This window comes from Acartia tonsa, chromosome 14, assembly GCF_053477335.1.
Source record: "Acartia tonsa isolate MP-2025a chromosome 14, ASM5347733v1, whole genome shotgun sequence".
Lineage (NCBI taxonomy): Eukaryota > Metazoa > Arthropoda > Copepoda > Calanoida > Acartiidae > Acartia > Acartia tonsa.
Window position 1 is genome coordinate 3,550,588 of NC_137273.1, and position 144,179 is coordinate 3,694,766.

Consider the following 144,179-nt stretch of genomic DNA (forward strand, 5'->3'; position numbering starts at 1 on the left):
ATCGGTTAATATTTTGCCATTCACACCAAAAAATGTGTTTCACCCTCCCTCGCACCCTCTCTATATCCAGATTTTGTAATCTCCGCTAAATAAAAGCTTGGACGTATAACACTTTGTTCTTTACGACCTGATATTAACCTAAGTAAACAAGGAATGCGAAACTGCTAATTAATCATAATTTCACCAAAGAAATTAACATTTGATAAATTAATAACTCTGTACTACGTTCAAATAGTCTATATAATGGCTCGGCAGCAGCTCACAAAAGGCAGCCACTTACTCAAGCCAGCCGTTTACTATTGTAAAGTAGGGTAGGGCCGAATACTTTTTTGGCCAGATATCCAGCTGTTTTATAATGCCGGATATCCGGTGTCTGGCCGGATAAACGTATATTTAAGTGGCAAAAAAAAATCTTCATAAAAATTGGCTGCCGTTTAGTCGCCGACTGCCGGCTATCAGTAGCCACCGTATTAGCAAGTAGCAAACAACACATAGGCGTCCAAGGGGGGGGGGTAATGGGCCATTTGGCACCCCCCAAATTTTGTGAACAATACCCTCCCCAAAAAAAAATTACCCCTACCTTGGGGGTGCCTTAGGCACCCCCAACGATTTTGGGGAGGGTATTTACCCCCCCCAAACCATTTTTGGGGGGGTAATTACCCCCCCCCCTCCAAAAAAATAAATGTTCTTTAAAAAAATTTTTTTGGGGGGGGTATTTACCCCCCCCAAATTGAATGTTCTTAAAAAAAAAATTTACTGTCCAACCAGTTAAAACAGTTCTTAACCATGATAACAAAAAATTTAATAGTTTGATCATGTTTTATTTGCTTGGGCCTTTATAAGGGCTAAAACCATCCCGGGGATCTATGATGTAATTGTAAAGCACTGAAGATTCCATAAAATAGATACCTAACTAAATTAAATATTTCATTAAATAATGAAAAAGAATTTCTATAGGCGATTTCTTTTGGGAGGATGTCAGGGTGTCTCAAAACTAGTTATAAAACTTACCAGGACCTATAAGACGCTTCACTTTAAAGTAAAATCATATTGGTTCATTGGTTAGTGAGTTAATTATTGTATTTTTATGTTCTAAAGAATGAGATACTACTATATATTTGAATAGTAGTGGCGCCCTTAGCATCTAAGAACTCGTGTTTTCTAAAGGGTAAAAAGGGAGGAGAAAAATAGCCTAAAACCACTCAAAGGATTGACCTATAATAGTGTGGAACCATCATGGGATCTATGTGAAGCTTTCCTAAAAAGGAGAACTCAGTATTAAAAGTAATGAAATCTGAAGCTATAGTCAAATAAACCTTACTTACTACTTTATGTTATAAGATAGTACTTATTAACTTAATAGATTAGGTAGGTGCTTTTTTTACGTAATTAAATTACCCCCCCCCAAAAATTAGTTTGGGGGGGGGGGGGGGTAATGCGCGCCATTTTACCCCCCCCCAAACACGAATTACCCCCCCCCTAAAATTTTTTACCCCCCCCCCAAAAAAAAAGCTTGGACGCCCCTGAAACAACACAAAAAAAATATGGACAAACGGCGAGAGAGGTATACAGTAGATGTTCAACGGTCAATTTTTTTTTTATTGAGAGAAATATATGATAATAGAACATCATGAAATCTTCATAAAAAAGTAAATGTTATTTGTAGCCTGACCGACAGACAGTCGGACCAAGTAAAACCAGCAGTCTCTCTTAAATTGCTGCCGGAAACATCATATTTACCCCATAGGGTTACGGATAGACTACCAGAAAGACGGTCAAAATAGGCATAATAGAGTAGCTTCGCTACTGAAAGAGCAGGTGACGAGCCTTAGATTTTTAGAAAGTTCTTTCTGACTTTGTCCATGAAATGGATGCGTAGTAAATATCAGGGATCTAAAGGGATAAGACAATGGCCATTAAATTGATATACATCCCCAATGCTGATACACAAAATTACCCCTTCTGTAGATTACAATTGAATTGGTGGTTCAAACGTTTGGACACTCAACTTAATGAACTAACCAATCAAAATCAATGAAAGTCCCTAAAGTAGTCAACCCAACAAAAAAAAACACGTTGTTTTAAAACTTTGGGGACTGGTGTGATAAACAGCCCAAACTCCCCTCCCTCCCTGAAATAATATGGCAAATATAAAATAGTAAATCCATAATTTATTAATTTGTGCTTAATATCATTTCTCGTATTCATTCGAATCCGGTGGATAGGAACCGGTTCTCATCCATACGAAAAAACTATGTCTAGCAACGTATTATATCCAGCTTTCTACGAATATAAAAATGTACAATCATAAATTAAAACCAGTTTTTTTAGTCCGTGCCTTCGGCACCTCGGGGCTAAAAATAACTGGTTTTAATCTTATAAATGTACATTCTATATCCGCGGAAAGCCGTTTATAATACGATGAGAGAAATAACTATTCCAGTATAGCTGCGAAACAGAAAAATATCCGCTGGATTAAAACCGGTTCTTAGCCATACTGAATAATCATGCACAAAGACCCGTATAAGAAACAATTTTCCTCTTATCTTAAAATAAAAATCATATAATTAAAATAATGGTTTTAATCTTATAATTTATCATTTTATTTTTAATATCCACGGAAAGCTGTTTACGATGCGATAGATTATTATTCTTAAACTTTTAGTATGCAGCTTACTTGCATGTGAAATTGTTAAGTTTATTTATCTATCTATCCTTCGATTTATCTATCAACCTATAATACAAAGTAGAACGATGTCTGTCTGTTTGTCTGTGTGTCTGTCTGTTTGTTTGTTTGTAGCAAAGGATCTCGCTTACCACTGAACCGATTGGGTTCTACTTTACAGGGTAGATTCTCATAGGTCCCAGGAAGGTTTTTAACTATTTTCTTGGGGGGTTGGACACCCCCAACCCTAGATATACCACACTTTTCTGGGATTTTGCCGAGTCAAGTATCAACTGTGGGGAATACCAAAGGATGACTCCATGCAAAATTTGAGCCGGAGACCTCACAAATAACCAGACTTAGGTTCGGCAAAAGGTCCCGTGAGATTATCTCAAACCGTTTGGGCGTGGTGGGCCGAAAACCGCAAAAAATGGCCTAAAAATTGACCAGCTTTTAATTAAAAACTTTTTTCTCATAAGAGATAATGACACAAGACTTTCACTTGGTGAAAATTCAGCATTGTGGGCCGCCTAAACTTTATATTTGGTGACCCTGGGGTGACGGGTTCAGTGCCCCCCACACCCACAAAGTGGGCATACTTTTGAAAATCGCGTTTTTTCAGTTTTTCCCCTTAAAGGAGGGGAAGGAATCGTTTTAGAGACTTCAAGCATCTCTTTGACGTTGAACAACTGTTTGAGGCGGACATTTCTTTACTTATGTTTGATTTGCCTCCGGCTGACCGTTTAGCCGTTATTCGCCGCCAAAAGCGTGATTTTTGGCGATTCTTGCCGTTTCCGAGGTTTTAATGGACATTTAGGAGGGGAAAGAGTTGTCCAATCAAGTTGATAATAAAGTACATTTTTGTAGGCAATTGCATTGGCTAAATTTCATGTGAAGTAAAATTTTTTGTACCTCTAACCGGTTTTGCTCCAGCTGAATCGATTTACAAATACCCTCTAAAAACCGGAAAAAAAGGTTTTTTTATAAAAATCTCGGCCGGTTTTGGCCGGATCCGGCTCAAATTTTGAATGGAGTCATCCTTTGGTATTCCTCACAGTTGATACTTGACTCGGCAAGATCCCAGAAAAGTGTGGTATATCTACCCAACCCCCTAAATAAATTAAAAATACCCCCCAAATTTTTTTTTTCTTTTTAAAACTAAAATTAAAATAGTGAGGAGGACTACCCTCCTCCCCCCAAGAAAATTTTTTTTTTTAGATTTATTTTTTAAAATCTAAATTACGAAAAATTGATTTGATCAAACCTCTTAGGGCAAAGCCCCAAGAGGATAGGGGCGAAGCCGCTAGTCTTACATATAACTTTAAAACGATGACGTCATACATAATAAAGTGGTTATATGCATATATATACTATATATTTATATACTTGTATGTTTACATTAATTATTAATATATTTCCTTCAAATATAGTAAACCTTAGTACATGGATATATTATCCAAAAAGAAATACAATATTATGCCTTCGTTTTTTTACAGTCCAAAATAATCAGTTTTAGACATTTTTATCATGACTTATCATATGCTAAAACGATTGTCGGGGTAAGGCTCACTTTGCACTTTTGTGAAAGTGAGCCTTACTATTTTAACCAGAAGTTGTTAATTTTTGTGTGTGCTTCGCGCCACCCCCTTCCCCCATTTCCAATCAATATGCCAGGGATCTTTGATTGAAATTGATGGACAACCTTACCGTTTCTGTAGTTAGAAATCATTGGTGGAAAAGCTTGGACACTAAAGTTTTGTCCAACCCAATCAGGATGTAATCAGCGTACCCAAAGTTTTAATTACCAATAAAATATACACAACTTTGGGTACCAGTGTAATTTACATTCCAATGTCATCCGTCCTACAGAATTATTCCTGGATCAATTTAAACATTCTACAGTTAGGGAGTTGAATCCATTTTTATAGAATGTAATGGTAGATTACAAAATCATATCGGCGTTCATGATATCATCACTAAGAGAGGGGAAAGTGGAATGGTAGATTACGTTTTTTAGAGGGTCAAACCCGTAATCATAGATTATATTTCTGCTTCTATATGAATGAATTCAACTCTCTAACTGTTCTAATAACCATTCCTGTGAATGTAAATTTTGACTTTCTACAACTTTATGTTTTTACAATTTAGACAATAATATACTAATCACGCTTTTGTTTTGTAGCGTGATTTATGTGGTTTAAACAGTTTTTTAGTAATAGCTAAAATCCAGCCCGATTTCTTGAAGCAGCTAAAAGTGTCTAATAAAAAATGACGTCATACAATACAATACAAATGATAGGCCAGTATACAATCTACCATTGGTCAATTACAATGTCTACTGGCCTATCATTGGTCATTTGTATTGTATGGCGTCATTTTTAATTAGGGACTATTAGCTGCCTCCTATTTCTTACATGTTTTTTTACTCAAATTTAAGGAGATATGTGTACTACAATGTTTAAAACAAATATATTCAAAGCCAACAATTAATTTAACTATTATAGTAGTTTAATCAATATTAGCGGCTACGCCCCTAGAGGCCTGTAGTAGCACTTTAAATGTTTATTTTTGTTCAAGTCTCTACGATACCTACCAATTCAAATCTCTCAAATATTTTTTAAAAAAATCGATTTTTCATGATTTCTCATGGGAGGGTGGTGGTACCCTCCACAAAATAGTTATAAATCTTCCTATGAGATGCTACCCTATTAAGGAGAGCCCGATCGGTTCAGCGGTTAGCGAGATCCTTGGGTACACACAGACAAACAGACAGACACACAGACAAACATCCTGTTACTTTATTATAAGGATAATCTTTTGCCATTTAATATTTAGCCCCTTTAATTTCAGCAACGAAATTAATTATATTCCATCAACGCAGCCTTGAACTATTTCAAATGTATTTCTTTATTTAACTTTTTTTGCTGCATGAAAAAGCAAAATTTGTTTAGGTTTTTGTATTTAATGGGTAGAAAACAGGGATCTAAAGGGATAAGACAATTGGTGGTAAATTTGTATTCATCACAAATGATGATCATCAAAAATATCCCTTCTGTGTATCAAAATTGTTAGTTGAAAAGTTTGTACATTTCTATTTTGGAACCAACCAACCAAAAATCAATAAAAGTACCTGATGTTTTTGAGCCAACGAATAAGACAACGTAATTATAAACTTTGGGTACCAGTGTAATTTACAGTCCAATGTTCCCCTCCCTCTCTGGTAGAGAGAGTTATTAATTATGAATATGAGTAAAATTTACTACGATACAGGGTGTGGTAATTTATTGTAAAATAATTTGAAAATAAGTTTTTCGTTTCTGTTTTACTTTAGGTTAGGTTAGGTTATATTGGATACTGTAGATCCCCGCAGGCATAGGCTTGAAAAGGTTAGGGACCCCCGCAGGGGGGTTAAAGCACCAAAACAACTTTCATACAACCTGTATTTAATATACTATTTACAGTTCTTATACATATGATATTCATATACATACAAAATATATTTTGGTATTTAAAGTATATTTCTATATATACTGCGGAAAAAAGAAAAAACAAACTTTCTTTAATACACGAAATATTATTCTTATATAAAAATTACAAGATGTCTGAGAGTCTGTCTGTTTGAACCGAAGATTCTCACTAAATGCTTAACTGATATGGTTCTCCTTTAAAAAGTAGCTTCTCATAGGTCCTGGGTAGATTCATAACTATTTTGAGGGAGAGTACCCTCCGATAAGAAAAAACCACTAGAAAATAATAAAAACTTACGCCTTTTTGACATAATAACAAGGTTACTATCCTTTCATGAAAATATAGACGAAAAATCGTCATATAATTAATATAAATTATATTTTAGTTTAAAAAGATTTCTATTAGAAATAGATGCCTGAGAGTTTTAGTGAAGTTTCCAGTAAAAATGAACACCTATTATAACACCCACCTTATTCAAAAAAGTTATAATATCAACAAAAAATTATACCTTTCTGCTTTAAGGAGGCTAACCCTTTCCCTCCCCCCCCCCCCCCACAAAGAAAATTCCTCCGTAAGAGCCTTATCCAAATATGACTACCAGTATAAACAATCAAATGCTACTTTAATGTCAAACTACTAAACATTTCAAAATGACGATGACCAAATTGTGTCAAAAATTATCCATGTGACGTCATGAAAATGAGGGACCATCCATCTCTTTTTTGGTGGATTTTTTCCCACTTCTCCTCGCATCTCCCTCATTTTTATAACGTCACTTTGGTCTTTGTCTTTCGAAATAACGCATATAATGGTCGTAAATGCAAGTTCTTAAAGAATAAGACAACAGGTTATAAAAAAAAAAATAACCCTCCTGTATATTGAGATTATTTGTAGAAAAGTTAATACACTACACAACTAGATTGTACATCCTAATGAATATTTAATGAGAGTCCCCAAAATTGTTTTCATTTTTTTTCATTGTTATTCACTCAAATATAACAATAAAATCTCTATAACTACGTCTTGAAACAAATAGTTTGACAATTATTTTACATACTACTATTTTGGATGTTTTCATCCTTGTTTATTTTTGGCTTTACAGTATGACAGTTTGGTTTGGCGATGACAATAAAACCAGGGATCTTAAGGGATAAGCCAATGGTCAATAAATAGATGTACATTTCTTATGATGATACACAAAATTACCACTTCTGTAGATTTTAAATGGTGGTTGAAATGTTTGGACACTGAATTTAATGCACCAGCTTATGAAAATTCAATAAAAGTCCTCAAAGTTGTCAAGAAAACGTTATTATAAAACTTTGGGGACTGTTGTAATAAACAGCATTCTGTCCCGTCCCTTCCTGCAATTAATAATAACTAACTTTATAAGTTTATTCTGACAATACAAAAATAAAATAACAAAACTTTAGCGCAGTAGCTCCTAAATAAAAGTATATTCGTTTAAGGAATTTATTATAACTTGGATCTTTTACCATACTTTCATGTACTCTAATAAAGTGAAACTTGTAGCTGGCTAAAATAATTATACCTTCCATCGTACTATATATGAACAAACTGACAAATAAACGATGTCCATGTTAGCAAAGTTTTAAATTGTTTAATGTTTAAAAATTAAATGTTTATCTTTTAATTCATATGTAGCTTGTTTTTAATGCTTCATATCCTTATTAGTAGAGCAGCTACCCTATAATATGAGTATGTCCCTGCATCCGAACGTTTGTTTGTACGTTTGTCACAACGATTATGGTTTCGCAATTTGTAAAACCTGTTTAGTATATTTTAATTTACATTTTATTTCTGTTCTTTTTTGATCAAGCTATTTCTAAATTCCAATAAATAAAAATAAATCTTTGATATTTGAACTAATCTTATATATCAAATTTTTATATAGTCTTATTTTAATAAAAACTTTACTAAATCTTTGATGAAATAGTATACTAACTTAAAACATAATGATCATCATTATAAGAATAGCGTTTTTCTGGTAGAAATGGGTAAATTCATAATGTTATGTTTAATTTTGGTCATATAGTCGCCTTTGACACTCGTATCAAATAGTAGATATTACGTTTAAAAACTATTAAAAATAAATTTTACTTTAGTAATCTATAATACAATCCTATATAAAGTAGTAAGGTTTTTTTTGTCTGTAGCGAAGGATCTCTCTAAATAAGGAACGATATGGTTCTCCTTTTCAATGTATCTTCTTATAGGTTCCGTGAAGGGAAGGGTCGACTCCCCACCACTTCCCCTAGAGGCTTCTAAGGGCGTAGCCGCTAGAAATAAATATAACTAATCTTTCCTCGATTTTAATGTCTATACAAAACTGACAAACAAACAGACAGACAAACACAGTTAACTTCACAATAGCCTCGCATCTAAAAATAGACAGAGAGAGCATATAATTTAAAGTTTAAAAAACAGCTGCCTTACTACGTTTTAACATTAACTTTGAAAATTATTAAAACCAAAAATTTATACATTAAAGCTTATAGTTTAATAAGCATTTTAATTTTTAAGATGTCACTAAAAAAAGTTCATATATTTATCCATTTTTTCAAATCACTTGAATTCACCTAACAGCTTCCAGTGGGGACTATGGGTTGTTAGTTACTTAGTCTCTAGATAGAACCAGAGAGACATATACATACACTCTATAGATACACAGATAGATAGATAGATAGATATACACACAGCCAACAAAGGGCATAGATAGATACTGAGCCTCTAGAGGTTGTCATACAGTGCTACCAATATACCATCCACAATTTATTTAAGAATTGACATGCAAACAAAATATCTAGTAGAAAATAAGGGGAAAAGTTTTTTATTGCATCGTATCATAGACAGCTATCCACGGATATTAAAAGAAAATATTATAAGATTAAAACCAGTTTTGCTGGCCTCGATGGGCCTAAGGATCGGTCTAACAAAACTGGCATTAATTTTATATATTTTATGTAATTGTCTATAATACAATTCTATACATGATTTTTCATTATTGCTGGGTACCGGTTTTAATCCAGCTGATATTAATTGGTTTCGAAGCCATACTGGAAAAAGCAACTAGATATAGACAACAAGAGAGAGAGAGAGAGAGATAAAAAAGAAAGAGAAAGGGAGAAAGAAGAAAAGACAGAAAGATAAGAAAAAAAGAAGAGAAAGAAAGAGATATAAAGGGATGGAAAGAGAAGAATGAGAAAATAAAATAGAGACAGAGAAAGAGAGAAAAAGAAAGAAAGATAGATGGATAAAAGAGAGAGAGAGAGAGAGAGAGAAAGAGAGAGAGAGAGAGAGAGAGAGATACAAAAGAAGGGAAAGAAAAAGAGAGCATGCCTAATAAGGAGCATCATTACAGCAAGGCGGAAGGAAAAACAAAATAAAAAAAAATACTGAAAATTTTTGCTGTATTATACGGACAGCGCCTCTCGGAGTTGTTTTGGTTGCTCCTCCGTTTAACTTCTCTCTCTCCTTCCCCCCGCTCTTACCTCTGTCTGTACTGGTTGAGTGAGGGAAGAAGAGGGGGGAGAGGTGTTTTTGAGGGGGGGGGGGTAAGTATCATCGGAGCCGAAAGGTAAAATAAATGGGGGAGGGGGGTAAAGAAGAAATTTGCTATTTTTAGAAATGTGTAAAAGGTTTCGTTTCTCCAGGGTGGGAGAGGATTTTAGCAGATAAATTTTTTCCTCACCAAATATTATAATTAAATAGTATTAGAAGATTTATTAATGAACATCCGTTTCCTGATATACCAAGCATTTTAAAAACAAAATTTAAACATATTACTTTTTTATGGGGGGGGGGGATTAATCCTTAAATCCCTACACATTTCTCTTTCTTTAGGTTTTTTGGAGTGTTTGTCTGTTTGTGTGTGTGAGTGTGTGTGTGTGTGTGTGTTTTGTTATAACGAAAAAATAAAGAGAGAGGAAAAGAGAAAAAATCAAAAGTTGATAAGAAAGAGAGAGAGAGAGAGAGAGAGAGGGAGAGATAGAGAGAGAGAGAGAGAGAGAGAGAGAGAGAGAGAGAGAGAGTGAGAGAGAGAATTCAAGAAGGTAAAATTATACAAAATACCATGAAAGAAAGGCTTCAATTTACCTTTTTGTTTTAGGAATCCTCATGCAGTCTTCTATATTCACATCTAGGTGAAGAAAAGTTTGATTCTAAAAGATATTGATTTCAGAAAAAAATATAAAAGAATTAGATAAAAGTGGAAAGAAATTAAGCAGTATAAATCAAAACAATGATTTCTAAGAAGGGAGGGGACATTGGACTGTAATTTACACTGGTACCCAAAGTTTTCTATTAACATTTTCTAATTCGTTGGCTTCAAAACTTAAAGTACTTTTTAAAATTGTGATTGGTTAATTTCAAACAAAGTATCCAAGATTTTCAACCAATAATTTTCATCTATTTCATATAAGGGGTAATTTTGTTTATCATAATTAGGAATAACTTTAAAATATTCTCCATTGTCTTATCCATTAAGATCCCTGTATTTTAATAAAGATAGAAGAATGATTTTTATACTCTTTTGTACTTTCTGTTGGACCAATGAGAGGCCGGGAAATTATTTGTTTTCAACCAATCACAGGCCTTGTATTGTAGGCCTCGTTAACAAACAGGAAAAGTCATGTATTCTCAATAAACAATCCTTTTATAAAAGTAACATGATGTCTATGTGTCTATGTATATCTGTCAGTACCGAAGTATCTCGCTGTAAACCAATCCTGCAAGATAGCAAAAATCCTTACCGAAAACCAATCCTTTAAAATTATCCAAAAATTATGGAAATGTCAGCGCAGCCGTTTACAAGACCATAGTAGACGTAGGCACACACTCACACATCTTACTTCAGGTGAATTTTAGTAAGAGTCAGACAGAAAGACATACGGGCTTAAAAAGCAACAACGGCCCAAAAAAGGTTCACTTCAGGACTAGGATATAAATGAAAGGTTCCGTGTTTTTTTCTTCAAATCTTTGAATATTATTTACTTTATTTTATAAACTAAAGAGTGTTGTTCATTCTTAAATAAACAAAGATATTTGTTTCCCTGGTGTCAATTATTTTTAATTGCTAGGAATTTAGGATTGTTAGAAATGTCCTATCTATTTCAATTTTCAAACTTAACATGATGATTCCTTCAACAGTTATCTATAATACAAAGTAGAACGATGTCTGTCCGTCTGTCTGTCCGTCTGAAGCTTAAGATCTCGGTAACCGCTGAACCGAATGGGCTCTACTCTTCAGGGAATATACCTACTGGTCCTGTGGTGGTTTTAAGATATTTTCTCTGGGGGTGGGACACCCCCAACCCCCCCAAAAACGAAAAAATCCCCCCCCTCAATTTTATTTTTTTATTTTTATTTATTTTTTTTTTTTACAAGAGATTTCCTTGTTTTTTTTTTTTACAAATTTCACCTTAATTTTTTTATAACCTTTTGGGGCAAAGCCCCTAGAGGCTAGGGGCGAAGCCGCTAGGTTATACGAAAGCGTAGCAACCAAAAAGTCTTAGCTCTTATTTAATTTAATAATGAAAATAAAAGTTTGTTGAGTTTTCTTGTTGATCAATCAAATTTTGTACTCGAACTAGTATGTCATAAAATTTTTGTGGTGCAGGGTGCAGCTGCACATTGTTTAATAAAAAGACTTTTACTAGAAAAACAAGGATGACAACATCCATAAGGAGTGAAGCACAAAAAATCGTGGATGTGACTACGTAAAAGTAGGTTTAAAGTGTATTTATCAAAATCAAGAATAGAGTTATTGGAGAAAATAAACACGAAACTTTGTTTTATTTTGTATGATGACAACGGTAAGTGAATTACATAAAAGATGCTAATAACAATGGTAAAATTATTTGATACTGATATCCCATAAAAGTTTGAAAATTTGACCAAAAACACCAAAGATATGGGGAAATATGTAAAGCATATAAAAATAGCCAAAAACCTGATAAAAGTCAGTCTGACCGCCACGGTTGTTTTCTAAACACGACAGAAATTAAATTTTTATATCCTTAACTTTAAAAATTTGGAAAATCGGACCATATACATCAGAGACATGGAAAAATACGTGAAAAATTTAATAATAGCCAAAAACCTGCAAGAAGGCAGTCTGGCCGTCATGGTTGTTTTCTTTAAATGACAAGAAATTTAATTTTAATATCTATAACTGAAAAAATTTTGAAAATCGGACTATAAATGGAGAAAAAGGTGAAAAATATAATAATAGCCCAAAACCTGCCATTGATGTTTTAAACTTAATTGTGCTCCCTAATGCTGGGAATGTTGTCAACAAAATTCAGAATTCTAACTTTTATAGGAGCTGAGTAAATCCCATTTCCGCCATAGCGTTACTGACTGACGAACGGACAAATTGAATTATAGAGTAGCTTCGCTACTAAAAATTTCAAAATGGGAAATTGGTTCTGCATTGTTGATTTTATATTATATTATATGAAAATCTCTTAAAAGTGTTAATTTTTTATGTGATTAAAGGGTAGTTCTATGAAGTGCATTTAAAGAGTTAAGGTACTTAGAGTAGTGAACTTTTATATGTCTTAGTAGAATATATTAGGCATTGGATAGATATTATTATATGTTAAAGAATTTTTAACATTGACCAGACCAAACTTTTTTTATTTGACAATATCGAAAAAAGTTAAAGTGATTTGCCACATAAATTACATGAGAATGGTCTATTTTTTCCAAATATGTACAGCCAAAACACCAATATCAGAGAATCTTTTTCCACATATTTCACAAGAGTTATAAAAAAATTGAACAGGGGTTCCCCTTGGGACAAGTTACTTAAAAAACATAAAAAATAACGTCCGGTTCATTATAGGACAGGTTTTCTATAGATTCTATTTAAAAAAATAAAGAAAACCGTCCGGTTTACTTACAATATACACATTATCTCACGCGGAAATACCAACTAACCATACAACATATATATATAAAAGACCATTCTCATGTAATTTATGTTGCAAATCACTAACTCTTTTAGATATTGTCAAATAAAAAAGTTTGGTCAGGTCAATGTTAAAATTCTTTATCACAATCATATCTATCCAATGCCTAATATATTCTACTAAGACATATAAAAAGATCACTACTCTAAGTACCATACTGAATCACGGTTGGTCCCTCAGATGTCAAAACTTTATTTTAGTGTTTGGCCAAAATGACTTAGCAATTGTATCTGTAAGTACGTCTAATAACACCCTTTGCTATTTTTAAAATCCTAGAAAATTTTTTTTGCAAGAAAATTGCATAAATTCGCAACCTTTTTTAGAACCACTACATAACTCGAGTTTTAAAACTTTTTATATAAAATCCTTTTTACAAAAAATATCAATAATTACTTAAAATTAAACCTGAAAGAAAAAAAATCTCATTACACGTGTTAATTTGCATGTTTTAGGTCTTTTTGTGAGGAAAGTATAACTTCCACATTTTTGACAATAATTATATTTTTTAACATTTCAAAGTAAAATATAATAAAACTTAAACGATTTTTCTTGAATTATCAGTTGAAAATTTCATCAAACATGCAATTTAAGTGATGAAAATTTAATAAAATCATTTTTTGAATGTTTAGAATTACCAATTTTCTACATTTAAATCAAAATGTTAACAAAATTTAAAAACATTCTAATATATAACTTTAAAAATCAATAACATTTTATAAAATGATGTTTTAAAAAATAAATCATTAAAAGGTATTAAAATGCATTTTAAGTTGCTTAAAATTAAAACGAGAATATCTTTTCACATTTTATTCTTTGTAATAGAGATTAATCGTCATTTGCTGAAAATGAAACATTTAATAAACTAATTGAATCTTTTTGTGACCATATTTAAAATTTTTAATTTTTACACTAAGGTGTTTTTTAATAAAAATCTTTGTTAATTTCTGTTTTACGACAAAAAAAGAAAGAGACTTTTTTACTATTTCTAGGTTATCTTATGCAATTTAAACTATATAATATGAAATAAATTTTAATTGTCTTTCTTTTAAGCCACAAAACACTGTAAAATGTAACATATATGCAAAAATAACAATTTTTTTAATGAATATTATAATATCCTTACATGACATTGCGTCACAGCTTATTCTTTAGATCATATGTTCATGAAAAGTAGCCATAACTTGGAGGGTTGCGCTATTTATTAGAATATTAAATAAACTTGAATGGTAAAAATATTAGCATATCCTTCGTTAATTCAAATGCTTTAGGTATATTATTCGGAAAGTTAGTTAAAAAAGGGAGAATTTGCTGTGTATACTGTTGAAAGACTTTCAAAAATGTGAATTACAAAGCAATCCTAAAAGATCGGGCCGTTGGCGAGTCTTAGTCGATTGGGGGGGGGGGGGGGGGGGGGTGGGGGGTGGTTAATGATCACCTTTTCCAACCAATATTCAATCAACTTCTATTTAACCCTTATCAGTCGGGCGCCTGCCCCCCTATTATCTCAGCTCCTATTCGATCAGGGCTCAAAAATTTTGTGCATGTCCCCTGTTTCATAATGAATTTCCGACTATAAGTGAATCAGATTTTCGTTATTGGTATACGAGGTAAAAAAAAGAACATTTTAAAAACATTATTTAAATAAAACCCAACGTGTATTGGCTGTACAAACATCTTAATGCTAGCAGACATATGTTTATCAACATTTGCAGAAAGCTATTTCCACAAGAAAAATTATTCAGGTTTCTACCTCACAATTTTAAATATTTCTTTTTGATAAAATGTTTGACATATATCGTATAATCATTTACCAAAAAAAATATTTTGATAATTTAGATTTCAGAGAAGATCAATCCTTTCAAAAAACTAAGGCGACATTTTACATCTTCTGTCATGACATTTTAGAAAAAATATAAAAAACCAAAATTTAGTATGAAAACTATTTTCATCGATTTTTCTGAAGGTATTATCGTATTCTGTGGCTTTGTTATTATCATTTACTTATATTGAAAGTGCCAAACGTTGTACCCTAACTTATTCATTTAATAAAAAACAAACCGTGGAATATTTTATTGGTCATTCTTTGTTGTTATGTGTATTTTGTTGTATAAAAAGTTTGAAGTTCTATTAACTAGTAAATGCTATCTAAAGTTGTATTTATGAGAAAAAAGTTTTTGCCATATATGACACGCAACGAAGTTGAAAATAAAAATGAAAAACTCATTTTTTAAGGAAAATCCCTGGTAAAATCTTTTAATTTTAATCAATAACTTTATATTATGCACTACTACGTTATTTAAAATAGAAAAAACTTACAGTTCACTATTTTTTTTTTAAATGCACTTCGTGAAACTATCCCTTTGCTGTTATAGATGTTCAAAATCCTTGTTGCACTATAAAGCTTAAAACCAAAGCACATTAGAAGTGTTCAAAAAAAAGTGTAAGAAAGCTATTAAACATATCACCAAACCTTTATATTTGAACATTTCTTCTATTTTTGCATCATAACAATCCAATGAACATATTACGATAAACTCACACAACCAATCTTTTTAAAATCCACGAAATTCCAAATCACCTATACAGAACAGTTTAGGCAATTTTCCTTAAGTAAAAGTCATAAGGCTATTTTGTAAGAGGCTATTTTGTCCCACATCACGCCAGGCTGCAATTGAATCAAGACAAAAGTAAGTGCCGAGGTCTCGGACCTATGTATGGTGAAATTAAACATAAAACCATAATGTTTCCAGGTAAAACCAAAATATTTCAGCAGGATCTTTTTGAGAAAATTAGATTTGAAAATTTCAAGTTCAATTTTCACCCCCTAGGAGTTGCCGCGTAATCATGACAAGAAAAACAAAAAGTTTTTATTTAAAATTTTGAACAACTTTGCTCTTATGAAGTCTTTCATAAAACCTCTCTATATATGATTTATTTAAGCCTAAATTTCCGTGACCTTAGCAAAGCAACTGATAAAAATTGCCATTAATTAACTCCCTTCAGAAGTGGTTTTATGAAGATATTTATAAAAGCAAAGTTGTTCGAAATTTTAAATTTCTTGTCATGATTATGCGCCAACTCTTGGGGTGAAAATTAAACTTGAAATTTTCAAATCTAATTTTCTCAAAAAGACCCTGCTGAAATATTTTGTTTTTACCTGGATTCATCATGGTTTTATGTCTAATTTCACCATACATAGGTCCCAGAGCTCGGCACTTTTGTCTTGATTCAATTGTAGCCTGGCGTGAAAAGTCTATTATTCCAACATACCATAATTAAAGAGTTTTTGGCTAAAAGTTTTGAAATTTATCTCCTTTTTATACCTGGATATCCAATAGGTCTAGGTCCTGGTTGTCCTAATCTAATTTTTTTGCAAGAAAGATCCTGCTGAAATATTTTGGTTTTACCTGGAATCATTATGGTTTTATGTCTAATTTCACCATATATAGGTCCCAGAGCTCGGCACTTACTTTTATCTTGATTCAATTGTAGCCTGGCGTGACGTATATCATGGACATTTGTGGAGTTGCTACGCACCTTTAAAACCTTTTATTACTAATTTATAAAAAGCTTGGAATTTAAAATTCTATAGGATTTTACATTACTTTAAGGGGTGGTTGCACGAAGTGCAGTTAAACTTGAATTTAGTGAACTGCTTACAAACAACTTTCCAAATGCACCTCGTGCAACTATCCCTTTCGAATGGACATATAAAAGACAAAAAAATAGAATTTTGTTCCGTTTAATATTTATTAAGATTTACAATATTATAATATATATAAATAATATAAAATAAATCAAACACTACATATAAATAACAAGATTACAAACAAACGTAAAATTTTAAAATGCTTGCCCAATAAAACTAAAACTGACTGGATTTGATGCGACTAAAACTGTTTTACTAATAACCTGAAAAAAAAGAAGAGATTAGTCTTTATATAAAAAACTTATGCATTGGAATTTTAAAAATAAGTTTATTATTGTGCTTATGTGTACTACAAAATAAACCCATCATTGAAGGTCTAAATTTATTTTTCAGTATGGCTTCGAAACAAATAATATCCGCTGGATTTAAATAGGTTCCAAGCCATTTTCTACAAATATTAAAATAACAATCATAGATTTAATACAATTTGTGTAATATTGGTTTTAACCTTTTTTATCGTTTTTATATCCACGGAAAGTTGTCTTAAACTGTTTTTAACCTATTTTTATAACGTACATAAAAAATATACTATGACACCAGTAGAATGAGACTGCAGAGCCTAAATTTGAATTAAGTCCCCAATAAACTTTTTTTGGGGGATTTAAATATTAATTTTTACTGTTGCCGTGATCATTTTGACCGAAGCAAAAGGTCTTTTTTTTATTTGGGTAAAATTCGTAGCTTTTAGAGTGTTTTGCTTCATAAATATTGTATTCTGGTATAGAGAAAAATTAGGCCTTATGATTTTACTATAAAAATTCACTAAAAAGTTAATTCTTTATAATATATCAACGAATTAACATTAACATGTTTGTGTTCTCTCACTTATTTTAAAAACATAAAAAATGTCTGTAAAGGGTTAAATGACAACAAATGTTTATGCAATACAACAAATTTATTTTTGTCACATATACAAATGTGTTATAAAATAAGATTATTCAAACTTATCTTTTAAAATAATTTTAAAAAGTATGTATCTTTTATGTGTATGGTTTTCATTCTTTTCATTTTAATTAAATAAAAAATATTTAACTACATTGGAAATACGTCACTTTGTGAAAACACTCTTTTTTTGAATTGTAAAGAATTATATAAAACAAGACTTCTTATTGGTTAGATTTCAGAATTATTTGTTTTATTGTAAATGTTAGATTTTTCAATGAAATTAATTGTTTTGGAAAAAAAAATATTTCCAATGAACAGAGTAATGTTTTTTTATTGTATCAATATAAAGTGAATTATATAAAAATGTTCTGTAAGCCACAATATTACCCGAAGTAAAAAAAAAACTTTTGCTTCGGTCAAAATGATTACAGCAACACTAAAATTTAATTTTTAAATCCCCCAAAAAAAGTTTATTGGGGACTTAATTCAAATTTGGGCTCTGCAGTCTGATTCTATAGGTGTCCTAGTATATTTTTGACCCCCCATTCAAAAATAGGTTAAAAACAATTTAAATACTATGATATAATAAATTCAGATTAAAGAAAGATTTAAAATTGAAAGAAGATGGATAAGATGAGTATGCACAAATGAGAGCAACTGATTCTAAAACACCTTTCATCAATAATACAAAATGTTCTTTTGGTTAAGCCTAATATTTTTATATCAATTTAAAAAAAAAATAAGTTTTACCATGGTTTTATAAGAAAAAACTTCCAATTGATAGGCATTTTTGACTATAGAGAAAAGGATTGTAACTTTTAATCTTGTAAACAGTTTTATTAGTGTACTTTACAGCATTTGATAAAGTGTTAGAGTGTTATTTTTTTTAAACTTTTGAACTCAACAAAACATTTATTTATATTTCATCAAAAAATACTTAACATTAGAAAATATAATTCATTGAAAACCATAGGGAAACTTAATTCTTTTAATTGGTATAACTATATCCAACACTGGCGGCTACGCCCCTAGAGGCCTCTAGGGGTACTTGAGGGTAATATCGAATTTAATAACCCAATTTATTATTTTAGATTCTAACAGAAAAAGTAAAAAATTCTTTTTTTTAGGAAGAATTTTTTTTTGCGGGGGGTTGGGGGTGCCCCCCTTCCATTTGAATTTTAGTTAAGAAAAATTCAAAATAAAATTTTTTTTGGAGTGGGGAATTTTATTCTAGGGGAGATTTCTCAAGTGAGGGTTGTGGTACCCTCCTCCAAAATAGTTATAAACCTTTCCGGTGCCTATGAGAAGCTACCCTGTTAAGGAGAACCAGATCGGTTCAGCGGTTACCGAGATCATTTGGTACAAACAAACACACAAACAAACATCCTTTTACTTTATTATAAGGATACCCCTAGTATATTCACAAAAACATATTTAGAATCACTGCTAAAAGGTGCTTAGAATCTCTTGCTCTCGTTCGTGCATAGTCCCCTCCATCTAGAAACGCTCACATACAACCTATTACTTGGCAAATAGCCATTAAAGTTTTTGGCAGACAGTCACTAAATACAAAAGACGAGAAATCATTAAATATCAATCTTTATTGAAAGTCAGGGGCTTTGATTCAGCCCGTTAATTACATTTGAAATTGCCGAAAATAAAATATTTTGGTTGGGTAAAACTTAATTTTTGATGTAGCTGGAGGGCAGTGGGTAAGAAGGGGGAGAAATAAGGGGCTAGGATTGTTGCGAAATTTTTACATAGAATTGTTTGTCTAAATCACATTTCTGACTAAAAGTAAAGTTCTTACTAAAGGATATATATATACGTGAAAATTATTAAAGAAGAATTTTTGTCGTTAGTTTTAGGTTGCTAATATAGATATTGGCCAATTTCTCTCCTAAGTGGTTAGAGGAGGGGTTGAGGGTATTATTATATTAGCCAGCTGGTATTTAAAAACACTTTATATTCACATGTGCTATATCCATATTCTTTGAAGCAGAATATAGTGCCTATAAAAAATGACGTCAAACAACAGCATGACCATTGATAGGCCAGTAAACATTTACCATAGGTCAATTAAAATGTATACTGGCCTAACATAGGTAATTTGTACTGTGTGACGTCATTATTCATAGGCGCTAAAAGAAGCTTCATATTCTTACCGCCGCAGTTGCAAGGGGGACAGGGAGAAGCTGGTCCTGGAGGGCCAGGAGGTCCTGGGGGTCCACAAGATCCGGGGGGGCCTTGAGATCCTATACAAACATGGAAAAATAAACAAGGAGTAAAACGTTCATAAAAAAAAGGTAGGATAAACAAACACAAAATTATATAAAAGTACATTAGAAAAAATAAAATGTAATTCCTATTTACAAAATTAACCCTATAACCCAAAAAGAAAAGGAGGGCGGGGGGAGAGGCCAGAAAATTTAGAGAGAGGGGGGCGTACAACGCCACCTACCCCCTGGAATAGGTTTAATTAAGTTTAATAATTGCTTACCCTGAGCACCATAAGGTCCATCCTTGCCGCCAGTACCATCAACACCTGGATACAATTAACAATCAGGAAGAGAATACTTTTTTCTTTATTAAATCCAAATAAAAATGACAAAGATAAGATTTATTATTATTAGACAGAATTTTCTTCGTTTATATTAACTGCTATTATAGTCCAAAGATGATGTCCAGTACGTTCTTTCATGGTCAGGCGAAGGAAAATAGTAGAGGGGTAACCTTATGTTTAGCCAGCTGGGAGAAACATTTAATCCGGGTATGCAAGAAACACTCACAAGATCCCCTGTGTATTCTAAATCCATTGATACAGACAAACCTTTATTACTATTTTTATAGTTGCTTTCCCCATTTTAATTTTAGTTTTTTGGGAGAGGCAATTTCCCACAAAATTGCTAAAAACCTTCAACACCTATAACAATCTACATTGTAAAGAAGAACCATATTGGTTTGTCGGTTAGCAAGATAGAAATAGTTTTCCTATAGATAACAAATGAATTATAAAACTTTTAGCAAAATCGGAAACGTCATATTATAATACACGACAGGCTACAATTGAATCAAGACAAAAGTAAGTGCCGAGCTCTGGAACCTATGTATGGTGAAATTAGACATAAAACCATGATTATTCCAGGTAAAAACAAAATATTTCAGCAGGATCTTTTTGAGAAAATTAGATTTGAAAATTTCAAGTTCAATTTTCACCCTAGGAGTTGCCGCATAATCATGACAAGTAAAGCAAAGATTATTTAAAATTTTGAACAACTTTGCTTTCATGAAGTCTTTTATAAAACCTCTTTATATATGATTTATTTAAGGCCGAATTTCCCGGACCTTAGCAAAGCAACTGATAAACAAGGATGACAGCATCCATAAGTAGCAAAGCTCAGAAATTATGAATGTATATTATGAATATATTTACCATATACCAGTGTCATCCTATATATTTGATGAAATAGGGAAATGACGAAAACTTCAAAATCACGCAACCTTTTAATCACGAAAAATTAAAAATCTTGGAATCGAACTAGCACCACAATATATAAACAAATCTTAATGAAACTTGATGGAAATATGTAGACTATTAGCATATTCAATCCCTGATAATTTAAGCCGTAAATTTTAGATAGGAATTGAGAAAACAATAGAAAACCTAAAAATCTAGGAATCGATCTAGCACCCCTAATAATAAAAAAAATCGTAATAAAACTTAAGGAAAATATATAAAATGTAAATTTAAGCAATCCCTAAAAATTTCAGCCCATTATCTTAAAAAGTAGTTGAGAAAATCAGAAAAACATGAAATGTAGGAATCGATCTAGCACCCCAAATGACAGACGGTTGGACAAAACAATGTATAGATTAGATGGGCATATGTTATAAGAAACTAAAAATTTCAGCTGTCTATCTTTTATAGGAGCCGAGAAAATCACGTTTCCCCCACTTTGTCTCAGACGGACGGACAGACGGACGGACATTTCGAATTATAGAGTAGCTTCGCTACTAAAAAGGCCATTTATTAACTCCCTTCAGGAGTGGTTTTATGAAGAAATTTATAAAAGCAAAGTTGTTCAAACTTTTAAATATATAACTTTTGCTTTTCTTGTCATGATTATGCGGCAACTCCTGGGGGGTGAAAATTGAACTTAAAATTTTCAAATCTAATTTTCTCAAAAAGACCCTGCTGAAATATTTTGGTTTTACCTGGAACCATCATGGTTTTATGTCTAATTTCACCATACATAGGTCCCAGAGCTCGGCACTTACTTTTGTCTTGATTCAATTGTAGCATGGGGTGAATAGTCTATTATTCCAACATACCATAATTAAAGAGTTTTAGGCTAAAAGTTTTGAAATGTATCTCCTTTTTATACCTGGATATCCAGTATATTAAATTTTCAAATCTAATTTTCTCAAAAAGACCCTGCTGAAATATTTTGGTTTTACCTGGAACCATCATGGTTTTATGTCTAATTTCACCATACATAGGTCCCAGAGCTCGGCACTTACTTTTGTCTTGATTCAATTGTAGCATGGGGTGAATAGTCTATTATTCCAACATACCATAATTAAAGAGTTTTAGGCTAAAAGTTTTGAAATGTATCTCCTTTTTATACCTGGATATCCAGTAGGTCCAGGTCCTGGTTGTCCTGGTGGACTAGCAGGTCCTGGTGGACCAGGGCGGCTAGCGCCATCGTTTCCGGGTACCCCGTTTATTCCTTCCATTCCCGGGTTGCCCTTTTCTCCTTTCTGTCCATCTTGACCATCTTGATCACCAGCTACGCCTTTCATTCCTTACAATAGAGATAACCTACAGACATACTGTCGGGGCTTTACAAAAAGTCACAAAAAATCAACCATGTAACGTCATAAACATGACGGGATGAGAGGAGAAATAGTAAAGAAAACCCATAACAAAAGAGATAGATAATCCCTTATTTTTATGACGTCACATGGATAATTTTGATAAAAGAATACTAAAAGTACATTTAAGACTTCTCATTGGCTGAAACATTTCTTAGATCTTGGTACGCAAAGGCATAATCTTTAAAAGCAAAGCTTTTCTATAATTGGGGTCAGTACGTACATCACTGATAGCTTTTTTCGTTAATGAAGGCTTTAACATTTTTTTTTATGCGATATATAATAATCAGATTGATCTGATCTTTGGTGTATCAATTCCTATTACAATAAGGCACAATTAGGTAACTTATTCGTATAATTTTTTTTTCTCACTTGTATACTGTAAAGCAGGTGGCAAAAAAAAATAAGTTAGTTATAATTAGTTGACTTTCTAAAAATTATACAGTCGAAAAATTACGTTGCTGTCTAGAGATTTCAGCAAACAAAATTATCTTTAATTTTTTACGAAAAACGTAGTCAGATGTACAATCTGGGTAAAATTATGCATATTTATTATTTACCTTTCATACCAGGATTTCCAGCAGGTCCATCATCGCCAGGAGGACCGGTAGGACCACGAGGGCCAGGATAAACACCTGGCATCTTACATACAGCTGAAATCGAATTCACACAAGGCCTATCATTCCATTGATAGTTTGTATTAATTCTGTACTACAAAAAATAACAAACAATTATACATCACTAAATTAGTAGTCATGTTGTTTATGTTAAAATAACTAGCTATATAAATTGCAAATATCACAAAAATACGATTTTAAAGTCCTGATGTTTTTAAAACTACATGGTAGAAAATTTAAATGCTTTCAATTAATATGCTCTATAAACTTAGTTTAAAACCATTGAACAGGAAAAATTATGCAGTTCACTTAATTAAACTTTAAATGCATTTCGTGCAACTACCTCTTTGTTAAATATTGAAACTTTTAACTACTTTTTGAAAGCTAAGATTTTCTATAATTAGGGTTAAACCGTCTGTCCGTCTGGAACATATAGCTTTTCTTGTTAAGCATGTTAAAATTGTCCTATTGATTTAAAAATTTGCATGGTAGTAGTTAGGTACGATTTAGAAAGCGTTTTTAACAACAATTTTAAATGTATTAGAATTATCCTTGTTTATCCTTAAAGGAAGCCTGCAATAAATGCCACGCTTTAACTGCTGAAAGACTGCAACATGTAGATCCAATACCCCAAATCTAAAGCCTTCAGCTTCTGTAACAAAAAAGTTCTAGGCATTTTAAAATGACATTTTATGTACAATGAAAATTTGAAAGAATTTTAATGCTAATGTTAGAAATTTTGAAATTAAACTACGTGGCCTAGAAACAAAATTATAGGCTTATTTTTGTCATAAATTTAGATTCCCAGTAACTAATTATATTTTTACAATAAAAATACCCATTTTTATAGTCAAAATCATTAAAAAAAATAACTTTAACTTGCATTGTACCGAGTGTACTGTAGCCAATCAGAAGGCTGAATCAGCTAAGCAACCAATCACAGCTGAGCTTGTATTAGTTTACCCCTTTGTTTCTGCTATGATTTTCGTTTACAAATGCAATTTAAATCGAATAGTTTTCTTAGATTTTGACTATGAAATGTGGTGTTTTCATTATAAAAATGTAATCAGTTACCGGCAATCTAAGTTTCTGACAAAGATAGGGTTATAATTTTGTGTGTCTAGGCGACGTAATTTAATATTGTTTTTTTCTTTTATGAGCATTGGAAACTTTTCAAATATTCATTGTACATAAAATGCTATTTTGAAATGCCTAGAACTTTTTTGTTATTGATGCTGAAGGCTTTAAATTTTGGGTATTGGGTCTACTTGTGGCAGTCTTTCAGCAGTTCAAGTGTGGTATTTCTTGCAGGCGTCCTTTAATTATAAAATGTTTTTTGACTCTTTACATTTATGTATATTCTGATTATTCAGTTCTGACACTCTACAAGTGTTAATATTAGTTTGTCCTATCGTTTCAAAGCTACACTTTTATGGTTGTTGTCATTATCTAATTTAATAATCTACGTTTAATATCTATCAATGCAGCTAAAAAAAAAGTCTTACGTGGACACAGTTTTCATTTCCCCCGGCATTATTTGGTTCACCCGTGCCCCAAAATGCAAATGTAACTGAAAAGATAAATATTAATACCTATATTTCGAAATTGCAACAACTTTTGTTACACAAGAACTTCGAATTTTCAACATTTACAAAACTTCTTGCTTTATTGCTTGAAGATTATGTCAGATCTATATAGGAAATAAACATCTAAAAATGAGCTCGAGTTTAAAACTCATATTGCTCCAACAATCTATATTAAACTCTCATTGACCAGAACAATAAGACCCATTATTATAATAGAATTTACATAAAAATAAACATTTTTGGAAGAAAATGTCCTTCTAGCCTTTAATGTCAAATATTTAAATGTTTAATCAAGTATTTAAATTTGAAAAAATATTTATTTACTATAATAAGCTCCCAATATTAGTTATACAAAGAAATATTTTTGGTAAGCAGGAGTTAAAACCTCTAATAAAACCAACTCAGTAAAAATATATTTATGTATATTAATTGGTAAATTTACCTGCAGAGCCATCAAGCCAAACAAAGGATCCCTCGGTCTCTATGTCATTAAGACCTATCCAAAATCCCCTATCCTCATCGTCAACTTCTTTCAGGAGTTCTAAATATAATCTATTTTCTGTATCGCTTTGAAACCGATTAATATCCAGTAGATTTGAGCTAGTTTTTCAGCCATATGGAAAAATTATGTTTAGTATTGTATTATGTCCAGTTCTCTACGAAAATAAAAATGTACAATCATGTGACTAAAATTGAAAGGTATCAAAGGTTCGAGGGAATTATTCTACTATAATTTTTTTTAGATTTTGAGGGTTTTCAAAGTAATTGATGGAATAACACCCCTTAAACCAAACCCTTGGACCTCTATAGTCATAGCAATTATGTTTTCTGCAGTTTTTCCCAGTTAAATTCTTTAAGAATTTTTCCTATATATTTTTAAACTTCACTACTTTTAATATTTAAAAACTAACCTACAACAAAATTGTTTTCTTCTGCGTCGATTATTTTGGCAAGGCTTGAACCCCTGGCTTCAGAGGCACATGCGTCTTTAGCATCTTCCCAATCTAATTCTTCATTTAAAATCTTGAAGCAGGAACCTAAATAAGATAATAAAAATATAATAAGAATTTTAAATTTTAATAATTATTAAATCTATATGTGCTATGTATAATAAAGATATTTGTCAAAAAAAAGGATGGTTTCCTAATTAATAAAATTGTCAGTTAAAATCTTATTAAAATCAGCTAATATCTTATTTTTGCTATCGGGCAAAAGAAAAAGGTGAGGTAGCATTTTGGAAGGTTATAGAAATTATAAAATTCAATTATAATGTAAAATATATTTTTTTTGTAATATTTTAAGTATACAAAATTTCATTAAATCCTAATTTAACAATGATTGAAACTTATCATGTAAACTTATAGAGAAAATTAAGATTTCAACATTATCTTTAAATAAAAGATACCAAATATTTGTTCCTTTTAAACTGAACATCATATGTTACTGTTATACTCTAACCAGATTCCTTAATTAAGAGGAGATATTTAAAAACAAGGATGACAACATCCATAAAAGCGAAGCACTGAAACGTTAGGACAAACGGACATTAACACTTGTATAGTGTCTAAACTGAATAATCAGAATATAAAAGTATAAGAGTTGAAACAAAATTGTAAGTAAATTTGTTGAAAAACTGCTTGATACAGGATAATGTTTATGGACATACTTACATTTTTAGGACTTGATTATAGAGTTGCTTCGCTTATAATATTGTTCTTTGTTGTCCCAGGAATCAATATACCAAAAATCAGATCAATCGGATAATTAGATCTCATAAAAATTTGGGATCTACTGCAGTTCACTGTAAAATATTGCTGGTAACGAATATTACTAAAAATTTATGAATTTTAAAGGCTGCTAGCTGCCAAACGGCTGAATGTACAGATCATACCCGCACACCATTTTAAGCGGCATAAGGAGGCCGACAAATAATCTCTAATAGCCAAGATCCAATGATGCACAGGGAAAGCTTCACTGAAGAAAACCGCGTAAAATAGGTCTTTTTTGCGCATTTCTATGCACTACAAGATATTTATGCATTATTGATTTATGGCTATTCCAGATTATTTGTAGGCCTTTTTATGCCGCTTAAAACTATGTGCGGGCATGATCTGTACGTTCAGCCGTTTGGCAGCTAGCAGCCTTTAAAATTCAGAATTTTTTAGCAATATTCGTTACCAGCAATATTTTACCGTGAACTGCAGTAGATCCAAAATTTGTTGTTAAAAAAGTAGAAAAATCAACATGTTTAAAATGGACATACGGACATTATGGTAATGATTATAGAGTTGCTACGCTTTCTAAATCGTACCTAACTACTACAGGAATCATCATGCAAAGTTTGAAATTGATAGGACAATTCTAACATGCCTAAATTAACGAATAAAAGCTATCTATCTCGGACAGACGTACGGACCTACCCTAATTACAGAAAATCTACGCTTTTAAAAATTGAAATATGGGCATGCATATGTACTTTAAAATCTCGTTTACCAATAGAACAATTCATGCTTAATTTTTAGGAAGGGTTTATATTGGACTAGAGGATTTTGTTTTTATTAAGAGGATATTAGTGCACCAACTTAAAGTAAATTAACCGACGAAGGAAAATAAAATACAAAATTATCATATGTCAATCTTAAATTTTAAAGGTTCACCTAGCAAATCCTCTTAATACATGGACCAAAGCCATTCGTTTTTAAAAAGAAACAAAAATGAATCATAAAAAAATTATAATTAAAATTGCACTAATGAGTAATGGAAGGGGGATAAAATCGTTTTTAAAAGCGAAGCTTTTCTATAATTAGGGTCCGTCCATACGTCCGTCCGAGATAGATAGCTTTTATTCGTTAATTTAGGCATGTTAGAATTGTCCTATCGATTTCAAACTTTGCATGATGATTCCTGTAGTAGTTGGGTACGATTTAGAAAGCGTAGCAACTCTATAATCATTACTAGAATGTCCGTACGTCCATTTTAAACATGTTGATTTTTCTACTTTTTTAACTACAAATTTTCAAGTGTTTTAATTATCCGTTTGATCTGATTTTTGGTATATTGATTCCTGGGACAACAAAGAACAATATTATAAGCGAAGCAACTCTATAATTAAGTCCAAAAATGTAAGTATGTCCATAAACATCCTGTTTTTAAGCAGTTTTTCAACAAATTTACCTACAATTTTGATTCGACATTTATACATTTATGTTCCGATTTTTCAGTTCAGATACTATACAAGTGTAAATGTCCGTTTGTCCTACCGTTTCAGTGCTTCGCTTTTATGGATGTTGTCATCCTTGTTTATTAAAGTTTATAAGTTTTCAAATTATTCTTAATTCTTAAAATATATAAAAATCTCTCAAAAAAATAAAGAGTAATGTCACCAAACTCAACAAAACTTTTAAACTAAATGATTTTTGAGTTTTAATTAAGAAATTCGACCATTTGTAGTTGAATTTTATTTCTAAGAAATCAAAAAATAAGGTCTTTTTTATCAAATTATGTACAGTTTCTACCCAATAGTAGGGCTAGATTAAACCTTCACTGAATTTATGTTAGTTGAGCAAGAATATGTCTCTATGTATGTCTCCATACTATTGGCTATGTCCCTAGAGGCCTCTAAGGGCACTTAATGGGGAGGGGGGGATTTGAATTTGATAATCCATTTTTTTTTAAAGAAAAAGTTTAAAAAAAAGTGTTGGGTCACAATCCTTCCCACATTTTCAGTTTTAGTTATATTTTTTTTTTGGGAGGGGGGGGGGGGTGGTAATTTTACTAGGGGCGATTTCTCTTAGATGGTGGTGGTACCCTTCTCCAAAATAGCTATAACCCTTCCTAGGACCCATGAGAAGCTACCCCGTAAAGGAGAACCATTTCGGTACAGCAGTTAACGAGATCCTTTGGTACAAACATACAACAAACACACAGACATCCTTTTAATTTAATATAAGGATTATTTTAATCCAGATCAAAATAGTAACATTTATGATCTTAGTATAACTTTACCTGTTGGAAGATAATGAGACCAATCTGCAAGGCATGGTATTCCTAAACAAATGATATGAAATTTAAGGATTTAAACTCCAATTAATTGTCATGTTTGCAATTATCTTAATATAGCGGCTAGGCCGCTAGTGACACTTTAAATGTTTTTTTTTTTATTTCAAATATCTAATTGAGAAATAATTTGTCTATGTTACGAAAAAGCGAGAATATTTAAATATTTCTTTTGCAACTTCTTTTAGGACCTGTTAGATGCTACCTTGTAAAGGAGAACCCTATCAGTTCAGCGGTTAGCAAGATCCTTCGGTACAAACATACAAACACAAAGAAAAACAGTCTTCCTGTTACTTTATTATAAGGATTATCTTATCCATGGGCTGCAAAACTTTGGGTACTCTTATTGAATTGGTTAGTTCCAAACTTATAGTGTCCAAACTTTCCAAACATTAAGTTTAATCTACAGAAAGGTTAATTTTGTTTATCATTATTATTGAATATTGATACACATTAATTTATCTATCCCTGATAAAAGGTGTCAAAAAAGAAGGAAAATACACTGAGTTTACACGTTTTGTGAGACAACTATTAGGAATAAAAACAAGGATGACAACATCCATAAGTAGCGAAGCACAAAAAATCGTAGATTGGAACACGTACAAGTAGATTAAAAGGGTATTTATTAAGATCAAGAATTGATTTATTGGATAAAATAAACACGAAACCTTGTTTTATTATGTATGATGACGATGGTCAAAGTAAATTACATAAAAGATTCTCATAACAATGTGAAAATTTATTTTGATACGGATATCCCTAAAAAGTTTGAAAATTGGATAAAAAAAATATATGGAGAAATATGTAAAACATATAAAAATAGCCAAAAACCTGATTAAAGGCAGCCTGGCCGCCATGGTTGTTTTCTTGAAACAACAGAAAATTTAATTTTGATATCTATAACTGAAAAAATTTTGAAAATCAGACTATAAACACTGAAGATATGGAGACAAATGTGAAAAATATAAAAATAGCCTAAAACCTGCTAAAAAGGCAGTCTGGCCGTCATGGTTGTTTTCTTTAAAGGACGGGAAATTTAATTAAAATTAAATACTTAGAATTGAAAAAATTTTGAAAATCGGGCCATAAACACTGAAGATATGGAGAAAAATGTGAAAAATATAAAAATAGCCTAAATCCAGCTAAAGAGGCAGGGCAGTCTGGCCTTCATGGATGTTTTCTTTAAACGATGGGAAATTTGATTTTGATATCTATAACTGAAAAAAATTTGAAAATCGGACCATAAACACTGAAGATATGGAGAAAAATGTGAAAAATATAAAAATAGCCTAAAACCTGCTAAAAAGCGGTCCGACCGCCAATGATGTTTTAAAGACAATTGTGCTCCTTAATGATGGGAATGTTGTCAAAAAATTTCAGTATTCTATCTTTAATAGGAGCTGAGTAAATCCCATTTCCCCCATATCGTTACGGACTGACTGACGGACTGACGGACGGACGGACCAAGTGAATTATAGAGTAGCTCCGCTACTAAAAAGATAACAGAGGGCTTTTACTTTAAAAACTAACATATTACCATCTCAGAAGTCTATTTGAACAGAAGAAAATAGCCTAGGTATAATCACCCCACCCAAGACTTAAATCTACAAATTAAATAGCTTAACACCATGCTGGGTCCCATGTGAAACTTCCATTAAAAGTGAACCCAATTGATTCAATAGTTATTGAAATCTTCAAGCTACAAAAAAGCCATTTTTCCACTTTTCTTAGTTATCAGAATTTAATGATTAATGGCTTATTTTCTCCGTTTTTTAATGCAATTTATAGAACATTAAAAAAAATATTACAGTTTTTGTTAAAAAAGTACAGTAAAATGTAAAATTCAAAACTTAGGTGTCAACATCTAAAAATGGTTTTAGCGCATTTTTCTTATGTTCAAATCTTCTACCTTTTGCAAGAATGGCTGCAAAACGCTTCAAAGTTGAGATCTAGAGCTAAAAATTAATACAGATACTATTGGGGACATGTACTAGAATGTATCAAAGTTTGCAGGTAATATCTCAATCAGGGAGGGAGTACTGGCCCCCCAAAGTCGACTACTGAAAATCCAATTTTTTTCTTGCAAAGGGTAGAAGATTTGAACATAAGAAAAATGCGCTAAAACCATTTTTAGATGTTGACACCTAAGTTTTGAATTTTACATTTTACTGTACTTTAATTAAAAACTGAAATATTTTTTTAATGTTCTATAATTTGCATTAAAAAACGGAGAAAATAAGCCATTAATCATTAAATTCTGATAACTATACATGGGGTAAAATTGCTTTCAAAAAAATCTCATAAAAAAAACACCCTGTATCTTAGGATTCCTATAATTTCCTTAACAGCAAATGCCTTGTAAAGTCAAAATGATTGAAATTTAAAAATTTACCGGAGACTTGCAAAGATACGTTTGACAACAATAGGAAAATTAATATCTTCATTTTGAAATCTAAACTCTGAAAACAAAAAAATTCTTGGGGCACAGATATAAAGTTATCATTACTAGGACCCCCCCCCCCCATAAAAGCTCTAAATTGCGCGAAGTTTAAAATTATTGTCTAGAATAAATAAAGTAGTTTGTAACTGCTGTGCTTAAATACATAATATTTTTATATTAACTTCGCTGGTTATGATTGTCAACCTTGTTCTTATAATTCTGAACACAAATTTATATATAAACAAGGAAGACAACATCCACAAAAGCGAAGCTCTAAAACTATAGGACAAACGAACATTAACACTTGTAGAATGTCAGAACTGAAAAACAAAAGATAAATGTATAAAAGTAAAAAAAAACGAAAAAAACTATCCGTAACGGACGTACGGATCGACCCTAATTATAGAAAAGCTTCTTTAAAAAAATGTATTCACAGAGCTTTTACAACAGACATAAAAGACTATGGACAATGATATATTATATCAAAAATTAATTCGATTAAAAAAATAAGTCAAAATTAATTTAAAGCAAAACTTTTTTAGTTATCTACAAACTATTTTTTTTATAATGGTGAGCTAAAAATAACTTTGATACAAAAATATGAAATTCTACTAAATGTGAAATTCAGCAACCTATAAAATGAATAGTTGCTGCGTCCCTAGCATCTAGGTCAATTTGAAAAAGGGAAATAAGCGGCGAAAAGTATCCTTAAATTATCCCAAGATCAATGAAGAACTCAAAAAATTATACATAATACTAAAGACACTGTCTTCAAAGAGGTGAGATGTTAAATGAAAAATAGCTTAAAACCATCACAGGCTTAAATTTATATAGCTTAAAACAACCCAAAGGTGTTTGACAAAAACCCTTATTGCCTTATATTAAAAAGAATTTATTTAGGATTTCTTAATTTATCTAATGCAAGTTAAAAGAGAAAAATAATTTAATGCTCAATATTCAAACGGGGATTATTTAATTTGATAATAGTTATTTCACGCATCGGATTATAAACAGTTTTCCACTGATATAAAAGGTTCAATTCAAATATTAAAACCAGTTATTTTAGCCCATAGATGCACAAGGCACGAGCTAAAAAAACTGGTTTTAATCTTATAAAGAATAACTTGACACTATACCGAGATTTAAGGCTCTCAACAGGAGAACTAAATATGTTTCGTATTTAACGGACAAACACAAAACCTTACTACTTAAGTGCAAGCCCCCCCCCCCCTAACTTATCATATTCAGATTGGGTTTAAAATATTGTCACGGTCGTAGCGGTCATGCGTCTTGCGTCATATTGGCAGGGTGACGCAAATTTCAGATCTCGTTTTTCGCTGATTTTTCTTCATAAGATAAAAGCGATGCTTGCAAGATTATTTAAGTCGCTATAATATAAAGATAATTTTTATTCAAATCGCGAAATCTGGGATCTGAATTTTGCGTCACCCTTCTAAACTGAAAGTGGGGAAGAGAATAAGGAAGGGGGTAGAACCGGTTATAATAATGTTTTGTTTTTTTTGTCTTTAGATTAAACTTCACCCATATTCATGGGTTAATTGTGCAATAGGTAGTGTTGGTTCCCGGTTCAAGTTCCCGGTTCAAGCCCTGCCACGTGCAAAATTAACTCTGATGAGCCCTAAAAAGGGCGTAACACTGTGTCTATGAATACTTAATATAATAGTATTGAAAGGTTTAGATTCTTTTGAATTAAAAAAAGTCTTTAAAATAGTCCTAAAATAATAATAAACGACAAAAGTTATTATTTTGGACTTTTTCTAACACAAGATAATTAACCTTATTAAAAGGGGTAGTTGCACGAAATGCATTTGAACTTAATTTAGTGAACCGCATATGTTTTCCTAATTAATATGTTAAACTGTTTTTAACCTATTTTTGAATGGGGGGTCAAAAAAATACTAGGACACCTATAGAATCAGACTGCAGAGCCCAAATTTGAATTAAGTCCCCAATAAACTTTTTTTGGGGGATTTAAAAATTAATTTTTAGTGTTGCTGTAATCATTTTGACCGAAGCAAAAGCTCTTTTTTTACTTCGGGTAATATTGTGGCTTACAGAACATTTTTATATAATTCACTTTATATTGATACAATAAAAAAACATTACTCTGTTCATTGGAAATATTTTTTTTTTTAAAACAATTAATTTCATTGAAAAATCTAACATTTACAATAAAACAAATAATTCTAAAATCTAACCAATAAGAAGTCTTGTTTTATTTCAATTCCTAACAATTCAAAAAAGAGTGTTTTCACAAAATGACTTATTTCCAATGTAGTTAAATAATTTTTATTTAATTAAAATGAAAAGAATGAAAACCATACACATAAAAGATACATTCTTTTTAAAATTATTTTAAAAAATAAGTTTGAATAATCTTATTTTATAATGCATTTGTATATGTGACAAAAATAAATTTGTTGTATTACATAAACATTTGTTGTCATTTAACCCTTTACAGCCATTTTTTATGTTTTTAAAATAAGTGAGAGAACACAAACATGTTAATGTTAATTCGTTGATATATTATAAAGAATTAACTTTTTAGTGAATTTTTATAGTAAAATCATAAGGCCTAATTTTACTCTATACCAGAATACAATATTTATGAAGCAAAACACTCTAAAAGCTACGAATTTTACCCAAATAAAAAAAAACCTTTTGCTTCGGTCAAAATGATCACGGCAACAGTAAAAATTAATATTTAAATCCCCCCAAAAAAGTTTATTGGGGATTTAATTCAAATTTAGGCTCTGCAGTCTGATTCTACTGGTGTCATAGTATATTTTTTATATACGTTTTAAAAATAGGTTAAAAACAGTTTAAACTACATTTATATGGCATATATTTGAAATAATTTAAATTTTCTACCACATAGTTTTTAAAATATCAAGACTTGAAAATCGTCTTTTTGTGGTATATGCAATTTAAAAAGACGATTTTCAAGTCTTGTTATTTTAAAACTACGTGGAAGAAAATTCTTTTAAATATATGCCATTAAAATGTAGTTTAACCAATTAACCGGGAAAAAATATGCGGTTCACTAAATTAAGTTCAAATGCATTTCGTGCAACTACCCCTTTTTAAAGATTATTTGATAAATAAAGGCTGATAATAAATAATCAATATATTTACATTATAATCACCTAACGTTAACATGATTCTTTATCAACTGATAAAATTTCACATAAAACAGCTTTTTATACTAAATGTGAAATAAAACACCCCCCCCCCTTCCCTTTACTTTTCCCTTCATTTTTATTATAGTAACAGAATACATTATGTACGAAATTTGTCAGGGAGATAGGGGACATTGGGCTGTTTATCACAATAGTTTTTCTTATTCATTGGGTTATCAACCTTGTTGGTGGAGTGTTATTGAATTTTGATTGGTTGGTTCATTTAGTTGAGTGTCCAAACGTTTCAACCACTAATTGTAATATACAGAAGAGGTAATTTTTGTGTATCATCATTGGGAATGTACATCAATTGATTTGCCATCGTCTTATCCCCTTAGATTCCTGAAAAGTTTTACATTAAAAGTTGGGTTTCTTGATAAACTGAAATTTTATTGCCGAATGTGTACACAGAAGAGGTATTGGGAATGTACATCAATTCATTTGCCATTGTCTTATCCCCTTAGATCCCTGAAAAGTTTTACATTACAAGTTGGGTTTCTTGATGAACTGAAATTTTATTGCCGAATGTGTACACAGTTAAATGTGTGTCTTCTCATCCTAAAGGGTGTTAAAATAAAAACCAATCGCTTCATTTTTTACAATATAAACCTTACAGTTTTGGTCCAAAACTAATAAAAAATAATACAATTCATGCCCAAGCAATGACAATGAGAAAACAATATTGAATTTTGAATCTACTTGCCCTTCCAGAGCCCTAGAGCTTAAGACCTAGCCCTTGCAGAGAAATTTGCCCTACGCCGAAAGTGCATATTTTATTACAAATTTGTCTTTTTTAAAACCAATCGCTCACAATTTAAACCACCATAAGTACTTAAAATCTTGTAGATAGACCCCATAATGTTTAGAGTTTTTAATGGGGCATGTAAAGACCTTTCTTTAGACACCCTAACAAGGTTTCTAATACAATCTTAGCCAATTTGGCATCAAAAAGAAAGACCTGGCAATCATCAAGAACTAGGAATAGACAGAGCCGTCATGCCTCAAAGTTAGATGGGAATGTCTTTTTTATGTCAAATTGGCATAGATTGAGTTAGAAACCTTGTTAAGGTGTCTTAAGAAAGGTCTTTACATGCCCCATCAAAAACTCTAAACATTATGGGGTCTATCTCCAAGATTTGAAGTACTTATGGTGGTTCAAATTGTGAGCGATCGGTTATTTTTTTAACACCCTTTATCTCAATATTTACTACTAGCTAAAAAAGATTCAAACTTCCAAAAAAAATCAAAATTTGAAAAATTAAAATTTGAATGTATAATGTATAAATAATTTATACTTTCAAATTTTGATTTTTTTTTGAAGTTTAAAGTTTTTTAGCTAGTAGTAAATATTAAGATAGGATGAGGAAACACCGAGGAAACTGCGTACACATTTGTAATTAAATTTCAGTTCATCTGGTTTCTATGAAAAATGGATGACAATAACATCCAAAAGTAGCGAAGCTCTTGTAATTGATAATTTGTGCGAGAGAAAAAATTGTATGATAAAAATACATCAATCATTGACAATACAGACAGACTGACGGACCATATTGTTCATAGAGTAGATGCAAATTATTTTTGGACAAAAATCAGTGATTCCTTTTTAATTATAGCTTAGACAAACACATTTAACTAAACTAAAGCACATCTATTAAATTTTAGCTTTTAAAAAAGTTAAGTTTTAAAGAGGGATTTTTTTTCTAGGGTTTATTTCTCATAGGTGGGTGGTGGTTCCCTCCCCCAAAATAATTATAAACTTTCCCAGGACCTATGAGAAGCTATATTGTAAAGGAGAACCATATTCATTATTCAATGTATCATTAAAGACCAATTACCCAAGCACGTATCCTTGGCATAAATTGCATGTATTTACCCCCCCCCCCTTACACACCTCTTTATTCGTGGTTACGGTTTTTTTTAATTCGCGCACCCCCTGACAAATTTTGAAATCGATAGGACAATTCTATAATGCCTAAATTGACAAAAAAAAAACTATCCGTTACGGACGTACGGACCAACCCTAATTATAGAAAAGCTTTGCTTTTATAAAACCAGTAAAACATACATGAATGTTATTTATTTCTATAATAATAATGCATATAATACTTACGAATAACATCATAAGCTCAAAAGAATAACAAATTTTGATTTAACAAAGAAGAAGTTTCAGAGATATTTTTGAGTATGGATTCGAAACCGATTAATATCCTCCGGATTTAAACCGGTTCTCATCCAAATTGAAGAACCATGTATTGTATAGCATTGTATTACAAACATTTTCCCACGAATATTAAAATAAAAACATAAAATCAATACCAGAGCGATTGGCCCCTCGGGCCTAACAATTTTAATATCTGTGGAAAGCTGTCTATAACACGAAGCACTACGAAAAGAGTTCAAAGAAATTGTTTGTTTTACTAAAGTAATTAATGAAATAGAATTTTTATAATAATCACTAAAAAGGTTTTTTTTCAATATAATTTTCTTTTTTGTGTTTGTTGTGTTTATGAGAACTTTTTTGAATGCAATTTTACCCCACTTATAGTTATCAGAATTTAATGATTAATGGCTTATTTTCTTCGTTTTTTAAGGCAATTAATAGAACAACAAAAAAATATTTCAGTTTTCATTTAAAAAGTACAGTAAAATCTAAAATTCAAAACTTAGGTGTCAACATCTAAAAATGGTTTCAGCGCATTTTTCTTATGCTCAAATATTCAACCTTTTGCAAAGTTTAGATATAGAGCTAAAAATGTATACAGATACTATTAGGGACATGTACTAGAACATATCAAAGTTTAAAGGTCATATCTCAACTAGGGAGGGAGTACTGGCTCCCCAAAGTCGACTACAGAAAATCTAAGTTTTTTCTTAGAAGATTTAGGCATAAGAAAAATGCGCTAAAACCATTTTTAGATGTTGACACCTAAGTTTTGAATTTTAGATTTTACTGTACTTTTTAAATGAAAACTGAAATATTTTTTTGTTGTTCTATTAATTGCCTTAAAAAACGAAGAAATTCTGATAACTTTAAGTGGGGCAAAATAGCTTCCAAAAAAAGTTCTCATAAAAAAAACACACTGTATATATTAAGATTTAGATACAAATAAGTCCAGAAAATGCTTTTTTGAGATTCTTTTTGTTAACTTTTTACGTATTCAAATTAAAATTTTAGCTAAAAATAGATTAAAGTTACTTTTCTTTACTAAAAATACTATTTTGATTATATTTGCTTATTTTCATTGACTTTGTATATTACACATATATATTGCTATTTTCATTTTGGATCATGGAAAGAAAACGAAGTAGCGGGTTTCGTCGTATTTCACATTAGCTTTGATAGGTTAGGTTAGATAAATGTTAATGATCGGTCTGCAGGGTTAGGAAATAGGCCACTCCGGGTTGGAGCCCCCCGCAGGTGCTAGAAATGGGAGAAAAAAGCTACTGTAAAAATACGACGAAACACGCTACTTCGTTTTCTTTCCATGGTCCGTTATTGTTACATATGAGATTTAAACTAGAATAGTTTTGTTCAATAGTAGTGGCCAAGCTTTTTGTTTAAAAGTAAAATATAATGGTGCAAATTCTATAAAATTTCTGGGCCAGCCTAAAAGTTAGGTTTTCTTTAGCCTTACATTAATATAAAGGAAATATGCATGTGTAAGACGTAAGAAACCCCAGAGAGGAAGTGGACATTGGACTGTTAATTACTATAGTATCCAAAGTTTTAAAACATATCCTTTCAATGACTCCAAAACTTTGGGTATTTTTATTGAATAATGATTGGTTAGTTCAAACTAGTACTGTTTAAACTATTCAACCAATAATTTATCTAAAGAAAGGGTAATTTTGTTTATTATCATTGAGGATGAAAATAAATTTAACGTCCATTGTTTTATCCTGCAAATTCTTGACTTGTAGGCCATAAAAAATTTAAACAAGGATGACAACATCCATACGTAGCGAAGCATTGAACACTTAAAAAAAACTAGGAATCGATCTAGCACCCCAACCAATAAGCAAATCTCACGGAAACTTTATAGAAGTATGCAGAATCTAAATTTATTTAATCCCTGAAAATTTTAGACTTCTATCTTGAATAGGAATCGAGAAAACCACGGAAACTTAAAAATCTATGAATCGATCTAGCACCCCAGGTAATTGACATATCTTAATGAAACTTGGTGAAAATATGAAGAATAGAAACTTCAAAAATTTCAGGCGTCTATCTTGAAAAGAAGCCGATAAAATCACGTTTCCCTCAAAACGTTTCAGACGAACAGACGGACATTTCAAATTATAGAGTAACAAGGATGACAACATCCATAAAAGCGAAGCTCTGAAACGATATGACAGACGAACATTAACTTTTGTTGAGTGTCAGAAATGAATATACAAAATATGAAAATATAAGGTTTGACAAAATTATACGTAAATTTGTTGCAAAACTTCTTAAATACAGAATTCTGTTTAAGGAAATACTGACATTTTAATACTTGATTATAGAGATGCTTTGCTCATAATATTGTACCTTATTGTAATAGGAATCAGTTATCAAAAAATCAGATCAATCGGATGATTTTATCACATAAAAAATTGTTATTAAAAAAGTAAAAAAAATCAACATGTTTAAAATGGATGTACGGACATTCTGGTAACGATTATAGAGTTGCTACGCTTTCTTAATCGTACCTAACTACTACAGGAATCACCATGCAAAGTTTGAAATTGATGGGACAATTCTAACAAACCTAAATTAACGAATAAAAGCTAACTATCTCGGACGGACGGACGGACGGACGGACCGACTCTAATTATAGAAAAGCTTCGCTTTTAAAAATACACGAGAAAACCGACTGATAGATTGACCAACATATAAACATTGTAGCAAAGCTCTCCTTCTAAAAATGCCTAAAATCTTACTTAGATCACATTAATTGAAATTACATAAAAAAACATGTTATTTAAATCACAAAAAGTTTACAAAAGAAGTATTTACAATAATTTTAAACAAATTATTTTATATTTTAATTATTTACATACAAGACTAGGTTTTAAGTTTATATTATCAGTTTTTAGTGGCGAAGCTACTCTGTAATTCACTGTGTCTGTTAGTCTGTCATTTGAAGATAAATTGCTGTTTTTTTTGTGAAGATACCCCCTTTCCAAAGAGCATCTAATATAAGTTACTTGGTCAGTCGGTCCGTCGGTCACGCAACAAAAGAAAAAGGGACGGGACAAAATCAGCCTTAAAAAAGTGATTTTTAAACTCTTTTTTTTCACGGTTTACTTTCCCACTTCTCCTCTAATATCCCTCTTCTTTTTTTATGACGTCACATGGCTGATTTTTGAGACACTTTGTCCCACTACAAGAAAAAAAACATATTTTTTGAAGGTTTCGTGATTTCTGTTTACTTATTTTTTATTTCCTACTTTGTATTTCCTCTATTAAGAACACTAATCATTGTTCTAAAATTTTCTTCGTGTCCGTTTGTTTATGCATGCTTTTGGTGCTTCGCTACTTAGGGATGTTCTCATTCTTGTTTGATATCAAGCTTCTATTAAAAAGCTTATTTATTTTATGGGAAGACAAATATTCTAAAAAAAAATAGAATAGGAGTAAAAGAAATTTTTAAAAATCTTCTGAATAGAGTCACACCAACTATTAAACTTTTTCAGTTATACATTTAAGGATATTTTTGACATTTTTATGCCTCCCTCCCCTAGATGCTAGGGGCAAAACCGCTAGTAATACTTATTGTGTAAAGTATAATATGTGTATTCTAATTCAGATCTCCCAAGATTCTAGAGGCGAAGCGTTTAAAAGATTTTCTCAAAATATTCAGCATTTTCAAATTCAAATTAGAAAATGTTACTTATTACCATACATTTATATCCCGTCCTAAAACTTTTTTTAGAATATGTGTCTTCAATCCAAAATACAATTATTCTAAGTCATAGCATCTATAACAGACTGGTGCATAGCTGCGGCGGCCGCAGAAAGCGGCGAGCCCGCAGAGCCAGAGTACGGCGACGCCATTCCCCGTCCGTCCGCACAATTTGGCGTACCGCCCAGATGATTTATACCGCCTCCACCTAAACAAAATTTTAAATAGAGAAGATTCTTTATAAGGTATACTGTCTGTCATTCTATCTGTAAGTGTTCTGTCTGTCATTCTATCTGTAAGTATTCTGTCTGTCTGTCAATCCATCTGTAAGGGTCCTGTCTGTTTGTATATCCATCTGTAAAGCTGCTCTCTATTTGGTTCTCTCTCTGGGTTTCTGCATAAAACAGCGAGAGCTGGTAACTTTTGATGCTGTGAGTATTGGTTTAAAAAATATGACGTAACAAAAAAAATTAGCCAATGAGAGTCCACTACGCATGCCGCCATTGGTCAATAACGGCCTCTCATTGGCTATTTTTTTTTTGTTACGTCATATTTTTTAAACCAATACTCTCAGCATCGTAACTTTTTAATATATTAACCTAATAGGAAAGCTACTCTATAAATAATCGTGTTCTTTTATTTTTCTGTCACTACTTTACAATCTTTTATCCCCTTCTCTTTCCTCTTTTATTTCTCTCATTTGTTTTATCTTTCTCTTTATCTCTCATTCAATACTCCTAATCTTAGATTATGCTAACATTTAACCTTATTGTCATTGGTTTTTTGTTTGTAAAACCTTTGTCGTCATGTTTTATGTTAACAATTAGTATATAAGTGGCAGTAAATTACTCTAATACAAAAATACCTTCGTTAGAAGAAGCTGCTGAAATCCTAGCGGCTGCCGCCGCATCGTTCGACGTGATTGAGTGACTGACCGCTGCCTGCATAGCGGTCATAGCCGCGCTCTGCATTGTAGAGAATGATTGAACGGCGGACATATTGTTTCCGCCGAACCCTGAACTACTCACTAATATAAAAAGGAAGATTGTTTATTTTTGTCAGGGGTCAAATAATTCCAATTGAAATTGCCGCAAAATTTTAAATTATGTTGGGGTAAAGTTGGCGTATAACTTATTTTTCTTTATGTAACTGAAGAGGAGTGGGTAAGAACGGGGGAAAAGAGAAGGGCGTTTTGGAGAAATTTTCTTTTAGAATTATTTGTCAGAATCACATTCCCTTTTCCCTGTTTTTTATCCCTATATCTTTTGTTTTAAGTAAAGGTTTCGTGATTTTAATATTTTTGATGTCGAGGTTGCGTGATGTTTACACAAATATTAATCTTCTTTATAACAGAGATTTTGGTATTCGTCAAAGTATATTTTGATAAAAAGTATCTTAGCAACTTAAAATAAACAATTAGGCCCCCTTCCTAACCCTAAAAATATCACCTAGCCCCGGCCGGTTGGGCGAACTTTGCAGTAACAAATGAATGGGACTATAACATATGCAGAACTATGACTTTAACAAAGCTTAACTAACCCAACTTAAGTGATTTAAAAAAAAAATATGTTCGATCCTGTATGTGATAAAATTCTTTGTTTATAAAATACATTAACAATCTATTCCTGAGGAAACATTGCCCCCCATGCCCCCTCCGACCCCCACAGAAGAATGTGGGGGCACCCCCAGGCCCCCACTTGCAGCTGCGTACATAGAGGTGAAATTAGCTGCAGACCCTAGCCCTGAAATAGATAGATATTGATATTGGAATGCTTTTATTGGATTTAAAAATAATTGAATATCCTTAAATAAAAAATACAGGACTTGTTTCTGTCCGTCTATAAGTATATCTGTCTGTGTGTACTAAAGGTTACTGCTAAACTGATCATTTGATAGGTAAGGATGGCTCCCCATTCCTCCCCTATGGAAGCCAAATATAGATATAGATAGATAAATAGGTATATAGAATTCAATATAGATATAGATAGATAGATACCTGCAGCCATACTAGAATAATAATTTGACAGGTGAGGATGGCCCCCCATTCCACCCATATGGGAGCCAAATATAGATATAGATACATAGATAGATAGGTATAGATATAGATAGATAGGTATAGATATGGATAGATAGGTATAGATACCTGCAGCCATACTAGAATAATAATTTGACAGGTGAGGATTGTTCCCCATTCCACCCATATGGGAGCCAAATATAGATATAGATAGATAAATAGGTATATAGATAGAATTCAATATATAGTCCACATAGAATGAACAAAAGTTTATTTGTAAAACATCATGTTTCATGCATTAAGCAATCTTCAGTTACAATTAATTACTGACAATAATATTAGAATTAATAGATTTTTCAATTAAATTTAGAGGATTTTTTAAAATATTGAAATTACAAATAAACATAATTTTAAAAAAACTATCTTGAAACGGCAGTATCAGGTATCATTAGCAGCCAGGTGTTTAATCAGAAGGAACTTGTCTCTGTGTCTGCACTTGCTGTTGATCTCAGACCTCTTGTTGAGCATGGTGACGTCATTGTTGAACATGATCTTCACCTTCTCTAGGTTGCAGAGTTTGCATGCACCGGAGCTAGGGTTGTAGGTTGGTGCTTGCTGCAGGATGGACCATCTAATATCAAAATTAGTTTGATTTCGTTTTAATGACCAAATGAATGATGATAGGCTGGTTTTGTGCTCTGCATTGGCATTGTTAAAGGATGACTTGTGACCAGTAAATCTTTCTTTAAAAGTGTTACCAGTCAGGCCAATGTATGTGGCAGGTTTGACTGCATTGATGACTTCTGCTTTGTAGACCAAGGAAGACTTCAAGCACTGGCCTCCAACGGGACACACAGCTTGGCCACCACGGCAGTTGCACAATCTTGCAGGTTGAGTGTTTGCAGCAGCTGTATCTTTAAGTAAGAATTTGTTATGTCCAGCTATGATGGCTTTGATGCTAGGCATACAACAATAAGACACTTTAACTGTAGAACGGTTGAAGTACTGTTGAAGAGGTGTGTTCTTAAAATGTTTATCAATCAGTAGTAAGAATTTCCTTGCAACATTAGTTTTCACTGTTTGACAGAAAGGAGGGTTAAACCAAATAACCTTTCTTCTCCTGCACCTTGTAGTAGGATGACGTTGTTGGTTGGGTGAGTAGGTGAAGTCATCATTGTAGCCAGCTGAATTCAATGCATTTTTAAAAGGTATTTTCTCAGCTTCAAAGATCTCTCTTGAACTTGAAAGTTTGGAAATTCTACTTGAAACCATTTTGGGAATTTCTTTCTTGATGTTAGCAGGATGGTTAGATTTCGAGTTTATGTAGCTAAGATCAGAATTTGGTTTCTTAAAAGGTCGAAAAGTGTTGGCTTTAAGGTCAAAAAAGGCATCCAAAAATTCGGTGCTTGTGATATTGCATTCTATTGTTACTTTCAGTCCTAAATCTTTAAAAAGTTGAAAAACTCGTTTTCTTACTTGTTCAACCTGTGGACCAGAACCATCAAGGACAGCAAGACCATCATCTCGGTACAGACCAATTTGAGGTTGTTCAATGATGTCACCCAGCTTGCTAAGGATGTAGAGACCAACCAGTTCACAACATTCAGCACCATCAAAACTTCCCATTGTTATGTCAAAGTTTGATTGTGAATTTTTGATCCAAGGATCTTCATTCAGGTACAAAAATGATTTCCTAGTGTTTTGTAAAGCTTTGAGTTCCACAGATGTAAAATTATGGTACTGCTTTGACCAATTGATAACAATATCAAAAAGTTCCTTGCTGATTGAAGGGTAAAAAGAGACAACATCAAATTTGAAAAATGTTAGCTTTGTCTTATTTCGTAGGCCACTGAACCATTCAATAACCTGATCAGAATTTTGCCAAAGGTTGAGATTTGTTGCTGATTTAACTTTGCTGACTGCAGTTTCAAGGATGGTTTTACTGACTTTACCAACATTTGACTTAGCAGGATTGAGAAGTCTGTACTGCTTTCTGTCAGGAAAATTCGGTTTGTGATCTTTAACAGTTACAAAGGCTTCTTGTTTTATGTATTCATCAACCCTATCAGCTATACCCAACGTAGATGTAAGTTCAGCAGCTTCTTTATTTACATTGTCAACATCAGATTCGTCAGCTTTCTTGTATTCACTTGTCACATTGTTATGCAGAATTGTTTTATATTCATTAATAGGTACTGTGTACAAGTTTCCAGTTTTATCAGATTCAATGATGATGTCTTTAGAATCTTTAATTGTTTTGATTGTTCTTTGTAAAGATGTTTGGAATTCATTGTTGACTTGCCTGAATTCAATTGATGTAATAAGCTTGTAAACATCTTCCTCAAAGGCTTTCAGCTCGTCCATCTGGGGAGCCCTGTTGGTAGTTTTGAATCCATAGTTGTTGTTGGTGTTGGTTGGTTTTTCTTTGACAGCAAATAGCTTCCATCTCATTCTTTGAATAAAACTTTCTACCTTGGCGATGATGATAGACTGATACTGCTTCTTGTTACCCAAGGGAATGTTCTTCAGGGAGTGGTTAAAATGAAACTTTTGCATATTAGTTTCTATGCTTTGATTTTCCACGTAAAAAGATCTCAACTGTAAAACCAGGAGAATACTCACGTAATAGATGTATTTTAGATACATCAGCAACGGAGAAAATGCAGAGTTCTCGACACACTATTAGAACTAATAAGTATGGAGATATATATAGTCCACATAGAATGAACAAAAGTTTATTTGTAAAACATCATGTTTCATGCATTAAGCAATCTTCAGTTACAATTAATTACTGACAATAATATTAGAATTAATAGATTTTTCAATTAAATTTAGAGGATTTTTTAAAATATTGAAATTACAAATAAACATAATTTTATAATTTTATTTATAAATATAGATATATATATAAATATATAGGTATAGATATAGATAGATAGATACCTGCAGCCATACTAGAATAATAATTTGACAGGTGAGGATGGCCCCCCATTCCTCCCATATGGGAGCCAAATGGACTAAAATAATAAGTTGGTTTGTTTAAAAAATCGGGTATAGTCCTTTTCGTAGCAACGCACCATAAGGGGCGATTCTTCGTATTTTTCACAGTAGCCTTTCTCCTATTTCTAGGGCCATTTGCATAGCCCTGTGGGACAATCACCTAACCCAATATAACCTAACCTTACCTATAAACACTTATTTTATTTTAAAACCTTTCTCTTTTTGTAGTCGGTTTGAACCTTTAACATCAAGGTACAAAATTCTTAAATAATCAATTCATTAAAAAGCATTATAGATTTTCTAAAAATCAACTAAGCATGAATATATTATTTATAGATTATCTTTGCTCATTAAAAGTTGTAATTTACTATTTTAAATAAACAAGCATGGAACATCTGAGCTGGATCTTTAAATCATTTTAGTGGTGAGCCAGATCGGGGGTGCGCCGAATTTCAGCCAATCACAGCGCGGCATTTCATAAAATGCTGTGCTCTCATTGGTGGAAAGTTTGCTCACCCCGATCTGGCTCACCACTAAAATGATTTAAAGATCCAGCTCTGGTGAAAAATCTATTAAATTATTAAACACAACCAACAAATGCCTAAAAGGTTTATGATCCACACCGAACGGAGAGGTGAAAAAGTCCATGACAGAGCCACGTTTCTTTTTAGATTTGGCGGACAATTTGCGGTTCCGGGTTTGAATCCCGTCCTTTTTCATTGTCAACGGCCGGGCAACCTAAACAGGAATTAATAGTTACAGAGATTTCTCAAAATTATTTTAAAAGGGCTAATTTATTACAACTATACTAACGGCAACGCCCCCAAGAGGACTCTAGCGGCACTTGTAATGACGAGGGAAGTCAATTACTTCTTTCCTTTTTAACTATAATTTTTGAAAAAAAGAAAAAAAATTGTGGAGTCATTTTTTTCTATGGGCGATATATCTTGGGGGGATGGAGTAGCCCTCCCCCCAAATTGTAATAAAACTTCCAACAAGCTATATTTTAAATGAAAACCATATCAGTTAAGTGGTTAGCTAGATCCCTTTGTACAAACTGACACTAAGATTCAGAGACATTCTGTTACTTATATGTATTTTTAAAGATAAATATTAGTATGTAAAAGAATTTACTAAATAAGGGTGCAACCACACACAAAATTTAGAGGAAAAATTGACAAATCATAGCGAGGCTTACATTATGCAGTTTGAAGTACAGTCCACAAGCATTGCACACAGGTTCGCCATTTTGATTTCTCCTCCACAATGTCGTCGTTGTTGTTTTACAGTTTGCACAGCTGGTACCTTCCCGTCGCGAAGATGACTGAAAAAATAGTTGTATTGATTATTGTAGGCATTTGGCTACTCCTATGGTCTGTACAAATCGATATAGAATACATGTGGATATTATGACAATGGGGAAAATTGTTGTCAATTTAGGTTGCTAATATGGAAATCACTTATTGGTCAGTTTCTTCATAAAGTAGGAAGGGGGGGGATAGGTGTAAAAGAATGATCGTTATTTTAGCCAGCTTTAAGTTTCACTTTATTAAAGTACATAAGTACATGATAATCTGGTGTAAGATCCAGGTAATAATAAATCCATTCCAGTAGGTTGATTTGATACTCTATAAGCAATAGATGTTAGTCTATACGTCTTAAGGTATATTTGATACAAAGTAGAACGATGTCTGTCTGTCTGTTTGTTTGTAGCGAAGGATCTCGCTAACCGCTAAATTGATCAGGTTCTCCTTTACAGGGTAGCTTTTCATAGGTTCCGAGAAGGTTTATAACTATTTTCTTGGGGAGTGAGACACCCCCAACCCCCCCCCTCAAAATATTTTTTTCTTTTTAAAACTAAAATTAAAATAGTGTGGTCGACTACCCCCCCCCACAAAAAAAAATCCCCCCCCCAAAATTTATTTTTAAATTTTTTCTTTTAAATCTAAAATACCAAAAAATGGGTTGATCAAACCTCTTGGGGCAAAGCCCCTAGATGCTAGGGGCGAAGCCGCTAGTATTTGATAAAGTCTTACAAATGTATTAGTTGGTCTGTACGTTGATTAGAAACTCTAAAAGCAATTAATGTTGGTCTGTAGTTCTTTAGATACTTAATAATTCCTACTATTCAGTGAGTTGGTCTATGGGTTGCTTGGAAAATACAAGATGCTTAATAAAATACTATCGGCTATGTTCCTAGTATGTAAAGAGGGGCTAGAAATATAGCTCATAACCATCCCAAGGCTTAATTCTAAGACTAAAATAGTCTAAAACCATCGCAGAACCGGTTCAGTATTTATTGAGATCTTAAGCTTCAGACAACAAAAACACTTACTACTTTTTATAATAGGATATGAACTTACCAACCGCCGTTTAGGTTTAATAAGGGGTCTGTTCTGACCGTTCATCTTGTAGTAGAGACCACATGCGTTGCACAGGTAGTGACCATTACCATCCCTGCGCCACAGCGGGGTAGAGGTAGCCCCACAGTTCACACACTCACGCCCCTCTAAACACATGAGTGGAGATTAGTTTTAAAGTTTAGTACTTTTTTAGGTCGCTAGATGGTGTTATTCGTTTATAGATTTTACCCACAGAAAGATAGGGTAAAACAAGAATTTGTACATTACAGCATTTTCAAAATGTAATATTCATCCGATATTTCTACACTGGCTTGAAAAAGTTAAATGACATTAAAATATAAAATAAAGAATAAGTCAGTTTTAGGTTAAACACATTGTATTATAGATAGCTTTCCATGGATGTTAAAATGAAAAAACCTAAACCAGTTTTAATGGTCCCAGGCTAAAAAAAACTGGTATTGATTTTATGATTTTCAATTTAATAATTGTTGAAAATTGTGTGTAATATAATTTTTAAGTATGGCTGAGAACCAGTTCAAAGCCATACACGAAAATGTTATCTGCAATCAACAAAAATATTTATCAGGTGTTATGAAAATAAAAAGTTATCCTCAAAAAGAAAATGAATTAATCAAAACATGATTCAACGAGATTCCTAAGTGTTTAGCTTAATCTAAAGAGATTAAACATTAATTTCTTTTTTTGCATTAAGATAAGTGACATTTTTGTAAAACAACTTAAAATAAATGTGGATTAAATCATTTAATTTGGAACACAGTAATAGTGTCTGACTGATTATGACGTAACAAAAAAAAAATAGCCAATAAGAGGCCACTATAAATTTTACCATTGGTCAATAACGGCCTCTCATTGGCTAATTTTTTTTTGTTACGTCATAATCAGTCAAACACTATTACTGTGTTCTTTAATTTGTCTATTTTTTAGAATTATTTAGTAGAAATAATTAATAGTAAACTTATTATCTAAAAAAAGAATAAATTATATTATAAGAACTAGTTAATTTGCCATCGATAAACGGCAAAATTTGCTTTTATGTATAATACAACAGATATTTCTTATTTTATATTTTGTTGAAAGTATTTAGTAGTCAGCATGAGTTTACTATTTGGTTTAAGTGCCAATTAATTATTGGAGATACTGAAATCTTAAAGTAGTCAATTTAACAAACAGTTAACAAAGTAATAATTCAAATTTGTTTTATAATCTAATGCATATGTAGCAAACTTATTTTCATGAATGTAAATTTTGGAATGGGAGAATTTTTCCTTTCGTATGTCACACTTTATGAATTCACTAGCGGCTACGCCCCTAGAGGCCTCTAGTGGCATTTTAAAGTTTTTTTTAATAACATATCTATGTTAAGTTCAAGTCTCTACGTAAACAAAATTTCGATATTTTGTGATTTCTCTTAGGAGGGTGGTGGTACCATCCCTTAAAATAGTTATAAACCTTACCGGGACCTATTAGAATCTACCCTGTTAATGAGAACCCGATCAGTTCAGCGGTTAGCGAGATCCTTCGATACAGACAAAAAAAGCTTACTACTTTATATAATAGGATAAGCTTTATAGTTTCATGAATGTTTTGTGTTCTTTTACATAAAGTTCATGTTGAAAATGAACCACGACCCCTCTATTTATTTTCAAAAGAATTTTGGGGGTCAGTTTTATTGCCTAACCTCTCCAGAGGCCCTAAATCTGCGGGTACACTTAGTATAACAAAACCTAACCTAACCTAAAGTAATAATTTAATAACTAACCACCTTCCATCATTTCATTTTTATTTATTTAGTATTCTTCAGCTTAAAAAAAAACATTTATACTTTTTCATCTTATTTGTATTAACCGACAATAGGCAAGATAAAGTACTAAGATCTTATAAATGTCTAGTACTATAATTGTTTCTGCTTTTCTGGGAACTCTTATATACCTTCTACAATGGCTTTAGTCTATTCTTTGGTCTTATTTAAAAGGCACCTATGGGCTAGGGGCATGGGAACTAGTAGGTAAGAAAGCATACAATTCATTTATAAAGAGAAAATCTTGTTAAATGTTTTAAGGTCAGCTGTATCTTTATTTTGGCTTATCCAGAGCAATAATTAATTAGAATGGGAGGAGGGAGGAAATAAAACTAGACAATTAGATAAGAGTTACACAGTGGGCCTTTCAATTACATTCCACAAACTCCCCACTGTAATTAACCCTTTCTTTTCACTTTCACATTTTACATTTTATAAATTAGAAATTTTATTCTGAATTCCAAGGTCTTAAAATCAGGAAAAGATAATGTTAATCAGGAAATAGCCAATAAGCGAAATAAATCCAAAAAAATGTGGGGTTCAGATAAAAAAAAGTTGTCATTACTAAAAGGCGTTGACCCCAAAATCACAAAACCTTTACAAATATTTTTAAAAATCTAATTCAGTTGTTGGTTACAGCTGATTTATATTAAATTCTGTATCATATATATTATATTTTATGCTTTTCAATCTGAAAACCTTGTATCACCAAAAAACTGATTTCTATTTAAGTGTTTTCTTAAATGATTTAAAATTATCTACAAACTAAATTAGTTAGTTTGACTGTCCAAAAAAGTACAAACAAAACACCATCAACCTACAGCTTTTGAAGTGACAGAATAAGGCTGCTATAACTCAGGAGTTTCCTTGAATGATATTTATAAATGAACCTAGTAATAGTGTCTAACTTTTTATCTTTGTGGCGTAACAAAAATCCATCTCTTTTTTGGGGTTTCCTTTCCCACCTCCCCTCTCATCCTTCGATTTTTGTTACGTCACAAAGATAAAAAGTTAGACACTAATACTAGGTTCTTATAAATTACTAGCGGCTTCGCCCCTAGCCTCTAGGGGCTGTGCCCCAAGAGGTTTGATCAACCTAATTTTTCGTATTTTAGATTTAAAAAGAAAAAGTAAAAAAAAATCTTTTTTTTTTTTTGGGGGGGGGGGGGGGGGTGTTTTTCATTGTTTTGGGGGGTTGGGGGTGTCCCATCCCCCAAGAAAATAGCTTAAAACCATCACAGGATCAATAGGTATATTCCCTGAAGAGTAGAGCCCAATCGGTTCAGTGGTTACTGAGATCTTAAGCTTCAGACGGACAGACAGACGGACAGACAGACAGACAGACAGACAGACAGACAGACAGACAGACAGACAGACAGACAGACAGACATCGTTCTACTTTGTATTATAGATAGGAAATAAGAATTTTTTTTTAGTTTCTACTTTTTACGGCACATTATCCAACTGTGCAAAGCACTGTCTACCCAATTGTCAAGATAAATAGTAATTAGTTCAATTAGAATGCAAGCCTTTAGTTCCACTCTTAACAACCACATTTTTTATCTAAACAATAGTATTTACACAGGGAGGGAGGGGACAGTGGGTTGTTTATTATGCTAGTCCTCAAGGTTTTATAAAAAAAACATTTTCTTATTCGTTGACTTTACAACTTTGGGGACTTTTATTAAATGTTGATTGGTTGGTTATTTAAGAAGAGGTAATTTTGTGTATCATCATTGGTTGGGGATGTACATTAATTTAACTCCCATTATCTTATCCCTTTAGATCCCTGGTATTTGCACCACAAGCTAAGAGGTCATATTAATTAGATAAAAATGGGCAAAGTATACTTTTACTTTAAGCACATTAATTTTTTTTTGCAAAAAGAAGTTTAATAAAAAGATACTTTTAAAAGTATTATATAAGGTTCAAAATGTTGGCACTTAAAGACGTTAATTAATGAAGCCCCATTTTAAAGATGTATAGCCAGTTTTTTTTATTTTATTTTGGTAGCTAATCTATAAATCACTTTGTCACTTTGTTTGTCTTTATCTTTCATCTCTTTCATTCATATTATGTCTGTTAAAGGAATTTATAATTAAACAAGTTATCTATTAAATAAAGAATATTGTTTTTTTTTTTAATGTGGCAACTAGTGCAAAATTAAATTAATCTATAAATTACTGTTTCAATTGTTAATTGATAAGGAAGCAATGGAAAGTGTCATGTGTGACGTCATAAAAATACATCTAAAAGGAGGGATGAGAGGAGAAATGGGAAGGAAACCCCTAATAAAACTGAAATGGATTCAGATGTATTTTTTATGACGTCCCACATGACACTTTCCAGCGCTTAATAAATAAGTAAATAAATCTATTTTAACAAATGGTGGTTAGTATCAGTGCATAAAAAACTACAATGTTTAGTTAGAAATACAGATAAAAAGAAGGAAAGCAAAATTTGTTAGTAAGAATAACCAATTACGTAAAAGTGTCAGTGGATAGAGAAAAATACTGTCCAATCGCAAAAGTGTTATTTTTGTACAAAAATTTTGTTTTTGCAGAAGAGTGTTAGTAAGATGCAGTGCAAATCTACCAATCATAAAAGAAGAAAGTGTTGAAATCAGACAAAATCAGCCATTTCAAGATTAGTTATTTTTTTGTGTAGAAAATCACAGGATGCTGTTAGTATTGTTACAAACCAATAGTAGACGAGTGTTTGTGCTGTGCAGATTTATCCAACCAATCCTAAAAGTGTTTTTACTGTGCAGATTTATCCAACCAATCAGAAGAGTGTTAGTACTATACAAACCAATAGCAGAAGAGTGTTAGCACTAGCTAAACAAACCAATTGCAGAAGAGTGTTATTACTGTGCAAACCAATAGCAGAAGAGTGTTAGTACTGTCCAATCCAATAGCAGAAGAGTGTTAGTATTGTGCAGATTTATCCAACCAATCAGAAGAGTGTTAGTGCTGTGCAAACGAGTTAGTACTGTACAGATTTATCCAACCAATCAGAAGAGCAATACCAGTGTACTTGCATTGTAACTGGGTTAGTCAATCGTTATTATACAAATGCATTAATCAAGGATATAAGGGATGGGGCAATAGATCTAAATTTCATTTTTATGGCTGTCTAGGACTTTGAGTACTAGAACTACTGCCACTTTTCTTATTTTGGATAATTTTAAAAGCTTTGGGGACTTGACACATAATGCTCTTGAATTTGTTTCACTTTTAGCAGACCAAATCTGGTTTTCACTAACTTATATCTGAAACTGAATTGTTCATCCCTATAACCTTGGCATTATTATAAAAATTCAAGTGTGTTAGTGAAGTGCAGACAAATCCACTAGATCCAGATTAGTAAGTTTAGTGCATGACAAAGCAACCAATCACAGAGGTGCATCCATCCATACAAGCTTACCATTGGTCGACCTCATTTTCACCCGGCTGTGACTTCTGGGTGACTCACCCCCTCCTCCCACCATGTGCATTTGAGGTGGAGGACTAGACGGAGAGAAGGAGGAGCTTCTTAGAGATCCGGGTGTACCATCTGCTGAGACTGGATAATATGCATAGGTAGTTGTGGCTGCAGCTGTCAAAGGTGATGATGACGGGGGAGGATTAATTTCTAAATGATGTTGTGAGACAATGCCATTGTGTTGACCCAGGAATTCAGATAGGCTCTGGGGAGCAACCTGACTTAGGCTTCCCATTAGAAGACCATTTTCATCCAAGGACTGGTTGTTATCAGGCTGTTGCTGCACCTGGTGGTGACTGTTCATTGCAAGTAAGTTCTGATTCATGCCACTAGATGGCAACACTAATAGAAAATTTACATTAAACATTATACCCTTCACAAGACTTTAGATTGGGTTATAAACTTATGATAATTAAAACACAAATCTCAAACCTAAGTTTGAAATCTAAATGATTTTAAATATCTAAATATTTCAGCCGAACGCACTCTGGTGAGTAAAAATTGAACTAAACTTACCCTCCTGAAGTTTGCGCGCTGAGTAGGAGGAAAATGCGGGAAAACCCATGAGGGCGTCGGGATTTGGCTTCAAGTCGGACGACGACATTAGTTCATCTGTGCTGGATGAGAGAGAGGGGATGGTGGATGACTGGAGGTAGTCATCACCCCCGGAGGAGGAACGATTGTTTGGGGAGGGATCCTCGGGCCCAGAATCCTGTTTTGAGAATGTGTTTTAGATTTCTCATTATATTTCATAAATACTGCTTTTACCAGGTATTCAAATTTTCAAAAATAAGACATAGGCATTTCATTTAACATTCAACAAAATTAAATTAAGATAAAAAGCAATCAGGCACTTATAGAAAATGAAGGGGTAGTAGCTGGAGGGGTTAAGACCCCTGGCATAGGAGAAAAATTATTCCTCACTATTTGAAAAATAAGTGAAAGGGGTTGTTATCAGTACTCAACAAGCATTTTTGGGAAAGCACTGGTTTTTCAAAATTGCTGATCACTAAAACACAAGTTATGCCTTTGGTGGAGTAGGGGGATAGCTGGCGGCTGAATAGAATCCAGGTAGACCTTGGTACGGCTTTGTTTCCAGACAGTACGGCTTTCCAGACGATCCTAAATTATTATTATTACAAGTGCTAATAGATATAGAATACGGGGATATTGTGTCAGGAGAATTTAGGATGCCGTCAATACTTTCCTCCCTGGTTAGTAGCGAGAATAGGGTAAAGTCATAAGGATAAATAAGCCAGCTTGGAAAACACTTTATCAGGGTATGCAAGAATCTCTCAAATATCCACTTATTTTATAACTATTTAAGTGCTGTTCATGTTCTTAAAGGATTTATGCATTATTATTAAACATTACATTTACCGAATTAATGTTAAGAATTTCTTCTTTACACCCCCTTTTTATTGACTTTATTTCTAAAAACTAAAATAAAAAATCGGATGTGTCAAATTATTCCCCCCCCCCACAACAAGTGCCACTAGAGGCCTCTATAGGTGTAGCCGCTAGTAATTTTTATAAAGAAATGGCGCAATGGAATGTCGTCTTACCTATTGCTGATTGCCACATTGAGTTGAGTGGTGAGTAGAAGCTCGGCCGTAACTGAGATTCTCGTCCTTGTTAAATAGAATAAAATTTTTTGGGTATAGTCCTTTTCATGGCAACGCCTCTTAAGGGACGTTTCGTCGTATTTTTACAGTAGCTTTTGATTTTAGGTTAGGTTAGGTTTAGTTGGGTTAGGTGATTGCCCCGCAGGGTTAGGCAATTGGCCGCGCAGGGTTAGAGCCCCTTGCAGGGGCTAGAAATAGGGGGAAAGCTACTGTGAAAAACGACGAAACGCCCCTTAAGATGCTTTACCAAAAAGTGACTATCTATAATACAAAGTAGCTTGATGTTTGTCTGTCCGTCCGTCCGTCTGAAGCTTAATATCTCGGTAACCACTGAACCGATCGGACTCTGCTCTTCAGGGAATATGCCTACTGGTCCTGTGGTGGTTTTAGGCTATTTTCTTAGGGGATAGGACACCTCCAACCCTCCCAAAAACAAAAAATTCCCCCTCATTTTTTTTATAATACAGATGATGCCCGCCATTTCTTTTTAATTATTTAAAATAGTAGGGGATCTCCAGGTAATAAAAGATGTAGTTATACCTCTTGGGGCAAAGCCCCTAGAGGCTAGGGGCGAAATATTTTAGTAAACGCTGAACTGATATGGTTCTTCTTTACAGTAAAGCTTATCATGGGACCTGTGAAGGTTTTTAGTGAGATACCAACACCCTTCCAAGAAAAAATAGAACCCCCTCGCATAAAAATTACTTTTTCTTATTGAAATTGAAATTAAAAGTGCTTCTAGAGGTCTCTCAGGGCGTAGCCGCAGGTATAACATTAAGTAGTAAGGTTTGTTTGTTTGTCCGTTAAGATCTTGCTTGACTCTAAACTGATTGAGGATAGGTTTTGGGGTTGTTATTGGCAATTTATATGATATTCCCCAAGTTTAAAAATCACGAAACCTTTCTAACAAGGTATATACTAGCAACTAACTTTATTCAGTTTATATCTTTTCACTTTTACCATTTCCTTTGAGATTATTTTCGCATATTAACTTTACTCTACTCATTTCTTTTTTGAAGCTTTAACAAATTATACTTTTTAAACATTAAGAATATAAAATGGTCATTTTTTTGTATTTTTAATGCAATGAATATATTATAAAATATTATTGAATTTTCTGCTTGTCCCTGACCTGACCATAAATTTCTCTATACACGAAAGGAAGAAAAATATAACCATCAAAAAATCAACAAATTATTCTAATTTCAATCTTTTATAACACTTTCTTTCATTCGTTGCCTTAAAATATTCTTCCAAATATTTGAAAATTAAATGGAGGAATTTTGAAAATAATTATGCTGCTGAAAAAAGGTGGGTAAGCAAAAACCAAAATTTCCTACTTTTCAGTAAATTACATGATATTTTTTATTATTAAAATTCAAAGAGTATCTTTTATTCTTTAGTTTCTGAGAAAAACATTGTTTCTTGTTACTAAGAGTAAATTAAAAGGAAAATTTAAGAAAAAATTTAAAATGGCCTCTATAACCTCTTTTTGTCTGTCTGACTGTTTATCTGTCTGTCTGTCTGTCTGTCTGCCTTTCTGTCTATCAGACGAAGCCCAATCTGCACGCACTATTGTACCACTTTTGATTGCTGTGCCGTCAAACAAATGAGGGAGATAAGAGGAGAAGTGGGAAAGAAAACCCCTAAAAAAGAAATGGAGAATCCTTCATTTTTATGACGTCGATCAAAAGAATTAAAAGTGGTACAAAAGTGGTGCAAATTGGGCTTCGTCTGTCTATCTGTCTATATGCCTATCTATCTATATGTCTATCTGTTATATGTCTATCTATCTATCTATCTGATTGTGAGGGGTATATAGAATGTGCTGTATAGCTGGCAGCCTATCTATCTATCTATCTACCTGATTGTGAAGGGTATATAGACTGTGCTATATATTTAGCTGGCAGCCTATCTATCTATCTATCTGATTGTAAAGGATATATAGACTGTGCTATATAGCTGGCAGTCTATCTATCTTAGGGTGGGTCGATTTTGGACATTTTTTTTCTGAGGCCAAAGCAGGGATCTGCACTCAATTTATATAGATATAATACACCTCTGGATGATTTATAATTTATCCTAAGTCTTAAAACCGCTGACGACCAGACATTCAATTGTATAGCTATTTGTAAATGGGAGTCAAAAATTTATTGAATCAGAACTATGGCTTCATGGTGCTCCCTGGAAATGCCTTGAGGAGCTGAGTCAGGAACTTTTGTCCGTTTCAAAAAATCTCGTTCCTAGCCTGAGAAAATCTAAAAAACCTCTACAAATTGGACAATTCTCAATAAACCTTAAAAAATTTTGTTTTTTTAGAGATTTCTAAGGCTAGGAACGAGATATTTTGAAACGGACAAAAGTTCCTGATTCAGCTCCTCAAGCCCTTTCCAGGGAGCACCATGAAGCCATAGTTCTGATTCAAAAAATTTTTTGAATGTCGTCTTTGCATACTAATAAGTAATGAATTATATTTTTAAATGGTCGTTTTCTAAAACTCAATTTTTTAAAATTCTTTTTCGGTCAGAAATGTTTTTAAGGTTAATTTTATCTGTTGCATATCCCCGCTTTGTCTAATTCCGATATGAACCCACCCTAATCTATCTATCTATCTATCTACCTGATTGTAAAGGATATATAGACTGTGCTATATAGCTGGCAGCCTATCTATCTATCTACCTGATTGTAAAGGATATATAGACTGTGCTATATAGCTGGCAGCCTATCTATCTATCTACCTGATTGTGAAGGGTATATAGACTGTGCTATATAGCTGGCAGTCTATCTATCTATCTATCTACCTGATTGTGAAGGGTATATAGACTGTGCTATATAGCTGGCAGCCTATCTATCTATCTACCTGATTGAGAAGGCTGTATACACTGTGCTATATAGCTGGCAGCCTATCTATATATCTATACACCTACCTCATTGTGAAGGATATATAGACTATGCTATATAGCTGGCATCCTATCTATCTATCTATCTATCTATCTATCTATCTGTCTTTATGTCTTTCTATCTACCTACCTGATTGAGAAGGGTATATAGACTGAGCTATATAGCTGGCAGCCTATCTATCTATCTGTCTTTATGTCTATCTATCTACCTACCTGATTGTGAAGGGTATATAGACTGTGCTATATAGCTGGCAGCCTATCTATCTATCTACCTGATTGAGAAGGGTATATAGACTGTGCTATATAGCTGGCAGCCTGACTGTTGACTTCATTGTGACCGCTACCTGCTCCAACCTTTACAGAAAAAAATACTTATGGCAACAACAAATTACAGAAAATATTATAGGAAATTTTGAGTGGTCATAAAGAAGAGAGGAAGATTAAGAAAGAAAAAGAAGGACATAAAAAGCGAAGATAGAAAATCTACAATCTTCATGAAAATGAATTATTATTTAAATATATACAATGTGTTTCAGAAAAAAAACTGCGTTTTCCAGTTTTGGGAATCAACCAGAAGGAGCATGAAAAAAATAATTATAGGTCCATATTCTCTTTATTCTTCTATTTATATCATATTAGGTTAATATGTCACAAATGTCAAATAAAAAGGGATTAAGAGATAAAAAGGGGAGGGGTAGGAGGAAGAGTTATGAGAGCATAATTGAATGATCATGCTTGAATCGTAATTAAAGCAAAAATAAAATTGGTTATTTATTCTTTTAAAAAGCATTATTGAATTAGATTTCAAATGTAATTATTAGAATTTTTGGTTGAGCATGCTATATAATGTCGTTTTCAAGTAAAAAGAAGAATTTAATTGGACGTTATAGCCCTAATAAAGCAACACACATACATTTTGAATTCTTTAAGCTCTAAAAAGCGCTATTGTTTTAAGAGATATTAAAAAACACCTTTTATAAAATTAATCCATATTTTTATAGAGATTAAGAATATATAATTATTTCTTCCATACTCCTACTGGTTGTTTCCCAAAACCGGAAAACGCAGTTTTATTTGAAACACCTTGTACATTTTAAATTACTGACGGACCAACACACAAAAAAAATATGGTTGATACTCTTTGAAAAAGAATAAAAGAAAAAAAAGACATTTCTTTCAAAGTGTTACTGACTGACAGACAGACAAAAAATTATGAACAGGCAGACAGACAAACAACAAATTTTCTACATAGAGTAGCATCACAACCAAAACAATGATTATACCTTAAAATAGTTCTCAATATCCTCTTGTCCTGTACCCTCGGAATACCTAAAAAAAATATAAGAAATTAATCAATAATAAAAAGTAGTAAGGATTTATTGTCTGAAGCTTAAGATCCCAATAACTACTAAAATTTTTGAGTTCTCCTTTTTGGGGAAGCTTCACTTAGTTGCTGTGATGGTTTTGATTAGTTTTATTTTTAGATTCAATTTTTGGGACAGTTTTAGGCAATGTTTCAGCTAATTCTATACTCCTTTGAATAAAGATATCTTAGATTCTAGGGGCGCAGCAGTTAGTTAATAATGAAAAGTAGAACGATGTCTGTCCGTATGTTGGTTTACTAGTTAGTCTTAAGATCTTATTAACCACTGAACCGATCCTGCTTTGCTTTTCAGAAAACCCACTGGCCCTCTGAGAATGTTTTATGCTATTTTTTGGGGTGTGGGGAATATACCCCCTGATAATTCACCCAATATATCAACTGCCGTTTAAGATAGAGGGGAGTTTATTTTTTCCCACCTTCCACCGTAATGTGGGGTTTTATAGGGTTAAAAATAGTAGTAGGAGAAATATAATCTTTTTTAAGCACACACCCTTTGCAAAAATAAAGTACATGAGTCTAGGTTTGTCTAACTTTTGGACAGGGTTGGGTAAAAGTAAAATATTTTTACATTTTTAAGTTACATTTGTATAAATGGAAATGTTAAGCACTTGCTTATTGTCAAAGAGGTGACATTAGATACATTAAAATTGTATATACTACTGTTGTTGCTATGTGACAATATTTGTTAGAGGAAGAGGGAATGCCTTGGCTATTAAAAGGCACAATACATTACCATGGACTGTTACTTTAAAACAAAAGGTCGTGCAATTAATAGGTTGGTTGTCTGATTGACACGACGTTTGACACAAACAGATTAATATTAACTTATCATTTTGTTAGCTTCTCATTTATAAAATTTGAATGGTAATTCAAAGGACAATAAGGTAACATGTTATAAGCAAGACGTCACTTTATAATCATTCTTATTATATAAATAATTATCCTTTTCTCTGTTTATATGTATATAATGGCAATTCCAGCTAAAAACGCCCCCTCAATATAAGCAATATAAAAACACCAAATGTCAAAAAGATTTCAAAATGTGTCAAATTTGTTTGATTGTGCAATCAAATATAACGAGCTGCTGCGCCCCTAGTATCTAGGGGTTCTGTATTCAAAAGGGCAGACAATAGCCTAAAACAAACCTAAAACTTCCCTGTAGAACTCAATCAGTTCAGGTGTTATCGATATCTTACTGGCCAAAAAGTATTAAAACTTGTTTTATAATAGGCTATCCATTGCAGGACAACTATGTAAAAAAATATCTAATAACATTTTTTGATGAACAAATGTACAATAAAAGTAGAAAAATGTTTAATTAAATTTTTTGACAGATATTTTAAGTAGATATTTTCTATTATAATAAAAAAGATTACTCTTTTTGCAGATTAAAATTAATTTTAGAGAAGTTTTGCAATGCTGGTTTGTACAACCCCATAAGGATTAAAATCCAAAATTCTAATTTATCCTAGGGTATTATATGTTTACTTTTATATCTATAGATTAAATGATAGATTAAGTTATTTAATGGTTGAATGATTAATGTCGAAAGGATAACACAAGTCGCTCTAGTAAACAATAATCATTATAACTACCCCACTGTAAAAAAGCAGACATCCGTCTGTAAATCAATTCTTTCAGAGGGCTCCTTTTTCACGAATATGAAAAAATGGTACAGGGATATAGCCTAAATCCATCCACAGATTTGTATATTGTATGGTTATCCCCGCTAAGCTATGCTGATTGTTTAAAATCATATTTTTTTAAGTTGAAAATAACGGGTTGGTGATTATGGTCGACAAACTATACAAGTTGTTCTAGTACACAATAATCATTCTAACTACCCCACTTTAAAAAATAGGCAGCATCAGGCTGTAAATCAATTCTTTCAGTCTTTAATACAACCTGATTTCATATAAAGATGCACTCTAAAACATTGATTTATGATAGAATATTACTCAAATGGCAACTAAAAAGTTTTAAAGTAAGGGGAGGGTGTACTTTTACACATGTATCAATTTTATATTAAACCATCATAACTGCATATTACTGCACGAGCAAAAACTGCACATTTGAAACCATTAAACAATCCACTTTTTTGTTATTATGTCTTTTGCAATTATGAAATAGAAACACAAACCACCAAAAAATCTCAATCCGCAAAATAAAACATCCTTAAAGGGTTTTAACCCTGCAGGGCCCTAACCCTGCCAACTAATAACGTAAATGCAAATATAGACTGAAGTAAAATATCTAAGTTAATGAGTTTCCATTGAACAAACGACATTCTTTATTTAGTGCAGTTTTTATATAATCACAGCGTTAAAAAATGTACCTTCTGAAAGCGTAGCTTTTGTCTAATTTCAGAATGTACGTTTGTATAATATAAAGAAATTATCTTAGTTATTAAAAAATTATTTCAATTATCTTACGATAATACTGAGTACTAAATAAATAAGGGTAAAATATGAAATATATTTATTTGCTATGATTTTTAAACCTAATATTATATCTTTTTATTCGTGACAGTAGACTTTATATAGCTAAAAGTTATTATGAAATTGCAAGGATGGTGATTTGATGGAATGGTCTAATTTATTCAAACTTCTCGTGTGTTAAATTTCACTTGATTTTGTATACTTTAACTTACAATACAATAGTGTATGAGTGAGGCCTAAATGATATGATAGTTTCAAAAGTATGATTATATGTCAGCCAAAAACACATTTACTTAGGGCAATATAAATACGTCCGTCCATGTTTTTATTTCGATTTGAAAGTACAAAAGTATAAATGACATTATAAATTCATCATGCTGATTATTTGTCACCTATGAACACTTAATTAGGCAATACATTTAGTGGATATAAAAGCCATTGATATTTATCGACTGGCCTGTTTTATGGATATTGTCATCCTTGTTGATGTACTATAGGTAGCGGTGTAACAACTGTATGACATAATCAAACTAATTTATAGATCAACTAATGAAGTCATTGAACATTCGAAAAAAATGAAAAAGTTGGATGATCACAATTTTTTTACAGTAATTTTTAAATTTGTGCGCGATCAGATTTTTTATGTAGCTGTGCGAAGCGTACAAAATTTTCACCATCCTTTATTGTACTGTGAATAAATGTATCAAGTTAACTTTAAATTGTTTTATGTTACATCAATAAATTTTAAAATCTAGACATTGTAAATTAACCACTGATAGCAATATATTTACTACATTTCTTAAATTTTGAATAATTTTCGGTCTATATTACTTACACTAGTACACTAGTTTTCCCAGAGGCCTCTAGGAGGTAGAAGCCACTAGAACATACACTTTTAATGCTTAATTTTTGAATACTTGCATATAACTTCTTTCGTATAAGTGGCTTTATTTTACCCACCTCAACCCTACAGATTTTCACTAAAAAGCAAAACGTAATTGTCATTGGCTCCGACAATTATCACATTTCGTTAAACCTCTTTCTTTTTGAAACTTTGTCAATTTATATTATATTTAAATGAAGCTTTGTAAAAAAAGGATGTAAAAATTTTAATTTCTTATGAGCAAAATTTTTATTAAAATGACTCTTTTCTATTTATTTGTAAATCTTTTTTACCTCTTGACAAGATTATTTAGAAAATAGCACTAATTTTTAAATAATCTTTCAAAATCTTTAAAAATCTCGTGTAAATGCATTTATCACTGTGTCACTCATTGTTTAAGACATTTTAACTGGTCTCATCTGAAGCAAGCAAGCTTTTTTTGTCACCTCTTTATGAAATGGTTAGTTGATTAAAACTGCCTAAACTACTATATATAAAGAATACTAGACCTCTCTATCTCTCCCCTCTTATGTATATGTACGTGTATGTATATGTATATATATTTAGATTGGACCAGAATTGGGTGAACTGAAATTAGTTTCCGAATGTGAACACATTTTCCTAGGTGTTTCCCAATCCTATATCAATATTTGCTACTAGCTAAAAAACCTTCAAACTTCCAAAAAAAAAATCTAAATTTGAAAAATTAAAACTTTGAATGTATAATGTATAAATCGTTAATACATTCAAATTTTGATTTTTTTTTGAAGTTTGAAGGTTTTTTAGCTAGTAGCAAATATTGAGATAGGATTGGGAAACACCTAGGAAAATGTGTTCACATTCGGAAACTAATTTCAGTTCATCCAGAATTGGTAGCAACTTTGTTGTCGTCTGTCACTTGGTGGCTACATTTTATTTATAAGTTGTGAGGCTACTATACAGGGAAACCATATTGATAGATCTTCCTATCAACAATGGTCATGGTTCATAATTGTTAGCAAGCTGCTCTAAAATTTACCTTGTCTGTCCATCCATTCTTCTATAAGTCAGTTCTTCAGACAGCGGAACTTTGTCTATCAAATTGCCTGTCCTTCCACCAGTCCATCAGTCAGTTTGTCAATGAACATGATTAGAATAGATATTGAAGAAATTGTTGTCTAAAGCTTAATATTTGGTATTATCCTCTTAGAAATTTTTTTTTCAATATTGAAAATTTGAGTACCCCCCCCCCCCCCCCCCCAACAGCGAACTATGAACTCTGGCCGCAGCACTCGGCCCCCTTGCCTGCCTAGCCACAGGCCCCCTTGCCTGCCTAGCCGCAGCACTCGCCTCCCTAGCCTAAAACCTAACCTAACCTAAAATAGTTGTTCATTGGTAGTTGGGGGGGGGGGGGGGGGGGGTTACAAAATTGAAAAAAATTGAAAAAAAAATTTTTAAGAGGATAACGCCTAATATTTCAATAGCCACTAAACCAATCTAGTAAACAATATAACAAGACAGTTACTTTAAAAAAAATCTTAGTATGGTTTTGGGCTATTTCATGCTTCACATGTCCTCTTTCTAATAAAAATCCTGAGTAATAAGGGTGCAGCAAAGAGTATTTCATTAGGGACTTCAAGATGGGGTCAAGTTAGGATACAGAATCCATACAATAAAATGTTATGAAATGCAAGAGACAATACTTAGTACACAGCCTTATTTTAAAAGTTTTGTTTAAATCCTAATAAAAATAGGGTCAGTTATTGGTGGTTAAAAAATTGGTTTGTGTGAAGGCATCTAATAATTTTATTTTATACTTTTTGAGCTTTAATGATATAGTGTATAAGGCAACAGATTTTAATATCACTTACTTAATTTTGTAGATAGTTTAAAATTATATACCAAGCTACACCAAGTTTGAAGTACAATTCAATTATTCTGCAACATATTTTATGGCAACAAGGTTATGATGACAATTTCATTTGACATTACCCAATACTATAGAAATAAATATAAAAAGTTACACTAAGTTTTAGGTGCAATTGATGTACATTAAATTCATCTACAATTTTGTTTGTATCACTAAGTGTAGAGTGTCAGTTTGCAATTACTCTATGAAATAGAAAAAATATATCTCTATGGGACATTGGAAAATGACATGTGTGACGTCATAAAAATATGTCTAAAATGAAAAATTAGAGGAAAAGTGGAAAAGGAACCCCCTAAAAAAGAGAGTGATAATAGACATATCTTTATGACATCACACATGACACTTTCTGCTATCTCAAGATGTATCCAGTTTCAATTCTAATTTGCAAATTTTATTTGTATCACAAGTATAGGGTGACCGTTTTCAACCAGTGTTACTCAATTTTAAATATAATACAAAAATGTGTTCCAAGTTAACTCAAGTTTAAACTTTGAGTATCAATTTCTTTGCAAATTGTTTTGTATCACCAAGTATGTGGTGACAGTTTTCAACCGGTGTTACCCAATTTTATAGATAATACTGAGTTGCTTGCTAGAAAGAGGTGTTGAGGATTAATGAAGTGCTGAAATATCTGATCTTGATAAGGAGGAAAAAAGGTGACAATTAACTTGATGTGGTCGCTACACATTCATACATATAATAGTTATTTATCGAATTTTATTATAGACAGATTTCCGTGGATATTAAAATAAAAAGTTATGAGATTAAAAACAAGTTTAGTTAAGCCCGAGGAGCTGAAGGCCCGGCTAACAAATCTGGTATAAATTTTATTATTCGTGGAAAATTGTCTGTAATATGATGCTATACAAGATTTTTCAGTATTGCTAAGAACCGGTTCTAATCTAGTGGATATCAATCGGTTTCGAAGCCATACTGGAAAAATCTTTATATTAATGATTTGGATTTTATCGGAGGTACGCTTTTGGTAAATTAATCATTGAAAAGAATCTATATATATGATTTTATACATAATGAATAATTATATTTCATCTTTCTCTGTTTCAATAGATTTATTGTTTGTATTCATTCAATTTTCAATGCATACCTATAACAAAGTAATATAATGTTCTGTATGCAGCTTAATATCTTCAACCACTGAACCGATATGGTTCTTTTTTGCCTAAAATGCCTAGAGGCCTCTGAAAGCGTAGGAGTTTATTTACTAGTATTCAATAATAGTGGAATAGCAACTAACTTTAATATAATAAAGTAATTATTAATGTGTAAAATTCTGCTTGTGGGAGCTTGTGACATTAAAAAAGAGTGGCTATGATTGACATAATACCGACATACTATTTAAGATAACTTAATCAACATCATGTACCATCAAGAGAGATCAAAGCTGACATATAACCGATTACGACAACACATTATTGTCGACACAATAACCCCTGCACAGTTTTACATGGGGCTGACTAATCATTTTAATAAATTATAAATGCATTTAATTTAATTTAAAACAAATATGATTCAAATATATTGTGCAATTAATCAGAAATAGAAATTTGAACATATTGTGAACACAGATTTATTAAGAACTACAATTCTAATTTATTTTAGAAAAAAAACTTATTGTTAGTAGGTTAATTAAGAGTCAAGATGGCCGACAGGGTTAGAGCCTCACAAAGGGGCTAGAAAATGTTTTTAGAATATTCTGTGAATTTAAAACAATTGTCCTTCCTTTTTTTCTTGTTATGACGACTAAACTTCTGCTCTATTCCATGATTTCTTTATGCATCGCTACTTATGGATGTTGTTTACCTTGTTAAAGTTTGTAAGATTGTAATATAAATACAAATATGTTTTGAACTGATCATGAAAAGAACTTTGTATTAAAAAAAAAAAAAATGCTTAATTCAGTTATGTAGCATCCAAAATAACCTTTTAATAAAAGACAGACGAACATTCTAGTCCAAGAAAAGCAACGTTTGTTAAAAAATACAAATAATAAAAAGGCAAAAAGCAGAAGTTAAGAAGTATGTTTTGAATAGATTTAATACACTAGATGATCTTTAGCCACAGCTATCCGTTCAACATAAAAAAGGAATTTCTAGCAGATAAGAAGATTTTTCTTGTTTGGCTTCGAAACCGATTAATATTCACTGGATTTTAACTGGTTCTCACCAAAAAATCATGTATAGCATCGTATTACAGACAATTTTGCAAGGACATTAAAATCAAATCATAAAATCAATACCAGTTTTAATCCTATAATTTTTCATTTAAATATCTGCGGAAAGCTGTCTATAATACGATGCGATAAATAACTATTGTTATATTTAGTCATCGTTTAAACGTAAGCTGTCATATATCATTCAATCAAACAATACGAGCAACAAAATTAATTAACAATAATATATCCCAAAGCAAAAAAGGATTTACATTAAGAAATTGGGTGTTTATAGCTTATTTAAGGAGAAAATATTCCATTTTGTACCACTTATTAACCAATAATAAAGTCCAATTTTTACCTACATTGAGTTTCTATTGGTCCAATCATGAAATTATCCATCTAAACTCTATATATCTATTATATATTTTGTGATTAAGAAAATAAATTGTCCTCCATTAAATGTTGGGATACTCAAATAGCTTTCTGGCTATAAAAACTTGCTAGTATCTGCACATTGCAACAAAAAAATATTAAATGATAATAGCTAAATTAATTCATTTTGTAATTTTTTTTTAGTATGGATGGCATAGCAACTCTATAACATAAAAAGTCCGTATGTCTATTTTTAACATGTTTATTTCACTATATATTTTTTTATGGACTAAACTGGGTGTCAGGAATAGGTATAGCCAAGAAGCGAAATAAATCTAAAATAATATTTGAGAGGCAGATAAAAAGGCTGTCAATTCTACTATGTGTTGCCCCCAAACTACAGTTGAAAATCACGTTTAGGTTTGGTGATATTTTTTCTCGAATTAATTTCCTTGTTGGTATAAGCTGATAAGATATTAGTCTTAAATTAAGTTATTTAAGGGTGATTCTTGGAACAATTAGTAGTTATATTATAAGTGAAGTATCTTCTTTAAAACCATTGTCCATGTCAAGCATCTTGCAAATTTGGGCAAGTTTTTATTTTTTAATGTGGTCTTTTTTTTGCAGTTTTGTCTGAATTGTAAATTAGGTGATTAAAAAGGACAAACATAGCCCTGCCATTCTTTATCTTTTATTTCTTACTTTTAAGTGCCGCAGCTACTTCATAATTTTCTACCGGTTATGCCTCTAGAGGCCTTTGGGGGTTGTGAGAGGGGTTGGGGGATGAAGACGTCCCTCCCACAAATTTATTTCTAGTTTGAAAAAAAAAATGATTTTTTGAGGGGGGGTAGATTTTTGTACATATATAATCGATTTCTCTTGGGAGGGTGGAGGTACCCTCCCCCGAAATTGACCTTCCAAGGACCTAAAGAGCTACACTGTAAAGAAGAATTATACAAAAATTATAAGTAAAAAAAATATCAGCTAATATAATAATCATATTTCCTCATGTTGTTTGGCCACAAACTATCTATGTATGTCCAAACTTTTAAACCAATAATTTAAATCTATATAATGGTAATTTTGTGCACCATCATTGAGCATGTATAAATTTACCGCACATCATTGTTTTCAAATAACTACTGAGATGATTGAGTACTCATTTTAGTGCAAGCTTCACACAAATGACCTGGTTTTAGGCTATTTTTCTATCCCTTCTAATCCCTTGGAAAACAGAGCCCCTAAATGCTATAAGTGCAGTGACTAGAATATAGTTAAAATACTAAATACAGAAAACCCGCGCTAATAAAAAAGCTTTATTTTTTTATGAAACCGGTCAAATGTTAGTCATAAGTAACTACATTCTTAAACAACTACGCAACCATATATCTTTATTTAAACAGGAATATAGGTATAGTTAGTCAAACCTTAAAGGATTTAAATTGACCTTATAAGGTAAGGTGCAGTTGGAATGAATTTATTACTACTTGAATCTTGCACCAGAATATCATGAACTCTAAATAAATAAAACTTGTAGCTAGTTAAAATAACGACCCTCCATCTATCACTTTACTCCACCCCCTCCCCTCCTACTGTCCGATAAGTGATATCCATGTTTACAAATTTTAATTAAGAATTCAAAAATAAAGTTACCAATCCAAATATTTGGTTTTATATACATTCTTTAAATTGCAAAGTGCACAGTCGAGTTCTTAAATTAATTATTTGCAGCGCAGCTACTCTATGATTAGAGTTATCACAGTTGTCTTTCAACGCACATAAATGCGCAAAAGACTTATTTTACACATATTTTCTTTAGTCAGATGGTTCATGTGGATTATTGGATCTTTAAGATTATTTGTATGCCTTCTTATGCTAGCTATAACGATGAGCGGACATATGTAGATGAAGTTCAGTCATTGGGCTCAAGCATCTTTAAAAGTTCCCAGATAAATAAATAATACTCTTCCCAGCAATATTTCACTGGACTAAACCTCAATTTATAGAGAAAAAAATATTTAAAAACTGGTCCAAGCATTATATGCACTACTACTTACTTACAACATATTTTGCGCCAAGGACCAGTGCAAAAAAAGGTTTAATTTGTTTCTTAAAACCAGTTAAAAATAGCAATTTGAGAATAGCTTAAACTTATCCTATTATGTAAAGTAGTAGGGTATTTTTGTTTGCATCTCTTTAAAACTACTGAGCCGATTGATTTCTCCATTGTTGGGAACCTTTATATGGTTATAAGCAATTTTTCTGACCCCTCTTTCCTCCTTTAAATACAGAGCCCAAAAGTGCTAAGTTCTTTTATATAAAGAAATAAGATTATTTTTTGTTTTTAACAAAAGATTCCAATAAATACAGAGCTTCTTCTTGGGAAGCCTTACATAGGTCCTGGGATGGTTTTAGACTATATGGTTCATATTTAAGCCTTGGGATGTTTTTAGATTATTTTTCTGTCTCCTTCTTACCCCTTTGAAGACGACGTCCCTAGATATTAGAGTGAAGCCGCTAGTAAATTTAATAGTACACCAACAAACCTCCTGATGCGACAAACGTCCTAAACCTCATAATGCGACGAACGTCCTAATGCGACATCTCTTAAGTAAGGGTGTTTGTCGCATCAGGACCTTTGTCGCATTAGGACGTTTGTCTTTGTACCCATTCAATGAAATGCTTATGAATTTATCTCTCTCCTCTTTTTAGGAGAGTTTCATATTTGTCTTTTTTTTATGTTTTAAAGGCACACTACTATTGCAATGGTAAAAAGCATTACTTGCGTTTTATTATCTATCAGAGATTAAGAAGATAAAACTATAGAAAACTTGTAATTGACAAGAATAAAATTATCCAAAGCACTTCATGCAAAATATATATCAATAGTTGGATGAATATCAAGAAAACATCTTAAGTTTTATAAATTCCACTTAAACCAGTGATTTTAGTAGATAAGACAATAAACGATAAATTGATTTATATCCCCAATAATGATAAACAAATGATGAAAAAATTATAGGTTGAAAATTTTGACACTAAAAATCGGAATAGAGCTCTATTCAAAGAAAATTCTGTAACGATCGATCGATAGATGCGAGATTTTTTGGGGCATACACGCAACTTACTACTTTAAAGAATAGGATAATTTTTTTCCCCTAATCTTTAAAATTTAAAAAAGACAGATTTAATAAACAGTAAAGATGCTACCCCTCTATCAAGTTTTTTTATAGATTGGATAGTTAAGATATATTTGTATTTAAAATAAGCAGAATTTTTAGAATGTGGAAAAGCATCTAATTTATTCAATGGTGAAAGGACATTAGGTTTTACTAGTAGGTTATACTGGTACCCAAAATTTTACTTCTTTCATCATTATCTTCAATATTTCGGGTAGTTATATTAAATCATGATCAATTGGTTTCAACTAACAGTTTCTCAACTTTTTGATCTACAGATGTTGACCAATTTATCGTCTATATAATATTTTTCAACATTCTAATTATATTCCAACATACACATATTAACTACTCAAAAACCTATTTTATCAATCTAATCTTTTTATCTGTTCTGTCTCTAAAACCAGGTATTTTACTATATCAATCAAACTTCAAGTGGCTTGCAAAAACGGGCAGTTATGTAACAGTGTAACTTTTTATGTAGAAACCAGCTGCAATGATAGTGTTACAAAATGACTAGAAATCCTGCTTTATTAAAAGAGCATGTTTTCTAGTTGATCTTATGTAGGGGGGGGGGGGGGTGCATTAAAACTGTTCTAATAATAAAGATTATGTCATATATAGGGGCTTTTTAACTCTTCCAACAGCCAAATTGATTAAATTCTTTGCTGGAACTTAATTTTACTGAGTTGATATATAAAATTTAATTTAAATTTGTTACGAAAATGTTCATTTATGAAATTTATATTTCTTGTCATTGCTAAAATGATTGGCATGACAAATTAGAGACCGAACAATTAAAACAAGAAAAATTGATGGTAAATAACTATTATCAAAGACAGGAGCTATCCATCTTTTTTAATTGTCTGTATCTTGTCTCATTTATTTAGATTCATTCAAGATTTATTAGAAACGGGAATAATTATTTCAGTATGGCTTACAGGCCGATCATTTTCCGTTTGATTAGAACCAGTTGTGAGCCATAATGAAAAAAATCATATAGAAAGAGAGACAGGACGACTGACCGACAGTAAAAGAGATAGATAGTCATGATATAATGAGAGAAAGAGAGAGAGGATACAGAAAGAGACAGAGAGAGTGACAGAGACAGACGACAGAAAGATGAACAAAGAGAGAGGGACAGACAAACAGACAGACTTACAAATTAGGTGGTATTCTGGGTGATTGTTGTAGTTCGAGGTTTAGAGAGAGAGAGAGAGAGAGACAGTCAGACAGACAGACATACAGACAAACAGACAGATACTTACCAATTAGCTGGTATCCTAGGTGATTGTTGTACATCATGATCCATAGCGACAACCATCCCTACACACACAGGCGACAATAATTTATCATAAGATCTTTAAAACGGCTTTATTTCTAAGTCGGCCAGGTTGTATATTCAACGTATTATTATTTTTTTTTAAAGTGAAACCGAAAATTGTTAAAATATAGTTAAAATGAGGGATCTAAAGGGATAAGACAATGGCTGATAAATTTATGTACATCCCCAATACTTCTTCTGTAGATTTAACTTAATGTTTGACTTTGAAAAGTTTGAACAGTCAACTTAATGAATCAGCCAATCAAAATTAAATAAAATCCCCAAAGTCAACGAATAAGAAAATATTATTATAAAACTTTGAGGACTAGTGTAATAAACAGCCCAATATCCCTTTTCTCCCTGAGTTAAAAAAATATTTGCAGGCAGGAAGGTAACATTAAGCTATTAATTACAATAGTACCCAAAATTTTATAAAAACGTTATTATATTTGTTGCCTTAGAATCGTTTGGTATTATACTAAAATTTGATTGGTTAGTTCAAAACTTATAATGTCCAAACGGTTCAACCAATAACTTAAAACTACAGAAAGCTTAATCTTGTTTATTATCATTGAGAATATATAATTTTTTTAAGGCATTGTCTTATCCCTAAAGATCCTTAATTATTTGCTTTAGATACAATACCTATTAAAAACTCACAAATCACAAAAAAAAAAATATTTGATTAAATCCTTTAAATAAATTATTTCCTTAAGGCAAACTTCAATAGTTAAGCTGTAATCATATTTTAATCTTCACTTAAATTTTCTTTAGATTTTCACGGAATTTGATTATCACTGGAACATTTTTTGAAATTATAAAATATCTGAAAGAAAAAAATATAAATATTTTATTTTACAAAAAAAAAATTATGATAATTTTTAACAAGAATGACAACATTCATTAAAAGCAAAGCTCATCAATTAAGACAAACTTTAATCGTCCTTGAAATCACCATTAATTGATATAGAATTAATAACCGCTGAACCTATATGGTTTTTCTTTACAAAGAAGCTTCTCATAAGCCCTAGGAAGATTTATACCTACTTCGGGGAAGGGTAACTCATGACCAAGAAAATTACCCATTGGAAAAAAACCTCGCCCCAAATTATTTTACTTTACTCTTTCAAAACCAAAAGTGGTGGGCCGACTTCGTCTCTCAAGTGCCCCTGGAAGCCTCTATGGGCGTAGCCGCTATAAATGAATATTATGATATTATGAAACTATCCATTACAAATGACAATATTTAAATTTTATAGTTTTGAAATGTGATATGTTTGAATTCACCCGAAATTAGCTAAAATATCATTTCACAATGGAATAATCATTACTTGGATGATACACCAGATTATCATGTACTCTAATAAAGTGAAACTTGTAGCTGACTTAAATAACGATCATCCTATTCATCCCTTTTCCACATCCCAACCCCTCCCCTCCTACTGGATAAGCGAACTGACAATAAGTGATGTCCATGTTAGCAACCTAAATTCTAGCAATTCTATATTCTATATCCATTATTTTCACAATGATATCAAACTGTAAAGTAGATGTTTGTGTAACGTAAGATCTTGGAAACTACTGGACCCATAAATATACAGTTTTCAGAGATGCTTTATATTGTTCATAGGTAGATTTTTGGTTATCTTTATGTATTCTTATGTTATTTAAAATCTTCCAAATTGGACCCTAGAAAGCTTTTTATTGGAAATTTACTGGTTACCCATGGGTTAAAAGTTCTGGAAAAAATTAATGAAATAGTGTTTTTGCCCTTTTTTAGACCAAAGTGCACTATGAAGTTACAATAGCACGTGTTTGTCCTATTTAATTGAATAAAATATTAATTTTTAAAAAAGAAGCATAGCTACCTTATTTTAGGGGTATGTCCGTTAGTCCATCAAAGATTTTTGCAAGAGCATCATATTTCTAACAATGATTGTCCAACCTCATAGATAAATAGCATAAAACCTGACCTAACTAATTTGGGTACAAATCATTAGTGTCCAAACAATAATTTAGTTAAACAGATTGTGTATTTTTGTTTATCGTAATTGGGGTCGTACATAAATATATTGTTCATTGTCTTATCCCTTAATATCCGTGGATTACACCCAAATCCTGTCATATCGGAATTTTGAGGAATTTTTACTAAAAAAGGAAATTAAAACCTTTTTATTCATCTAAAATCATTGATGTATATCTTTTATAAATATTTAGATATCCTAAAGATTTATATTAATATCGGCGGCTGCGCCCCAAACACCTTGGAGCTCATATTCTTAGGGGAGGGAATAGTCTAAATCATACAAGGAATTTAAATTTAAAATAGAATAGCCTAAAACCATCCCCAAGATGGAGATTGAAATCGGTACAGTGCAGTGGTGAATACGAAAAAATAGGCGACAAACAAATAAAAATTTGTGCGTAAATTTACCCATTTAGCAACTAATGCTTGTTTTTTGAGTATTTTACCCCTCTGACAATAAAATTACACTAATCTTGTTATCTGTATTTCCTTCAGGGATCGGAAGCCTCACGTAAGCCGCGCATAAGCCTCAGTTTTAAACCTGCTTGTGAGCAGAAAAAAAATTTAAGAAAGAAGGATTGTCTGCTAAAGAGCCGTTTTATACATCCAGCTGAATTTTATAGTGATAAAATCACGATTTCACTGAGGCTTACACGCGGCTTACGTGAGGCTTCCGATCCCTGATTTCCTTTCCTAGAGCTCGAGCTTATTACAACCTCCTTGATTTTAATTTTTAAGGGTGGTTGTCAAAATCTACCCTGCAAACCACTGCCTCCTACATTATTACATTGTTTTGATATTTTAAGGTACTCAATTTATTGATAGTCTTTAATCCATTGCCATTTCTCTGCAACTAGGGGCCAGAAATGGTGCTACAGGTTTATTCATGATATTTGATTTTAATTAAACTGTCAGTCTGAGTCGAAATTTCAGCTTAGTTCAAGGTTTGATTCTTAAAAGCCTCCAAAATTATATTCTTGAAAATAGTTTTTTTACAAAAGAAGCAGCTTATAAATAGTGCCTAATAAAAAATGACGTCTTACAATAAAAATGACCAATGATAGGCCAGAATACATTGTAATTGACTATTGGTAAAATGTATACTGGCTCATCATTGGTCATTTGTATTGTATGACGTCATTTTTATTAGGCACTAAAAGCTGCTTGTTTACAGTAAATTAGGAGCTTAGAACTATTATAGAGAGCGGGCATAGAAAGAACATAAAACCACACCAAGACATAAATCTAAAGCTAAAATAGCATGAAACTACTTCTATGTGAAGATTCCTGAAATGAAGAACTCAATCTATATTTCAGTTAGCGAGATTATTAATTAAGGAAAAGAACCATAATTTTTTTTTATGGCAGGATTGTTTCATGACATAAAGAATTCAGTATTGTATCATTATAGTCAATTGGTTATTATGCCATTTAAACTAATCTTAAAAATGTAAATAACCTATAACCAAGATATGTATTGAGAAAAATAAAATGATAAATACTGGAAATTTTTTTGGAAGAAGGTAAAATTTGAGAATTTTTAAGAAATGAACATGACGGGAAATTTGTTTTGATAACTTTAACTGAAAAAATTTTGAAAATCGGACCATAAACACCAAAGATATGAGGAAAATTTGGAAAATTTAAAAAATAGCCTAAATTCTGCAAAAAGGCAGTCTGACTGTCATTGTTGTTTTCTTCAAACGACAAGAAATTTAATTTTGATATCTTTAACTGAAAAAATTTCGAAAATCGGACCATAAACACCAAAGATATGGGGGAAAATGTGAAAAATATAAAAATAGCCAAAAACCTGCAAAAAGGCAGTCTGACCGTCATTGTTGTTTTCTTCAAATGACGGGAAATTTAATTTTGATATCTTTAACTGAAAAAATTTCGAAAATCGGACCATAAACACCAAAGATATGAGGAAAATTTGAAAAATATAAAAAATAGCCTAAAACCTGCTAAAAAGCAGTCCGACCACCATTGATGTTTCATAGTTAATTGTGCTCCCTAATGATGGGAATGTTGTCAAAAAATTTCAGCTCTCTATCTTTTATAGGAGCCGAGAAAATCACGTTTCCCCCAATTCATTAATTACGGACGGACGGACAGACGGACGGACGGACGGACAGACGGACAGACGGACGGACGGACGGACATTTTGAATTATAGAGTAGCTTCGCTACTAAAAATCAGTAATAGCATCTTGTAGTCAGGAAGGGAGGGGACATTTGACTGTAAGTTGTGCTAGTACACAATGTTTTAAAATGGATTTAAATTTTGGAGACATTAATGAAATCATAATTGGATTATACAGACATTTAGTGTCCAAACTTTTCAACCAGTAATTTTAACTTACAAAGGGGATAATTTTGTTTATTGTAATTGAGATAAATATTATTTTATAATAATTATCGAACGTTAAAAGTCAAGCGAGTTAAATAAAAAGAAAGAGTAGGGGGTGAGGGGGTGATAGCCCATGAACAGGCGCTAATCAGTACTCACTTAGAACCTCTAGACAAAGGAATTTCAATATAATAGTTGGTTTTTTCCTAAACTTTATACCATTAAGGACCATGATTTAATTATGGAAGAGCTTTGCTTACAAAATTGTGTGTGTTGGGGAGGTTTTTTTTGTGTGTGTGTATATGAGTATGTGTGTGTGTATGTGTGTGTGTGTATGTGTATGAGTGAGTGTGTGTGTGTGTATATGAGTATGTGTGTGAGTATGTGTGTGTGTATGTGTGTGTGTGTGTGTGTGTGTGTGTGTGTGTGTGTGTATGTGTATGAGAGAGTGTGAGATAACGATAAGATCCAAAATCTGATTTTAGAGACTTTCAATCTCTTTTAGTTAAAAACATATTCAAGGGAAAATATTCTGAAAGAAAAACAAGGATGTGAAAATCATGAGAAATGGTGCTGTAAAATAAGTTAAAGTAAACAAACAAGTTAGCCAACGAATGGAATAAGGTGTTTATAAAACTTTGAGTACCAATAAGATTTACAGTCCCCTCCCTCCATGATTAAAACATTTGTTGACAACTTTAAATATTGGATAATGATTCCTGTTTAAGTTGGGTATATGTAGAAATGTTAATTTTACTAGTTTAAAAAAAAAATATATACAGGTACCAAACGAATATAGTAAAATTGGTTATAAAACATTGGGTAGCAAAGTAATTCACAATCAAGTGTAACCACCCTCCCTGATTTAATATCTTAAAATCATTCTCTATATGATTGCGAGATTAGATTAATAATTGGCATTTAGGTTTCATAGTAAGATAACTTTTCTTTTAATCTTTAATTGATTACAATTATTTCTAAGATATGTAAACTTTAAAAGTAAAAAGGTAACTTTAGTGAATTTGATTGGTTGATTTAATATGTTGAGTGTTCAAACGATTCAACCACTAAATTAAATCTACAGAAGGAGAAATTTTGTGTATCATCATTAGGGATGTACATCTATTTATTAACCATAGTCTTATTCCTTTAGATGCCTGATATGAAACATTATCTTTACTCAGGGCTAGGATAAACTTCAAAATTTTGACATAAACCTATTCAAAGCCATTTTAGAATTATAAATGAATTTAAATATATACATATATGTATCAAATCAATAAATATGTAAACAAGGATGATAACATCCATAAAAGCAAGCTCTAAAATCATACGGTAGGACAAACAAATATGTATCCGAACTTGACAGAATATGAATTAATGAGTCTAAATTTGAAAAACAGGATAATGTTAAGAGCAGACTTACATTTTAAAGACTTGATTATTAGGATCCTACGAACGGACGGGCATACGAATGTACAGAGGGCGGCGGCTATAAAGTGCGGTTAAAAAAATTTAAAACTATAAGAACACTTTTCTTTCAATAACATAGCACATGGATGGACGGGCTTATGGAGTAGCTATTTGATTTAGATTTAGAAAAGGACCAGGTCACTTAAAAAAGAAAGGTGTTAAGGAAAGCTTCCCTAAAATGGAGATCTCAATCGGTTCAGTGGTTGGCGAAATTTAAATTTTTAACGAACTAACAAAAAATCTTTTGCTAAATACAATCGGGGAGGGGGGGGGGGACAATGGACTGTTAACACACTAGTCCCAAAGTCTTATAATTACGTTTTCTTATTTGTTGGCTTCAAAACCTTAGGAACTTTTATTGAATTTTGATTGGTTGTTTCATTGAGTTGAGTGTTCAAACTAATTTTATTCTACAGAAGAGGTAATTTTGAGTATCAATATTTGGGATGTACAGAAATTTATTGGCCATTGTATTTTCGTTTTAGATTCCTGAAAGAGAATAGTTCAATAATTGCCAATTTTCGATTGTTTATCTTTGTAAACATGAAAGTTGTCATCCTTGTTTAAAAGTAGCTAAGCTAAAAACAACCATTAGTACAAGTATTGAATAGTAAAAATGCCAGGGATCCAAAGGGATAATACAATGGCCGATAAATTCATGCAAATACCCAATGATGACACAGTAGGTCACTCCTCTAAATGAACCAACCAATCAAAATCCCAAAGGTTGTTAAGAAAACGTAATGTAAAACTTTGGGGACAAGTATAATAAACAGCCCAATGTCCCCTCCCTCCCTGAAAATGCACTGGTGGATTGGAATGACAATAAAAATTTCAACCAAAAACAAGATTTAACTTATTGATAAAGTTGTATCTAAAAGAAGAGACAGTTAATCTACAAAAAAAAAAACATTTCAAATAGTAAGTTTATAATATATTCTTATATAAAAGTAATAGGATATCTTTGTGTGGCTGATTTTATTAGAGGATCCTTCTAGCCGCTGCTGAACCGTTATCATTATTCTTTTCAGTGTAGCTTCTCATGGGTCTTGGGAAGGTTTATAATTAATTTGCTCCAACCTATAATATAAATCTACCCCAAATTAATATTTCTTAAAACTAAAGTTAAAAGATAAGGGTCGTCCCACCCATCTTCCATCAAGTGCCCCTAGAGGCCTCTAGGGGCTGTAGCCGCCGGACCAATTGATATTGAGTATATTGTATAAACACTATATAAAAATGTTCTCATAAGAATGTGACATGTAACTTGCTGCCTATTTATATCTAACTAAAAAAAGGCGTTCAAAATTTTATGCAAATTATTAAGTTTAATGACAATAGCAGCCAATATTAATAATTTGGCAAAGTGTCATCCATTAGACAATCAACGCTTTAGTTGCATACCTCGTCAAAATTTTAATTTTAATGATATTTTATTTATTTTATTCTTTTAAATTTTAACTTAAAGTTTAATGTTTTTGCGGTCTTTAAAAACAATACTAATTGTTTTTACAAAAGTAATTAGAGGATTTTTTTTCAAAATATCTTAGAAGATTTTTTAACACATTGAATTTTTCTTAAATGTTAATATGATACCTACAAGTCACTTCGACAATGGAACCTTTGTCTTAAAGTTCTAACTATACATAATAGTGCTTTAACTTTTAACACAATTTTATTATTTGTGTCTATATAAGTAAAATATAATTTTTTTGCTGTTTTATATGGAATTGTATATGAAAAATAATGATTGAAAACCTATTCAAGTAGAAATATCTTTAGAAACATATAAAAAGTGGGCCCTCTTTTTATCCTTATACTAAAGTAACAAGATGTTTGTGTGTCTGTGTGTTTGTGTGTTTGTATGTTTGTGTGTTTGTTTGTACCGAAGAATCTCGCTAACCGCTGAACCGATCGGGTTCTCCTTAACAGGGTAGCTCCTCATAGGTCCCGGGAAGGTTTATAACTATTTTCTTGGGGGTTGGGACACTCCCAAACCCCCCAAAAAATTTTTTTTACTTTTTCGTTTAAAATCTAAAATAAGAAAATGGGTTATCAAATTCGACTCTCCCCTTCTCAAGTTAGGGGCGTAGCCGCTAGTATTATAATATTACATTAAGATGTTATATACTAGTCTTTTAAATAATAGGAAGTTTGTCTGTTATGATCTTTAAAACGGCTATACCCCAATACCTTCATAAATGAGTTGGAAAGTTATATATATATATTTTTCGGGTTCATAACTACTAAGGAGGGAGGAGTGGAAAGGGGCTATAAAGTAGCCTAAAACATTCCCAGGGACTTAACTGGCCTTCTAAGAAAGTTTTGGAACGATTCTTCAAGATCTTACAGGACAAACAGACAGTCAAACAAGTATCCTTTCACTATAGAATAGTTTTGTTCTTCAAATTCATTGCGTAAAAAAGTGGAATGCAAAGAAAATGATAAAAAAACTAACAGATCTAAAGTATAGATGTATATATATATATAGATAAATACCTTCCTCCCCCCATTTTCAATGACCTTTTTTCGTCAGCTAGCAAATTGTTTTCTGCTACTTGGCTCTGTTCATATTCCCGTTACCATAGGTTGATTTTCAAAGACCCATTTGAGAGTCGGCACAAGGTCATTGCGATAGAAAAATACAGTTATTGAACCCTTTCTCCCTCTATTGTTTTAGTCTAATAGAAAACTATACTGTAAGAAAATGACAAATTGGCATATTCAATTCAACTGAGTATAATACAAACAATAGATTTTAGACATAAATACTAAACAAGTAAACTGAAGAATAGTTATTTATCACATCTTGTATTTTAGACAACTTTCCGCGGATAGTAAAACGATAAATTCTAGTTTTGTTAGCCCGGAGGGGCTGAAGGCCCAGGCTAACAAAACTGGTTTTAATATCATGTTTTTTTTTCATTTTACTATTCTTTAATACGGTGCGATACATGATTTTTCGGTATAGCTGAAAACTGGTACTTATCTAGAGGATATAAATCGGTTTCGAAGCCAAACTGGAAAACGAATTGTGCCTCTAACTTTTCCAACAGTGAAAATGATCATTATTGGAATATTTGTTTAACTTGTTGTGAGAAAATTTGCAAAAGTTTTGAAACGCCCCTGGAGGCTAGGGGACAACTTGCTAATTAATAAATATATAATTCTAATTAACTCATTATATTTATTATGTGTTATCTAATCAATATCTTAAACAAGGATGAAAACATGCAGAAGTAGAACAAAAATAATTATATTTCAAATTGTTTTCCAAATATGAAGAAACAATAAACAAACAGACGATGAAAATGCTTTTGAGTCACATTTCAAGAATCTTTGTCATTAAGATAAATCCTGTGAAAACTGTTTGCACTCAATCTATACTCAATTTTTACGGTTTATGGCGCCTATATGGCTTTAATATACATAAGTCGTCGAGACTGACATAGCTTTGAAGAATATTTACGTCGAAAATGGCTTTGATAAAATGTGCCTATGGCTGAGATGATATGGACAGTCTAATAACATTGTAAATTCGTACTTCTGTTGATAATGACGATACTCTTTTTTTACGGGGAATCTCAACCAGAAACTTAATTGGGGTAGGGTAGATTATATCTCATTGACAAATATTTATTGTAAATCATAGAGTAGCTTTGCTCCTACTCTCTTTCAGCGCATGGCCCTTTGGCATAGGCGTTTACTTAAATATCCTTAGATATAATAATTGATATAGAATATACGTGGATATTAGGACAGGGGAAAAATTGTCGTCAATTTAGCTTGCTAACAAGGACATCATTTGTAGGTCAGTTCGTTTATATAGTAGAAGGGAATGGGATAGGGTAAAGGGGGTGTATTTAAATGTGGGGGGGGGGGAACGTTACTTTAGCAAGCTACAAGTTATACTTTATAAGAGTACATGATAATTTGGTGTAAGATCTAAGTAATAGTAAATCCATTGTATAACTTTGTTGATAGCAGATAAACAAACATACCAGAGAAGCAAAGGATATAATGATTGATAAACTATCATTTCACCCCCTTATTACCCCCAATGATGATAAACAAAATTAACAGTAAAGTTTATAGTTTTAGGTTAAAAAGTTGGACACTTTTATTAAGTTTGAACTAACCAACAAAGATTTAATACAAGTACCTAAAATTTGTAAGACAGTGAATGAGATAACTTGATTATAGAACGTTGGGTTCAAACAAAAAAAACATCGTTATTATAGATTAATTAAGACGTATTTTTTGGCTCATAATTTTCAAAGAAGCTTTGTAATAGTCTTTAGGTTTTTAGGATATCATGTAGAACTCGTATTGCATTGCTCTAATAGGCTAAAAGCTAATGGCATAACCGCTAGTCTACAATACTAAGAGTGAAGTTTTTTTATGTACAGACTTTGAAAGGCTCAAATGTAATTGTGCTTTTTAGCGAGGCTTGGTTTAAGTGAAAGTCACTTTAATGAATCAAATATATAATGTATAATTATTGATTTTGTAGTTTATAACTAAAATTTTTAACTCCAAACTGTCCGTTTAGGTAACTTCATGTTTACTTTTTTTAAAAACTGATAACAGAGATTTTGATCAAAATGTCTCTTTTTTTCCCATCACTATTTAGATGATCTTCAGTGTTATCTTAATCATTTGCTGAGATCTTGACTACTTCATGCGTTAGGTCCCCATTATCTTTCCCCAAAATTTTGTTGCCCCCCATTTTAAATTCTCCATACCCCTTCTATAGACAACCAATCTTTGATATTTTATTTCCCCTTTAAGGGGGGGGGGGTAACACCCCCATCCTAAATGTTTTTATCACTCATTCACATTTAATGATCACTATCTCTAATGTGTGTGTATAGCTGACTAGTGGCTGTCCTGGCTATCTGTGGGTATCTAGCCAGCCAGAGAGATAGATAGCCACCATCTGATTGTGTGTTTCTGTTTGCTATCAGCCACCACACTGCAGGAGGAGGGATATATGGATCAACCTCCCCCCCAAAAATATTCCCATACATAATATACCTCCATTTTTCTGAAACAAGAGGGGGGGGGGACTTCCTCTTTCTCTTCCCGCCCGTTAAGGAAGGGGGATCTATGATCCCCCCCCCCTTCTCTTTTTATGACTATTTCCCGGCTATTATGTATTTCTCCCACACTGTTTATACACATAACTATATTTCTCTTTTATCTCTCTCTCTCCATACCTCTTTCTCTCTCTCTCTCTTTCTTTCTCTGTTCTGAAGTTGCTATTAACTATTTCCCTCTCTAGCATTTATAGTTATATTCAAGGATTAATATTTTAAAGTTTAGAAAATAAAATGGGTTCCTACTTTACTGTGCCTGGCAATAGCTTCTAAAGGTTTCCTCATAATATGGGGTTTAAGTTAATTCCCCCCTTAACCTCTAAAATTTCAATTTCAGTCAAATAAGTGATAAATTTCTGGGATCTAACTTTGATAACAGCTAAAAAACATATTTTCCATAAAATTTTGATGACAAACTAGAACCTAACAATAGGTCATCAGAAAAATTGATTTATAAAGTAGATGTGCATTTTTAAGTAAGATCTTCATAAAAAATAACCTTCTATTCTCTAATTATAATCATTAGTCAGGAAAATGTTGACATAAAAAATCAGCTGCCTATCTTTGAAAAAGCATGTTTCTTTAGATGACAAAAGGACATTAGAACAGATAAAGACAAGTTCAAGGGGCTTTGCAATCGAAGGGCAGGAAAAAAACGTAAAATTATCCCAATTTTAAATAAATAGGATTAAACTATCTCTTGACCTTTGTGAATCTTTTTTTTTGTAACATAGAGAGCTAAATCAGTTCAGAAGTTAGCGAGATCTTTACGCACAAAAACCATACTTATATATAATTAAGATATACTGGAGCTATTTGAGAGATCTTATTCAACACAAATATCCTGATTATTCTACAACTTTGTATGACATAAACCTTGAGATGTACACACATGATACAAAGAGAAGTCACACAATCGGTCCAATTTTCCTGACCCCCCCCCCCTAACAATATTTTGGTGGGGGAATCCCCCCCCCCCCTCATAAAACGCATATATGAAGAAAACCTCTGGTCGTTTTGCCGCCGAAATTTTCAACGAATTTTTTCAGTTTTCTTGAAGCTTAATTTTTTGTAACGAGGCTACTCTGTGATTCGAAATGACCGTCTGTCCCTCAGAAACATTCTTCGTATGCTATTGTTAGCTAATTTAAAACAAATATAGTAAAGAAAGTAAAATCCTTGATAAATGTAATTTAAAGACTATTGCTTCTATATTAAAAAGTATAACAATTCAACAAAAATATCTTTATATTCCTACTATTAAAGAAAATTTGATAGAAAATTTAGCCAATCACAAGGAAATTTATGCTAAATTAAAAGAGGTGGTTATAAACATCTCAGATGAATTTGAGTTTTGCTCCTTACAATGTTTATCTTTGAATAAGAATAAAAATGCAGGAAAACCTCTTTTTTCTCTTTCATACGAGACACAATCAATTTTTTCGCTTTTTTTCAAACAAATGCATAAGAAAAAAATGGCTAGTATTCATCCTTTAATAGAAACTAGAAAGGTAGATAAAAAATGGTTTCCAGATATTGAAAGTTTTCAAAATAGTTTTAAGATTGTTCTTGATCTACCTATAACTCTTTATTATAAAGGATTCCTTTTTGAACAATACACACGCACACTGGTAAGTTGTACAAAATTATTCAAATGGAATCTTATAGAAAGTGATATTTGTACTAAATGTAATGTAAGGAATGATTCAGATCATGCAATTTATTTCTGCAAATTCCCGAAATACTTCGCCCATTGCCTTGCTATTTTTCTGGATGAAATTTACTTCCAAGGTTGTCCTGAGTTCATTTTTCTTAAAGAAAATTTCTTTCTTTTTAACATCTATTATGAATGCTTTAAAGGTGATGATTTTGCTCAAATTACGATGCTTATTTTAGCAGCTAAAGACAAGGCACTAAAAATTAGTAAAGAACCTTGTCTATCAAGATGGAAAGAAAATAATTATTTTTCTCAAACATTGCTTTTAGCTCAATTTTGTTCAAAATTATTATATAAAGGTGGTATAGCAACATATCTTATTGAAAAATTTATTAATTTTGTTTTGAAATATAAAGACAACACAAAATATTTTAGTATTTGATTTTAAAACTGTCTCCAAATATAATTAGTTAATTTTTACAACATATTATAATTGTTATTAACAATTTATGTGCTATTTTTTTAAACTGTATATATTAATACTTCAAGACTATGTGATTTAATTATGTATAGTTTGTTCTTAAAGGAATAAATTATGAAATAAGACAAGATTTGTAATTGGTGTCTTAATTTAATTGGTCTGCCGGTTATGCTTCAAAAGATTTAAAGTTTATCTATAATACAAAGTAGCTTGATGTCTTTCCGTCCGTCCGTCCGTCCGTCTGAAGCTTAGGAATTTGGTAACCACTGAACCGATCGGATTCTACTCTTCAGGGTATATACCTATTGGTCCTGTGGTGGTTTTAAGCTATTTTCTTGGGGGGGTGGGACACACCCAACCCCCCCAAAAAATGGAATCCCCCCCCCTCAAAAAAAATTGGGGGGGGGGGGGGGGTCCGGGGAGTATGGTTCGGAACAAAATTTTTTTTTTATTTTTCATTTTTTTAAAAACTACCTCATGGGGCAAAGCCCCTAGAGGAAAGGGGCGAAGCCGCCAGTATAAATACAAAGGTGAAGGGAAAACAGAAAAAAAACTAAAACCATTTAAAGACTTGAATTTAAAATTAAATATCCTAAAACTATCCCGGAACCTATGAAAAGAAGAACTCAATCGGACCAGTAGTCCGAAATCATTAGCTAGTGACAAAAAAACCTTACTACTTTATACATTAGGAGATGTAATCATAAAATGTACAAAACAATGTGCCTTATCACGCTAGGAATCATATCATAAGGCCGATAAAAAAATTAATCATATTATGGTTATTTTTTCTTTAGATGATCTATAAGCAGTTAAAGCACTTTAAAACAGGTATTTCCTCTATCAAAACGTCGAAAAATAAATTTGTTTTATTTCAATTTATTTTTTGTAATTTCAGCTTCAATTTTTTTTCAAAATCCAAGTTAGACTGTAAGAACAAGAAAAAATTACATAATAACACCCACACACACACAGTCACACACGAAGACACACACACACATTTGCCGCCAAGAGGAAACAATTTGGCGGCAAATTACTCCATTGATATGGCAGAGCTGGAAGGAGAGAGAGAGATAGAGAGGGAGAGAGAGAAAGCAACAAAACTATGTTCTAATAAAAAGACTTTTCTATTTCTAAAACCTTTTTTTCTAGCCTATAACAATAGAAAAAAAGGACTGTATATAGCTAGATTTTAATTGTAATAATATACAATCACTGGACCTTAGAAACCAATAGGAGCGCGCCGAATAACAAAGCTTTTGGCACAAATTTTTGATAAGGATTTTGTCGAGTGGACAACATTTTTTTTAACAATAGCGAAGCTATTCTATAGCTTATTGTTTTTACATTTTATTAATAATACTGAGTTTTTAAAGATTTCAAAAAGAGGATTTTTTATACTTTTTTTGTGCCTCTTATCTTAATTTGTATTGCTCTAAGGATCTCCAAAACTATGTCTGCCTATTTGCAATATCTTAAAAAGTTTGTCATGGTCGATTCTTAGGTAATTGGAACTCTATTTGCCAAAGTAGTAGAATGTATGTATGTTTATATTAGCAAATTTTTATCGGATTTTGCTATTATTTTTACTTTTCAGTTTTATAAGTTTTAATATTTGTACAAAAAAGGCCAGTAGTCTTTTTATTTTATTTCGAAAAGGTATTCTTTTTTTATGAAAACTTTTTCCAATTCTTTTAGTAAATTAGGCTGCGCCTATTAAACATTAGACTATTCTTGTATTTACTTGTTGTGGCCAAAAAGCTTGTTTTAAGAAGAAAATAAAGTTGAAAACCAAATCGCAGAAAAAAAAGCCGTCCTACCGATTTGAAACATATGAAAATGAAAAGTGTTTCTATCTATAGTGTAATTTAAAAAAACATAAGATTATTAATAATTCTTCAGATTATATCTCCCTTTCCTAACGATAATTGATGTATATTATGTTAATCAAAGATTTTAATCAATGAATTTTGTAAAAAAAAAAAGCTTTTAGATGGTAGATTTGTTGATTTTCTTATTTTAACTTAGGAGGGGGGGGGGGAATGACCTTCGACACACTTACCTAAACTCTAAAGGGATAAGACAATGGCAGATAAATTGATGTACATCCCCAATGATGATACACAAAATTACCCCTGCTATAGATTACAAATAGTAATTTGGGAACTCAAGTAAATGAACCAACCAATCAAAATTCATTAAAAGTCCCCAAGGTTGTTAAGCAAACTCATAACGAAACGTTATTAAAAGACTTTGAGGACAAGTTTAATAAACAGCCCAATGTTTCCTCTCTCCCTGTATTTAAACAATATATTTAAAAATTCGCCAACCGAATACTCTTATTTGATAGATTTTTTTTAGCAATGTTTATTTTCGTTTTCAGCTTTCGTGTATTTAAGATTATTATCTTAATTCTAAATTTTAAAAGAAAGGGAATTTTTAATTAATCATCTAGCTTTTTTAGTTTCGAAGCTACTCTATAATTAGATTTTAAACATCTTTGATTACTGAATAGAAAAAGTCTGTTCAAAGGCGAAGCATTCCAAAATCAATAGTTGGTTCTTTTGCCCGTCCACATTTTTATAAGTCGTCTGGGAAATCACCAATTCAAGAAAGAAGAATTATGTCATATTGAAATTTTGTACAACAGAAATTTAAAAAAAATATAGGTAGGTGTTTAATTTGGATTTAAAAACACTTTAGTAATGATTATTGAGTTGCACAGATTATACATAATTGCAATAAGAATCATCAATCGATTCTAAGTTCATCTATCTGTTACAGACGTACGTACATCCTACATTTAGAAATGGATAATAAAAGAAGCTTTTTACAGTGTCTATAAAAAATGACGTCATTCAGGCCTACCATTTGTCAATTGAAATGTATACTTGCTTGCCATTAGTAATTTAGTCTGTGTATTATTGGCCTATCATTGGTCATTTGTATTGTATGACGTCATTTTTATAGCCAATGTAAAGAGCTTCATTTAGAAATACTTAAGTAACTGAAGTTACAAAATAAGCTTACATAGTTCACAGTACAATCTTGTAAATGATGGTTTGAGACAACTTTATTTTAATGGTTTTTCTCAGCTTCTGTAAAATGTATGTCTACTTTTTTAAAACAGGGATTGAAGGATACGGCAATGGATGATAAATATTCATTATGTGAGTATTTCTCTGGTAGCAAGTAAACTATGGGAAGAAAGTTGATTAGTAATAAACAAAACCTTCCCTATCTCTAAATATAAAAAATCGAAATAAATCTAAAATAATTTTGCTTTTAACTTTTATGCTAGTCAAAATTCAATGAATTGTTTTATTACATTAGATAAGTGTTTTGTATTTAGCTATAATTATTATCAACATAGAATTGAAGCCCTTAAATTCAACTAAAAGACCAAAAAACGAAACGTTACCTAATTTTTGTTTCTTAAATCTTGACAGTCTTTTTCCAGAATGGCTTTGAAACCTAGTAATACAATACTGAAAACTCATGTATAGCAATGTATTGGTTTTAATCTTATAATTTTACATTTTAAAATCCGCAGAAAGCTGTCTATAATACGATAGAAATGACTATTCTAGTATTTATATTTCTGAGTACTTCTCGCAATGAATTGTGTCTAAACAAGGATATTATGTTGATAAGTAGCGCAGCAATAATAAACTAATAACTTTTAGAAAGAATATTAGAGTAATATTCAATTAAGATTGTATTTTATGCAGTTAGCCTATCATAAAAAGTAGTAAGATCATAAGATGATTAAAGTCCCTCCACAGATTTTGACGTCATACGATAGAATAGCCAATGAGAGGCCAGTATACGCTGTAATTGACTAATGGTAAAATTTATGCTGGCCTCTCATTGGTTATTTCATCGTATGACGTCATAATCTGTGGAGGGACTTTAATCATCTTCAGTTTTGGAGGTATAGAGCTTAAGATTGCAAAAAGCTACTTGTTTAGGAAAGCTTCAAATAGGCCCCAGAATAGTTTTAGGCCTTACCGAGCCATTAGATGCTAGACGATTCAGTTCTCATTTGTAGATACAATTCATTTAAGTCCCTAGTACATTTTTTTAAATCCAAGACTTTGACGGGTTTCAAGATATTATTCTTTATCATCTAGATATGCTAGAGGCGCAGCCGTGAAGTGTCAATTTCAAATCATTACCTCAATATACAATCAGAGAAGTTACAGTTAATTAGGTCACGGACGGACAGACAACACTTAATTATTGAGTAGCTGGGCTCCTGTGTAAACGGGGTGAAATTTGAATATGAGTGTAACGAAATATGTAATATTTTACCAAGTTAGCCGCATGAAGTTCAAGGAAAAAAAAAAATTTTGTAAGGGGGGTCAAAAATGGGGGGTCTGCAGTCTCACCACCCCATGCAGGGGGGCGGCCGGAGGCCGATTTTGAAAAGGAAAATTGCTATGGATTCTTGAATGCCGGGAGGACCTAGGACAATTGGAATTTCCAAAATCGGAGCAAAAACGCGCGCGCAGCGCGCGCGCAATGTTGAAAATTGCGGAAAAAAAGTCTCCATTTCACGTTTTGCACAAATTATCCTCTCGTTTTTTGATCGTTAATAACGCACAGGTTTTTCAAGTTACATTAATTTCCTTTTAAACAGTGAAAATCTGGCTTAATGGGGTCGCGAAAAATTATGCCCCAACATTTTCCCCCAATTGGCGGAAAAGTTAGAGCACTTCAAAAAATTTTTTACCAGGCCTGCCGTATTGGCCACTGTGGGCCTCCCGGAGGGGCTACAAAAAATCTAAAGGTACCTACAGAACCACAATGGCCAGCTGTAACTATGATTTAGTGTTGCCGGAGGCAATTGCCGGCCGCCTTCCGGCCTTTAAGTGGCGGCAAAGTTAGCGCATCCAAAAAATGGCCATTTTTTGACGTGTTTTTCGCTCGTAGCGCCGTGTGTGTACATGGCGCAGCCACGTGTATTTAAGTTTTTTTGTAGTCCATCCCAAGCCGGTTCAGCAGATGTGCGGCCGGAGGCGGTCGGCCCAGCTGTTTGGCCGACAGCGGCCGTCAAAGGTCGCGAAAATCGTCAAAAATCGCTGTTTTTGCGGATTTTCGGCGGGCCGGTGCGGCCAGACCGTGCGGCCGACCGGCTTGGGACACAAATCCCTGGATTCTCTGGACCATTGGCCTTCATTGCTTTTTTGCACAATTTTTTTCCCCCAATTACCCTGGCCAGGACGGCCGTCCAAAGTTGCCTGGGTCAAAATCGGCCGAAAACTGTCAAAAAAACGTCGTTTTTGCCGTACTTTCGGCGGCCGACTACGGCCGAACCGACAGGCCTGATCGGCACATCCCTGAAACCGGCTGGCCATGCCGGTTTTGAAGATGTAAAAAAGTTGACCCTTCCTGATGTGAATTTTTTCGGCCAGAGCCCGTCAAAGTGGGGTGGGGTTCCAAGAAATTATAAATTTTTCTGTAAATATAACAACTACTATTATTATTACACCACCCCCCGAAATGTATTTACCCCCAGCAAGAAACAAGTTTGGATGAAATAATTTTTTAAGCCGCAGGCTCCAAAAAAATTATTTCATCCAAACTTGTTTCTTGCAGGGGGGTATTTAGGATCTGAGGTAACTTCAGTTTTAGTACACTCTCTCTGTGAATATAACAACTACTATTATTACACCACCCCTCAAAATGTATTTACCCCCCGCAAGAAACAAGTTTGGATGAAATAATTTTTTAAGCCGCAGGCTCCAAAAAAATTATTTCATCCAAACTTGTTTCTTGCAGGGGGGTATTTAGGATCAGAGGTAACTTCAGTTTTAAAATATTCTATACCTCTCCATCTCTGTTAACAGGTATAATAACTAGGGTTGGGCCGGATATCCGGTGTGGCCGGATATCCGGCCATTTTCAATATCCGGCCGGATACCGGATATTGAAACTATCCGGCCGGATATCCGGCTATATAATTTTTTATACTTTACACCAAAAATCTCTGCTTTTTAAAAATTTTAATGGCTATAACTTTCTTATTATTGAAGCTAGAAGAACATTTTTTATCTTTAAGTTTATCTTTATGTAAATTTATCTAAGATTTCTGAAGAAATGTTTTTTGCTACTTTAATATATGGTAATTTGGCCGGTTATCCGGCCGGATATCCTTAATTTGGCCGAATAACCGGATATTTGCCGGATATCCGGCTTTAACCGGATATCCGGCCGAATACCGGATATCCGGCATTTGAAATCAGCCGGATATCCGGTATTCGGTATCCGGCCAAAAAAGTATCCGGCCCAACCCTAATAATAACTACAGTTATCAATTATATTATCTAACCAATTAGTAATCCACCAACTACAACTCGAAATCAATCACTAATTATTACCATTATCTGTTTATTAATTTAATTAAATAACCAAATACTTATTATTACCTAATTATCATTATATAGTCATCACTATCATTTGTAATTTACAATATTATAATTATCCATCATTTTCTCTTACCTGTTACAAATCAATTACTAAATATTATTACATTTTAATTATTATTATAATACCTAACTATTAGAGTTTGATTATAATTATCTTATTTTTTTGCAATAACATAGATATCAATGATACATTTCAATCATAATGCTATAATCAACAATCATATTATATTACCTTTTACAAATCAATCAATTATCTTATAAGTTTCTATAATTAGCAATTATAATATTATTATAGTTATCTATGATATTATTTTAATTATTTTATTATTTATTAATTATATTAGTAATATATTTAGCAATTTTATATCATAATTATGATACTATACTATAATTTACAATTATAATATTATAATGATTATTTTAATAATTTTATATTTTATTGATTACATTAATTATTTTATCAGCAATAACAATATTATTATAATTATTATATAATCTATATATCATACAATATTATAATTAATATTTATAATGGTATTTCAATTATTCCAATTATTTTATAACTTAATATTCATATGAATAATAATATTTATATTATAAATTATCATATCATTTACAATATTACATTACAAAAATAATTATCTTATTACTTTCAATATCATAATTAGCAATTATTATGTTATTAGTAATGTTTTTAATATAATTATCATACAATAACATAATTTTCATAATAATATTATAATTGTAATTACATTTAATTCAATTAAAGGTAGGTTCTTTTTAAACTATTTTCCTCTGATATACCTGTTATTATATTTAACTTTAATTAGCAATTATAATATCATTAAAATTATTAATAATGTTATTTTAATTATTTTCTATTTTAATATTCATAAAAATAATATTATTAATTTAATGAATTACCATATCATTTACAATATTAATAAGAGATTACAAAAATAATTATCTTTTTACTTTCAATATTATAAATAGCAATTTTAATATTATTATAATTATTTATAATCTTGTTTCAATTATTTTATGATTATATTAATAATATAATTAGCAATTATAATGGTACATTAATTATTTTATAATATAAATATTATACAATATTATGATTTGCAATCATATTATTATAATAATTATTTAATAATATAAATATCATACAATATTATAATTACCTTATTATATTCAATATTAGAATTAGCAAACATATTATTATAATTGTTTTGTAATATAATTAGTACTCAATAACTTTATTATTATAATAATTATTAAACAATAACATATTTATTAAAATTATGTTATATTTATTATTTTAATTATTTTATCAATTACCTTATTATTATTAGATTGAAATAATCATTATCTTATTATATTTAATATTATTATTATGGTATAATAAAATTATTATCTTAATTATAATAATAATTTGTTAATGCTTTCCTTACTCATATATTTTTACAATACGCTGACGCTTGCTTCACGCGGTCCCATACCAAATTTCACCGTGGGGGTCCCAATCGAAAGGGACCGCGTCAGCCTGTTCTAGATTATGGTGAAATTATGAATATGAGTGTAACGAAATATGTAATATTTTACCAAGGTCAGGATCACATGAAGTTCAAGGAAAAAAAAAAATTTTTAGAAGGGGGTCAAAAATGGGGGGTTTTCAGTCTCACCCCCCCCCGCAGGGGGGCGGCCGGAGGCCGATTTTAAAAAGGAAAATTGCTATGGATTCTTGAATGCCGGGAGAAACAGAGACAATTGGAATTTTGAAAATCGGACCAAAAACGCGCGCGCAGCGCGCGTGCAAAGTTGAAAATTGCGGGAAAAAAGGTCAAAAAGTCCATTTCGTCCAAATTATCCTCTCGTTTTTTGACCGTTAATAACGCGCAGGATTTTCAAGTTACGTTAATTTCCTTGAAAACCCTGAAAATATGGCAAAATGCCTTCGCGAAAAATCATGACCCAACATTTTCCCCCAAGTGGCGGAAAAGTTAGAGCACTTCAAAAATTTTTTTACCAGGCCTGGCGTATTGGCCACTGTGGGCCTCCCGGATGGGGGAAAAAAATTCTGAAGGTACCTATAGAACCACAATGGCCGGCTCTAACTATCATTTAGTGTTGCCGGAGGCAATTGCCGGCCTCCTTCCGGCCTTTAAGTGGCGGCAAAGTTAGCGCATCCAAAAAATGGCCATTTTTTGACGTGTTTTTCGCGCGTAGCACGGCGTGTGTTTGGGGCAAAGCCACGTGTATTCCAGATTTTTTGTAGTCCATCCCAAGCCGGTTCAGCAGATGTGCGGCCGAAGGCGGTCGGCCCAGCCGTTTGGCCGGCAGCGGCCGTCAAAGGTCGCGAAAATCGGCAAAAATCGCTGTTTTTGCGGATTTTCGGCGGGCTGGTGCGGCTAGGCCGGTCGGCCGACCGACTTGGGACACATATCCCTGGATTCTCTGGGCCATTGCGCTTCATTGCTATTTTGCACAATTTTTTTCCCCCAATTACCCTGGCCGGGACGGCCGTCCAAAGTGGCCTGGGTCAAAATCGGCCAAAAACCGTCAAAAAACGCTGTTTTTGCCGTATTTTCGGCGGCCGACCACGGACGAACCGGCAAGCCGACAGGCCTGACCGGCACATCCGTGAAACCGGCTGGCAATGCCGGTTATGGAGATGTAAAAAAAATTGACCCCATCTAATGTGATTTTTTTTGGCCACAGCCCGTAAAAGTGGGGTGGGGTTCCAAGAAATTATAAATTTTTTCTGTAAGTATAACAACTACTATTATTATTGTAAATATAACAACTACTATTATTACACCACCCCCTGAAATGTATTTACCCCCCGCAAGAAACAAGTTTGGATGAAATAATTTTTTAAGCCGAAGGCTCCAAAAAAATTATTTCATCCAAACTTGTTTCTTGCAGGGGGGTATTTAGGATCTGAGGTAACTTCAGTTTTAGTACACTCTCTCTGTAAATATAACAACTACTATTATTACACCATTCCCCCTAAATGTATTTACCCCCCGCAAGAAACAAGTTTGGATGAAATAATTTTTTAAGCCGAAGGCTCCAAAAAAATTATTTCATCCAAACTTGTTTCTTGCAGGGGGGTATTTAGGATCAGAGGTAACTTCAGTTTTAGTACACTCCCTACCTTTACATCTTTGTTAACAGGTATAATGACTACAGTTATCAATTATATTATTTAACCAATTAGTAACTCACCAACTACAACTCAAAATCAATCACTAATTATTACCATTATCTGTTTATTAATTATATTAAATACTTATTATTACCTAATTATTATTTGTAATCTACAATAATATAATTATCAATCATTTTCTCTTACCTATTAACAATTTTGTTATATTACCCTTCACAAAACAATCAATTATCTTAGAAGTTTATATTAATTATAAATTTGTAATTATCAATTATCATACCTAATATATTACAAATCAATCAATAATTACACATGATAATTATAATTATCTCATTATTACTTATTAATTAGTATACTATAATTAACAATTATGTCATTTTACCTATTACACATCAATCAATAATTACACATAATAATGATACTTATCTTATTATTATATCTTACCTATTACAAATCAATCAATAATTACACATAACAATTATACTTATCTTATTATTACTAATTAATAAAAATACTATAATTATCAATTATATTATCATACCAATTATTATCATTAATAAATGTTTATAATAATTTATTATTACTTATCAATTATAATACTATACATATCAATTATATTATCATACCCTTTTCAAATCAATCAATAATTATTCTTATTAATAATTATTATCTCATTATCAATTATTAATTATAATACTATGATTACCAATCATAATATCATACCCATTACAATCAATCAATAATTACACATAATAATAATAATTTATTATTATTCATCAGTTATAATATTATGATTTTTAATTATTATACTTACCTATTTTAAATAAATTAATAAATACTCCTATTAATTATTATTATGATTTTATTACTATAGATTATATTAAATAACCTATTACAAATCAACCAATAATTATCCATATTATTATCTTTTATCATAATATTATGATTATCACATTATAATTATATCCATTTCTAAATAACATTTTTTAATAATCAATTAAACTATCTAACCAATTACAAATCTAATACAAATTATTATTACTTTCTTGAAATAATATCAGTTTTATTATCTAATCTATTACAAATCAATCAATAATTACTCATATTTTTAATTCTAATGATTATTACTTTGAAAATATTCTTAATTCTAATGATTATTACTTTGTAAATATTTTAATCCTAACAATTATTACTTTGTAAATATTTTCTTGTTTTTTTCCAAAATTTCTTACAATTTTTTAACATAAATTTTATTTCCCCAAAATTTTATTTCCAATTTTATTCCCCAATTTTTTCACTAAACTTTTGATTCCTAAAATTTTTTCCCTAAGTTTTGTTCTCCAAATTTTTTTTCCCCAAAATGTTTTCCTCAATTTTTTTTCCCTAAATTTTTTTTTTCTCAAATGTTTTTCCCTAAAATTTTTCCCAAATTTTTTTTACCTAATTTTTTTTTCCTCTAATATTTTCCCTAAAATTTTTTTTTCATCAAATTTTTTTCCCTAAAATGTTTTCCCCAATTTTTTTTCCTAAATTTTTTATTCCTAAAATTTTTATTCACTAAAATTTTTTCCCCTAAACATTTTTCCACAAAGTTTTTTTTCCCAAAATTTTTTTCCCCAAATTTTATTTCTTAAAATTTTTTTTCAAAAATTTTTTTTCCCTTAATTTTTTCCCTCAATTTTTTTCTCTAATATTTTTCCCCTCAATTTTTCTTCTAATTTTTTTTCCCTTGATTATTTTTTCCCAAATTTTTTTCCCTCAATTTTTTTTCCCAAATTTTTTTTCCCCAAATTTTTTTTCTCTCAATTTTTTTTCCAGAAATTTGTTTCCCTCGACTTTTTTCTCAAATTTTTTTTTCCCAAAATTTTTTTCCCTTAATTTTTTTTTCCCCAAATTTTTTTCCCAAAATTTTTTTCCCCAAATTTTTACCTTGATTATTTTTTCCCAAATTTTTTTTCCCTCAATTTTTTTTCCCAAATTTTTTTTCCCCAAATTTTTTTTCTCTCAATTTTTTTTCCAGAAATTTGTTTCCCTTGACTTTTTTCTCAAATTTTTTTTTCCCAAAATTTTTTTCCAAAAATTTTTTTCCCTTGATTTTTTCCCAAAATTTTTTTCTCAAAATTTTTTTTTCAAATTTTTTTTTCTCAATTTTTTTTTCTCAAAATTTTTTTTTTTAAATTTTTTTTTCAAATTTTTTTTTCTCAATTTTTTTTTTCCTAAAATTTTTTTTCCGTTATTTTTTTCTTAAAATTTTTTTCTCCAAAAATTTTTTCCCACAATTTTTTTTTCCCCCAAATTTTTTTTCCCAAAATTTTTTCTCAAAATTATTTTTTTCCCCAAAAATTTTTTCCCACATTTTTTTTTTCCCCCAAATTTTTTTTCCCAAAATTTTTTCTCAAAATTTTTTTCTCAAAATTTTTTTCTCCAATTTTTTTCTCAAACTTTTTTCCCAAAATTTTTTTTCCCAAAATTGTTTTTGCTCATATCTCATGGCTCTTTCATGTTTTTGGTATTTTTTTGGCTTCTTTTCTTTACCTCCCCCAGCTTGCATCACGCGGTCCCAAGGCATCAGCCTGTATCAGCATATTTCACCGTGTCGTCCGAACAAAATAGGACGAAATAACAACTTCTAGATGATGGTGAAATTATGAATATGAGTGTAACGAAATATGTAATATTTTACCAAGGTCAGGATCACATGAAGTTCAAGGAAAAAAAAAAAAATTTGTAAGGGGGTCAAAAATGGGGGGTTTTCAGTCTCACCCCCCCCCGCAGGGGGGCGGCCGGAGGCCGATTTTGAAAAGGAAAATTGCTATGGATTCTTGAATGCCGGGAGGACCTAGGACAATTGGAATTTCGAAAATCGGAGCGAAAACGCGCGCGCAGCGCGCGCGCAAAGTTGAAAATTGCGGAAAAAAAGGTCCAATGTTCCATTTCCCTCAAAATATCCTCTCGTTTTTTGATCGTTAATAACGCGCAGGTTTTTCAAGTTACATTTATTTCCTTTTAAACCCTGAAAATATGGCCCGATGGGGTCGCAAAAAATCATGACCCAACATTTTCCCCCAAGTGGCGGAAAAGTTAGAGCACTTCAAAAAATTTTTTACCAGGCCTGGCGTATTGGTCACTGTGGGCCTCCCTGATGGGGGAAAAAAATTCTGAAGGTACCTACAGAACCACAATGGCCGGCTCTAACTATCATTTAGTGTTGCTGGAGGCAATTGCCGGCCTCCTTCCGGCCTTTAAGTGGCGGCAAAGTTAGCGCACCCAAAAAATGGCCATTTTTTGACGTGTTTTTCGCGCGTAGCGCGGCGTGTGTTTGGGGCAAAGCCACGTGTATTCCAGATTTTTTGTAGTCCATCCCAAGCCGGTTCAGCAGATGTGCGGCCGAAGGCGGTCGGCCCGGCCGTTTGGCCGGCAGCGGCCGTCAAAGGTCGCGAAAATCGGCAAAAATCGCTGTTTTTGCGGATTTTCGGCGGGCCGGTGCGGCTAGGCCGGTTGGCCGACCGACTTGGGACACATATCCCTGGATTCTCTGGGTCATGGTCCTTCATTGCTATTTTGCACAAATTTTTTCCCCCAATTACCCTGGCCGGGACGGCCGTTCAAAGTGGCCTGGGTCAAAATCGGCCAAAAACCGTCAAAAAACGTCGTTTTTGCCGTATTTTCGGCGGCCGACCACGGTCGAACCGGCTGGCCGACAGGCCTGATCGGCACATCCCTGACACTGGCTGGCAATGCCGGTTATGGAGATGTAAAAAAAATTGACCCCCTCTAATGTGATTTTTTTTGGCCACAGCCCGTAAAAGTGGGGTGGGGTTCCAAGAAATTATAAATTTTTTCTGTAAGTATAACAACTACTATTATTATTGTAAATATAACAACTACTATTATTACACCACCCCCTGAAATGTATTTACCCCCCGCAAGAAACAAGTTTGGATGAAATAATTTTTTAAGCCGAAGGCTCCAAAAAAATTATTTCATCCAAACTTGTTTCTTGCAGGGGGGTATTTAGGATCTGAGGTAACTTCAGTTTTAGTACACTCTCTCTGTAAATATAACAACTACTATTATTACACCATTCCCCCTAAATGTATTTACCCCCCGCAAGAAACAAGTTTCATCCAAACTTGTTTCTTGCAGGGGGGTATTTAGGATCAGAGGTAACTTCAGTTTCAATACATTCTCTACCTCTCCATCTCTGTTAACAGGTATAATAACTACTGTTAGCAATTATATTATCTAACCAATTAGTAATCTACCAATTACAACTCAAAATCATTACCATTATCTGTTTATTAATTATATTAAATACTTATTATTACCTAATTATCATTTGTAATTTACAATAATATAATTATCAATCATTTTCTCTTACCTATTAACAATTTTGTTATATTACCCTTCACAAAACAATCAATTATCTTAGAAGTTTATATTAATTATAATTTTGTAATTATCAATTATCATACCTAATATATTACAAATCAATCAATAATTACACATGATAATTATAATTATCTCATTATTACTTATTAATTAGTATACTATAATTAACAATTATGTCATTTTACCTATTACACATCAATCAATAATTACACATAATAATTATACTTATCTTATTATTATATCTTACCTATTACAAATCAATCAATAATTACACATAACAATTATACTTATCTTATTATTACTAATTAATAAAAATACTATAATTATCAATTATATTATCATACCAATTATTATCATTAATAAATGTTTATAAAAATTTATTATTACTTATCAATTATAATACTATACATATCAATTATATTATCATACCCTTTTCAAATCAATCAATAATTATTCTTATTAATAATTATTATCTCATTATCAATTATTAATTATAATACTATGATTACCAATCATAATATCATACCCATTACAATCAATCAATAATTACACATAATAATAATAATTTATTATTATTCATCAGTTATAATATTATGATCTTTAATTATTATACTTACCTATTTTAAATAAATTAATAAATACTCCTATTAATTATTATTATGATTTTATTACTATAGATTATATTAAATAACCTATTACAAATCAACCAATAATTATCCATATTATTATCTTTTATCATAATATTATGATTATCACATTATAATTATATCCATTTCTAAATAACATTTTTTAATAATCAATTAAACTATCTAACCAATTACAAATCTAATACAAATTATTATTACTTTCTTGAAATAATATCAGTTTTATTATCTAATCTATTACAAATCAATCAATAATTACTCATATTTTTAATTCTAATGATTATTACTTTGAAAATATTCTTAATTCTAATGATTATTACTTTGTAAATATTTTAATCCTAACAATTATTTCTTTGTAAATATTTTCTTGTTTTTTTCCAAAATTTCTTACAATTTTTTAACATAAATTTTATTTCCCCAAAATTTTATTTCCAATTTTATTCCCCAATTTTTTCACTAAACTTTTTATTCCTAAAATTTTTTCCCTAAGTTTTGTTCTCCAAATTTTTTTTCCCTTCATTTTTTCTCCTTAAATTTTCTTCCCCAAAATGTTTTCCTCAATTTTTTTTCCCTAAATTTTTTTTTTCTCAAATGTTTTTCCCTAAAATTTTTCCCAAATTTTTTTTACCTAATTTTTTTTTTCTCTAATATTTTCCCTAAAATTTTTTTTTCATCAAATTTTTTTCCCTAAAATGTTTTCCCCAATTTTTTTTCCTAAATTTTTTATTCCTAAAATTTTTATTCACTAAAATTTTTTCCCCTAAACATTTTTCCACAAATTTTTTTTTCCCAAAATTTTTTTCCCCAAATTTTATTTCTTAAAATTTTTTTTCAAAAATTTTTTTTCCCTTAATTTTTTCCCTCAATTTTTTTCTCTAATATTTTTCCCCTCAATTTTTCTTCTAATTTTTTTTCCCTTGATTATTTTTTCCCAAATTTTTTTTCCCTCAATTTTTTTTCCCAAATTTTTTTTCCCCAAATTTTGTTTCTCTCAATTTTTTTTCCAGAAATTTGTTTCCCTCGACTTTTTTCTCAAATTTTTTTTTCCCAAAATTTTTTTCCCTCAATTTTTTTTTCCCCAAATTTTTTTCCCAAAATTTTTTTCCCCTAATTTTTTCTCTAAATTTTTTTCCCCAAATTTTTAACCTTAATTTTTTTTTCTATTATTATTTTCCCAAAATTTTTTCCCCAAAAATTTTTTCCCTCAATTTTTTTTTCCCCAAATTTTTTTTCCCCAAATTTTTTTTCCCAAAATTTTTTCCCTTGATTTTTTCCCAAAATTTTTTTCTCAAAATTTTTTTCTCAAAATTTTTCTTTCAAATTTTTTTTTCTCAATTTTTTTTTTCTCAAAATTTTTTTCTCAAAATTTTTTTTAAAAATTTTTTTTTCTCAAATTTTTTTTTCCCAAAATTTTTTTTCCATTATTTTTTTCCCAAAATGTTTTTCCCGCAATTTATTTTTCCCCCAAATTTTTTTTCCCAAAATTTTTTTCTCAAAATTTTTTTCTCTAAATTTTTTTCTCAAATTTTTTTCTCAAACTTTTTTCCCAAAATTTTTTTCCCAAAATTTTTTTTGCCCATATCTCATGGCTCTTTCATGTTTTTGGTATTTTTTTGGCTTCTTTTCTTTACTCTTGCTTACTTCTTTCCCTCCCCCAGCTTGCATCACGCGGTCCCAAGGCATCAGCCTGTATCAGCATATTTCACCGTGTCGTCCGAACAAAATAGGACGAAATAACAACTTCTAGATTATGGTGAAATTATGAATATGAGTGTAACGAAATATGTAATATTTTACCAAGGTCAGGATCACATGAAGTTCAAGGAAAAAAAAAAAATTTTGCAAGGGGGTCAAAAATGGGGGGTTTTCAGTCTCACCCCCCCCCGCAGGGGGGCGGCCGGAGGCCGATTTTGAAAAGGAAAATTGCTATGGATTCTTGAATGCCGGGAGGACCTAGGACAATTGGAATTTCGAAAATCGGAGCGAAAACGCGCGCGCAGCGCGCGCGCAAAGTTGAAAATTGCGGAAAAAAAGGTCCAATGTTCCATTTCCCTCAAAATATCCTCTCGTTTTTTGATCGTTAATAACGCGCAGGTTTTTCAAGTTACATTTATTTCCTTGAAAACCCTGAAAATATGGCAAAATGCCATCGCAAAAAATCATGACCCAACATTTTCCCCCAAGTGGCGGAAAAGTTAGAGCACTTCAAAAAAATTTTTAGGAGGCCTGCCGTATTGGCCACTGTGGGCCTCCCGAGAGGGGGAGAAAAAATCTGAAGGTACCTATAGAACCACAATGGCCGGCTCTAACTATCATTTAGTGTTGCCGGAGGCAATTGCCGGCCGTCTTCCGGCCTTTAAGTGGCGGCAAAGTTAGCGCACCCAAAAAATGGCCATTTTTTGACGTGTTTTTCGCGCGTAGCGCGGCGTGTGTTTGTGGCGCAGCCACGTGTATTCCAAGTTTTTTGTAGTCCATCCCAAGCCGGTTCAGCAGATGTGCGGCCGGAGGCGGTCGGCCCAGCCGTTTGGCCGACAGCGGCCGTCAAAGGTCGCGAAAATCGTCAAAATTCGCTGTTTTTGCGGATTTTCGGCGGGCCGGTGCGGCTAGGCCGGTCGGCCGACCGACTTGGGACACACATCCCTGGATTCTATGGGCCATGGGCCTTTATTGCTATTTTGCACAATTTTTTTCCCCCACATATCCTGGCCGGGACGGCCGTTCAAAGTGGCCTGGGTCAAAATCGGCCAAAAACCGTCAAAAAACGTCGTTTTTGCCGTATTTTCGGCGGCCGACCACGGGCGAACCGGCTGGCCGACAGGCCTGACCGGCACATCTCTGAAACCGGTTGGCAATGTTGGTTTTGTGGATGTAAAAAAAATTGACCCCCCTGATTTGAAAATTTTTAGCCACAGCCCCTCAAAGTGGGGTGGGGTTCCAAGAAATTATAAATTTTTTCTGTAAATATAACAACTACTATTATTACACCACCCCCTGAAATGTATTTACCCCCCGCAAGAAACAAGTTTGGATGAAATAATTTTTTAAGCCGAAGGCTCCAAAAAAATTATTTCATCCAAACTTGTTTCTTGCAGGGGGGTATTTAGGATCTGAGGTAACTTCAGTTTTAGTACACTCTCTCTGTAAATATAACAACTACTATTATTACACCATTCCCCCTAAATGTATTTACCCCCCGCAAGAAACAAGTTTGGATGAAATAATTTTTTAAGCCGAAGGCTCCAAAAAAATTATTTCATCCAAACTTGTTTCTTGCAGGGGGGTATTTAGGATCAGAGGTAACTTCAGTTTCAATACATTCTCTACCTCTCCATCTCTGTTAACAGGTATAATAACTACTGTTAGCAATTATATTATCTAACCAATTAGTAATCTACCAATTACAACTCAAAATCATTACCATTATCTGTTTATTAATTATATTAAATACTTATTATTACCTAATTATCATTTGTAATTTACAATAATATAATTATCAATCATTTTCTCTTACCTATTAACAATTTTGTTATATTACCCTTCACAAAACAATCAATTATCTTAGAAGTTTATATTAATTATAATTTTGTAATTATCAATTATCATACCTAATATATTACAAATCAATCAATAATTACACATGATAATTGTAATTATCTCATTATTACTTATTAATTAGTATACAATAATTAACAATTATGTCATTTTACCTATTACACATCAATCAATAATTACACATAATAATTATACTTATCTTATTATTATATCTTACCTATTACAAATCAATCAATAATTACACATAACAATTATACTTATCTTATTATTACTAATTAATAAAAATACTATAATTATCAATTATATTATCATACCAATTATTATCATTAATAAATGTTTATAATAATTTATTATTACTTACCTATCTTACCTATTACAAATCAATCAATAATTACACATAACAATTATACTTATCTTATTATTACTAATTAATTATAATACTATACATATCAATTATATTATCATACCCTTTTCAAATCAATCAATAATTATTCTTATTAATAATTATTATCTCATTATCAATTATTAATTATAATACTATGATTACCAATCATAATATCATACCCATTACAATCAATCAATAATTACACATAATAATAATAATTTATTATTATTCATCAGTTATAATATTATGATTTTTAATTATTATACTTACCTATTTTAAATAAATTAATAAATACTCCTATTAATTATTATTATGATTATATTACTATAGATTATATTAAATAACCTATTACAAATCAACCAATAATTATCCATATTATTATCTTTTATCATAATATTATGATTATCACATTATAATTATATCCATTTCTAAATAACATTTTTTAATAATCAATTAAACTACCTATCCAATTACAAATCTAATACAAATTATTATTACTTTCTTGAAATAATATCAGTTTTATTATCTAATCTATTACAAATCAATCAATAATTACTCATATTTTTAATTCTAATGATTATTACTTTGAAAATATTCTTAATTCTAATGATTATTACTTTGTAAATATTTTAATCCTAACAATTATTACTTTGTAAATATTTTCTTGTTTTTTTCCAAAGTTTCTTACAATTTTTTCATTTTTTCTCCCTAAATTTTTTAACCAAATTTTTTTCCTTAAATTTTCTTCCCCAAAATGGTTTCCTCAATTTTTTTTCCCTAAATTTTTTTTTTCTCAAATGTTTTTCCCTAAAACTTTTCCCAAATTTTTTTTACCCAATTTTTTTTTTCCTCTAATATTTTCCCTAAATTTTTTTTCCTAAATTTTGTATTCCTAAAATTTTTATTCACCAAAATTTTTTCCCCTCAATTTTTCTTCTTATTTTTTTTTCCCTTGATTATTTTTACCCAAATTTTTTTTCCCTCAATTTTTTTTCCCAAAAATTTTTTCCTTCAATTTTTTTCTCCAATTTTTTTTTCCCAAAATTTTTTTCCCTCAATTTTTTTTCCCCAAATTTTTTTTCCCAAAATTTTTTTCCCAAAATTTTTTTTTCCCAAAATTTTTTTCCCAAAATTTTTTTTCCCCCAAATTTTTTTTCCCTTAATTTTTTTCCCAAAATTTTTTTTCCCAAAATTTTTTTCCCTTAATTTTTTTTCCCCCAAATTTTTTTTCCCATAATTTTTTTAAAAAAATTTTTTTCATTCAAACATTTTTCCCTCAATTTTTTTTCCCAAAATTTTTTTCCCTCTATTTTTTTCTCCAATTTTTTTTTCCCAAAATTTTTTTCCCTCAATTTTTTTCCCCAAATTTTTTTCCCCCAAATTTTTTTCCCTCAATTTTTTCTCAAATTTTTTTTCCCCAAATTTTTTCCCTTAATTTTTTTTTCCCAAATTTTTTCCCTTAATTTTTTTTCCCCAAATTTTTTTTCCCCAAATTTTTTTTTCCCAAATTTTTTCCCTTAATTTTTTTTCCCCAAATTTTTTTCCCTCAATTTTTTTTTCAAATTTTTTTTCCCAAAATTTTTTCCCCAATTTTTTTTTTTCCAAAATTTTTTTTCATTAAACATTTTTAGCTCAATTTTTTTTCCTGAAATTTTTTTCTTTATTTGTTTTTTGCTCATATCTCATGGCTCTTTCATGTTTTTGGTATTTTTTTGGCTTCTTTTATTTACTCTTGCTTACTCCTTTACCCTACCCCAGCTTGCATCACGCGGTCCCAAGGCATCAGCCTGTATCAGCATATTTCACCGTGTCGTCCGAACAAAATAGGACGAAATAACAACTTCTAGATGATGGTGAAATATGGAATAAGAGTGTAACGAATTATGAAATAATTTTACCAAGTTAGCCGCATGAAGTTCAAGGAAAAAAAAAATTTTTTGTGAAGGGGGTCAAAAATGGGGGGTTTTCAGTCCCACCCCCCCCCGCAGGGGGGCGGCCGGAGGCCGATTTTCAAAAGGAAAATTGCTATGGATTCTTGAATGCCGGGAGGACCTAGGACAATTGGAATTTCGAAAATCGGAGCAAAAACGCGCGCGCAGCGCGCGCGCAAAGTTGAAAATTGCGGAAAAAAAGTATCCATTTCACGTTTCGTTCAAATTATCCTCTCGTTTTTTGATCGTTAATAATGCGTAGGTTTTTCAAGTTACAGTAATTTCCTTGAAAACCCTGAAAATATGGCCCGATGGGGTCGCGAAAAATCATGACCCAACATTTTCCCCCAATTGGCGGAAAAGTTAGAGCACTTCAAAATTTTTTTTAGGAGGCCTGCCGTATTGGCCACTGTGGGCCTCCCGAGAGGGGGAAAAAAAATCTGAAGGTACCTACAGAACCACAATGGCCGGCTCTAACTATCATTTAGTGTTGCCGGAGGCAATTGCCGGCCGTCTTCCGGCCTTTAATTGGCGGCAAAGTTAGTGCACCCAAAAAATGGCCATTTTTGGACGTGTTTTTCGCGCGTAGCGCGGCGTGTGTTTGTGGCGCAGCCACGTGTATTCCAACTTTTTTGTAGTCCATCCCAAGCCGGTTCAGCAGATGTGCGGCCGTAGGCGGTCGGCCCGGCCGTTTGGCCGGCAGCGGCCGTCAAAGGTCGCGAAAATCGTCAAAAATCGCTGTTTTTGCGGATTTTCAGCGGGCCGGTGCGGCTAGGCCGGTCGGCCGACCGACTTGGGACACATATCCCTGGATTCTATGGGCCATGGGCCTTCATTGCTGTTTTGCACAATTTTTTTCCCCCAATTACCCTGGCCGGGACGGCCGTTCAAAGTGACCTGGGTCAAAATCGGCCGAAAACCGTCAAAAAACGCCGTTTTCTGCCGTACTTTGACGGCCGGCCACGGCCGAACCGGCAGGCCGACAGGCCTGACCGGCACATCCGTGAAACCGGCTGGCAATGCCGGTTTTGGGGATGAAAAAAATTGACCCCCCCCTGATGTGATTTTTTTCGGCCACAGCCCCTCAAAGTGGGGTGGGGTTTCAAGAAATTATAAATTTTGACTAGACCCTGTTTTTGCACTGATACAGGCTGGCTTGGGTTTTGACTAGGCCTATGCTGATGCCTATGCCTGTAACTGTTTTTTTTCCATTCTGTGGCATTTTATCCTCTTTCTTTTCTGTGACGCTTGCCCCATTCGCTGACGCTTGCCCCACGCGGTCCCATAGCATATTTCACCGTGGTGGTCCCAATCGAAAGGGACCGCGTCAGCCTGTTCTAGAGTCACTAAAAGATGTGTATCATTAAATTATAGAGTAGTTGTGCTCCTGTATAAAGCCACTTAAAAGATGTGTATCATGGAACTATAGAGTCACTGCACTCCTGAGTAAAGCCACTAAAAAGATGTGTATCAGATGATACTATAGAGTCACTGCACTCCTGAGTGAAGCCACTAAAAAGATGTGTATCAGATGAAACTATAGAGTCACTGTGCTCCTGAGTGAAGCCACTAAAAAGATGTGTATCAGAAAACTATAGAGTCACTGTGCTCCTGAGTGAAGCCACTAAAAAGATGTGTATCAGATAAAACTATAGAGTAGCTGTGCTCCTGAGTGAAGCCACTAGAATGATGTGTATCAGATGAAACTATAGAGTCACTGCGCTCCTGAGTGAAGCCACTAAAAAGATGTGTATCATGGAACTATAGAGTCACTGCGCTCCTGAGTGAAGCCACTAGAATGATGTGTATCAGATGACACTATAGAGTCACTGCGCTCCTGAGTGAAGCCACTAAAAAGATGTGTATCAGATGAAACTATAGAGTCACTGTGCTCCTGAGTGAAGCCACTAAAAAGATGTGTATCAGATGAAACTATAGAGTCACTGCGCTCCTGAGTGAAGCCACTAAAAAGATGTGTATCATGAAACTATAGAGTCACTGCGCTCCTGAGTGAAGCCACTAAAAAGATGTGTATCATGGAACTATAAAGTCACTGCGCTCCTGAGTGAAGCCACTAAAAAGATGTGTATCATGAAACTATAGAGTCACTGCGCTCCTAAGTGAAGCCACTAAAAAGATGTGTATCAGATGAAACTATAGAGTCACTGCACTCCTGAGTGAAGCCACTAAAAAGATGTGTATCAGATAAAACTATAGAGTCACTGCGCTCCTGAGTGAAGCCACTAAAAAGATGTGTATCAGATGAAACTATAGAGTCACTGTGCTCCTGAGTGAAGCCACTAAAAAGATGTGTATCAGATGAAACTATAGAGTCACTGCGCTCCTGAGTGAAGCCACTAAAAAGATGTGTATCAGATGAAACTATAGAGTCACTGCGCTCCTGAGTGAAGCCACTAAAAAGATGTGTATCAGATGAAACTATAGAGTCACTGTGCTCCTGAGTGAAGCCACTAAAAAGATGTGTATCAGATGAAACACCCAATTTTAATTGACAAAGATCTATCTCTGCCTTTTTGTTGGACCTACTCACTTTTGGGTTTGGTTGTTAACACCGACTTTACTGATAATTAATATAATAAATGTATAAGTATAGATGTATAACACAGATAACTAACTGGTTTCAGTCGTTTGCTAGCTTTTTGCTCTTTTGTAGCGACTTGGCTGTGTTAATATTTCCAACGTTATTGGCTGATTATTGAACTCTAATGATAATATAAAATATTGGCGCTTTCATTCAAAATACCCTTTTGAGCACTTATACTCTCTTATTTTGAGATAAATTTAAATTAAGTTAAAAGAGGAGGAGGTAGTTTTTCGTTTGTTTGTTTATTACTTTAAATCAGGCTAGGGTATTTATGTTAGGTTGTATTGGCTACTGGGCAGCCCCGCCGGTTGCAAAGAAAAAAAAACTACACCCCTTATTTCTATTCACTAATTAAATATGTTAATTTTACCCTATCGATTTCAAACTTGCCATGGTGATTTCTGCAAAAAAAGATTAGCAAATGTAAGTTTGTATGACTTTCTGTTTTGTTAAGCTTCGTTTTTTATTGATGTTGTCATCCTTGTTTTGCAACGAATTTCCGTACAATCTATTTTCTGTTTCTTAACCAATTCGATAACTTTTGTTTCTACGTCCTTCCATAAGTAAAAGTTCCAATTAATAGTTTAACCTTTCAAGGGCTATGTAGCTGCTCACGTGATCGTCCTTGTTTATTTGAAATGAATGAATATATGTTAAACATCTCAAACCACTTAAATACCATCCATCTATTTATCTAAATATCTATCTACACATCTATTAATCTATCTTAATCTACTATCATAGATCTATCCTAAGAGGAAGGGAATGAGACATATAATTGACAATATGATAATACAATTATCTCGCTGTTTGGTTTTTACCTAGTGATTCCACGTACGTTTTGGTACGATATAATTGGCATATGTATTATCTTGTACTTATGATGTAGTTTTACAACAGATGGCCAATATGGTTGATTTTGTTTAACTTGTAAAATCAAATGCACCACTACTTTATTTCTCTTATTTGTTTATCTTTTAGTTTCTCTTTTATGATCATTTGTCATCCTTGTTTAATTTATTTTCATGAATAGCCATCCATTATCTCGCTACTGGATATTCTAAAATGCTCTCAAACCTTTTATTTAAATCACTTGGAATATTTCTTTTAATTTTAGACGCAAAACTATTCTAATGTTATGGTTGGTCCGAAAATAGCAGAAGACTCTTTAAATTTCAAAACTTTTGAGTTTGACACATTTCTTTCTTGAATTATTATTTTTACCTGACACTGCAGTGTTCACTCTTTTAACCAATTATTTTAATCAACATAAAGCGTATGTTTTTTTTATCAACCTTAGCCATTTACATCAATTTATAGTCCATTATCTTATCTCTCAAGATCCTTGAACAAAAAAATTAACTCTTGATTGAAGTTCTCATTATCATTATGTAAAACGAATTTTAGAAGATTATGTTGGTGAAATATCGACGTTAGTATCGGAATTATATATTCAAATCCTTATACTAAAGTAACAGGATGTCTGTGTGTGTATCTGTGTGTGTGTCTGTACCGAAGGATCTCGCTAACCGCTGAACCGATCGGGTTCTTCTTAACAGGGTAGCTTCTCATAAGTCCCGGGAAGGTTTATAACTATTTTGGGGGAGGGTACTACCACCCTCCCAAAAGAAATGACAAAAAAATTGAAAATTTTCTTAAAATCTGGGAGACTTCAACGTCAAATAAGGTGGTATCGTACATAAAAATTAACTTTAACAAACAAAAACATTTAAAGTGCCACTAGAGGCCTCTAGGGGCGTAGCCGCTAGTTAAAAATAATATGTCAGGAAATCTGTTAAAGTATGTCTTTTCCATGCTATAAAAAGGATAAATAGCTTTTTTGTTTAAATTCATTTTGTTCGCCTCTATAAATATCGATATTCTTGTTTGAAGCAAAAAGTGAAACGAACATCCTAATTGATAAAATGGTTTGATAAGAAAACATTCTTTTTAGAAGAGTAGCTACTTAGTATCTTTGGTTTGTCAGTATGACCGTCTGTACAAGTGACTTTGACTCGGTTACTAACTATCCACGCACAAACAGTAAATTACAAAACGAAATGATAATTTCTTAACAAGTTAACATTTGTTTACAAGGCTCGGCAACAACATCTGCAGCTGCAGATTTAGCCGTTTTCAGCCGCCCAGCCTACAGAAACAGCACAATGAAGCCACCCTCAGACACGGATTTATCTTAATGGTAAATGTAAACTATCCTTCTGCAGCAAACATTTATAAATTCATGTAATTCGTAGCCACTGCCATCGTAACTCAGGTGCGCTCAGCTTCAGCAACTCTATGCCCCTCCCAGCCGCAGCTTCAAAGGTGCGGCTGATGAGCCCTGTTTGTAAACCAGCCATGTGACGTCATTACAATGAGGGATTATCCATCTCTTTTTTAGAGGTTGTCTTCCCCACTACTCCTTTCATCTCCCTCATTTTGATGACGTCAATCGGCTGATTTTTGAGACACTTTGACCAGTTACGACATGAGTGTCCATGTTTTTGAGTTTTTCAGATATCTATCTTTATCTTTAATTTTATTTGAATTTATAAAAAATACAGATTTTCAAGAATAAACAGATATAGAGTAGCTGCGCTACTTAGAAGACAGAGAGTAAAATGATTCAATTTTGCGAACAATAGGGAACATATATTTTAGTTTATTAAGCAAAAACTGACCACGGTTAGAATATGATAAACATACAAATTATTATTAGAAGCTAAGCTACCATAGAATTGTGCGTGTCTGTACTTCTGTCTGTAATGCTAAGATGGTATAACCCTTCAACATATAAACAATTGTAACCAACAAGATAGCAAAATATTATTATGGGGAAAAGTTCGAACCCGGTATTAGTGTCTTAGAAATTATCTTAGTGACGTAACTAAAAACGAGGGATTAGAGGGGAGGTGGGAAAGGTAACCCCTAAAAAAGAGATGGATAATAGAGGTGATTGATAATTGATAATTGATAAAGAAAATGTAGGAAATAATTTATACTCTCTGTACTTTCTACCATAGATTAATTAATTTGTATTTTCTAGACAAGGATGACAACATCCATAAAAACGAAGCACAAAAATCAGAAGGTAGAACAAACGCACAATAGCTAGAGTGTCAGAACTTAATAAGCAGAATATTAATTTTGAAGTCTAAATGAAATTGCACATAAATTTGTTGCAAAATTGCGTAAGTATAGCATACAGTAAAAGGACATACTTCCGTGCAAAATTTGAAATCAATAGTATAATTCTAATATGTCCAATAAATGTTGTCAAAAAAAGGTTGAAAAAAGTCCGCATATTTGATTAAATTTTTCTTAAAATCCGCATATTATGTTGATATAAACTATAATATATTATCACTAGCAGTAACATCACTAGAAGCTTTTAGGGTGGTAAGGGGGAAAGTTCATTCTTCCAATTTTCAATTTAAGTTTTAAAACAAAGAAGTAAAATTGCGGAGATGGTACTTTTTTTCTAGGTGTTATTTTTTTTGGAGAGTGGAGAGCCCTCTTCCTAAATAGTTATAAACTTTTCTATACCTATAATAAGCTTCACTGTAAAGAAGAACCCTTTAGGTTCAGCGGTTAACAAGATCCGTTGCTACAGTCAAAAAAAGCTTAGCTTACTAATTTATATAATAGGATATAATAAAGTAACAGGATGTCTGTTTGTCTGTCTCTTTGTTTGTCTTTTTCTTTTAAAATCTAGAAAAATAAATTGGTTTATTAAATTGGACTCTCTCCTCCTCAAGTGCCCCAAGAGGCCTCTAAGGCATAGCCGCTAGTAATAGGATACAGTAACAAAATGCTAATCCTTATATCAAAGTAAAAGAATGTTTGTGTGTGTGTGTCTATTTATATGGAAGGATCTTCCTAACTAATATGCTTCTCCTTTGCAGGGACATAGGTCATAGGTCATGGGAAGGTTTTTAACTATTTTAGGATAGGGTACCTGCACCCTCACGCGCTTAGAAAAAAAACCACCAACATTTTTTAAATTTTTTTCTTTTAAAACTAAATTGTCCTTTTAAGTATATCTGTCAGACAGACAGACAATAAATATATGGAGCAGATCTGTATAAATATAAGGTATCTTGACTAAAACTTACAGCTGGCTATCTAAAAAAGCAGTCGTGAAAATAACATTTCTCCAACAATAAGGTTTTTTAAGCATGACCGACAGTCAGACAGACAAAATAATGTATAGAGTAGATGCAGGGGGGGGGGAAGGGGTCATTACTTGAGGGCACCCTCAAATTTTGGAAGTCGTTAAGTAGATGCACATATATCTTGGGTATAGTCCCTTTCATGACAATGCCTCTTAAGGGACGTTTCTTGGTATTTTCACAGTAGATTTTATCCTATTTCTAGCCACTGCGGGGGGGGGGGGGGCTCTATCCATGCGGGGCCATTTTCCTAACCCTGCAGGGCAATCACCTAACCTAACCTAAAATAATCCATCAAAATCTACTGTAAAAAAAAATACATTAAAACACCTCTTAAAAGACCTTTTCACTTAAAATTTCAGTTGTCTTTCTTCAATAGCAGCCAAAAAACACACAAAGCATGTTTTAAATGGACGTACTGACTTTCTGTTAACAATGATAGAGTTGCTTTCTAAATTATACCTAACTGTCATAGGAATCATCATGAAGAGTTTGAAATTGATAGGATAATTCTAACATGTCTTGTTTAATAATCTAAAATCAATTAATAATTTTATCTAATTTCAATTTCAATTTATCTATGAAATAAATGTAAAGCTGTACAGGTTAAGGCTTCTATCTGACTCAATACATTTCTTTTTCTCCTCTTTTTAGCAACCGAATGAAAGTAATTCTTTTCAATTCCAGATAATTATAAGAATTGGTAACATTTGCTTAGATATTTATTTTATAAAAACATAGCAAAAAAAATAATAACCGTATTATAATACAGGTATTAAATATTTATATACAAACAATAAAATTGAATATGAATAAAAATTAAGGATAGATCAATCAAATAATAATTATGTACAGTGTCAAAGGACTAAACAATCTTGTGAGAGGTAATATAACTTATGCATTTTAAAAAGATATTTGTTAAATAGACTGATTATTTAAAGACATATTTGTTAAATATGTTGCTCTACTGGATATCATTACCCTTGTTAGAATGTACCATTCATAAAGAAGGTTATTTTTTAATGGCAAAACTGTTTAAGCTAGCTTTTTTAACAATTACGTTCAAATTCCGTTAAATTTATTGATATAAATAATCTAATAATTGATTGTTTTGTTTTTATTCGTAATTGTCTTTTTTATATATACATTATTATGCTTAATTAAAAATTTCTGATAAACATCTCATTATATTTAAAGAAAAATTAGCTGTCTCTAAATTTAATATAGAAATAAAATTATTATGGAAAATCAATTAATTTTACATGGTAACATGTATAAGTTATAAAATACAGACGAATTTATAGATGTAATCTTGAAAAGATAGCTTTAATTTAAAATGATAAATATGCGTTATTTTTACCAAAAACTAGACAAAACCCTTTTTTGTTGTTGTTGATAGCAATATCTTATTTCTTTACTCTCGTTTATATATAGTTTTAACCTAATATCTTTTGATTTAATTGTTATTGGTTTGAAATTTTGACTAAAAAGCTGGCTTAAAAAATAGCTCATATGTGATAAAATATATAGCATTTTGCGCTAACTTATGAGGTGTTTATACAATAAGTATAATTATAAAAGCAAATATTTGAAAATTATTTAAAATCATTCAATGTTTAATGTAAGATTAAGCCAATTATTAATCACGAAATTACATATAGGTTTTTTATTATTTTGCTAAATAATCTATAAAATATTTACACATTGTAAGTCAACTCTTGAGTTATGTAAGAAGTACAATATCAGCTGATAGATCTTATTTCAATTTTGAAAGATAATTTTATAAAAAAAAATAAAAAAAAGTTGATTTTGTTTTTTAAAAGTGAGCAAAAATAATGTAGAATTTTTAGAAATATTTTTAATATTTTTTAAAAGCACAAAAAATCTTGATTTCAGGCCTATATTAACAATTCTTAAAAATCCTAGTAGTATCGACACATCCTATTTTTTTGACGTCACTAAGATAATTTCTAAGACACTAATACCGGGTTCGAAAAGTTCGGACAAGAATATTTTGTAGACTGTACTTTTTTTTCTTTTGAACTTTCAGATTTTTCTTTAATTACTATCGAAATGGTCGACAGTACATTTCACTTATAATTTTAAACAGCATCGCTACTCTAAGACGTGTCCGTACTTGTTAATTGTCTTCAGAATATTTGTACCTGGCTTTAGTTGATGACTTGTTTGCTATGCATTATACATTATAGTCCAAAGATACTAAAAGTTGGTATTTCTACGTTGTCGCCAAAAAAGTAGACTTTAAGGGAAATTAAAGGGACAAGACAATGACCGATAAATTGATGTAAATCCCCAATAAACAAAAATAACCCTTATTTAGTTTACAATTAATAGTTCAAACATTTAGTCTTATATACGTATTAAAATTTAAAAAGGCCCAAAAATTGTTAAGTCAATGAATAAGAAAACATTGTCATAAAAGTTTGGGGACCAGAGTAAAAAAAACCTGATATCTCCTTCTTCATGCTTAAGCTCATAAGACTCATAAATTTAAAAACATACATCCCATTACTTTAAATATATTTTAGTTGTATTGCAGCAAAACCATATAAATAGTAAGAATTGTTCCCATGCCTCAGCATATAGGGCACACTTAATATGCTTAGTAATAGTCGGCGACTAACTCTTTTAGTTTTTTAACATTATTTCACCGGAAGGGTAAAAAATGTCTTAAATCTAATTGAACCCTCTATTAAGTAAGCATTGTTAATACCTCATCATATATTACACACTTAGGATTGGGAATTGTCTGGGATAAACTTTTTTGTTTTTTAACTCTTTAAAAAAATATTTATAAAATCAAAGTATTGTAGTTACTCCACATAATCTTTCCAGAACAAACGATAAAGCTGAAAACGGCAGAGTCGAAGTTATGCCCGCCTTTTGAGGTCTTCATATCTAAGATAGAGTAGAGATAAAATCAGACAGTCAGAGAGAGAAATGACCATTTCAGTTTTACTATATATTTCTTTTTGTCTCTCTCTCTTTCTCTCTTTCTCTCTCTCTCTCTATCTCTCTCTGTCTCTCTTTGTCTTTCTCTCTCTCTCTCTCTCTCTCTCTCTCTCTCTCTCTCTCTCTCTCTCTCTCTCTCTCTCTCTCTCTCTCTCTCTCTCTCTCTCTCTCTCTCTCTCTCTCTCTCTATCTCTCTCTATCTATCTATCTATCTCTTTCTTTCTCTCTTACTTTTACATACATTAAATATTAAATCTCAGCTTCTTATTGTTTAACTTTGAACGTCAAAATGTCTTTTAAAATCTAACTGCAAAAGAAGAAAATATAAACCCCGAACAAACATATTATGCAATACTGAATTTTCAAAATAGCAGCTTTATTATTCATTTAGGATGATTTTACAATAAATATGAAATGTAGATGTCTCTTTTGGTTACAAAATTTCACTGTTATTTTTTAATTAGTCAGCACCAATAAAGCACAAGATCTCAAAAACAGCATTTGGGGGTAATACTGGTGAACAAATATATTATGCAAATCCAAAACAAAGCAACAAAAAAAGGTTTTTTGGCACTTTTCTCCTCTTTTAAAGATTGATTATGATAAAATAATATTTTTTTAAGGGATTTATGCATTAATTATCTATAATACAAAGTAGAACGATGTCTGTCCGTCTGTCTGTCCGTCTGTCCGTCTGTCCGTCTGTCTGTCCGTCTGAAGCTTAAGATCTCAGTAACCACTGAACCGATTGGGCTCTACTCTTCAGGGAATATACCTTCTGAGTACTGGTCCTGTGATGGTTTTAAGCTATTTTCTTGGGGGGTGGGACACCCCCAACCCCCCCCCCCCAAAAAAAAAAAATTTTTTTTTTTACTTTTTCTTTTTAAATCTAAAATACGAAAAATTAAGTTGATCAAACCTCTTGGGGAAAAGCCCCTAGAGGCTAGGGGCGAAGCCGCTAGTTATGAAATATAGTATAAGGTAGAAATTAATGATTTTTCTAAATAATAAATGTATGAAAAAAATAAATTCGATCCATATCACTTTAGAGGACAGCTGCTGACCCCCAGTCTTATGGATGAACCTAAATACATGTTAAAGATAAAAATTACCCTGAAAATTATACAAAAATGTTTTTTGGTGTGTTGAAAAAATCTATGTAAAAATCTTGATTTTGAGGATGATGACCTTTCAGATGCCCCTATTGGTGGTGATGGTGAGCCAAATGTTATCAAAGTGCATGTCCATGATGACAACTTATATATTAAACTATGATCCAATTTTTGTAGTTATAGCATCCTCCAACCCAGCATTATTAAAAAAGAAAAGAATTGCAATTTTATTTACTTCAATTCATAAGGTGAATACTGTAGTTTTTAGAAGATGGTTATATTTCTTGTCGGAAGGCTCCATTGGAGGCTGCTATGACTACAAAAAATGGTACATAGGTTAATAGACAAGTTGTTTTAATGGACATGTACTTAGATAACATTTGGCTCACCATCACCACCAACAGGAGCATCTGAAAGGTCATCATCCTCAAAATCAAGATTTTAAAATGAATTTTTTTAACACATAAAAAAACATTTTTGTATAATTTTCAGGGTAATTTTTATCTTTAACATGTATTTAGGTTCATCCATAAGACTGGGGGTCAGCAGCTGTCCTCAAAAGTGATAGGGATCGAATTTATTTTTTTCAATCATTTCTTATTTAGAAAAATCATTAATTTCTACCTTATACTATATTTCATAATAATTAATGCATAAATCCCTTTAAAAAATATTATTTTATCATAATCAATCTTTAAAAGAGGAGAAAAGTGCCAAAAAACCTTTTTTTTGTTGCTTTGTTTTGGATTTGCATAATATATTTGTTCACCAGTATTACCCCCAAATGCTGTTTTTGAGATCTTGTGCTTTATTGGTGCTGATTAATCAAAAAATAACAGTGGAATTTTGTAACCAAAAGAGGCATCTACATTTCATATTTATTGAAAAATCATCCTAAATGAATAATAAAGCTGCTATTTTAAAAATTCAGATTTGCATAATATGTTTGTTCGGGGTTTAGTTGTCTAACAAGATCTAAGTAAATGCTTAAATAAAATAAAATAGGGAAGTCATGGTATAAATGTATGGTCCCCAAAGTTTTCAGGACAATTTTTCTCATTCGTTGGCCTCAAAACTTTGGGGACTCTAAACAAATCTTGACTTTATCATCCATTGTCTTATCCCTTTATGTCCCTGTTTAAATGAATACTTCATTTGTAAAAATCAATGTCTTTAAATGATCTCAGTAGTTTAAAATTGGACTACAATATGAAATGCTTTGGTGCTATGAAACATAAACGTCCTTGAGGATATATTTATATACTAAAAAATACCTTTACAAATAAATAAAGTCAACAACCCTTTTATAGACCAATTCAAGTGTGCTTTGACATCCGCTTAATATCACTTTTCAAAATAGTATATCATTACAATAGCATGCAATTACTCATAACATTTTAGGCGCGAAGCTACTCTATAATTTCATATGTCCGTTGGTATGTTTGTTGGATTTTTTTTTCTGAAGACTTCACAGAGAATGTTATACCTTAGCGGAAGTAAATTCACAGAGCCAATTCAACATGCTTCTTTAAGATAAAACCTTTCCCAAAATAAAGGATGGGGGGTGTTAGATAACAAAAAAGAATAACAGTAAAGTTTTATACTTCCAAAGAAGAGATAGAACAATAGACTGTAAATTATACTGGTTCCCAAACACGTTTATTGAAAAACATTGATTGATTTATGCTTTTTTACTAATGATTTTTATGTATATAAGTAGGAATTTTGGGGATTTACATCAATTTATCGGTCATTGTCTTATCCCTTAAGATCCCTGATAATATGTAATACCCATAACAAAACAATGGATAAAATGGATAAATAAAATAAAAAGGGTCAAATAAAGTAAAATAAATAGCTTTTCCGTTTCATTAATTTTTATATTCTACAACATTATTTACTAAGTATATTTGCGATTACTTTAATTTAATGAAATCTTCCAATTTTTAACATTTACAAAACGGCCTGCTTTATTGCATCAAGATCCATGACAGATCTATATAGGAAACAAACGTCTATAAATGAGCTCGAGTCTTCCAATGGTAAAGTGTTTAAAACTCATAGTGCTCCAATAATCCTCATTAAACTCTCATTGACCAAAGCGATAAGACCTTTATTCTATTTGTTTATGGAATGAATTAAGTTTTTTCACTTCATATAGATATTTGAATTACATTGAAGTATTTAATCCTTTTTTCATAAATAAAAAATATACGTTCATAATAGAGTAAATCTAAGAAAACTGTATTTTAAAAGAATTCGATTGTGGCGACACTTCCTTTGTGTTAAAATATTAAAACTAAAATTTTAATTATATTAACCCTTTGGTGATGGTAATGTGAAAAAAATATAATTGAAAAAATATTTTTAAAATCATTTAAATTAATAAATATGTACTTCTTTCTTTTAGATAGTAATAGCGGGGGAGGAAAATGGATTTATTGAGAAATAGATAAATAGATATGTACTTATAGAAAACTAGCCAATAGCGATATAGTTATATTGAGCCAACTCTAGTTCTACATATATGAAACTAGTAACTAGTGCCCCTAGCATCAAGGGGCCTATTTGGAGGGACAAGAAAATAGCCTAAAACCATCATAGAAGGTATATGAGAGTTCTCTGAAAAGTATTAACCAAAAGGACCAGACGTTATAGAACTCTTGTGCTGCAATACATGGCTTTAATATAAAGTGGACGTAAAGGTGACATATTTTTAAAAACCATTAATATATTTTGCTATAAAGTTGATTAACTAATGACATTATAACTATTTACTATGTTGCGCCCCTAGCATTTATAGAAAGGATAGCAGTAAAATAACATTAAACATCAAAGGATAAATGTGAAGCTTCTCTGAAATGGAGAACTCAATCGGTTCATTGGTTAGTTAGATATTAACGCCCAAAAAATCTTTACTTTACAAGATATGATCTTACATACTTTTGTCACCCAACCTATCTTAATAAAAAAGTTGGAACAATTGAAAAGTCGTCGTTTAGTAACCAAATCAGGCTTAAATTTTCACAATAATCGAAGGTAAATATCACAATTAAGTTTTAACCTAAATGCCAGGGGAGGAGAGGAGGGGACTTTGGACTGTAAACAACACTGGTGTCTAAAGTTTTATGAAAATGCTCTCATATCAAATCTTGATTGGTTGATTCAAACTAGCATTTTCCAAACTTGTTAACTAATTATTTAAATATACAAAGGAATAAGTTTTTCATCATTTTGTGGATGTAAATCAAACTAGATATCTCTCCCTAAGTTTATGTTAAGCTTATCATTTCCACGTCCTTGTTTTGAAATCTAAATGCCTGCAATGAATGTACAATATACGTGGATATTATGACATGAGAAAAATTGTCGTCAATTTAGGTTGCAATATCCCCTCGCATTTATTGGTCCAGTAGGAAGGGGGATGGGGGGATAGTTATTTTATCCTGCTACAGAGTTCACTTTTTTTTATAAAACATAAAATTCTGGTGTACGATCCATGTAATAATAAATCTATTATGCCTGCAAAATTGTTGAGCTAATTGTGGGAACTAGAAACCTAACACTGAACTTGATGTTAAAACTATGATAAAATAAAACAAGGGCGAATACGTCCGATTGTAACCAAACTTTAATAAACAGCATAAAACCTGTAATGTACCAATAATAGACTATTTTGAGCCACTTGTAGAACGTTAAGTCCAGTTGTTTACAAGTTTTAATAAACGCTCATAAATACAATCTGAAATATTTTCAGTTAATTTGATGGTCATTAACTAGCATCTAGAGGCTATCAAAACCAAAATTAGAACATTATAGTCTAAAATCATAACGAAAGCCATATAAGGCTTCATTCTAACATAGAAAACAATCGATGTATTGGTCATTTAAATCTAAACAGCCAAACATACAAAAAAACTTACTACTTTATATAATAAGATTTATATGTACAAACTTTTCTATTGTAGGTAAATCTAGAGCAGCTTTGCTCATAAATAGATATCAAGTATGATATTTCAAACGATTAATGGGTTGTAGGACTACATACAAATAGGTTGGAAATAAATCCTGTAATTTTTCGATTCTCCTATCCGCGGAAAACCATGTTATAAATATATATGATGATCTTGTATAATGGAGGTGTAGGTAATTTTTTAGTGGGGACATCTTTCTAGGAGTGATTTCTCTTTGAGGGATAGTTATAAACCTTTCCAGGACCTATGAGAAGCTTTACTGAATAAGAGAACAATATCAGTTAAGTGGATAATAAGATTCTTTAGTACATACAGACACTGCTTTTTATGTATAAGGATTATTATGGTTTTGCTCATTGCCTTCAGGGTGCATATTTTATTATAAAATAGACTAAAACCTATCCAGGACATATAAAGCCTTCTTGAAATGGAGAACTCAATGTGGCTAGCACGATCTTAACGCACAGACCAAAAAGACTTCCACTAAAACGGTCATGCGTCTGATAGTAGAGGTTTTTAAAAAGTAATGGAAGCTAAATATTTTCAACCAACTAAAAATATTCCTTGAACAACAGCTTAGCATTTTAGATGATATCAATCAGTTTTTTGACAGATTTTATTCATTGTTATACGCGTTTTAAAATGTGTAGCATCTCTATAAGTAGCAGCTTTCCTCACTGGCTTACTGAAATGTTGTATGCCACTATACAAAACATAGCAAATTCTTGCAAAACATAGCAAATTCTTGCAAAAAATAGCAGTTCTGTCCTTCACATAGCAAATTCTTGCAAAACTGCAAAACATAGCAAATTCTTGCAAAGCATAGCATTTCTGTCCTTCACATAGCAAATTCTTGCAAAACATAGCAAATTCTTGCAAAACAAAGCAAATTCTTGGTACCCACGGTTAGATTTGGGAAATGGTTCGAATCCTTAAAATTTTTTTTGATCAAAATTATTAAGTCCAAATTTTTTTTAATGATTTGAACCATTTCCCAAATCTAACCGTGAGTACCAAGGACACCAGGTGCCTGTATCTCAAAAACGGGTGGTCAGAGAGCGCTGACACTCCGTTTTTGAGTTTGGGACCCCTATATGTGTGTTTTGCAGAAATCTGCTATGTTTTGCAAGAATTTGCTATGTGAAGGACAGAAATGCTATGTTTTGCAAGAATTTGCTATATTTGCAAGAATTTGCTATGTTTTGCAAGAATTTGCTATGTTTTGCAAGAATTTGCTGTGTTTTGCAAGAATTTGCTATGTTTTGCAAGAATTTGCTATGTTTTGCAAGAATTTGCTATGTAAAGGACAGAAATGCTATGTTTTGCAAGAATTTGCTATGTAAAGGACAGAAATGCTATGTTTTGCAAGAATTTGCTATGTTTTGCAAGAATTTGCTATGTTTTGCAAGAATTTGCTATGTTTTGCAAGAATTTGCTATGTGAAGGACAGAAATGCCATGTTTTGCAAGAATTTGCTATGTTTTGCAAGAATTTGCTATGTGAAGGAGAGATAAACTATTTTATGCAAGATTTTGCTATGTGAACGACCAAAAAGCTAGGTTTTGTGTGGTGAAGGGAGGCTACTTATGTCCTCAATCTTGCAAAATCTTTGTTAAGGGAGACAAGTTATGCCCTTCATCTAACAAATTCTCACATAAGGGAAGCTACTTATGTCCTTCCTAGGAATGTGACCTTTCCTAATTAAGGAATGACTTTGTTTTCTTTCCCTGATCCTGATTTTTTATTTCCTACCTGTAGTTTTGCTGTTTTTAAGCTGCCAGTTGCGGAATTTTAAAACAGCTCTAGACCAGCCAATTTTTGTACATAGTCTTTTTTAGTGATCATAAACAGATAAAACTAGCGCCGCCAACTGTTTATCCGCCGAAATTGGCGGTTTCCGTTATTTTTTATTTTTTGGCGATGGTCAGAAAAGGTATTTTTTGTTAAAAAAAATAATAGTTCGCCATAAAATTTGGTTTTCTTAGCTTTAAAATTGGCCCCTCTACAGCTGTTTAAATATTTAGCGGCTGGCCGCTAAAAAGCGGATAAGGAGCGGTCTGACCGCTATGACTAGAAAAAGTAATTTTCTCTAAAAATACACATGAACCAACAGAAATAAGTTTTACGTCTCTATCTGTAACAGGAGCCGAGATAGAGGGGGGGTCTGTTAGGGGGTTAAGTAGGGGTACAGAAGTTTAACTGCCTGTTTTTGCCGGTTTTGGGGCTGGAAGCGCCAATTTTTTTTAACTGAGAATAATATCTTTCTTAGTTGTAACTATAAACAGATAAAAATATTATTTAGCTCTGCCAACTGCCGTTTTACCACCAAAATTGGTGGTTTTCGTTATTTGTCGTTTTTCGGCAATGGTCAGAAAAGGTATTTTTTTGTTATAAAAAATAATAGTTCATCATAAAATTTTGTATTCTTAGCTTTAAAATTGGCTGCTCTACAGTAGTTTTAATATTTAGCGGCTGGCCGCTAAAAAGCGGATAAGGAGCGGTCTGACTGCTATGACTAGAAAAAGTAATTTTCTCTAAAAATACACATGAACCACCAGAAAAAAGTTTTACGTCTCTATCTGTAACAGGAGCCGAGATAGAGGGGGGGTCTGTTAGGGGGTTAAGTAGGGGTACAGAAGTTTAACTGCCTGTTTTTGCCGGTTTTGGTGCTGGAAGCGCCAATTTTTTTTTAACTGACAATAATATCTTAATAAGTTGTAACTATAAACAGTGAAAAAAGGGACAAAAAAAGATATTTTTTAGGCCTTTTCAAATGGCAGTTTTGAAATCCCGTTATTTCATAAAAAAAATTAAAATGCTAAGAGAATGGCTTGGAAGGTGAATTTAGGTGTTCTGCATATTTCAACTTAAACACATAAGGCCAAAGATATGATATCCCAAAAATCTTTTGTCAAAGTCTACTCTACACCTAGCGCTGGCGATTTCAATTTTCACAGGTATAAAATGCATGATTTTAGAAAACTGACTGGCGCTAGGTGTAGAGTAGACTTTGACAAAAGATTTTTTGGATATAATATCTTTGGCCTTATGTGTTTAAATTGGAATATGCAGAAGAGCTTAAAACCTGCACATTACTGAGATATTGTTAAAACCGCCGTGCTACCGTTATCTGTTGATATTTTACATGCCTGGCGCTAGGTCGCCAGTAGAGATAAAGAGCTGAAATTTTGTACATGTATTTCTAGGCCCCTAAAGTAACTTTTTAGGTTAGCAGAAGAATGAAATTCGAGAAAGGGTATTTTCATGAAAAGATCTAATGTATAATGCCTTTTTTAAGAAGATGAGAAAGATAAAAGATTGGGGTGGAAAAAAATATATAGAAAGAAAAAAAGATAGCGAAAGAAAGAAAGAGATAGATAGAAAGAAAAAAAGATTAATGTAGCAAGAAGAGTTTTGGCAGATAAAACGTTTGTCTATAGAGTAGCTTCGCTCTTTAAATGTCATATGTAGACTAAAGTTACATCTCTATTCAAAATAAGCTAAAAATCTGTCTGAAATTTGGGCACCTTTTACACAGATATTGACAAAATTAGGTAAAACAAAATGGATATAGAATATATGTGGATATATTGACAGAAAATTTTTATCAATTTAGCTTGGTAATATGGGTCTCATCTATTGGTCAGTTCATTTATCCAGTAGGAGAGAAGGGGATATTGAAAATGGGCTGGATAGAGGTTATTGTTATTTTAGCCAGCTGCTTGCATTACTTTACCAGAGTACATGAAAATCTGGTGCAACTTCCAGGTTAATAATACGTCGATTTAAAACAAATTGAAAAAAACTTCATAAACGAGATTAACTAATTTTGACTAATTCATGAGAATCTTTTATCTTTTGTATTTAGAATACGTATCACTCTCCTTCCCTAAAAGATTTAGATCGTATAGGCGCCTCTTAACGTTGTAAGAGGAGGAACACAATCTTTCTGAAGCATTTGCACAAAAAAAAGGGAAGGAAAGTATTGGTAGTCTAGAAAAGGGGAAAGGGGTGACGGTAGAGGTACTCCCTGCGGTAGAGGGAATAGTTTGACCGCTCATAGCTCATGGCTAATTTTTATCATATTTCGTAGTATTATAAAAAATGACTTTTGAAGGGTGAAATGTATTTTTCTTTCCCTATTAAACTTGATTGTTGGCATTAATTAACAAAAATATCCACACGTAAGCCAATATTTAAAACAAAATACTGTTATAGGTTTCTTGCAGTACTTGCAGGCAGGAATCTTAAAGGATAAGACAATAGACGAGTAATTGATACATCCCCAAGAATGATAAATACATTACCCATTTAGTATATTATAATAATCATTGGTTGAAATATTTGGACACTATTACTTTTGAAACTCAAACAAGCAATCAATATTTTATCAAGCTACAAAATGAGATAATATTTTAATTAAACTTTGGGTGCCATAACAGTACAATTCAACAGTTCAAATTTTCCTTTTCTGACTTGTAGGTTAGAATATCTATGTAAATATCAGTCATATCAACAGCATGTTGATGGTCAGTTATTTTATACTTAAATTAAATTTTACGCCAACATAAATGGACTCAAAAAAGTCACTTTTTACAATTTTAATAAAGTTTAATGAATTGATTCTAACTCTTAAAGTAGTAATCATCTTTGCTTAAGTCAGACTAAATTTATAAGTAGCTACTTTCCGTCCGTCTGTCCGTCAGACAGTCTGATTGACCGTCTCTGTATGAGGGGACGCATGACAAATGGATTAAAGACGTTTAGAGGTACAAGAATGAGCAAATTTGTGTCGTCTGAGGAATAAGATATATATTTAGGAAATTATAGAGTTTATTAGAAAATCAAAGATGGTAAAATTCAAATATGGTAAAAAAGTAAAATAATTTTGCAATAAAACTTAATCGGATGAGATAGATAGATATATATTCATAAAAAAGATAGAAAAGAGAGAGAGAAATGGAGTGATACTGATAAAGAGAGAATAAAAAGACAAAGAAAGTGAGAGATAATGTAAGAATGTAAGAGAGAGAGTTAGAGAGTTGGAGAGTTAGAGAGAGAGAGAAAGAAAGAAAAAAGGAGTGGACAGTAAGAGAGAAAAAATATATAAAAAATTTAATCTATAATACATAGTAGAACGATGTCTGTCTGTTTGTCTGTGTGTCTGTTTGTTTGTAGCGAGGGATCTCACTAACCGCTGAACCGATCGGGTTCTCCTTAAATGGGTAGCTTCTCATATGTCCCGGGAAGGTTTTTAACTATTTTCTTGGGGGGTGGGACACCCCCAACCCCCCCAAAAAATGAAAAATCCCCCGCCCCAAAAAATTTTTATTTTTATTTTTTTAATTAAAATTAAAAATTAGGGGGGGGGGGGGGTACAAGTACCCCCCTGAAATTTTTTTTTTCGCCACCCCAAAAATTTATTTTTTTACTTTTTCTTTTAAAATCTAAAATAAGAAATTGGGTTATCAAATTTGACTCTCCCCTCCTCAAGTGGCCCTAGAGGCCTCTAGGGGCGTAGCCGCTAGTAAAAGATATATAGTATATGTAGTGAAAATTAGAGACTTAGAGAGATAGAAAAAGAGAACGATAGTGAGAAAAAATGACAAAAAAATAAACAAAACAGCTATGGCTGGTCAATCTTAATTCTTTGGTCTAGTACCATATAAAACTTCAAAAGTAGGAGGAGAAATTAAGAAATTAAATAGGAACTTAACTTTTGTAAGTTCATAAAAATGCAAGGATCTGGAGGGATAAGACAATGGACGATAAAATTATAAACATCCCCAATGATAATGAATAAGTTTACCCATCATGTATATTAAAATTATTGGTTGAAACGTTTAGACGCTACTTGTATTGAACTAAACAATCAAAATTTAGTAGAGTGTCCAACAAATAAAATAAAGTTGTTATAAAACTTTGGGTACTGGTGTGGCTAACAGCCAAATTTCCCTTTCCTCCCTCATAAAATAGAAAAAAAAGTAGGTGGTTCTGCAAGGACGTTCAAGCTTTTTCAATTTTAAAAATTCAAATTCAAAATTTTGGGCGGGTAATCTTTATATCATATAAGCAAGCGCGTCCAAGCTTTTATTTTTTCTCTTTTTTTTGGAGGGGGATGAATTTTAAACTTTAAAATTTTGGGGGTGCCCCTTTCCTCCCCCCCCCGCATTGGACGTCTTTGTGGTTTATGTCTACAACATACATAAAATATGAAATTGTTTTTTCGTATTCATTCGAATCCGGTGGATAGGAACCGGTTCTCATCCATACGAAAAAACTATGTCTAGCATCGTATTATATCCAGCTTTCTACGAATATAAAAATGTACAATTATAAGATTGTACATTCTATATCCGCGGAAAGCCATTTATAATACGATGCGAGAAATAACTATTATCCGTCCGTCCGTTCGTATGGCTTTTAGGGACATCTTTAAGTGTTTTTCAAAAATAATAAGCTTTCAAGAGAATTTTGTACTGTAGATACAGGCGTTTACGAGATCTTAACTGAAAGAAACATACACAAATAGCCATTGTATTAAATTGTAGATATTATCATCCTTATTTCACATAAAAAGTTTATATAACAGGAAAAAAATGTAAAACAAACGGAAAAATGATTCTTATCAGATTTTAACTGCATGAAAAGGGATGGCTTTACAAAAATAAAAAATTAACAAGGCCATTTATATCTGTTAGTTATTCAGCCAATAACATTTTCCATAAAAAAATAATAGATCAGTATTTCATTTAAAGTAAAAGAAAAAAAGTAAAAGTATTTAGTCAATTATACAATCTTATCATAAAAGGTAGTGAGTTTTTTTTGTCTGATGTTTAAGATCTTAATAACTATTAAAGCGAAAGGGTTCTCTATTTTAGATAAGCTTCACAAGCTCCTGGGATGGTTTTAGGCTGGTTAATTTTCATATTCAAGTTGTCTGATGATTTGACTATATTTTTTTAGCCCCTCTCTGCCCCTCTGCTAATTATTTATAAATCAAATATAAAGAAAGTTAAAGAAAAAAAAGGCTTTGGTAGATTATATAGTACTAGCGGCTACGCCCCTAGACGCCTCTAGGGGTACTTGAGGTACTGTCTCTCTCTCTCTATCTATCTCCCTCTCTCTCTCTCTCTCTCTCTCTCTCTCTCTCTCTCTCTCTCTCTCCCTCTCTTTCTCTCGATGCCTTTTCATCTCTCTTTTTTCTGTCTGTCTCTCTCTACCTCTTTCTTGCTTTCTATTTCTTAATCTGATTTACGTCCCTATCCTCCTCCCACTATTCCCCTCCCCCTGCGATCACTTAGGACTAGAGGAGGAGGGGGTATAACACTAAAATGTAAATGTGGGGGTGGGGAAGACACAGGGGGCTCGTAAATGCGCGACTTTTCACAGGGGGTTGTGGCGTTGTAGTAGTAGTGCACAATAAGGGGGCTTATATTCAGCCAATGGGAAACTTTGCTAAAATAATTGCACCAATCAGAGGCCTTGAGATGAACCATTGATAATTTAGGAACCATATCCTAGTTTTCAATAATTAGAAATAGTCAGTTTTAAGACGATTTTTCTCATAGAAGCATCCTTTACATATAAACATTTTCTGATAAGCTTCTATAAAGTGATTACAAAAAATGGCTGATTTTAGAGAAAGCCATGAGTTATCAGGTTCGAATCCCAACCCAGAATCTGCCTACAAAGCTGCCCAAAACTTCTTCTTTGGCAGTTATACAAAAAATGACAGCTCAACAAACATGCGGCCATATTATCCGCCGGTTAACAGTGGATCATTGACTGCCGGTGGAATGTTACCGGACACACCCATAACCCCAACTTTTCCGCCGGCAGCAGTGGGCAGCTTTAGTGCTGAGGCTTTGTTGTCTCAGACGCCGTCACCTGACAAATCCATCGCCAGCAGCAGCGATGATTATAACCCCGCCGAAGTCAGCCACCTGTACATCAAACAAGAACAGAATACCGCCATTGGCGGCTTAGTCCACGCTTCCAAATTATCACCAAGTTACACTCAAACCCCGCCACGCAACTATGACGTGATGCGTGAATTTTACCCGCCCCCCACACCACCATCTCCCGCCATTTCTACGCCATCACAACAATCCATGAACAGCTCAATACCGCCAATGCCAACTCTAACTCAGCACAAACCTGCTGCGGCGGTTTCTGCCGTTTCTTCCCCATATTTCTACTTCCCGCCGACTTCTAGCAGCCTCACAGAATCGTCCCAATCGCTGGCGAACTGCAGCAGTCTACCAGAACCAACCAAAGACAACCGGCAGTGCGTTAACTGTGGAGTTTCCAACACGCCGTTATGGCGGCGGGATCCAGCCGGTAATTATCTGTGCAATGCTTGTGGCCTATACCATAAAATGAACGGCACCTCCCGGCCGCTAGTAAAGCCTAAAAACACACGGGTTACTACATCAAAACGTGAAGGTGTCAGCTGCCACAATTGTTCTACAACAACTACCACGTTATGGCGGCGTACGCCGGACGGCAAGGTGGTGTGTAATGCCTGCGGCCTCTACCAAAAAGTGCACAACCAGCCGCGGCCAATCTCGCTGAAAAAAGAAAATTTACAAACACGAAAACGGAAGCAAATGAAAGGGATGGTGATGCATAATGTTGACCCCACGGCTATTGGCCTGGATAGTTTCTCATTAAAAATGATGAATGGCGGATTTTCAGCGGGCTCAACCGCCGCTAGCTTTGATTCAAAGTATGCTGGCCTCACAAGTGGCGTTATTGGCGAGCAAAAGTATGGACTAACGGGAGCTAGTGATAGTAAATTGTCAACGGCGACATATAATTCGGCGTATTGGAATAATTTCAGCGCCGCCACCAACTATTCAAATTACCCGCCGTATTATTACCAACAAAATTATTACAATACATTTTCCTAATTGTTTTAACAATTTGTAAATAATTTTTATTGTTTTTATTTTGTTTTAAAATTGATCTCAATTAAACTTCTGTGATATTAATTCTGTATAATTTTAATGGTTGAATATTGAAAATAAATAATTAAATTTATAATTTGTGTATATTTCTTGTATTAGTTTTGGCATTGGTAAATAGGTTTTCAAAGTTATGTATATGAGCCGTAGTTATTTAGGTTTAAATCTATACCAGGATGACAACATTCATAAAAGCGTAGCTTAAACTATTTATACAGACAAATGTGCAATGACTTATCCTATTATTTAGAGAAGTAAGTTTTATTGTCTGAAGTTTAAGATCTCAGAAAATATTGGGTCGAATTGGTTGTACTTTCAGGAAAGCTTTATAAATGTTTGGATGGTTTTAGGATATTTACATGGCCTACCCCATACTCTCCTAGAAGTTAGGGAGGCAACCGCTAGTAAAATATAATAAATATTAGGATGACAATATCTATAAAAGCAAAACGTTAACTATATCACGCTTGGTTTTTTATTAAATGAATAAGTTAGGGTACAATGTTTGGCACTTTCGATATAAGTAAATGATAATAAAAAACCCATAGAATGCGATAATAACTTCAGAAAAATCGAAGAAAATAGTTTTAATACTTAATTAACGTTTTTAAGTTTTTCTTCAAAAAGTTTAGATAAGATGCCTTTAAAAGTCGTCTATGATTTTGTCAGGGATAAAAATGTAACTTTAAAATAAGAATTACAACATATTTTTTCAATTAGTACAAAGTAAAATTTTGAACATTTTATTGATCAGTATATTTTTTAAAATGTGAAGTAGAAACCTGAATATTTTATCATGAAAATTGTGTTATGATTTGATTGTCTGCTAGATTACAAGAAAAAAGATACTGACAGTACTTGTTGGTTCTTTAAAAATAATTAGGTAGATTACTTTCAGAACCCCTCTTTTTGCAACGTTATTTCAATAGAACAGAGCCGTAGTCTTAGTGTACTCAATATCTAGACAGCCAACCATTGTTCAATTTTTTCAACTTCTGATAAAAACAGAATTAATGGTATTTTTGTAAATATTATACCTCCAAGAAATTGCTATACTTCCCAATCATATGTTGTGTGATATTTAAGAGGAATTATTTTGATATAATGTCATTAAAATATTCGTTAAAAAAGTGCTATTCTAGCTTATACTTTACATTTTAATGTGTATGATAATTCAAATAAAAGATAATGAGATTATATTTAATTGTTACAATTATAAAGAAAAACCTGGAAACAGTAAAAAACTGACTTTATTTTATTGACGTAGGGAAAATTTTGTCAAATATTTGAATAAAAAAACACTATAAAACAAAATAAATTATTTTTAATATAGTCACAAAAAGGCTTAATGAGTTTAGGAAATATTTCATTCACTAATCATGTCATTTAAACTCTATTACACAGAATACATTGTAAAAAGATGTTCTCGTTTTAATTTTAAGTAATTTGAAATGCATTTTAATACCTTTTAATGATTTATTTTTTGAAACATCTTTTTATAAAATGTTATTGATTTTTGAAGTTATATGTTAAAATGTTTTTAAATTTTGTTAACATTTTGTTTGAAATGTAGAAAATTGGTAATTCTAAACATTCAAAAAATGATTTTATTAAATTTTCATCACTTAAATTGCATGTTTGATGAAATTTTCAACTGATAATTCAAGAAAAATCGTTTAAGTTTTATTATATTTTACTTTGAAATGTTAAAAAAATATAATTATTGTCAAAAATGTGGAAGTTATACTTTCCTCAAAAAAAGACCTAAAACATGCAAATTAACACGTGTAATGAGATTTTTTTTCTTTCAGGTTTAATTTTAAGTAATTATTGATATTTTTTTGTAAAAAGGATTTTATATAAAAAGTTTTAAAACTCGAGTTATGTAGTGGTTCTAAAAAAGGTTGCGAATTTATGCAATTTTCTTGCAAAAAAAATTTTCAGGTTTTTATCTAATAAGGTTAACTTCTTAAACTTTTTTGGATGCGTTGTATAGCTATACAGATTTTTTAATAATTCTGTGTATCTGTTTGAGCGAAGCTTTTCTAAAATTTGGGTGTGCGTTTTTGCCCGTTATAATTGTCTTACTATCCTATTCATCTCTTTTTAGGAAAAATGTTTCTCACTAAATAAGGTACAGTATCATAAGCGAAGCATTTCTATAATCAAGTCCTTAAAATATAAGTATTAAGTATGTCCTTGAAAGTGTCCTGTATTTACGCAATTTTCAATAAATATTAATTTATTAATTGATATTTTGATTATTAAGTTCTAATACTAAATTAATATTCGCTTTTATGGATGTTGTCATCCTTATTATTTGTAAGTAATTCTAATCCAATTTTTAAACAGAATTTATTAAAATTAAATATATAAAACATTGAATTACCTCGATGGAATTTAAAAATATATTGTTACAATTTTCTGTGACTTAATGGGGTCTATTTAATGATTGACCAATATTCAACATATAAAATTAAGAAGTAGCTTCATTGCTTAACAAGGAAAACAGCATCCATAAAAGCGAAGCACTGAAACGGTAGGACAAACGAACATTAACACTTATATAGTGTCAGAACTTAATAATAAAAAAAAAATGTATAAGATTTGAATCAAAATTATAAGTAAGTTTGTTGAAAAACTGCTTGATACAGGATAATGTTTATGGACATACTTACATTTTTAGGACTTGATTATTGAGTTGCTTCGCTTATAACAGTATACTTTGTTGTCCCATGAGTCAATATACCAAAAATCAGATCAATCGGATAATTAGATCCCATAAAACTTTGTTGTTAAAATTTAAAAAATCAACATGTTTAAAATGGACGTACGGACATTCTGGTAATGATTATAGAGTTGCTACGCTTTTATACTTAACTGTTAAAGGAATCACCATGCAAAGTTTGAAATCAATGGGACAATTCTAACATGCCTAAATTAACGAAAAAAGCTATCGGTTACGTACGGACGGACCGACCTTAATTTTTGAAAAGCTTCGCTTTTAAAAATAAATAATTGTCAAATAATTATCGAATACCACAAATAATCAATAATTTTATTCCCAGTTGGACTATTTAATTGCAGGGATCTAAAGGGATAAGACAATGGCCAATAAATTAATAAATTATCCTTTCATTAGATTACAATTGATAGTTAAAACATTTGGACACTGAACTTATTCAATCAACTAATAAAGATTCATAAAAGTCCCCAAAGTTGTAAAGACAACGATTAATAAAACGTTTGTATAAAACTTTGGGGACTAGTAAAATAAACAGTCCAATGTCTCCTCCCTTCCTGATTCAATTGTCTACAGAAAATCTCCCAAAAATAGTTTTATAAATCCGCGAAACTAAAATTATAAATTCAATTTTTACGGGTTCACCCTTTAACTGCTAAGGATGGTTAATTTAAATACCAAAATGTGAGATAATTATTGACTTTTTTTTTTTGGGGGGGGGGGAGGGTAGGTAGGTTGATTGATGGATAATTTTTTATGGAGGGCAAGGCTAGACTTTTGGGAATTTCATTACAATTTTAGAATTTTTATAATAATTCTTATATAAATAGTAAGTACAGTTTATTATCAAGGATGAAAACATCTATAAGAAGCGAAGGACATTAAAAATATATATTTCTCTAATTAGATTGGATATGCGAGAGAAAATCATTTTTTGACAGATAAATCTTCACTTATCAATTTAAACCTATATTTTAATTATCAATTTTACCTTTTCTACCAAATATAAAAAGTTAACCCTTTCAAGATTCAAAATCCTTAGAATAAGATGTAAGATATTTTTGTTTGTCTGTTTAAATCACGCTAACCACTGTATCGATTGAGCTCTTCTTTTTAGAGTAACCTCACATAATTTTCAAATTAAGCTTTTTAGATGGTTTCAGGCTATTTTCTGGCCCCTCCACCTGTTGTGGATTCAGAGTACCTGGATTCTAGGACAAAGGATATATTTTTTATTAAAAGACATATGTTAGTTTTGAAACGATTTTTTTCATTTGTGAAATCATAGAACTGAACTTTAAATCATGGGACAATATTTAAGCACAGCAACTCTACAAGTTGGCGACAAATGTCTGTTTGTTTTTTAAAATAAATATAAAATTACATAACCAAGAATGTTTAATTTGGAGCAAAAAATTCCTAGAATTTTAAAAACCAAGAGTTCCTACAAAACGATTTATACATATTTTTAAAGTAGCGAAGCCACTGAACAATATGAACATGTAATACATGTTTCAGGGGGTGTGAATTTGTCGTTTGGGGGACGTGTACACCTTTTTATGCACCCTTACCGCCACCCTTTATGCTGATATCACATCAACATAACAAAATAATAAGATAATTTTTTGCTATTTTATAGCAATACCCAAAACCACAGCTCGATGTCATTTTTATAAATTTTAATTACCCCTCCTGTCAATTAGGGTGTCTCAAATCAACCCCCCCCCTTGGTCATGGACCCCTCCCTCCCAAAAGAAAACCTCAAGACGCCTCCTTTAACCTTGACCCCCCCCCCCTTTATCCTCAAATGAAATATACCCAGGGATCTCAAGGGATAAGACAATAGGCGATAGGTAGATTTACCTCCCCAGTGATAATTAACAAAGTTAAGCCTTCTTATAATCAAATTATTGGTTGAAAAGTTTAGATGTTATTAGTTTAAAATTCAATGAAAGTACCCAAAGTTTACGAGATTACGTGTTCATAAAACTTTGGGTACTGTTGTAATTTACAGTCCAATGTCCCCTCCCTTCCTCCCTGAATAAATCATTTATCGCCCTCATAATTTTTTTCTATTTTTATAAAAGTTGTCTAACAGTGATCTTGATGGGAAAAAATGGGTTGGGCATACTGTAGCAAAATTTATTTCAGTCATTATTAAAATATGTTCATTATTTGGGATCCAAAAACAATATTTTTATGTAAAAATGGTCTTTTAACTAAGTGTGTTTGACTGTAAATATTTGATAATGACAAAAAAAGGAAAAAAAAACATAACAAATGTTTACTAAATTATTTGAACCAAAAAGACGTCCAAGCTATAATTTTAATGCAGGCAAACCTTTGGTTGAAGGACCTTAGTTTGGAGATGCTTAAATTTTAAATAAGACAATTAACGAAAAAATGATGTAAACCCTAAATTATACAAATTATACCGTATCAGTTCAATGATTTGTACACTGCTATTTTCAACCAACCAATTTATATATGTATAATAAAAACTTTTTAAAACCAACGAAGGAGAGAATATAATTATAAAACTTTGGGTACCAGTTTGCAGTTTTGTATACATTTCAATTAAAATTAAATCAATTTGTTGGGATAATCCCACACCCCTCTGAAAACCAACCCCGTGAAAATTGGTTAGTTAAGGTCGACAGACGTAGACAGATTAGGTATTTAAATTAGGAGGGGGGGGGGGGCGATTTATAAGCGAAGCATTTCTATAGATGTAGGATTTGTGTCTATACATATTTTACCAACATATCTTTATCATGTGATAATCTTAATAAGACTAGATTTCTTTTATAACTTTAAAAGTTTTAAAAGAAAGAAAGGGACCTATTAAAAGCTACATTGTAAAGGAGATCCATATTAGTTTATCGTTTAGCGAGATTCTCCGGTACAGATAGTCTCACAGTCATCCTGTTACTTTTATATATCTTAAACTTAATGCTTTAAAATTAGGTGAAAATCTCTATATTTAAGATCATTTTTGAAACTTTGAAATATTTGTTAATAAGTCGGTTTTTATTTCCTATTTTTAAACTTCACCTTTTTAATTTTCATCATCCCTGTTAATTTCTTGGACAGTGGGGGGGGGGGGAGGGGCGTATAGACAGTTGACCTCAGATGTTACTCTCGGCGCGAGCTATATTTAGCAATCTTGCTAGGGGGGAGGGGGGGGAAGGGTTGATGTAAGGGTGATGTAATCATAGTCTACAGATTTTTTGGAATTTTAGTATTTTCCATGATTTTTCTGCTAATTAAAAAATCATTTGCTTATTTAAAACATTACATAATAGCCTTAAAAATGATTATCATATACCTTGGAAAAGCTTATATTAAAGTAAAGTTATTAATTTAGAAGTCAAATAATAATTAATTATTGAGTCTAGAAGTTTTATTGAAATTTTAATAACATTATATTTATTGATTAACAAAAAAGATTTATAAACTTTTACTGTATTGCAGGTTACTGTTATCTTTATAAACACATATTTAAACTTTATAAACATTGAACTGTAAAACATACTGGTACCCAAAGTTGTATTGACAAAAATTCTCATTCGTTGGCTCAACAACTTTGGATAATATTAGGATTATTAAATCTTAACTTGCTGGTTGAAACTAGCAATTTTAATCTACAGAAGAGGTAGTGTTGTTAAATATAATGTGTCCTATCCTTCTACTTAACTTATTTCTTTTCTTCTGATTTTGATAAATTTCTTTTAATTTTTTAATCCTTCTTTTTATCAATAATCACTAAGCTATAAGCTTATAAATCTATTCAAATAAAAAAGAAGAATAGCATTATTAATTTAAATCTTTAAATAAGTCATTTATTTAATGTTCTTTTGTCTTTCTTTAATTTTCTTTGTGTTGATACTTTACAGGTAAAATATGATAATGTCTCAAAGTAACTCAGCAATAGCAATGTTTATTTTTATGTAGATGTTTTAAATTGTTATCTTTTTTCTTTTCATAATAATATCAAGGTTTTAATGAATATATTAAAGTAATTAATTATTAATCAATTAAAGCAAATCAAAAAAGTAAAATAATAAATCTAGAAAAAATATCATTTTGCTGTTAAAATTTTCATGTACGCTTCGGGCAATTTCTTTATTTAATCCCTAACCAACGCCTGTTTAAGATCAAGTTGGTAACAATCTTATTTTTCTTCAGATAAAATGTCCTTGCCCCCTGAAATTTTGATTATTAATCTACTGCCTTAAGCCCTGGGATTAAACACTAGGACATCATTTTAGATTTTAAACAAGGATGACAACATCGATAAGTAGCGAAGCGCATAAACATAAAAACAATTTAATAATACAAAAAGTGTTGTAAGTAAAAAAATGGATTTTCATTGATCATATATCTTTAACTGGTGTTAAACTATAACAAGATTTCTATTAAAAATGTCCCCTAGAGAATTACAGACAGTTCATTATCTCCTATTCCTTACTTAACCTAACCTAACCTAAGTATGCATTGAAAATGCAGGGAAGAAGGAAAAAATGAATAGAGGGATTTTTTGGTAATTATTATAAAGTTGCTACTCTAGAGCTAGATGTTACGAAAGGGCCGATACTAATTTTACTATAGCTACATTTTTTTGTATTATAATTACTATCTGAAGCAGTACAGTTTACAGCAGCCCTTTTAAAAGCTTAAAGCTACTCTATAAGCCTTAACCTTTATGCAATAATGTAACTGAAAACTTAATTGTAAATTTAGAAAAATAGTTTATATGTTTAAAGCAAAAAATCTCTAAAACGATTGTCATGTCGAAACTGTTAACATTCTGTTGTCGATATACAATTGCAATGTTATATGTCGACATAATGGTATGAACTTAAGTGATCATGGTTGACATATTATCTACATAACAATATTCTTTTAACAGTATATCTCCATACTGATGCTTTTCGAGAAACTTCATTTTGGTCCTGGGATGGTTTTAAGCTATATTAAAAATAAGTATGACAAAAAAATTAGTTCTCAGTTGGTTTAATGAAGTGATTATCTATTATTTCTATTCTACCAAAGAGTTATTATTAGCACATCTACTATAAAACTAGGGTCAGTCCGTATGTCCGTCCGTGAATAAGTGATTAAGGGCTTAACTTTCCTTTACAAAGTACACCACTCCCTATACGTTCCGCAATGCATATGCTCACAGTAACTGTTCTATTAGTTAGCTTAATAATGTATTTCTGAACCCTGTCAATTTTTTATTTAATACTTTATAAGCTAATGATTATTGCGCTACGTATGAACGTTATTGTCCTTGGTGTGTTAATTTTAATACAAGGATAAGCATTAATTCGGCTCTCAGGCATATACGGGATAAGACAAGCGAAGAAAAGATTTTTAATGATTTCCCCATAAAATGGTGGTAGCGACTTTAGTCTGGCCGTATGTCCGTTCGTCTTTTGTACGTCTGTCTGTCAGATTGTCAGTCCACCAAAAATAGTTTAAAGTACTTTTCGATTTAACACTCAATAGTGTAAAATATAATAGCGGATGCGCCACTAACATCTAATGAATCTGATACGAAGGTATAGGATATGACAGAAAATAGCCTGAAACCATTCAGGAAACTTTATGAAGATTCCCAACATGGGAGGGCTAAATGGGGTCCGTAATTATAGAAATCTTAAGTTAAAGACAAAAAAAAACTTATAGAATATAACAGTGCAGAATAGCACAATTTTTCTTCTCATAACCAACACCTAGCTTCCCTGATTAATGCCTGATTTAACTTCAGGGGTCAAGGGATTAACTACTTGTTTTTTAGGCTCAATTTTGGCCGGTTTCACAACTGATTAAGCTTTTATAATAACAATAGAATTGCTGGCTAGATAAGGCTGATATTATACTATGATGTTACTGTAAATATGAGTCTTTAGGCATGGGTTATTATATTTTTATTGAAAAGAAAGATTATAGAAATTAGTGCTATGTTTTATTATTCTTAATTTTGATTATCTTTTTATTTTTTATCTATTTATCTATCTATCTATCTATTTACATAATATCTATCTATTTACTAACTAATTTTCTATCTTTCTCTATATTCACTAACTAATCTCTATCTATCTATCTACTTACTATCTATCTGTCTATTTATTTACTATAGATCTAATTATTTAAATGGAATTAACAGTAAGATTAGGGAGAATGTCTTACCCCAAAACAGGCGAAACTCATTACCATGCACTGTTAAGACTTCTAGACAAAGATAGTGCAATCAAAGGGTTGGTTGTCTGTAATGGTTGGAAAGTTGGTGACTATTTTGGATTTATGTTTTAATTCGTCCCTATAGGTTTCAACTAGATATCTATTTACCCTTAAATAAAATTAACAGTGCTGTATCTGTCTATCTCTATGCGTGTACCAAAGGACCTTGCTAACCGCTGATCCGATATGGGTCTCCTTTAGACTTTAGCTTCTCATTGGTATTGGTAAGGTTTATTCCTTTATTTGGAGGAGGGTACCATTAACCCCCCAAAAGAAATATCCCCTTGAAAAAAATGAACCATAAAATTTTTTTACTCTTACTCTTATTGCTAGTCTAAAAAAGAGCAAATCTAGCTATCTATCTAAATAATGTTCTATTTAAAATACCCGAGAAACCTCAAAATATTTACATACAATAGGTAAATATTTAAAAGTGGTAGGATGTCTAATTGTGTGTGTGTGTGTATACTAGTATAATAATAGTTCAATTATGTTGTACAAAAGGAAAGTGTGCGAAGGAATGGAGTAAATCACTTGACCCTAACTGCATGGAGAGGGAGAGGTAACCTGAAAATATTCTGTATTAATATACAATATAACATTAGAAGCGCAGGTACTTAACAATTGCCGTATGTCCATAAGTCCGTCACTAGAATTACTAACTAATAATCAATCAACTGAATGTGAATATATATCAAGATTTTTTTGTTTTTACTATGTATGTGTGGTAAGCCGAAACGTTTCAGCTCACCGGTTGCGAGTTCGAGTCCAACGAGCCTTAGCCTTGAATTATTCTACCAAAACAAACTAGCAGGATTAAGTCATACAGAAATTATATATTTAACTGAATAATATTTACAATGGATGTTTACTATATATATACACAGATTATAACAATAGGTTAGGTTTGAAGGGGGTGTGGGACACAAGGGCTTAGCCCACGGCGGTAGACAGTCTGCGGGGGTAGCTGTGGTAAAAGGGGGAGGCAGCGTCAATATAATCCTCTTGCATGGCTATCCCCTCACGGCTGAGGGTGTGGCCCAGATAGTCCACCTTGGCTCGAAACAGCTTGGTCTTGGCTGGCTTGAGGCGGATTCCTCCCCTGCGGTGGGCTTCCAAGACTTCCCGGAGCCTAGCCAGGTGGGCCCAGGTATCCTGGTGAAAGGTCAGGACGTCATCAAGATATGACTGGAGGTTGGCCGTGCCTAATGGGTTCAGGACCCCTGCAATAAATCTGGAGTAGACAGATGGTGCTGGAGGCCAAAGGGCATCCTTTTCCATTGGTACAAGCCCCTAGGGGTGGTGAAGGCGGTGCAGGGCCGGCTGTCCTCGGACACTCGGATGGTGTAGTACGCAGCCACCGCGTCTAAGGCACTGTAGACGCGGTGTCCTCCCGCTCGTTCTACCAGCTGCTGGATCCTGGGCAAGGGGTAGCTGTCCAGCTCAAGGCACTTGTTGAGGGCTCTGTAGTCGACTGCCCAGCGGGTGCTCCCGTCCTTCTTCTTGATGGGCACCAGGGGGCTGCTCCAGGCGGAGTCTGAAGGCTCTATGACTCCCTCTTGCAGCCAGGTGTCCATTTGCTTCTCCAGCTCGGCCTCCTGCCGCGGGTTCAGATCCCTAAATCCCTAAATCGGCTGGGTCCCTGGTTTGAGGCGCAGCTGTAACTTTACTACGTCAGTGCAGCCGGGGGTAGAGTTTGAGAAGACGTCCCTGTATTCTGATATCATGGTCCAGACCTCCTTCTTGAGCAGGGGGTCCTTGCGCAGAAATTCGTTCTCCTCCATCTCAAGGGCTTCCCACAGCTCCTGCATATCTGGGGGCTCAACAGGCTCTTGGAACGAATGAATACGAGGGGGAGGCTTATCAGAAACCTCCAAAATGTCAGGCTTGACCAGCTCCCCAGCCACGGGGAGGCCGGCGTCCAGCAGGAGGGGCATCTCCCCTTCATTTACCACCAGCACTCGAAACACGCTGGCGGAGCCAGGCCTGTTGTCATATAGGCCTTCTGGGATGACAAGATCCTCCCCAAACCTCTGTTCTGGGGCAGATAGTTGGATGGCATCCTTAGTACGGTGCCCCACTAGTTCAACAGGGACAGCCATGACACCGCGGCCAGGCAAGACCACCCTCTTGGCCGTACGGAGGTGGGGTGGTTGGCCATCAGTTGGAGTGACAGCGCTTAGCCTGTACGTGGCTGGCACGGGGTCAGCTTCGGCTCCGGGATCCACCGGCCGCGACTTGACGGGCTCGGCGTCGGGAGGGGCTGAGGTGTCGGAGCCAGGCGTGGCTCCGAGGGCGTCCGGCCACGAGTTGACGGGCTCGGCGCTGGGAGAGGCCGGGGCGCTGGGACCAGCCTGGGCTCCGTGGGCGTCCGGCCGCGACTTGACAGGCTCGGCGCTAGGAGAGGCTGAGGCATCGAAGCCATGCGTGGCTCCGGAGGCGTCCGGCCACGACTTGACGGGCCTGGACTCGGACTTGGCCGGTTGGATGGCTGGGGGCCCCAGGTAGAGGGGGCCAGGTGGACACGGCTGGCCGTTGATGAAGGTTCCTGGGGGTTGAGCGTGGCTCCGGGTGCATCAGACCGCGACTTGACGGGCCTGGACTCGGACTTGGCCGGTTGGATGGCTGGGGGCCCCAGGTAGAGGGGGCCAGGTGGACACGGCTGGCCGTTGATGAAGGTGTCGGCGGAGAAGATCGGCTCTGGAGGGCTGGCAATCTCAGGAAACGTCGTTGGCAGGTTCTCCAGAGGCACCTTGGGCACTGGGGGCAACCCCATGGCTAGCAGGTTGGTCCCCTTATGGGCGTTTAGCGCAGCATCCACCCAGTGCGTGCCTTTCTCAACCACACGCGGCTGCTCTGGCAGTGGGCCTGGCAGAGGCCCCTCGTAACTCAACTCTCTCTCGGCTGTCTCCCGGTCAATGGGGACACCACGGAGTGGGATGAACTCCCCACGCACCCACAAGCAGGGGGGTTGCATGTCGAAACAGAGCCTAGTTCCGAACTCCTTGAGAAAATACCCTCCTAGGTTCAGAGGGTGTGAGAGATTCCGTACCACAGTCACGTGGTACAGATGGAGTATAAGGGTGTGTGAAACTGCCATATATAGTTCATATAATTTTCCGATTACCTGGAGAGGCTGGCCTTCCTCGTTAGCAGTCAGGATTTGGGTGTTGTCTGGAACCAACATGCGTTGCACGCCCATTGCGTGCATGAGGTGTTCAGAAATGACGGCAGACCCTGGTACACGGTTGCCAGAATCGACCATGGCATCAACCTGTACGTGCTGGGCAGGGTCAGGAGTGGGAAACCTCACCCTGATATGGCAGGGGAAGTGGAGGTCCTGCCCTTGAGACAGGGGAGCCTCCCGCTCGGCTGGGGTCGGCAGAAACTTCGGCGGTGGCCGAACCGCAGCTATGGTAGTATCGCTTACCATGGTGTGTAGACCGCTGGTGGTGGCTTAGACTGTAGCTTCGAATCACTAGAGCTTATCAATTATCACTGGGTCAACAATTTTATATTTCTTTTTATCACTTGGTTGACATTTATACACACTTATGTGTAGTTATCACTAGGAGCTCTAGGTGTGATTCTGGAAGCACTGGCAGCAGGGGAATGTCCGTCCTGCAAGGGTCAGAGGGATGGCGGCGGCAGGGAATGTCCCGTCCTGCAGCGCCGCTGGTTCGAATCCCGAAAGATGGCGGCAGGGAATGGCCCGTCCTGCAGCGCCTCGGGTTCGAATCCTGGGAGGCAGCGGCAGGGAATGTCCCGTCCTGCCGTGCCTTTGGCTCAAATTCTGCTATCCGTCGCAGTGGTAGGCCTTACTTGTGTGCTGAAGCTTCGCAGCCACACATTGCCTTCTCAGGGAGACCAGCACTTAGCTGTCCGTCTCGTAGGTTTGGCCTGGGTGTCCTGGGGCTTGTCCCAGCTACACTTGCCAATTTAGACTCAGTTTTGTAGCCGTTTGAGCTAAATTATCCGATTACCGTGGCTGCGCACCTAGAGCTACTCCTACACGGTACGGAAAAAACGCCGTAACTGGCGCTTTTAGCAGGCTAAATCTGCTTGCCGTAGGCCAAAGGCCTACACATTGCGTTCAAATGATGGAAATTTGACCTAAAAAGGCCGTCTCACGGGTCAGTTGGCTTCTCAGTTGGCGGCTGATTGTCCCCTTACTTGCCAAAGGGTCCAATCAGAGGTAGAATAGGCTAATTTCTGTAAGGCTCGATTGAAACACGCTGACACCAAGATGTGGTAAGCCGAAACGTTTCAGCTCACCGGTTGCGAGTTTGAGTCCAACGAGCCTTAGCCTTGAATTATTCTACCAAAACAAACTAGCAGGATTTAGTCATACAGAAATAATATATTTAACTGAATAATATTTACAATGGATGTTTACTATATATATACACAGATTATAACAATAGGTTAGGTTTGAAGGGGGTGTGGGACACAAGGGCTTAGCCCACAGCGGTAGACAGTCTGCGGGGGTAGCTGTGGTAAAAGGGGGAGGCAGCGCCTCCCGGTTGTATAATTGCGTGAGGGGCGCGTGATAGCTGCGTGTCCGTGCCCCTCCCCATATTTAGGCAGGCCAGTTTGACCGCTGGACAGCGGGGTCACCGGCGGTCATGAGGTGAATGGTGATATAATGGGATTAGTGCAGAAGGCTTGTTATGATAAGTCGCTGCGTAGCAATTCTGTAAACTGCCCGTCCGTCTGTTGCCGTATTACCACATATGTATATGCAAGTTTACTGTTCTACAGCTACCTTATTTAAAGAGCACAGCTAGATAATAATTAGGTTATTTCGTCAGTTTCAATGTTCAATTGTTGCAGTTACTGACTAAACGGGGGTTTCACTCAAACCTATTTTTTTTACTTTATTTTCAGTTATTGGAAAAGTCGAACCCTATGGGACACTCTACCTAGGGGGTTACGATCCTTGCAGGACTATCCTAACATTAAACTTAAGCTAACCTGACCTAAAATATCTTGCATAGGGTTGACTTTCTAACGATAATGTCATATCCAGTGATTTATTGACAACATTTTCAATACATTATGAATATTAGGAATATTTTTCACTTTCCTAAAGCAATACAAATAGACAATTGGGAAGCTGCAAAATAGTTTTAAATAACAAGTATCTTTTAAATCAAATGAGCATAGCGTTTGGTGTAGTTAATTGTCTGGGTTTTGTTTAGCAGTAAAGATCTTTAAAACGACGGTACATATAAGTATTTTTTGAACCGTAAATTACAGATTAATTTCCATATGTTACAATTTGATTTAGAGAGTATGGCATTAAGATAGCTTACTCTGGTTGCATTAATGGATTAGTCATTTAATGGTATTTATCATATATTATTACTAGCAGCCACGTCACTAGTATCTAGGAACTATAAATAAAATATTCTAAAACCATCACAGGATCTCTGAAAAGCTTTCCAAAATAGTTTTTAGTAGCAAATGAGATCTATAGCTTGTTCAAACAATAAAATTGAAATGTTCTATATGATAGGATTATTAATAGGCAGGTTTCAAACTAATTTCGAGATTTAACAAAAGCCTAGAATAATAGAGGCTAAATTAAGTTCTTTTTATCGAAACATAAAAAAATCATTTTCGAAGAATCTTCGCTTCCTCTACGCAAATCTACAGGTGACATATTTTTAAAAGGTATTTTTAGGTTAAAATGAAGAAAGATTACACAAGGACAAAAATATTTTTCGACGCGGAACAGTTTTTACTCTTTGAAATTGTTTCTGAACGGATAAAAAAAAAAAAAATTTAGTATGATAAACAAAATTGACTCAACTGTAAAGTAAAATAATTGGTAAAAAACGTTTAACTCGAGTTTGAACCAATCAATCATAATTTTAAAAATCAATCATAATTTTAAAAAGTACTCAAAGTTTTGAAGGCACTAAAAGAGAGATAGTTGCTATAAAACCAGTATACCAGTATAATTTACAGTCCAATGTTCCCTTCCTCGTGTAAAATTACAAAATACATGGGATCGCAAAAAATCCCTTAGATAAACAGCTAAATATATGTAACTGACGAACGGACACTGTTTATATTAGCCTCGCTGTTAAAAATGGTAAATTTATTAATTACCACCCGTCGGGGGCAGATTCTTTTTAGACATTTACTTTTAACTTTTAATATTTGTTTAAGAGTTTATCTTCTCTATAACTTGTTTGTCTGTTATTTCTTGTTTTTCTCTCTTGTATGCTTTTTTCAGTGAAGCGTCCTTTTAGTCCTTGACCAGGTTTTAATTTTCAATATCAAAATATTCCTCAAAAAACCTTGCATTTCTTAAAGTTACAACAAATTTTAATGCAGTAGGTTGTATGTCTGTTTATCTATATGTTACTTAAGATCCATGTGTGTTTAAGTACAGTTGATAAAAAGGTCCTTCTAAACACATAAAAATTCTATAATATATGTTGGATGAAGGGAGAGGGGTATAAGAACGCCCCATCTAAAATATGTATGCAGGGAGATATGGGACATTGGACTGTAAATTATACTGTT

At 32.6% G+C, this 144,179-nt stretch overlaps 3 protein-coding genes across 3 annotated transcripts; 1 reads left to right on the forward strand and 2 right to left on the reverse strand.

Annotated features, from left to right (window-relative positions):
- Window positions 1–16,859: 16,859 nt before the first annotated feature.
- On the reverse strand, window positions 16,860–31,329 carry LOC145306619 (C-type lectin-like). Its single transcript, XM_080148848.1, has 10 exons — window positions 31,249–31,329; window positions 28,806–28,847; window positions 25,712–25,837; window positions 25,243–25,341; window positions 24,720–24,784; window positions 23,158–23,308; window positions 22,351–22,527; window positions 20,223–20,267; window positions 19,888–19,977; window positions 16,860–17,040 (listed from the first exon to the last, which is right to left on the reverse strand). Exons 1-10 carry the CDS (start codon window positions 31,298–31,300, stop codon window positions 17,033–17,035), a joined length of 855 nt encoding a protein of 284 aa, XP_080004974.1. The 5' UTR covers window positions 31,301–31,329; the 3' UTR covers window positions 16,860–17,032.
- Window positions 31,330–38,403: 7,074 nt separating this feature from the next.
- Window positions 38,404–71,251, reverse strand: LOC145306451 (uncharacterized). The gene is made up of 14 exons (XM_080148548.1): window positions 71,195–71,251; window positions 58,872–58,917; window positions 57,861–57,942; window positions 54,629–54,694; window positions 54,091–54,185; window positions 53,580–53,775; window positions 53,007–53,405; window positions 47,762–47,907; window positions 46,597–46,722; window positions 46,000–46,136; window positions 45,342–45,415; window positions 42,010–42,126; window positions 41,250–41,411; window positions 38,404–40,592 (listed from the first exon to the last, which is right to left on the reverse strand). The coding sequence occupies exons 1-14, from the start codon at window positions 71,248–71,250 to the stop codon at window positions 40,447–40,449; spliced, it is 1,848 nt and encodes a 615-aa protein (XP_080004674.1). The 5' UTR covers window position 71,251; the 3' UTR covers window positions 38,404–40,446.
- A 55,972-nt stretch (window positions 71,252–127,223) lies between these two features.
- LOC145305295 (uncharacterized) lies at window positions 127,224–128,726 on the forward strand. Its single transcript, XM_080146903.1, has one exon. It carries the CDS (start codon window positions 127,310–127,312, stop codon window positions 128,594–128,596), a length of 1,287 nt encoding a protein of 428 aa, XP_080003029.1. The 5' UTR covers window positions 127,224–127,309; the 3' UTR covers window positions 128,597–128,726.
- The last annotated feature ends 15,453 nt before the right edge of the window (window positions 128,727–144,179 follow it).

Coding starts and splice junctions, on each gene's coding strand:
- LOC145305295 (XM_080146903.1), top strand. CDS start 127,310: ATGGCTGATTTTAGAGAAAGCCATGAGTTATCAGGTTCGAATCCCAAC.
- LOC145306619 (XM_080148848.1), bottom strand. CDS start 31,300: ATGAAGATATTAATTTTCCTATTGTTGTCAAACGTATCTTTGCAAGTC. Junction 25,838..28,805: donor GTCTCATTATCTTCCAACAG/GTAAAGTTATAC, acceptor TATCTTATTTAG/GTTCCTGCTTCAAGATTTTA. Junction 24,785..25,242: donor TTGGCTTGATGGCTCTGCAG/GTAAATTTACCA, acceptor TTATCTTTTCAG/TTACATTTGCATTTTGGGGC.
- LOC145306451 (XM_080148548.1), bottom strand. CDS start 71,250: ATGGTTGTCGCTATGGATCATGATGTACAACAATCACCTAGGATACCA. Junction 58,918..71,194: donor CCTAGGATACCAGCTAATTG/GTAAGTATCTGT, acceptor TATTTTTTTTAG/GTATTCCGAGGGTACAGGAC. Junction 53,776..54,090: donor ATCCCCCTACTCCACCAAAG/GCATAACTTGTG, acceptor TTCTCAAAACAG/GATTCTGGGCCCGAGGATCC.